Source organism: Pseudophryne corroboree, chromosome 2 (assembly GCF_028390025.1).
Source record: "Pseudophryne corroboree isolate aPseCor3 chromosome 2, aPseCor3.hap2, whole genome shotgun sequence".
Lineage (NCBI taxonomy): Eukaryota > Metazoa > Chordata > Amphibia > Anura > Myobatrachidae > Pseudophryne > Pseudophryne corroboree.
In genome coordinates, this window is record NC_086445.1 from 422,584,102 (window position 1) to 422,728,280 (window position 144,179).

Sequence of the window (144,179 nt, forward strand, 5' to 3'; positions counted from 1 at the left end):
TATGCAGCTTGCTATTAATTCCAATCAGTTTGCACATGACCTTAAAGACTTCACCTGTAAAATGGGTACCCTTGTCACTTTCAATCATTCTAGGGATACCATATCTACACACAAATTCCTGCACAATTTTCTTTGCAGTGAACGTAGCAGTATTTGTGGCAGCATGGAACGCTTCTACCCAGTTGGAAAATACATCAATACAAACTAACACATATTTCAAATTCCTACAGGGTGGTAACTGTATGAAGTCAATTTGTATTACCTGAAAAGGTCCGTCTGTAGGAGGGATATGGAATGGCTCTGTTGGTATTGTCTTTCCAATATTCTTCCTCAAGCAAGTATAACATGTCATTGCTCTCTTACCTGCATGAGAATAGAATCCTGGCGCACACCAGTAGGCTCTCATCAGCCTGCACATACCCTCTTTGCCTAGATGAGTCAGACCATGTGCCACCTCAGCTAGACTTGGAAGGTATGCTCTGGGGGCTACTGGCTTACCGTGTCCACCTGTCCACAGTCCTGAGGACTCCTGGCCATACCCCTTTGTCCTCCAGACTGCCTTTTCCTGTAGGGAACACAAATTTTTAATTTTAATTTACTATCGTGTGTTATCAGTTGTGTGAAGTAAACCATTTCTGGATGAGAGGAGAGAGAGGAAAAAAATGGTAAATAAAAAAAAAATGTCAGGTTTGGCAATGTCAGGTTTGGCATTCACCAACAGGCTGTCACACCATCATGCATATCGGTGTCTGTGCACAGTCTCCCTTCACCAGTATTCTCATTCTCTACCCTTTGTGCGTGACCAGGCACACTGCATTAATACTGGTGTCCTTATGTCCTTATGCTGGTGAGATATACTGGATTTGGGTAGAGCTCTGAAGGACCGAGTAGGTATGTGGCGTTTGAACTGTGATCGGGTCCATGTATTGTACCCTCCTGTCGGTGAACGTAAGAGATGAGGAGGAAACTTTGAAGAAAAATCACATAGAGGTTAGTAACAGATAAGTTTGTAGAGGCAAAGAGGATTTTATAAAATTTGACAACTGGATTGGGCACTATGGGGAAGTGATTCTCTACTGTCTACACCCCAAAAATAATTCTATGTGTCGTATCTCTACTGGGACTATCCCAGCCATCAATCCAGTGTCCTGTCCATCCTAAGTTCATAGGGAACCCGGTATCTGTGAGATAATTTCCTCTACCTGTGTTGGACATGAATCTAGAACCGTGAAATGCAACATTAGTCTTCGTGTGTATCCAACATACTTTGTGCTTCCTGAGCGGAAGCACGCTATATGTATACCATCTCTAACAAAGCTCCTGTTAAGTTAATCAGGGGCCATTTATGCTAGAGAAAGAAGCAAAAGTTTAGAGGCCTCATCTTAACCCCAGCAAGTTCTGTCAAAAGGATAAAGTTGCATTTATTCCGTTCTTCCCATTAACCGAATCTGTGTTTTCTATATGGCTCGTGATTCCTTACTATATGTCCCTTGATCCCGTCTATATGTTTAATAATGTGGCTTGTTTTCTCTGTCTAGGGGTCTATATTGACTATGTGTTCTACTACTCCTACAGTCTCTGGCAAAATGCCCTTTATTTCTACAAATGTAACATATTATCGGTCGTGATGTACCCCCAGGGGTCTGGGGTTTTGGCTGATGGGGCTTTCCTGTCAGAGCCTGTAAACTTATTGTCATCAGCTTCTCCTCCTGTTGTTTTCTGTGCCTAGCAATATTCTTGTGGTGTTCAATTGCGCACTCTCTAAGACAAGCTACTGTGGCCCCTCTCCAATTAGGCAAAGATGTTTGTACCCTGTCCCTTACTGTCTTATTGAGTCCGTCCATTAGCACAGAGACAGCCATCTCCCTGTAATTTGCATCGTTCCCTGTATCTGATACTCCAACGTATTTATCCATTATGTGCAGAGCCTGATGGAAATATTCAGATGCCATTTCATTTTCCCTTTGTTTTATGGAGAAAATTCTTCTCCACTTAACATTAATGGGGAAATACAACTCTAGTTGCCTGTTAATTTGTTCCACATTCTCCTGATTGTTTCCGTCAGTCATAGGACTATCCAACTCTAATCTACAATCAGTGATACATTTGTGAGTGTTAATATTAGGGGGTAGGCACGCTTTCAAAAATATCCGCCAATCTTTGTTAGCTGGTTCATGAGCATTACCCACATCTCTGATAAACTTCTGACATCTGGCTAAATGCTTCCGGGGATCGGGGAAGTCTAAAATGATTGACCGCAGCTCAGCTCTGATTGCATTATTCCTGGTGAGGATTACTCCCTGACTATCGGTTCCCCCATTGGGAGTTACTATTTCCAAGACAGGATGTAATCCTACCATTCCGTTCCCAATCTGCTTGCTGTGAGGTGTTGTTGTCTCTGTGTAATGACCCGTCTCATACTTACCGGTAGCTGTGACCTCATCAGTTCTTTCAGTGGGGAATACTGTTACTGCTCTAACTGGATGGACAGGCCCCACCTGAGTTTCCTGCAAGGCGACTGCCTGAATGAGAGCTGCAATTTGGTTGGGTCCTTCATCTTCCTGTGACCTATAACCTTGAAAAGACTTCAAAATTAGGGTTAATGCATTGTTTTTGCATACTACTATCATTTACGGATATACCATTGACTGTAGCCATCTCTTCCCTCTCGACCTGTGTCGATAATGGTGTGTTTATGTCCTCATTCCTGCTAGGTTTGTTCCCTTTGCATTTCCCCCTCTTGTTGCCATAGTTTTAAACAATCGTTATGTCTGATCCTTTGTTTTCTGGATATAATTAGACATATTTTACTGCCTACATTCTGTAGTACCTCTGGTTCAAAGCTGCCCACCATAGGGAATGATACCCTATCTTTGTCAGTCATACGTACCCATTCATCACAATAAACTTCAGCGTGTGGACCATATTTTCCACACATAATAGACCTTCTCGGTCCCAAGTCTGACCTTCTCTGTCCCAACTCTTCTGCCTGAACCCTGGCTACCATATGTCCCTTAGTTGAGCAACTGGCTCCTATAATTTGTGGGTCTTGCCTTCTTGGCTATTCCCACAAATACCAAAATACTCAATGTAAGTAGACGGTGAAAATTCTTAGAGCGCTTTCACCCACTCCCACCCACATTGGCCGGTACTACCATACACTGTCGATAGCGAAGGCGATGTACCCAACTTAGGGCTCCTATCAGACCTTACAGCACCGTAATTTCTTTCGGTGGAGGTTCTGTTGGAATATTTTCCTGAGAGAGGCAGCGAACAATTCCCTTTCGGTATCTTTCTATTGGAATTTTTTTTGTAGGGTGAAAAACAGTGAAATTAGATAACTATCCTTCACCCTTTCCAGTGAAAGCCCACCAGGGAGATTTCCCGATGTTATCAAAGAAAAACCCCTTTGTCTATACAATCACGTCTGCGTATGCTTTTCCACAGCGCATATGACACAATGGTATCACGTTGTGCTGTGTAGAACAAACGGACATGTGATGCAATAGCACAGCCTATAGATACTAGTTATCTATATGCCCTACGATTGCTGTAGACCACCTAGCCTAGACCACTCCAGATCACCTAGTTGTATGGGACACCTAGACCACTTCAGATCACTTAGACCACTTAGTTCTAATCATGCAAGGTAGCGAACCCTACGCCACCGGGCCTCTACTAACCCAGTGTTACCACTCCAGCCACTTAGACCACTTCAGTTCCTGGGTTCAGCTCCACTCACCCCGCTTTCACTCACTCAAATACGCTTTGTTTTTCTGTACAGAAAATTTTCACTCGTACTGATTGGCAGCTTTACCCCCAGAGGCAATACAGTTTAAACAAAAGTTTTATACTAATCTGCTTTAGAAACCGGATAGTTATGTGCTATTGTAGCATGGCTACTGTCCCACCTTTTAACTAAACGAACTATCGTGAGGTTTTATTATGCGCACACAACCCTACGCAAACTTGCGTAATTACGCAACCGTGCATACCTCTATGCCACGTGTGCGGCCTTGCGCCACGTGCACGTTTTTGTACGCTGTCCTCACGTTCCGTTCCACGTGTACCAATGTGCGTACACAATAAAACAAATCACACAACTCTATAAATGTGAGCAATACTAACTATAATCGCTCGCTTAACACAACACACAGTTTTTTCTTAACAACCATGCCAGAACTGTGTTTCATGTCTTTACACTTACTTCCTTAAATACTGTTATTTCAATATTAACTATATAGCAACAAATGTATCCGATTTCACACAGATCTAAATGAATGCAATAACCTATAATATAAATGATATGATTCAGATTGGATAGCTATCTTGCAGAACATACACTGATATAAATATACACATAATTACAATAATATTATATATATATATATATATATATATAATAATTTACTGGCCTCCTCAGTGCTTCTAATTTGCATATCAAAGATGTTTTGCCTGCCTGTACTAGTGGTTGAACCAGTTAATTAACATTTCAATGCCTATCTTATAGCAAACAGGGAGTTAACTAAATCCTGGGAAAGAAGAAGAAAAAAAAGTATTTTTTCTTTTTTTTTCCTGTGTGCAATTTCTTACACCAAGCCAAGCATTTATCTCACCATTTCTCTCTCACTAGGCCCAATTGAAACTATTTGTAATTGACTATGGCATGGGTTAAATAAATTAATTGGTAACTCATAAATGGTGCTTGATGTGACAAAGGAAACTGAATATTCTGAGCAGACTGAAAATCAGCTATTTAGAAAGCGACCTTCCTAAAATGGCCACTGCTCCTCCCCCTTCCACATCCATGAGTTTTACACAAGATGGTGGACAGGCCATGTGGTTAGTCCAAAATGGAGGACAGACCATGCGGCTTCCTTTGTCACAAAGAAATCACAAATTATACAAGCACCAGAAGTATTTTAGGCCTGTGTTTTAAAAAAAAACTATATCAAGGCTATGCAGCAACTTTTAAATGTACTTTTAAATCTACTTAACAGATAAACAATCCAATCTGAATCAAACACAATATGACTTATTTGAACTTTGTTTTGCAACAATGTGAGAGGGTATGCAAAGTATCGGTGCCCTTTGTGTATGCTTTTGGTGGCAAAAAAAAGTCACAAATTTTTAAATAGCTTTTTTTCCCTGTTTTATGGGTTCTATCAGCACCTCTGCAGACCATACAGAGCACACGCAATCTAACAGCACACACATGGGGTTTTCAGCATATCCATCGACCAGGAAAAGGTTACGTAGGATAACTTTCCGCCCTTTGCTGATAGATTAAGTCTGCTATGACCTGTTAGGCTGTGAGCATGTGAAATCCGGACAATGCCCCCAATTGTAAACACTGGTTTACTTACAGGACTAAAAAGCATATACCTTAAACACACTTGATACACTTTAATATTGGGCCGCTGCGGCCGCGGTAATTAACCTTTCACCTTTATGTTATTCACAAACCTTATGTACACAAAGTCGCACAGTGTACTCATTCTGCCTAAAGGGCGTAGTAACTACACAGTTTGCGTACACAGGCCTATACGCTGTTAGCAGAATGCAGCAGCCCGAGTGGCTGTAAATACACTTTAATACCTTAGCAGGGAAAGGAAACACGACACCAAATTGTATTTAAAATGCCGGGTTCCGACACACTAACATATAATTACTGAAAGGGGGTTACAATAACAATACAACACAATAGAATAATGGCTACAGTCAATGGTACATACGTGTTTGGTTTTCGCCTGCGCTTCCCAGCCTAGTCCTCAGTCATCTGGGTAGATGACCTTTAGAGTCTGTGATAGTGACCTGGCACTGGATCTTTATACAGTGGATTAAAACATAATACAATAGACACTGTGTGCTCTTCTTCCATTGGTTCGGGGGTGGGACATATCCTGTGCACTGGGGATCATTGGTCAGCTCAAGAAGTGGGCGATGGCTAAGACTTGAGATGTGTTTTCAGTTGTTTGCATCTGAGTTCCCGCCCCATGACCAGTTAAACCCATCACATTAATCATACATAAATCTGGTATTATTAATAACTTAATATGGTAATATATGATAATATTCTTATTCCCACCAGAGTAATGTTTACGTGACTCTGAACAATATGATCCCACACATGATATGATTATCTATTTCCATCCTCAAGATATACATATATCCACATATATCCATATACACATATATATATATATATATATATATATATATACAGATACTCCTGCTATTACAATTTGTTAGGAATTATATATATATATATATATATATATACATACATCTCCAAGAGTTTAGACTATGAATGTTATTACCTCTGATAGAGTCAGTTTTCTACCTGTTAACACAAGCTATTTACTAATACCTTCAAGCCGTAATGGCCGCTAAACCACGTGCACGTGCTACGCACTTCATACGCTATTTGCGTACAAAGACCTTGCACGTGGCACGCAAGTCACGTATAAACGCTGCGCTGAGTGTACGGAATACACACAGCGAGCGTACACACAGATAATAACCTTTTAAACCTTAAACACAGAGTATGATTATACTGTAAGTCTTAGTATTGAGATACTGTAATGATATACCACTGGTTAACCTGGATATTTAAGCAAGCTGTTTAAGTGATTGAGATACTCAGAAACCCTTTGTACTAGCTAGAGAAACACAGACACCTTGCTGAGGTTCCAACACCTTTACTAACGAGGTTTAGCTATGTAAAAGGGAAAATACAGTTAACAGCTTATACACTACAGCACTAACATAAAACACCTACACCGAATACTAGACATAAATATACAATAGCGTCTTAATCCTAAACAATAACAGTGAGAGAGAGAGAGTATGGCAAATACAGACAGAGATTAAGTTGGTCACAGAGAAAAACTTACACACTGGGGAATGATCGCTGCGCAGTCCTGGTCACCAGCTCTCAAGTTAGTCAGTGATGAAAACCTTTTGTGGAGAGTAGACTGAGCTGGTCCAGCCTAGCTGTTTCTTATATACACAACATACAGTACACTACAAAGGGCCCTACAATCTCATTGTTCATTGGACACAGGAATCTATCTTCACATTATAACAAAAGGTCATAGGTTTGTTTGAACAGGTGGGCTGTGACTATTCCAGACTGCTCAGGTGAGAGGGAATCTCAGGACTCACACCACATGTGCAATAAAACAGCAAATACTTTTAAAGTCCATAAACTTCTTTTAAACATAACTATACGCTGGAGCGACCGATCTCTTCCTAACCAACACCGGAATGTTTCTAATAAAATACTCTTCGGTTAGGTACTAAACACCACTGTTCAGACCCTGTCTGACCCTTCGTATCATGCAAAGAGGAATTCCTTTGTTCATGAACCAGTTACACTAAACATACTTACAGATATTATTAAAGGGACCATAACCTATAAAATATACTATTTGGATTAACTATGTAACGATCGAGTCGCCCGCCAGATGCACACAAACTCTACCGTAAATGCACATACCACGCGCCTGAGCGCACGACCGTGGAGGCGCCGTCACGCAACTGCGAATATGCGCACGCATGGGAGAGAATGTGCACGTGCAGCGGGCAAGCGCATGGGGTTAATACAAGGCATCATAGGTCGCTATATTTTTCGACTTTGACACCTCAGATTTCTAAATGTCTGGTTTGTATTTTTGTTAGCTATTGCTAATTGAGTTTCTCCTCAGCATAGGATCCTGGGTATTGTCTTTTTTGTCTTGTCTTCAGACAAGACAATGACAATCCAGTATTTATTGTTGTCAACAAAAACTGGGCTACCCTAGAATAATAGGAGTAAACAAAGGTGTTTGCCTTCTTCATAGAATTTCAAAGCTTTGTGTAAATAAGGCCATTGTATTTGAGTCTCTGGGAGTTTAATTTATGTGTGACCGATCTTCATGCTATTAGAAGAGGAAGCAGACAGTGGGGGATTTATGCAATATATGGATTAGATATATGATATGTCTTTGTGGCTTTTCCATGCGAGTACAAATTCAACTGTAATTACTCATACCACACTCTAATGTGCAGGACCGCGGAAGCGACCATACGCAAATTGCGAATATGTGCATGCACGGCCGAATACGTACGCACACGGAGGCCATCTATGTGGTGTTTGTACGTAATGTGTGTACTGTAATATTTTCTGACTTCGACAGGCCATTAGACTGCACCTCATGTCAGTCATACTGCCCAACATCAGATGTAAGATGGCAGGCTGGCGGAACCATAGTTAAACATTGAGGTGTGTGGTGTGATCAGATTTCTGCATTTAAAGGGTACATCAGCAACTGAAATTCATCACCAACTTGTCAAGTTGTACGGTGATAACGTCATGTCATGGAAACAGGTTTGGGTAGGTGCACTGCCTTTAATAATGCATGATTTGTTACAGCGCTACCATTGGGGTGTACTCAACCATCCCCCTTACAGCCCTGACCTGGCACCGAGTGATTTCCATCTCTGGACCAGTGAAAAGCACCTGGGTGGAAGTTGATTCGCAAGTTACGGTGATGGCTTCAGGTGCTTGCGAATGATTTATTTTATGCCGGGATAGAGGCCTTGGTGTACCACTGGAACAAATGCATAGACAAGTATGAGGACTCTAGTTGGAAAAATAATCTGTACCAAGGCCATACTATTGATTATATGTATGAGTTTAATAAATTTATGCAATGACAGGTCTTGTTACCTTATTTATTGAACCACCCTCGTATCTACAGTATGTCAAAAGCTTTGAATGTGAATATCTGGAGTAATTTGTTGTCACCTGGAATATATGTGTGTGTTACACTGCTGGTTATCTTTGGTTCATCCAGCTAAAGAGTCTTCTGGGATCACAGACTGAAATCAAGATAAGGTACATGGCCATGCAGCTGCTGTGATTACAAAGAGCCAAAATATAGGGTCATTCCAAGGCATTCATATGTTACTATGATGAGAGATAGAACACATATAAGAAAAATTCTCCATTAATCATATCTAAGACAGTGCCACCCACAAATGAAGTGGGCGGCATCGAGATTTGATGGTGCAATTTGCAATGCTCATGTCTACTCCAGCCATGAACAGTGTGGGGGTGGGCAGAGACACAAAGCACCTTGAACACAGTCGCCACCTCCAGGACTCTCCTGCAGAGGCCTTTGCAAGTCAGCAACTATGCCCACTAGGACTCACAGCACTTACATTTTTGTAGAGGGTGCAGCACATCAGCCCCATCCCCATTGGGGCTAACAGTCTAAAGTACCTAACATAGAGACACACATGCCAGTATGTTCTTGGACTTTTGAGAGGAAGCTGGTGAACCTGGAGGCAACCGGCACAAACATGGGGAGAACCAGGGCTGTATTAAGGTTTCAGAGGACCTGGGGCAATTAAGACTGGGGGCCGTAAGAGTAACATTTTGAGACACAGGTATTGGGTCCTTGTGCATAAGCCTTCAGTATGCACATGAAAAGGATGCCTCCCTGACACTACAGGCCATGGGTTGGACAGTACCTGAAATGCAGGACTGTCCCACTAAAATCACAATTGTTGGGGGCTATGCATACTGTACATACATGGTCACACACATACATATATACTGTCACACATATATAAATACTGTACATTCAGTCACTGACATGCACACATACATAGTCACCAAGGGCGTAACTTACCATAGGTGCAGGGAGTGCAGCTGCTATAGGTCCCAAAGCTGAGAGGGGCCCACCTTCCCTGTCACAGTTAAATGTGTTATATCCATTTTTTACCATTGGATGGTACATAGGGGCCCTCACTTACTTTTGCCTTAGAGCCTGTAATATACTGTTTCTAGTTGTGCCCCTGAACATGCTCATTGTAATGTGGTATAAAATGAACTGAAGGCACTATAATGTGGCATAATATAAACTGAGGACAGCACTGTGATGTGACATAATATGAATTGGAGACACTGGGGGTAATCCCAAGTTGATCACAGCAGGAATTCTGTTAGCAATTGGGCAAAACCATGTGCACTGCAGGGGAGGCAGATATAACATGTGCAGAGAGAGTTAGATTTGGGTGGGGTGTGTTCAATCTGCAATCTAATTTGCAGTGTAAAAATAAAGCAGCCAGTATTTACCCTGCACAGAAATAAAATAACCCACCCAAATCTAACTCTCTCTGCAAATGTTATATCTGCCACACCTGCAGTGCACATGGTTTTGCCCAACTGCTATAAAATTTCCTGCTGCGATCAACTGGAGAGCGAAATGACAGCATAGGAATGGAGAGAGTTAAACCTCCTGTGAGGGGTGGACCTGTGATGAAAAGTACAGCCAATGATAGAGAGGGGAGGGAACAGTATATATAGGGATGTATAGCCTAGCTTGGTCTCTCTTGCTGCTGGTTTTCCTTCCCGCCCTCCCACCCCAATTGGTAGAGGTTTTGGCATGGAGTGCCTTGGCTCTGAATTGTTAGTGTGTGTTATCGTTGGCTATTTGTCGGCGGAAAAGAACGGCAGGTTGTAATTTGACTGGTTAGTTGCAGTTGTTTGCAGTATTTGTGTGGTTTAGGTGCACTCACCTCCATTCACTTTTAAGGCCGCTAGATCACCCATCAGGGGGCAGCGTCATCACCCATCCGGGTGGGCAGTCAGCGTGGAGGTCTGAGTCGGGCACCTATTACCTACTTATGTTTTGTGGTAATTTAGGATCGTTTGGGTTTGATGTTTTTTGAGGTTATCATCAGTTGAATATAGCCGTTCTTTTTTCTGCCACCATATGCCGGCTGAATCGGCATGTTAATTTAAATTTTACTTTACAGGTTTTTTCTAATGGTTAGGGTACAATAAATAGCTAACAATTTTCTGCCAAATTCATGTCTCCGTGTCATTATTTCTTGGTATTAAAGGTATTGAATGCTGTACTTTTGAATAAGGGTCCACACACTATCATTAGGAGGTTTATGGAATTACCCCCTTGGTTTTGCCCAACAAAAATCCTGCTGCGATCAACTTGGAATTACCCCCACTGTACAGTATGTCATAATTTGGACTGAGGATACTGTGTTACATAATGTGTACTGGCAGCTCTACAATGTGACATAATGTGAACTAAGGAATGACAATGTTTAATAAAATGAATTAGGGCACTATTATGGAGCATAACATTAACAACTGCTGTGGAGCGGTGTCTCTCTAGAAGCATTGGGATAGGGGCTCTTAAAAATTTTGCTATGGAGCCTGCAAAGTTCTGGTTATGCCCCTGATAGTCACAAATGCAAACACATACATACATACATACATACATACATACATACTTACTTATATACAGTCACACACATACATACAGTCACACACCTATACACATACATATATATTCAGAGATATGCCCATACATAGTCACACAAATACATAGTCATACACACATACATACATACATATATATATATATATATATATTCACACACTTATACACATGTGTGTATGTATATATATATATATATATATATATATATACAGTGCCCCATCCCTTTGTTCCTCTTGCCTTATAGACTGGCTACTGAATAATCCTCATCATTCTGGGTCTGCAACAGCTGCTCCCCTCCTAACTAACATGCTGCTGCACTGACTGTACTGTGATGTGTAGCTCTGTCCCCTTCCCAGGCTCCATCTCCCTGTTCTCAGTCCTGCTTTGCATTGCAGCTGTCATTGGAGGATGGGTGGCCCCCTTAACCCTTTAAAGAGAGGTGTCTGAGCGTGGCATGTTCTGCCTGACCTGCTGCCCCCCTTCCTTAATCTGGCTTTGGAGAGAACATAATAGCTCCAAACAGATAGGACCCTGGTTGGAATGAAAACTATGACCCCAGTGCTTGTCCTAGGAGTAGTATGTTGGGAGAGAACGATAAAATATTATGCAGTGCACTATGTAAGACTTTCCATTAGCAAATGACCCTTATTGTTTTAATGATACAAATTTAAATCAAAATAGTTTGTAAAACAACCTATTGTTGTTAGTATTTACAAATCCACTTTTTACTAAACCCATTAGACATAAGGGATCATTGAGATGTGGTTGGAGTTGCTGTGTCCATAGCAAAGTACCAATTATTGGTGGTCATTCCGAGTTGATCGCAGCCAGCAACTTTTAGCTGCTGCTGCGATCAATAGTCCACGCCTATGGGGGAGTGTATTTTAGCTTGTGCAGCCCTGCTAAGCTAAAAAAAATTCAAGCAGAAGTAGACTAGGGCTAGACATACTTACCCTGTGCGATGGATCCAGCGATGATGGGCCCGGCTTTGACATCACTCCTCCGCCCTCTGTTCTCCTGGACACGCCTGCGTTTCACTCACCACTCCCCGAAAACGGTCTCCAACGGTCCGGATCCGCCCATCCACACCTCCTTCTTGTCAATCTTCTTAGCGGTCGCCGCTGCGTCCGCTTCTGTCGGTAGCCGCGACGTAACCCGGCGACCCCTGACGCCGGGCAACATCGTGCACGCGCACAGCGGCCGCCGCTCATGCGCATTCCACACCCGTTCGAACCGCAGCGAAAAAACGCTGCGTGCGAACAGGTCAGAATGACCCCCATTGTTACTCTGCACATGTGCAGGACGCATTCTGTGCATGCACGAATGGGTCCTGTGACGACTGGAGGGGGCAGTGGCGACCTTTGTTTCTCCAAACGGAGGAGTGTCGCCGCCACTACAGGTGATGGAAGAGGCCAGGTTCTCTGTCAGAGGGCAGAGATTTCCTGGCCTCTAGGTAGCAGCTGCCAGCTTGAGTCACCTCATTGGTTACGCAGCCAGCCAATGGTGTCTAGGATGCTCTGTTACTATGTCCTTGGACAAAGGGGGTGATTCAGACCTGATCGCTGGGCTCCTAACTTTGCTGTCCTGCGATCAGATAGTCGCCGCCTCCAGGGGGAGTGTAAATTCGCTGTGCAAGTGTGCGATCCTATGTGTACGCCGAACTGCTAAAATCCACTTTGTGCAGTCTGTTCGCAGCCCAGGATTTACTCCTACAGTGCGATCAGAACGGGCTGATCGGGGCCGGAGCTGACGTCAGACACCCTCCCTGAAAACGCTTGGGCACGCCTGCGTTTTTCCGGACACTCCCAATAAACGGTCAGTTACCACCCACAAACAGCTTCCTCCTGTTAATCACCTTGCGAACGCCCATGCGATCAGATTTTTCGCACCATCCCGTCGCTGGCCAGCGATGCCCTTTGTTGCTATCGGACGCGCATGCAAATTGCGGTGCATACATATGTGCAGTTAGTGCCTGATTGCCCGCTGTGCGTATATGCACAGCAGCGACCAGAACTGAATCCCCCCCACAGTCCGGATCAGTAATTCAGCAGGTGGCGTGACATCCTACTCCATTACCATATTATAGCTATTGCTGCTGCTTCTATGTAAGCACCTCCAACCACATCTGATTGGCCCCGTAGTTCCTGAATTCAGTTTGTCACACATACAGCAATTACACAGCGGATAGCTTTATTAGCAATCCAACAACCCAACAAGTAGTTAACATGCCTTTGGGATTATCATTTTGGGTATCTGTCCAGGATTTGATAGCCTAAAATATAGCACAACACAAACAGATTTTGTTTACTGACACTGAACAGTCTCTTCTTAACAAACATCATCTGCAATCTACATAAATTAGTTTTAAAAATAAATAACGTAGGGGGTTATTCAGAGTTGGTCACAGATTTTGCAGTCTCAGCAAAATCTGCGACCACTAAAATCACATTCTGGGGGCTGCCCACCACAGGACAAGACTGCCCAGTATATGTGTTGCCGCTCCGCGATGCAATCGCAATTCAATTGCGATCGCATCAAAAAAACTGCAAATAGAGGTGGACCCTACCTACGCAGCATGGCTCCGTATGCAGATGGTGCAGTGTAAAGGGGCAGTTTTCGGTCCTTAGAACTACACTGAAAAGGTCTACAGTCAGTAGGTCGACCACTAATGGTAGACATGCATTAGGGCGACAGGGTCAAACGGTCAACAGAATCAAAATGTCAACATGTAAAATGTCGACAGGGTCAAAAGGTCGACACGGCGGGTTTTTTTGTAATTTTTTTTAATTCATTTTTTGTATACCTTAGCAACCACGTGGACGACTGGAAATAGTAAAAAAAAAAATGTATCTACCTTTTTGTGTTGACAATTTATGTCGACCTTATGACCCCGTCAAAATATTCTGTGTAGACCTTTTGACCCTGTCGATCTAATGCATGGTTACCATTAGTGGTAGACCTAGTGACTGTAATCCTCTATAGTCTAGATGTAATAATCCACACCCTAAAAGGGCTGGGGTGGTCTGGGGCATCATATGTCCTGGGCACATCCCAGTAATGCCTGCCCTCACCCCTTTTTTATGCGCAGATTTGTCCATGTTGGGAGGCATGTGTCAGAATATAGTAAAGGTCTTTGAAGTGATGTTTGTTTTCTACGGAAAAACTCATAATTTTAACAGTAATATATTTGTGAAAATTGTGAAAAAAATAACTAATTCTAAAATAGGCCCATAGATTTATCAAGCCTTGGAGAGTGATAAATAGCATGGTGATAAAGTACCAGCCAATCAGCTCCTGTTATTTTTGAAACACAGCCTGTAACATGGCAGTTAGAAGCTGATTGGCTGGGACTTAATGACCGTGTTATATCACTCTCCAAGGTTTGATAAATGGGGGCCCAAGTTTTTGTTAAAGAGAACTAGTCATCTACTGTATGTAGAGAAGAAACATTCATTCTTTGGGCTAAGCAGTAATGTGGCTATCAATTTGCTAAGAGCCAGCAACATTGCTAAACCCAGAGGTGTCACTTCCCCTGATTACACCCAGTGCAGGCTGCCGCGAAATGAAGGTGTGTCCTCATGGGAGGGGTGTAGCTTAGTGGGAGGGTGTGGCCTCATGGGCCGATCTTCCATTTTTGGCATTACGGGTGTTTGGGGGATGTCTGCCTCCAGGGGGTGCTATGGCTGCAGTGCTGGCTCCTACAAGGTGACAGGAGCCAGGAGCTGCATGTACAGTAATGTTGCAGTGCAGCATCTGGCTCCTGTCACTGAGCAGGAGCTGGAATTTTGGTGTCCCCCCTCGGTTGGTGACCCCTGGGTGAGGGCCGTACCCCCCTTATGACGCCACTGGCTAAAGCACTGCTTGATTCATTGAACGTAACATATGTTTACTGAGTAAATTAATAGACTTTACTCATGAATATTAGCACATTTCACACAAAGGATTCATATTATGGCTGCAGGTGACAGGTCTGCTTTAAGATTACTCACAACATATTTGACAGCAAGGTTCCTTATGATCTCCACTATTACTATATAGGGTAACTTTCTGTAAAGTTTGGAGACATGAGGTATTTACCTCAAGTAAACTATTAACAGAAGATGAGACTGCATATCATAGATAAATCATCAGACCAGAAACACCAAGTTACAGTATATAAAAAACAAAGCACAAATATTAACATATTTATTTTATAAAGTATCTTTACAAGAATTGTACAAAATATGTGATGGCTTAGCTGTAAACACGATGTTCTGCATAAACAACTGTTATCAGATGTAATTTCCTTCCAGCAGTTATAGATACTGCTACCAAACTACAATATAAGGTACAGGCACAGACTGTACCATTAAGTAAACAAGAGTCTCCTTTTCTAGACCAAACTGTTGGTTCCTGGCCAGGAGATTAATGTCTCGAGATTTACTGGCAAACTCCTCATTAATTGTTTGCTGGCAAGTAACTGTGCTTGCAGTAGGAAAGCTGCAAAAAGAACAAACAAAAGTGACAGTGAAAACATGAAAAAACAATGAATTAAATATTGTTATCATTCTGTTAAGTTTTAATCTATTTACAAGCTCTACACGTGAATGCCTTGGTTATTTGTGGGTACAGCAAAACACGATGAGAAAGCAATCATAGATACTTGTAGTGAATGATAGACATGACATCAGTGGCGCCGAGAGGGGGTGGGAGCGGGTACTCCTTACCTGGGCCCGGGCACAAAGGGGGTCCCGGGTCCCGCTGCCCTCTCCCCACATTCCTGTTGCTGACAGCCACAATTGGGGTGGGAAGAGAGGACTGGGTGACACTGCAGCAGACTCTCTCCCAGCCCAGTACACGCTGGGTAGAGAGGCAGCTGCTGCTCCGGCCAATCCTCCCTCCTTGCATGATGAAAGGAAAGGGAGTGATAGTGTCCTCCCTTCTCCCTCCTGCCACTGCCCACCAGTTCTGACACCTGCGTGCCCCCCCCCCCCCCCCCCATGCGATGCGCGGCGAATTTGCAGCCGCACGTAAGTTATACATTTTCAAAACTGTCAGCACCTCTGCATGACGTAGGGTCTACATCAGGGTCGGTGCTAGGGTGTTCGGCGCCCTCCTGCAACCTATCAATTTTGCGCCTATCTACAAATACATATGTGACTGATCTCATCCTCAGAGCTGTAACTTGACATTCTGGTGCCCCCCCCAAGATCCATAAATATACGGTCATAAAAAAATTACCTATAATATAGGGACGTAAAATAATTATGATGCACAGTAGTCTCTATTATTCAAAATTACACCACACAATAGTACCACTTATATACATTACAACAGATAGTGCCCCTTATATTCATTACGCCAGATACAGCCCCCTTTTACATATAGCACCAGGTAGAGCCACTCACACATTATTCCAGATAGAGCACCCTTTTACACACTGAGCCAGGTAGAGTTCCCTTTTACACTTTGCGCCAGGTAGAGCACCCTTTTACACATGCCACTTCCCCCAGCAGGGGGAAGAGCCAAAAATATCGGGGCTACAGAATAGTATCAATTCACATCACACTGCACAGTAGTGTTCGCTAGTTACATTACACCGCACAATAGTGTTCGCTAGTCACATTACACCGCACAGTAGTGTCCGTTACATTACACCGCACAGTAGTGTCCGTTACTCACATTACACCGCACAGTAGTGTCCGTCAGTCACATTACACTGCACAGTAGTGTCGTCAGTCACATTACACCGCACAGTAGTGTCCGTCAGTCACGTTACACCGCACAGTAGTATCCGTCAGTCACATTACACCGCACAGTAGTGTCGTCAGTCACATTACACCGCACAGTAGTGTCCGTCAGTCACGTTACATCGCACAGTAGTGTCCGTCAGTCACGTTACACCGCACAGTAGTGTCCATCAGTCACGTTACACCGCACAGTAGTGTCGTTAGTCACATTACACCGCACAGTAGTGTCCGTCAGTCACGTTACACCGCACAGTAGTGTCCGTCAGTCACATTACACTACACAGTAGTGTCCAGCTGGGCGGCCTTGAGCATGTGCAGAGGTGAACGCAGATATGGCTGCGTATGCAGCCATCTGCGTTCATCTCTGAATGGCCCCCTATGCCAGGTTCAGCCTTCATTCCCTCCACAGTGCGGCCCCGGTATCTGCAGGAGGTCCCGGCTCGGGCGCTGCTCCTCCTCTCCCTTCTCCGGTTTCTCACAGGCTCCGTTACTCCAGTGGCTCTGTAGGATGTTGTCAGTGACCCAGAGAGGGGGAGGGAGCGGGTACTAATTACTTGGGCCTGGGACTGATGGAAGGGCCCTGGTCCCCTGCACTCCTAACCCCCTCCCACCTCACTGGGCAGCAGCAGCAGCTCTCATGTTGGCAGCACAGCACATGCTGCACAGTGTGCTGTGCTGCAGTGGGGCAGAGTGGCTGCTGCTAATGTTGTTCCTATATGGGTGGGTGGGGGATTGTGATCACAGTGATCACACTCCCCCCTCGAATTGACCATGGCTGAGGGGCTCAGGGATCAGGGACTACACTTACCCTGCTGTGTACAGCAAAAGACTTTAAAAAAAAAAAAAAAAATTCCACAAAGGGGCGTGACCACGGGGTCCCGCGATTAGGCCATGCCCCCAACTCGCGAGGCAACTCCGGATGTCAGTGGCAGCGGCGCTGTGTGTAGGCTAAGGCCACACACACACTGCGTGCAGGCTTTCTGTGGAGTAGAAGGGGGGTGAGCCGCGCTGCTGGCTACCAGCGCCGCTACTTGTCATCCAGTGTGACAGGCGCAGCGGTAGCTGGCAGCAGCAGGGATGCAGAGCAGGGAGAGGCTGAGCGCCTCTTCAGTTTGGCGCCTCCCTGCACTGCATCCCTTTGCTGAGCGGATAGCGCCGGCTCTGGTCTACATCGCAGTGATCCGACGTTTCGGTATTATTAGAGACTTTTCTCACTTTCACAACTATCCATTAAACAATCTGGGCCTGATTCAGAGGTGCATCAGCCATGTTGTGTGTATGAAAAATATGCTGATCTCCGCCTATATTCAGAGTTACAGGCAGGTACTGTACTAATAGATCAAGATTTCTGCATAGGCTACTGCAGTGGTTCTCAAACTCGGTCCTCAGGACCCCACACGGTTCACGTTTTCCATGTCACCCAGCAGGCGCACTGTGTATGACCAACTGCCACACTTTAAAAATCTACAGGTGAGCTGCAAAACATGAACCGTGTGGGGTCCTGAGGACCGAGTTTGAGAACCTGTGGGCTACTGTATGCTATTCTCAGTCTCTGTTCTATGTATGTCTGTTTGTTTGTTTGTTTGTCCCGTACCATACTCACCTACTGTCATATCAGAGATTCCCAAATTTACTGGGGAACTCCTGGGTGAGTAGGCATTTTTTTTTTTTTTGCATCATGCCCACTTCCTGCTGATATGGGCAAGACGGGGAATACAATGCTACAATTCATGGGCTGCGAGGAGTCAATATGCTGCAATTATATGAGAAATGCATTAGACTATGGATGGAAAGCACATCATCATTGGTCATTTATATCTGCAATCCAAGCTCTTTCTTTGGGGGGATTATTAAAAGTAGGCACAGATGACCCTTATGCATCGGTCTCCCCTGTGTAATGCCGACATGGGAGAGGTGGGCCATACAGAGCATTAGGGGCCTATGTACTAAACCTTGGAGAGAGATAAAGTGAAAAGATATATGGGACAGATTTATCAACAAGTGATATTCTTGTTATTACTGATTATGAATGATAACATGACAGGAGCCGATTGGCTGGAGCACCATTTATCATTCATAACAAGTGATAACAAGAATATCACTCAATGATAAATCTGCCCCAAGTACCAAATAGTCAGCTCCTAACTGTCATTTTTAAACACGGGCCTATTTATCAACAAGTGATAAAACTAGTCAATTATAAAACTTGTTGCGTATTATAAATGGCGCTCCAGCCAATCAACTCTGTAGATGACATTAGTACTATTAGAAGCCTATGGGCTCTTTTAATCTTTTCCCCCTTAGAGGGATCCAACCGGATCCCTCCCAGCCATGGGCATAGTCAGTACTTTGTGGACCCCATAGCAACATTTAATGCTTCAAGAGAGACAACACTCCGCAGCATAATAGTGCCCTAGTTCATTTTCTGAACCATAGTAGTGCCTTGGTCAATTTTATGCCCCATAGTAGTGACCTAATTTATTTTATGAACCATAGTAGTCCCCTAGTTTAGAATATGTCACATTGTAGGGCTGCCAGTACACATTATGTAACACAGAAGCCTAGCCCAATTCACGTTATTACTAGTGATGAGCGGATTCGGTTTTACTCGGTTTTACTCGGTTCTCAAAACCGAATCTTATTGGCTCACTGATGTCACGTGTTTTGGATAGCCAATAAGATTCGGTTTTGAGAACCGAGTAAAACCGAGTAAAACCGAATCCGCTCATCACTAGTTATTACACAGTGTCCCCAGTTCATATTATACCATACTATAGTGCCACCACTTCATATAATGCCACATTACAGTGCCCACTGTCCATAATCTGCATCACTATAGTGAATCCACTTCATATTATGTCACACTATAATGCCCCCACTTCATATTGTGCCACATTACAGTGCCCCAGTTCATATTATGTAACCATATAATGCCCTCCAGTTTATTTTATACCACATTACAATGAGCTGATCCAGGAGCATAACTAAATATATTGTAGGCCCCAAGGCAAATGCTTGAAAGGGCCACTATGTACCATCCAATAGTCAAAAAATGACATAACACATGTAACTTTAACAGGGAAGGTGGGCCCCTCTCAGCTCTGGGCCCAATAGCAGCTGCACTCCCTGAACCTATGGTAGTTACACCCTTGCAGCATCACTTTATTGCACATCGATCATCGGCCCCTGGGTCTGGTAAATAGGATATTGTTTTCCCCCTAGTGATCAGCTTGTGTGTCTATCCGACACACAGAGCTAATCACACTGCCGGCTCCCCACAGAAGTACAGGATCTGCAGTGAGGCATAATTATCACAGGGCTTATAGCGCTGATTTTTTTACAATTTGTTTTTAAATTCGGCCAGATCACATTTCCTACGATGAATTAGGAAAATGCTATCTGGTTACTTAAAAAAAGTGAATCAAACGGTGTGGAGCAGTTTTTCAGGTGATACTAAAATAATGTGAAATGGGTGTGAAAAGACCCTTTTTCACATTATTATATTTAAAAATGTAAAAAAATATGCCCGTTAGTGCCTTTGATGAATACTGTACCATATTTTTCATTTAATTTAATCTTTCTGTTTTTTTATGGTTAGAACCTGGTGTTGATTGGATGGCATTAAATTAACTTTAATTGCGCCTCTGTACAGTCCTACTTTCTTTTTACTTTTAATATTTGATTTCCATTGTAGAAAAAAAAACCACAAGAAGTGTGTTCAGTGGCTATATCTAAAAGGATAGCTAAAATGATTAGTAAAAATGTTAGATGCAATTTTGTTAAAATGATTCCATGTTTTCTTTATTTATGTCAATTGTTTGTTCTATGATTTAATTTCAGAGTACACTGAGGCTGTGGAAATTTCAATATAAACTGGAATAATAATAGGAAATGAGAGAGAGAGATAAACACTTGGGGGCTACTCGCTCGCTATGGTTTTTCTGCAGTCCTGCGTTTGCATAGTCGCCACCCATAGGGGAGTGTATTTTTGCTTTGCAAGTGTGCGATCGCATGTGTGGACACACCTGCGTTTTTCCAAACACTCCCAGAAAACAGTCAGTTTACACCCACAAAAGACTTCTTCCTGTCAATTTCTTTGTAAACGCCCGTACGAATGGATCCTTCGCACAAACCCATCGTTGAGCAGAGATCTGCTTTGTACCCGTGTGACGCGCCTGCACATTGCGGTGCATACACATGCGCAGTTTAGACCTGATTGCCAGCTGTACGAAAACGCAGCCTAGCGATCAGGTATGAATTAGGTCCTTAAAACAGGTGGTCTTCAGTTTGCCGGCTATCGGGATCTCGGTGCACAGTATACTGGTGCCGGAATCCCGACAGCCGGCATACCGACACTTTTTCTCCCTCTTGGGGGTCCACGACCCCCCTGGAGGGAGAATAAATAGCATGGCGCGCGTAGCATGCCACCGTGCCCGCAGCGTGGCGAGCGCAGCGAGCCCGCAACTGGCTAATTTGCACTCGCCACGCTGTTGGTATGCCGGTGGTCGGGATCCCGGCGCCGGTATGCTGGTCGCCGGGAGCCCGGCCACCGGCATACCATACTACACCCCTTAAAACATAGGAGACTGGGGTGCTTTGTAATTAACAGAAAGAGAAACAGACAGTCTTTAAGTAGCAGCATAAAGTGATGAAAAGATACTGTACAGTAGTCTTTATTCTCATGACTTTTTACTTGGACATTGCCGGATATTGTTACTGTTTTTGCATTTTGTACATCTTAGTAATTACAGCTTTGGAAAAGCTAGATAAGAAACCCCACTTTCAAAGTTTGTAATCTTGTCTAAACACTTCTTATCAGGAATAATGATATGCTGCTGTAAAAATACTAAAAAGACACATATTTAAGGTAAACCCTGCCTGCAGACGTTACCCTTTGCCTACTGTAGTATCCTGGGGTGGTACAGGTGTACACATGCATGAAAAGGTCAGTGACCCCTCTGCATGAATGCAGACAACTGGAATGTAAAGATAAGGGTAACATTTTCAGATTCTTGATTGCTATCTCTCAAGTACAAGTTTTATCATTTGACGCAAAAGTTGACAAATATTACAGACATTCCTAAAGCTTGCCTACTTATTGTTAAGCTGATTGGAGGCTAGCACTATTTTATGAGTAAAACAGAAAAGTTCATGAGTAAACAGAAAAGGTTTTATCTAACTAGTGCGTGGTACTACAGTAAGCTGGAAACTGGGTGTGCTTTAATATAATTTAATATAAAATTGTGGAGGAGTAGGGAGTAGGCAGGCACCTTAAGTGCTCAGGGAAGTTAACAGGGGGGATCAGTAAAAATCCAAAATGATTCCTGATGCTAATCCCTTCGGTTTTATAAATAAATAAACTCCAGTATCTAGGGGTTGCAATCCCTCATTTTCATAGCATAAGGTTAGACTGTAGTACTCCAAGCCAGGGCCGGTTCTACACATTGTGGCGCCCAGTGCGAAAGTTTCCACTGGCACACACACCCCCCCCCCCCCCCCCGCGGCAAAACAGGGTCATGGCTTCATAGGGGAGGGTCGTGGCCACAATTATGCCTCCAGTAGCTGTGCCCCTGGATTTGCCCCAAGTAGTGGTGCCCCCCAGTTGATTTGCCCCCAGTAGATTTGCCCCCCTGTAGCTGTTCCCCCTGTAGCAGTGCCCTCAATATGTGCCCCCTGTAGTTGTGCCCCCAGTACTTGTGCCCCCCTGTAGATTTTCCCCCAGTAGCTGTGCCCCCAGTTGTTGTGCCCCCAGCAGATGTGCCCCCAGTTAATTTGCCCCCTGTAGCAGTGCCCCTAGTAGTTGTGCCCCCTGTAACTGTGCCCCTTGTAGCAGTGTCCCCTGTAGTAGTGCCCCCAGTAGCTGTGCCCCCAGTTGATTTGCCCCCAGTAGCTGTTCCCCCGTAGCAGTGCCCCAGTATGTGCCCCCTGTAGCTGTGCCCCCAGTAGTAGTGCCCCTTGTAGCTGTGCCCCCTGTATGTGCCCCCAGTAGTAGTACCCCCAGTATATGCCCCCTGTAGTAGCGCTGCTTTGAAACCCTAAAAGAAAAATCACAATACTTACCAGCCTCGCTCCTGCTTCCGGACCGCTGCTGCTGCTGCCGCTGCTGTCTCCGGGCGCCGGCTCCTCTCTATGGGAGAGACGTCATGACGTCTCTCCCATAGCAGCGCCGCACTGACACTAGGGGTAAATTTTGACCTCTAGCGTGAGTCAGCGACGCCGGCTGCAGCGGGCGCACGTGGCGCTCGCTGCAGCCGGGGGCCGGGAGCGGAGGAGGATAATTAGTAGCGGCTCTTGCCATGGCAGCACCCTCAGGGTAGCGGCGCCCCGGGCAAAAAGCCTGCTTGCCCGTGGCAAGAGCCGCTGCTGCTCCAAGTTCACTTTATATCACATTGTATTGCCTTCAGTTCATTCTGTGCTATATTACAGTGTCCCCAGTTCATATTGTGCCACATTACAGTGCCTCCAGTTCATATTATTATTATTATTATTATTATTACTACCAGTTATTTATATAGTGCACACATATTCCACAGCGCTTTACAGAGTTATTATACCACATTACAGTGCCCCCAGTTCATATTATTATTATTACGTTATTTATATAGCGCACACATATTCCACAGCGCTTTTCAGAGTTATTATACCACATTACAGTACCCCTAGTTCATATTATACCAAATTACAGTGCCCCTAGTTCATATTATGCCACATTACAGTGCCCCTAGTTCATATTATACCAAATTACAGTGCCCCTAGTTCATATTATGCCACATTACAGTGCCCCTAGTTCATATTATACCACATTACAGTGCCTCCAGTTCATATTATTATTATTATTACCAGTTATTTATATAGCGCACACATATTCTGCAGCGCTTTACAGAGTTATTATACCACATTATAGTGCACTAGTTCATATTATACCACATTACAGTGTCTCCAGTTCATATTATGCCACATTACAGTGCCCCAGTTCATCTTATGCCACATTACAGTTCCCTCAGTTCATATTATGCCACATTACAGTGCCCCCAGTTCATATTGTGCCACATTACAGTGCCTCCAGTTCTTCTTCTTCTTCTTATTATTATTATTACCAGTTATTTATATAGCGCACACATATTCTGCAACGCTTTACAGAGTTATTACACCACATTACAGTACCCCTAGTTTATAGTATACCACATTACAGTGCCCCCAGTTCATATTGTGCCACATTACAGTGCCCCAGTTCATACTGTATCACATTACAAACCCCCCAGTTCATATTGTGCCACATTACATTGCCCCAATTCAGGTCATAGTGTACCAGCTCATACTGTCCAACATTTCATTTTCCACCAGTTAATTTTATGCCCTCCTCAGTTCATATTATGTATCATTGCAGTGCCCTCCAGGAGATGGATAATATCAGTGCGGAGCTTTACTGAAGGAGAGATCGCCACCTTGCACTGATGTCTCAGCCTTTCAAAATCGGACGGAACCAATTGTTTAACAAGCCATTTTGGGAATATGGTAGGCAACTACATGACCTAGATCCGGGGGCCCCCTAAGTCTCTAGGCACCACAGCAATAGGACCCCCCCTGTACCCACTATAGCTATACCCATGGTGGCAGACAGGCCTGGCGCAACCCGCTCAGCAAGGGTATGCAAAGCAGGTAGGTGCAAAGCTGGGGAGGCGCCCTACCTGCTCCGCATCCCTGCAACTGTTGCCGTGTCGTAGTGCCTGTCACACTGACACGCAGCGGTGCTGACAGCATGAAGCTCCAGTCCACCCACCGATCTCCTGGCCCTCCCTTGGGAACTTCTCTGCATCATGTGATATCACACCACGTGACGTCACAAATGCGCCACCGTGCCGGACTCAGAATGGGTGAAATTGATGACCCGTGCGGTGGACTGAGGATGGGAGCACCACCGGATCCTCCTGACTGATGGAGTGCTGCCTGTTGCTGTACTGCTGGCAGCACCTGACATTCCTATCAGTGACTTTCAGTGAAGAGAAAACTAGTGGACAGCGTAATCCTCTTCAGAGGAGCCTCTTCAGAGGAACAAAGAAGAGAGAAGATACAGTAAGTAAACTTCAGGGTGGAGATACCAAAATACAAAGCATACAAAGGGGGACGGGGAATGCCATAATTGACACATTGGTGTAGGAGAACATGATAATGAACACAGGGGGGGGGGGGGGTTAATAATGGACAGAGAGGGAGAAAGTAATAATGGACAATTGGGGGGGGGGGCATAGTAATGGGCACAGAGTGGGCATAATAATGGACACAGAGGGGGTATACATAAAAATGGACATAGGGGGACTTTATAATGGACACAGAGGAGGGTGGGGTGGGACATAATAATGGACAAAGGAGGGACACAATGCAGAAATCAAGAGCAGACATTTATTGTTCACTAATGGCATATCTATTTCTATTGCTATAGAATATACTTATTTTAAAATCTACAATTTTTGTATAATGACAATTAGACTGCACAAAACAACAAAGTATTGTTGGTATATATCTGTTTATTGATGAAATTGATAGGAGACTTCTCTTTATACAAATAAAACAATATTATCATGAACGCATATAGGTTAATGAGCCGGAGAGTCCAGGATGAAAATATCCCCACAGATACGTATCTGTTGGAGATCACTATATCTACCTAAGCTTCCCAAGTGCTACCAAACCTGCTTGAAGTGGGGCACTACTTCGGCTGGAGATGTGTGCAAGAGAGCAATACATTGGGGATATCCTCATCTTGGACTCTCCGGCTCATTAACCAATTTGCTCAGTGGGCAACAATCCACCAGCGGCTGGAACCTGAACTTTCTAACCTAAGAGACCCTTTCCATCTTAAGCCCTGTACACATGGGTAGATGTGTGCTGAGCGATCTAGCACAGATCGCTTAGCACCAGTGCTTAAAGTGGTCCAAGAGAGGTGGTGGAACTCCCCCCCCCTCCCCATGGTGCCCATGCAAAAATGGGGGCGTGGCCTCAAAAATAAAGGGGTGTGGTCACACAATAGTAATAATGCCCACAGTAGTAGCACCCAGTGGTCAATGTGAAAATTTTGAAGTGGGGTTATGGACAAGTGAAGGTTGCAATTATGTGCGCGCCGAAGGCACGTGCTCTGGAAAAGAGGGCGTGTCCTTCAGTGTAGTTTACCACACCATATACGCCTTATACACATTATGCACCACAATAGTAGGACCTCCTATACCACACAGTATGAGCCGAAATTCACATTATAGCACACAGAATGAGCCGAAATTCACATTATAGCACACGGTATGAGCCGAAATTCACATTATAGCACACGGTATGAGCCAAAATTCACATTATAGCAAACAGTATGAGCCGAAATTCACATTATAGCACATGGTATGAGCCTAAATTTACATTATAGCAAACAGTATGAGCCGAAATTCACATTATAGCACATGGTATGAGCCAAACTTCACATTATAGCACAAGGTATGAGCCAAAATTCACATTATAGAGTGACAGAGGGACAGGGAGAGTGACAGCAGGGACATGGAAAGTGACAGCAGGGACATGGAAAATGACAGCAGGGACATGGAAAATGACAGCAGGGACAGGGAGAGTGACAGAGAGAGGGACAGCAGGGGCATACAGTAGGGACTAGGGAGAGAGAAAGGCAGCAGGGTAAGATTACCTGTTTAGCAGCGGCGGTGGTCTGCGGTGCGGTGGATGAGGAGGCTTTGGGCCACGGAGATACTGCGGAGGAGGAGGCTGTGGGCGTGCAGAGGTCTGAGGGCGGCAAAGGAGGCTGAGGGCGGCTGCAGTGGATCTGGGACGAGGCTGGCTTTATTATCCCCCAGTGGTAATGCCCCTGCAGTTATGACCCCAGTAATTTACCCCCCCCTTCAGTTTAGCCTCCCAGTGGTAATGCCCCCAGTAGTTTAGCCCTCATGTAGTTTGCCCCATGTAGTTTAGCCTCCAGTGTTAATGCCCCCAGTAGTTTGCCCCATTGTAGTTTAGGCCCTGTAGTTATGCCCCCTTGTAGTTTGCCCCCTTGTAGTTTTGCCCCCAGTAGTAATGCCCCCAAGTAGTAATGCCGGCAGTAGTTTAGCCCCTGTAGTTATGCCCCCAGTAGTTTAGCCCCCATGTAGTAATGCCCTTGTAGTAATGCCCCCAGTAGTAATGCCCCCCAGTAGCTTGTCCCCTTGTAGTTTGCCCCCATGTAGTTTAGCACCCTTGTAGTAATGTCTTCAAGTAGTAATGCCCCTGTAGTTATGCCCCCCGTAGTAATGACCCCCAGTAGCTAGCCCCCTTGTAGGTTGCCCTCAGTTGCTTGCCCCCAGTAGTAAAGCTCTCCAATGGTTAGCCACAGTAGAAGCGCCACTAAACATATGATGGGGAAAAAAAACACACCATACTTACCGATCCCTGCTCCTGTGTCCCACCGCTGCAGTCTTCCCACGTCCGCTCCTCGGCACTATGAGAGAGACGTCCTTCTCTCCCATAGCACGCACTGACAGAGCCAGAAGCCGGAGCTCAGTAGTGAGCTCCTGCCTCCGGCTGACGCTCTGAAGAGAGAGCCAGGCGCCCGCTGGTAACACAATCTCAGCAGGCGCCCAGCATCTCCCTGCAGCGCCGGGCACACATCGGGTTAGGTGAGCCGAAGGAGTGTTCCGACTCCAAGTGGAACTGACGGAACGCAGTTCAGCCCCATTCCGGCTCATTTTTACCCCTGCTTAGCACACATCTCTCCCCCGCTCAGCACACAGCGCGATGTGTGCTGAGCGGGGGCGGGGGAGCGAGGGTGGGAGGGGGCGGCTCACTTCACACAGCAGTGAGGTGAGCGATCTGCTAGTTTTGGCATGCATGCGTACCACATCTAGAGTCAGCTATAGCGACGCGCGGAGCCGCGCACGGCTATCGCAATTGGCATACACACGGAGAGATCCGTGCTTAATTTCTAAGCAATCTAGCCAGATTGCTTAGAATTTAAGCATGGATCTCTCTGTGTGTACCCCCCTTAAGAGTCTTCTACTAATGGTCTGGTAACTTATCCTATATTATTCATCTGCAGTATATTTATGTTTATTTTTTTGTACGAACGGTTATATTTTTCCTACAATGGGTGAAACCATTTACACCCTACTGTAACTGTATGAATAAGCTAATTTAGCTAAAAAGGGCATTGATATTTATGTGTTTTTATCTATGCCTATGTGAATTTTGTGTTGGTTTTGTATGTGTTCAGGATAATAAATATTTTTATTTGTATTAAGAGAAGCCTATCAATTTTATCAGTAGGAAGATATAGCAATAATATTTTGCGCACTCAGTTTTTGTCCCTTTTATTGAGGGCACAACACAGGACATACAGATGAAGGGGTAGCACAATACAAGACATACAGGACACAATACAGAACATACAGGACATAGGCCCTCATTCCGAGTTGTTTGTTCATTGCAGAGTTTCGCTATATTGCGATTAGTCGCTTACTGCGCATGCGCAAGGTTCGCAGAGCGCATGCGGTTAGTTATTTTACTCAAAAGTTAGGTATTTTACTCACGGCATTACGAGGATTTTTCATCGTTCTGGTGATCGGAGTGTGATTGACAGGAAGTGGGTGTTTCTGGGCGGAAACTGGCCGTTTTATGGGTGTGTGCGGAAAAACGCTGCCGTTTCTGGGAAAAACGCGGGAGTGTCTGGAGAAACGGGGGAGTGTCTGGGCGAACGCTGGGTGTGTTTGTGACGTCAAACCAGGAACGAAACTGACTGAACTGATCGCAGTGGCAGAGTAAGTCCCGAGCTACTCACAAACTGCAAAGACATTTCTATTCGCAATTCTGCAAAGCTAAGATTCACTCCCAGTAGGCGGCGGCTTAGCGTGTGCAATGCTGCTAAAAGCAGCTAGCGAGCGAACAACTCGGAATGAGGGCCATAATACAGAACATATAGATGAGGGGGTAACACAATACAGAACATACAGATGAGGGGGTAGCACAACACAGGACATACAGATGAGGGGGTAGCACGACACAGGACATACAAATAAGGGAATAGCACAATACAGTACATACAGATGAGGGGGTAACACAATACAGAACATACAGATGAGGCAGTAGTACAACACAGGACATACAGATGAGGGGGTAACACAATACAGAACAAACAGATGAGGCAGTAGTACAATACAGGACATACAGATGAGGGGGTAGCACAATACAGTACATACAGATGAGGGGGTAGCACAACACAGAACAAACAGATGAGGGGGTAGCACAATACAGGACATACAGATGAGGGGGTAACACAATACAGAACAAATAGATGAGGGGGTAGCACAATACAGGACATACAGAACAGATAAGGGGGTAGCACAATACAGAACATACAGATGAGGGGGTAACACAATACAGAACAAACAGATGAGGCAGTAGTACAACACAGGACATACAGATGAGGGGGTAACACAATACAGAACAAACAGATAAGGCAGTAGTACAACACAGGACATACAGACGAGGTGGTAGCACAATACAGAACATACAGATAAGGGGGTAACACAATACAGAACATACAGATGGGGGATAGCACAACATAGAAAATACAGATGAGGGGGTAGTACAACACAGGACATACACATAATGGGGTAGTACAACACAGGACATACAGATGAGGGGGTAGCAGGAAACAGAACATACAGATAAGGGCAGGATTAAGCCTTGGGGGGGGGGGCAGGGCACTTAAGCACAATACAGAACATACAGATGGGGAAGGAGCACAATAAAGGACATACAGATGAGGGGGTAGCACAATACAGGACATACAGATGGGTGGTAGCACAATACAGGACATATAGATGAGAGGGTAGCAGAACACAAGACATGCAGTTGAGGTGGTAACACAATACATAACATAGAGATGAAGGGGTACAAAAATACAGAACATACAGATGGGGGGGTAGCACAATACAAGACATACAGGACACAATACAGAACATACAGGACATAGTACAGAACATACAGGACACAATACAGATCATACATATGAGGGGGTAGCACAAAACAGAACATACAGATGAGGGCAGGGCCGGATTAAGCCTGGGGGAAGGGAGGGCACTTAAGCACAATACAGAACATACAGATGAGGGGGTAGCACGACACAAGACATACAGATGAGGTGGTAACACAATAAAGAACATACAGATGAGGGGGTAGCACAACACAGGACATACAGATGAGGGGGTAGCACAACACAAGACATACAGATGAGGGGGTAGCTCAATACAGGACATACAGATGAGGGGGTAGCACAACACAAGACATACAGATGAGGGGGTTGCACAATACAGCACATACAGATGAGGGGGTAGCACAACACAAGACATACAGATGAGGGGGTTGCACAATACAGCACATACAGATGAGGGGGTACCACAATACAGAACATACAGACGAAAGGGTAGAACAATACAGAACATACAGATAAGGGGGTGGCACAATACAGAACATACAGATGAAGGGGTAGTACAATACAGAACATACAGATAAGAGCAGGGCTGGATTAAGCCTGGGGGGGAAGGGGGGCGGGGCACTTAAGCACAATATATAATATACAGATGGGGGTAGCACATTACAAGACATACAGATGAGGTGGTAGCACAATACAGTACATACAGATGGGGGTAGCACAACACAAGAAATACAGATGAGGAGGTAGCTCAATACAGTACATACAGATGAGGGGGTAGCACAATACAGGACATACAGATGAGGGGGTAGCACAATACAGTACATACAGATGAGGGGGTAGCACAATACAGGACATACAGATGAGGGGGTAGCACAATACAGGACATACAGATGAGGGGGTAGCACAATACAGGACATACATATGAGGGGGTAACACAATACAAGACATACAGGACACAATAAGAACATACAGAACATGGGGGGTGATTCAGAGCTGCAAAAATCTACTGTGTGCAGTCACTGCGCAGCCCAGGACTTACTCCTACAGTGCGATCACAACAGGCTGATCGTGGCCGGAGCAGACACCTTCCCTGAAAACGCTTGGGTATGCCTGCATTTTTCCGGACACTCCCAATAAACGGTCAGTTACCACCCACAAATGGCCTCCTAATGTTAATCACCTTGCGAACGCCAGTGCGATCGGATATTTGCACCATCCCGTCGCTGACCGGCGATGCCCGTTGTTGATGTCCGACGCGCATGTGCATTGCGGTGCATATGCATGCGCAGTTATGACCTGATCGCCCGCTGTGGGAGTCGCACAGCAGCGATCAGGAATGAATCAGGCCCATAATAAAGAACATACAGATGAGGGGGTAGCACAATACAGAACATATAGATGAGGTGGTAACACAATACAGAACATACAGATGAGGGGGAAGCAGAATACAGAACATACAGGTGAAGGGGTAGAACAATACAAAATATACAGATAAGGGCAGGACTGGATTAAGCCTTGGGGGGGCACTTACAGAACATACTGATGAGGGGGTAGCACAATACAAAACAAACAGATGAGGGGGTAGCACAATACAAAACATACAGATGAGGGGGTAACACAATACAGAACAAACAGATGAGGGGGTAGCACAACACAGGACATACAGATGAGGGGGCAACACAATACAGAACATACAGATGAGAGGGTAGCACAACACAGAACATACAGATGAGGTGGTAACACAATACAGAACATACAGATGAGGGGGTAGCACAACACAGAACATACAAATGAGGGGGTAACACAACACAGGACATACAGATGAGGGGGTAGCACAACACAGGACATACAGGTGAGGGGGTAACACAATACAGAACATACAGATGAGAGGGTAGCACAACACAGAACATACAGATGAGGTGGTAACACAATACAGAACATACAGATGAGGGGGTAGCACAACACAGAACAAACAGATGAGGGGGTAGCACAACACAGGACATACAGATGAGGGGGTAGCACAATACAGAACATACAGATGAGGGGGTAGCACAACACAGAACATACAGATGAGGGGGTAGCACAACACAGAACATACAGATGAGGTGGTAGCACAACACAGAACATACAGATGAGGGGGTAACACAATACAGAACAAACAGATGAGGGGGTAGCACAACACAGGACATACAGATGAGGTGGTAACACAATACAGAACATACAGATGAGGGGGTAGCACAACACAGAACATACAGATGAGGGGGTAACACAACACAGGACATACAGATGAGGGGGTAGCACAACACAGGACATACAGGTGAGGGGGTAACACAATACAGAACAAACAGATGAGGGGGTAGCACAACACAGGACATACAGATGAGGGGGTAGCACAATACAGAACATACAGATGAGGGGGTAGCACAACACAGAACATACAGATGAGGGGGTAGCACAACACAGAACATACAGATGAGGTGGTAGCACAACACAGAACATACAGATGAGGGGGTAACACAATACAGAACAAACAGATGAGGGGGTAGCACAACACAGGACATACAGATGAGGGGGTAGCACAATACAGAACATACAGATGAGGGGGTAGCACAACACAGAACATACAGATGAGGGGGTAGCACAACACAGAACATACAGATGAGGTGGTAGCACAACACAGAACATACAGATGACGGGGTAACACAATACAGAACAAACAGATGAGGGGGTAGCATAACACAGGACATACAGATGAGGTGGTAACACAATACAGAACATACAGATGAGGGGGTAGCACAACACAGAACATACAGATGAGAGGGTAGCACAACACAGAACATACAGATGAGGTGGTAACACAATACAGAACATACAGATGAGGGGGTAGCACAACACAGAACAAACAGATGAGGGGTAGCACAACACAGGACATACAGATGAGGGGGTAGCACAATACAGAACATACAGATGAGGGGGTTGCACAACACAGAACATACAGATGAGGGGGTAGCACAACACAGAACATACAGATGAGGTGGTAGCACAACACAGAACATACAGATGAGGGGGTAACACAATACAGAACAAACAGATGAGGGGGTAGCACAACACAGGACATACAGATGAGGGGGTAGCACAATACAGAACATACAGATGAGGGGATAGCACAACACAGAACATACAGATGAGGGGGCAGCACAACACAGAACATACAGATGAGGTGGTAACACAACACAGAACATACAGATGAGGGGGTAGCACAACACAGAACATACAGATGAGGGGGTAGCACAATACAGAACATACAGATGAGGGGGTAGCACAACACAGAACATACAGATGAGGGGGTAGCACAACACAGAACATACAGATGAGGTGGTAGCACAACACAGAACATACAGATGAGGGGGTAACACAATACAGAACAAACAGATGAGGGGGTAGCACAACACAGGACATACAGATGAGGTGGTAACACAATACAGAACATACAGATGAGGGGGTAGCACAACACAGAACATACAGATGAGGGGGTAACACAACACAGGACATACAGATGAGGGGGTAGCACAACACAGGACATACAGGTGAGGGGGTAACACAATACAGAACAAACAGATGAGGGGGTAGCACAACACAGGACATACAGATGAGGGGGTAGCACAATACAGAACATACAGATGAGGGGGTAGCACAACACAGAACATACAGATGATGGGGTAGCACAACACAGAACATACAGATGAGGTGGTAGCACAACACAGAACATACAGATGAGGGGGTAACACAATACAGAACAAACAGATGAGGGGGTAGCACAACACAGGACATACAGATGAGGGGGTAGCACAATACAGAACATACAGATGAGGGGGTAGCACAACACAGAACATACAGATGAGGGGGTAGCACAACACAGAACATACAGATGAGGTGGTAGCACAACACAGAACATACAGATGAGGGGGTAACACAATACAGAACAAACAGATGAGGGGGTAGCATAACACAGGACATACAGATGAGGTGGTAACACAATACAGAACATACAGATGAGGGGGTAGCACAACACAGAACATACAGATGAGGGGGTAACACAACACAGGACATACAGATGAGGGGGTAGCACAACACAGGACATACAGGTGAGGGGGTAACACAATACAGAACATACAGATGAGAGGGTAGCACAACACAGAACATACAGATGAGGTGGTAACACAATACAGAACATACAGATGAGGGGGTAGCACAACACAGAACAAACAGATGAGGGGGTAGCACAACACAGGACATACAGATGAGGGGGTAGCTCAATACAGAACATACAGATGAGGGGGTAGCACAACACAGAACATACAGATGAGGGGGTAGCACAACACAGAACATACAGATGAGGTGGTAGCACAACACAGAACATACAGATGATGGGGTAACACAATACAGAACAAACAGATGAGGGGGTAGCACAACACAGGACATACAGATGAGGGGGTAGCACAATACAGAACATACAGATGAGGGGGTAGTACAACACAGAACATACAGATGAGGGGGCAGCACAACACAGAACATACAGATGAGGTGGTAACACAACACAGAACATACAGATGAGGGGGTAGCACAACACAGAACATACAGATGAGGGGGTAACACAATACAGAACATACAGATGAGGGGGTAGCACAACACAGGACATACAGGTGAGGATGTAACACAATACAGAACATACAGATGAGGGGGTAACACAATACAGAACATACAGATGAGGGGGTAGCACAACACAGGACATACAGATGAGGGGGTAACACAACACAGAACATACAGATGAGGGGGTAACACAATACAGAACATACAGATGAGGGGGTAGCACAACACAGAACATACAGATGAGGGGCATCAGCAATATGCCTGGTTTTAAGCACAAAGACATTCGCACCACAACATTGTGCATTTGCACTCTTGTAAGCTTTGATGGCAATAACTGACAAAGAAAAATATGGAACATATAATATTCTTTACAGAGCAGTTCTGACCTTAGATTCGCCTGACTGTTTCTATTTGCTCGTGCCAGATAAAAATAACTGATTTTAAATGTTTATTAGGAACATAGATAGCATTGGCCTATGACCCTCATTCCGAGTTGTTCGCTCGCAAGCTGATTTTAGCAGCATTGCACACGCTAAGCCGCCGCCTACTGGGAGTGAATCTTAGCTTAACAGAATTGCGAACGAAAGATTCTCAAAATTGCGAATAGAAATTTCTTAGCAGTTTCTGAGTAGCTCGACACTTACTCTGCCACTGCGATCAGTTCAGTCAGTTTCGTTCCTGGTTTGACGTCACAAACACACCCAGCGTTCGCCCAGACACTCCCCCGTTTCTCCAGCCACTCCCGCGTTTTTCCCAGAAACGGCAGCGTTTTTTCACACACCCATAAAACGGTCAGTTTCCGCCCAGAAACACCCACTTCCTGTCAATCACACTCCGATCACGAGAACGAAGAAAAAACCTCGTAATGCCGTGAGTAAAATACCAAACTTCTTAGCAAATTTACTTGACGCAGCCGCAGTGCGAACATTGTGCATGGGCAGTTAGCAGAAAATCGCACCGATGCGAAGAAAAATAACGAGCGAACAACTCGGAATGAGGGCCTATGTCCTACAGTACACATACCCTATTTTTTTCCCCATTATTTTTCTTTATTCTATGATTGAGGAACTGGAAATCCCCCCTTTAATTATGCTGCATTTGCCCCTCTTCTCCCTCGTCCCTACTGTACCTGTATGACAGGCAGCAGCAGCAAGCACTTCAGTTTCAACACCGACCCCCTCCTTCCCTACCATCCTGTGGATGTTATGTGTAAGGGACCCTACTACTGTGGGCATTATGTATAAGGGGCATTACTATTGTGGGAATTATGTGTATAAAGGGGGGTACTCACGGAGCGATATTCTAAGCAATCTGACTAGATTGCTTAGAATATCGGCATGATCGCTCCGCGTGTAGCCCCCTCGGCGATAGCGATGCGCGTCCCCGCACATCGCTATCGCTGCTGCTAGATTGGCCTGCATGCAGGCCAATCTAGCGGGTCGCTCACTTCACCCGCTGGGTGAAATGAGCGCCCCCCCCGTCTCCCCCCGCACGCTCAGCACAGATCGCGCTGTGCTGAGCGGCAGGAGAGATGTGTGCTGAGCGGTTCGCTCAGAACAGATCTCTCCAGCATCGGCCTGTGGGTACTGGGCTTAAGCGGCACTACTACTGTGGGCATTATGTGTGTAAGGGACACTACTACTGTGGGAATTATGTCTATAATGGGCACTACTACTGTGGGCATAATGTGTGTAAGGGGCACTACTACTGTGGAATTATGTGCATACCAAGCACTACAACTGTGGGCATTATGTGTATAAGCAGCACTGCTACTGTGGGAAATATGTGTGAAAGGGGCACTACTACTGTGGGCATTATGTGTATATAGAGCACTACTAAGGTGGGCATTATGTGTATAAGTGGCACTACTACTTTGGGCATTATGTGTATATGGGGCACTTATACTGTTGGCATTATGTGTATAAGTGGCACTACTACTTTGGGCATTACAGTATGTGTGAAAGTGACACTACTATTGTGGGTATTATTTGTATAAGGCGCACTATTGTGGGCATTGTGTATAAGGATTATTGTGTAGTGAAACGTGAATAAGGGACGCCACTATGTGGTGTAATATGAATCAATAGCACTGCATGCGGTGTAATGTGATAAGATTGTGTTACTGTGGGGTGTAATTTGAATTGGGAGTAGTATTGTGTGGGCACACCTCTTCCTTGTGAAACCACACCCCAAGCGTTTGCAGGGCAGGTGTCTGACATCAATTCTGGGACCAAAAAGACTGAAGTGATCGCAGCGGCTGATTAAGTCCAGCCATAGGTTCTCATTTCGAGTTGATTTCTCGCTAGCTATTTTTTGCAGCGCAGCAATCAGATAGTTGCCACCTATGGGGGAGTGTATTTTCATTATGCAAGTGTGCAAACGCTTTTGCAGCCGAACGGTACAAAAAAGTTTTTTGCAGTTTCTGAGTAGCTTTGGACTTACTCAGCCGCTGCGATCACTTCAGTCTTTTTGGTCCCGGAATTGTCGTCAGACACCTGCACTACAAACGCTTGGACACGCCTGCGTTTTTACAAACACTCCCAGAAAACGGTCAGTTGCCACCCATAAACGCCCTCTTCCTGTCAATTACCTTGCGATCGGCTGTGCGAATGGATTCTTTGTTAAATCCATCGCCCAGCACCGATCCTCTTTGTACTCGTATGACGCACCTGTGCATTGCGGTGCATACGCATGCGCAGTTTTGCTGAGTTTTGAGCTGATTGCAGAGCTGCAAAAAATAGCTAGCGTGTGATCAGGTCGGAATGACCCCCATAGCTAGCTCCTAAAGACACATTCAATAAAGTCTGTGGATTGTTAGTATTCAGAAGAGTATTGTGCCACCTCCTCTTTAGCACTATTCTTGAGTAAGAACCCTCATACCCTTGCTGAGATCAGATAGCATTTAGAATTTGCAGCAGCAGCTCCGATTGTCTCATGACCTACTCCAAATTTAAATAATGCCGGTGCTGTCCCTCTACAGCTGCCAGCTCTGGACTCCTTCCCTGTGCTGCTGCTGTGGTCCTGGCCCGTGGTCGTGCCTAGGAGTGCCACCTGGTGTGCTGCGGCCTTGTTCTGGTACCGGCAACCAGAATGGTAAGTTGTGGGGGCTGCAGGGGGAGCAGAAGGTGAAAGGCTGAGGGGGGGATGGGGGGGGGGGGGGGGGAGTCTAGGTCCCCACAATTTCTGATGATAGCCCTGTTCCTAGGTTATGATGCAGCTACAGCAGAATATCTGATAACTGCTCTTTTTATTGCTTACAGGAGCAGAAAGCAGAACTTTAGTGTAAATTCTCTGACAGAAAGGAAATTCCATGCAATCCTCAGTTACAGTGTTTACATCTAAAACCAGATGTGTATGAAACTGAAGGAGGCAGGAATCACATGCTCCATTTTTCTTTATAAATTTAAAGTGTATAGATGTTATAGAAACACACTTCTAGATATCCCAAACAGTATCATGCTGTATCAGATAAGGTGATTCTAAAGCTTTGAAAAAAGTAACAATACAAAAGTAATCACCATCATGGACATCTTTCCCGTGCCAGAAATTTGCCCGTCAGCACATTTGAATTATGATCAGAGTTATGCAACACTGAGAGAATGCAGCTGAAACTGCTTTCTTGTTATACTGTAGTCCAATGGTTCCCATTGTGTGCCTAGGCACCCTTGGGTGCTGCGAGTCTCTTGCAGGGGAGCCTCGGGTTAGTGGTCCAGGACCAAATTAAATTATTTATGGTCAAAGTGATAGGCAAAACCAGTGCTTGTGGCTGCCAATCTTAAAACATGTGGGCAATCAGAAGCACAGCTGTACACCACCACATAACTGACCCTAAGAATGATAGGTAGGCACAATTTACTGAATTTCATATTTTTTTCCAAATTTATCAATAAAAGAAACTTTAGGGCTGCCATGATGTCAGCAGCCTGACAAGATAATATGTAGTGTATATGGGCGATCGATTAGAAAATGCAAATCAGTCAGGCATGCCGGATCATCCAGCATGTCCCTCCAATGCAATATTTTCTCAGCTGAAAGTCAGCGGCATCAGGCTGTGTACAGTATGCCCTGCTGTGGCTGACCACCGATAGCTTGCCCTGTTCCTGCTTATGGGAAAGAACGGGGAAATGTCTCCTCTCCAGGAGAATAAACCATATATAGTATATGTAAAACGGGCAGAATGAATTGGTCTCTATCTGTAGCCACCACTTTATGTTTCTAGAAATAAATGCGGACCCAATAAACATATCTCTGAAAGCACTTATGTCAGTAGGTATACAATCATCGTGTACTAAACTGTGCACATGTAGAAGTTAATCATTTGATTTTCATAAAATAAATAATCCTGATTTCTGAAAACTGTTTTGCAGCTTCCGCTGTCACACATCAGCCTGGACCCCAGTAGTCAGGGCTGGCTCTAGGCACGTTCGACACGTGTGGCCGTGCGGGGCGCCTCCCTCAATGTGGCGGGCCAATTTCTCACTGCCATATTAGTTGTCCGGATCCCCCTCTGCCTGGGTTGTTTTATTATTTATACAGTGCGGGGTCGGCCTAATCCTGCCATTTACTTACGGGTAGGAGGGAAGGAGCAGCACCAATAGCACACGGCCGCGTGTGTGCTAGCTGTGAAAGCAGCAGCCCGGCGCTGACGCCCACCGGGGCCCCGTAGTGATGACTGCGTCTGCATCCTCCTCTGAGTCCTCCCCCTTGGCCAGGTACCCATAAAGATCAACAGTGGGCACCTGGCGGCTGCTGAAGGGGCCACGGAGCACACACTGTTAGCCTGGGGCTCCGGATCCGCAGCCAGGCCCAGCTCAGCCAGGCCAGGCTCAGCACACCAGAGGAGGTTCCCCGCTGCCATCTCACCTCTGCCCGCATCTCTTTGAATGTAAGTGCTACTGTAAGGTCATCATGTGGGGGCATGGGGAGTAAGAAGTGAGAGAGAGCATCCTGCTGTCTGTACTTTTGCTTCCCCATGCAGTGGGCCAACAGCACCACCTTCACTATAATCTTGCTTCTCCCCACTCTCGTGTCCCTGCCATTACCTCTGTCCTGTCCCAGCCCTGCCGTTGCCTCCATCCTGTCCCTGCCGTTGCCTCCATCCTGTCCCTACCGCAGCCTCTGTCCTGTCCCTGACGCAGCCTCCATCCTGTCCCTGCCACTACCTTGGTCCTGTCTCTGCTGCTACCTCAGTCCTGTTCCCTCTGTTCTATCCCTGCCATTACCTCTGTCCCTCCTATCACATCCGTCCTGTTCCTGCCATTACCTCCATCCTTCCTGTTCCTTCCATCCTGTCCCTGCCATTTCTTCCATCCAGTCCCTGCCATTACTTCCATTCTGTCACTGCCATTACCTCTGTCGCTCCTGTCCCCTCAGTCCTGTCCCTGCCATTACCTCCGTCCTGTCCCCTCTGTTCTGTCCCTGCAATTACCTCTGTCTTGTCCCCTCTGTCTCCTCTGTCCTGTCCATGCCATTACCTCTGTCCTTTCCCTCCTGTCCCTCCTCTGTCCTGGTCCTGTCCCCACTGTCATGTCCCTGTCCCACATAGGCAGAAAATAAAGCGCTGTCAATCTAAATGTCTTTTTATAATTTTTGTATATAAATTCTTTATAAAAACGTAATGACAATACATCATACACACAGCCAGTGTTTCACATGCAGTTAAAACCACCTCATAAAATATATATCATATCATATCTTTGTTGCTATAATCCAGCTACAACGTTCCACAGTATATAGCACTAGGTTACTATTTATTATGTATTTTTTTTTTCCAAAATAAAGTTTTATTAATTAAGCACCACAATTGTCAACATTTCTTTACAATCTGTGCATAAGATACATTAAGATGGTCAGAAGTGTACATTCAAACAGTATTTAGAATCAAATAAAGTAATTATATCACCGAGAAATAAGGTAAACAATGTCGAAAAAGTGTCCTTTTATCAGTGAAGTTATATGTAGATTGTCTGCTAGGACTCAATACTGTGGTATAAAAGTAATTATAACACTGCCTTTTACAATGCACATTGCTAAATGAAATGATGGAGAAAGAAAGGGGAGGGGGGGGGGAGACGAGGAGCCGCACAAGACCACAAGAGCCAAACCCCACAGTGTCAATAGTGAGCAATAAAAGGGGGAAAGCAAGAAACGGCATGTTCTCATACATCAAAGGGGAGGTCACCCGCAATTCTTCGCTGCTGAAACCACGTTGTGTTTGTAAGTGATTCTATAATTCTATTCTGAAACTCCCCGGGTAGAGTGGGGATATAGCTTTCCCATGTTTCAAAAAAAGGCGGAACCAAGCGTTCCTTATTCAATGATGTTTCAATCCAATCCATATTGAAAACGTGGAACAGCTTATTTTTAAACATCTGTAGGGAAGGTGGAGAAGTGGAAATCCAACACTGCAATACAGTCTTGTGAGCAGCCGCGCTTATAGCTAACAGTCATTTCCTACATCCCCTAGCAACTCTTTGTGTAGTAGGTACTATCCCGAATATTGCCCATTCAGCGCCAAATGGAATGTAGTTGACCAAATGCTCCAAGGAAAATTTTCTCACCGCCAACCAAAATCTCCGAAGCAAAGGACAAGACCAGAAGCAATGGAGGAAGTCCGCTTGAGGAGACATGCATCTTAAACAATCATGAGAGGTAGTCATACCAGCCAAATATTGCCTATGGGGAGTGAAATACGAGCGGTGAAAAATGTTCAGGAACATTTCTCGATACTGTGCAGCGGGCAATAATTTACAACTACGAAGATTTTAAGTAAATCGTCGCACGGTAAGGAGGGGAAAGAAGATATCCATTGACTAACCCCTGAAGTAACCTGCTCATGGTCCATATGTTTTCTCAAAATAGAATAGTGCCAAGAAATAGCTTTTACCCGGTGGAGATAATCGAAGCATACTATCGGTAGCATTTTGCCAATCTAGCTCTGATAGAGCCCTAATGATTGTGCTTGCATAATGTTGTGCCTGAAAGAATGCCAAAGGGAATCTAACTATTTGTATATTATTGTAACCGCAATGTAGCCGTAATATAACAGATGCCTTCTTCAACTTACATAGCTGTATTACTGTATCATATGAATAGTTCTCCTCAAATAGTTACTTCACTTCTTGCAACCTTAGCAATAATGTAGCAATATCCCTGTTAAAGTCCTTACACATGATACAATACTCCTCCATGTTCTCCCTACACTCCTGGGCGGCTGACCCAGGGCATACACACTGTTGCGACCAGCCCCTAAATGCAGTCTTGGATGATAAGTCAAAATCTAGCAGCATGTACGGGCGATGGAGGGGGGCAATAGTGATGTGCGAGATCAAGCATTGTTCATCATTTGTAGCATACACACTGGGTGATATTTGAATTGATATTGCTCAGAAGGCTAACAATAAACAATATCGTTTGTGAAATCGTATAGTGTGTATGCACCATTAGTATTCCAACACTTGCACTCAATTGGTTAGTAGTCCAAGGATATTTTTCAATCTTCAGCAGATTAATTAGCCGCTTGCTTATTGCTCATAGTGCCGCCCCCCCCCCCTCCCAGTGCAACATCACTGGCCCCTCCCCTTTTTACCCACCTGACAGATGCCACACCCCTAGTCCCTCTCCTTTTTGCAAACATTCATCTTTTGCTGCTCCGCTCTGTCAGTCCCTCCACTGGCTACCTGTATGTTATCAATTTACATATAAAATATAGACATATAAATACTTTTACTGACACATAATTCCATTAACAAAACTACACCAACATGCATCTCTTCTCTTATCTTACAATATCTCCCAGCTTGCCCTTCCATTAGTAAGTCACCTGGTCCCGACGGTATTCACCAAAGGTTTCTCATGGAGCTACACTCCGAACTAGCAAGACCTCTATTTTTAATCTTCAATGATTCACTTACATCAGGCATGGTTCCCAAAGACTGGCGTATAGCGGAAGTAATCCCGATTTTCAAAAAGGGAAGTAAAACTGAACCAGGCAATTGTAGACCAGTTAGTCTTACATCTATACTGCAGAATGTATATCTTCTCCTGGGGAGTCTATACCATGCTCAAAACTGTACAAATTCTAAGGCTTCGGTGGCAGATCCCCCAGGGGTGGCCTCCATAAGGTGTCTTTTGACATATATTTCTTCAAATATATCCCATACTGGGAAGAAGCCACAGTTTTGAGAAGTCTGGGGATTCAAATCCCACAGCTGTGCCTCTCACCCCACCTACGTACCCTAAAAAGCGTACACTTGCCCATATAATGCAACTGACATATGAGGGGTGCAACATATGTTTGAGGTTATTAGGGATGAGGAATATCATAGTAACATAGTAATTAAGGTTGAAAAAAGACAATTGTCCATCGAGTTCAACCTATTTGTGGTCTCCTATGCAGTCTTATTATAGGACTAGTTATTTTTATGTTAGGACTAGTTAAATTAACTATAATGCGTGCCTGTGCACCATAACCCTGAATATCTTTATCCAATAGGAATTTATCTAACCCATTCTTAAAGGTGTTGACTGAGTCCGCAGTTACTAATCTCTCAGGCAGGGAATTCCAAACTCGTATTGTCCTTCCTGTGAAAAAACCTTTTTGCCTCAATGTGTGGAAACTCTTCTACCCTAACCTAAGCAAGTGACTACGTGTTCTCTGTGCTGATCTTATAGAAAACAGGTCCCTCCCAAGCTCTGTGTATTGACCCCTTATATATTTGTAGATGTTGATCATGTCCCCTCTTAGTCTCCTCTTTTCCAATGTAAACATGCCTAGCCCTGCAAGGCTTTCCTCGTATTCCAGCGTCTCCATGCCTTTGATTAGTTTGGTCGCCCGCCTCTGAACTTTTTCTAGCTCCAGGATATCCTTTTTGTAATATGGTGCCCAAAATTGCACACAGTATTCAAGATGTGGCCTCACTAGTGATTTATATAATGGGAGTATAATACTCTCATCCCCTGCATCAATTCCCCGTTTTATGCATGCTAATATCTTATTAGCCTTCTTTGCTGCACTCCTACTTTGGGTACTGCTGCTTAATTTGTTATCTATGTGAACCCCTAAGTCTTTTTCCAGTACAGAATCCTCTAATATTACCCCATTTAGTATGTAGGTGTAATTTTTGGTCTTGCCCCCACAGTGCATTACCTTACACTTGTCTGTGTTGAATCTCATTCTCCATATTGCTGCCCATGCTTCCAGTTTAGTTAAGTCGTTCTGAAGAGACTCAGCATCCCCCTCCGTATTTATAACCTTACACAATTTGGTATCGTCTGCGAAAATTGACACCATGCTCTCTAGACCTACTGTTAGGTCGTTGATGAAAATGTTGAACAAAAGTGGTCCAAGTACAGACCCTTGTGGCACACCACTTAGTACTTTGGTCCAATTTGAAAATGATCCATTGACCACAACGCGCTGCTCCCTATTATCTAACCAATTACTGACCCAAGTGCATATTGTGCTCCCTAGCCCTATTTCTTGTAGCTTATAGATAAGACGCATGTGTGGTACAGTGTCGAAAGCTTTGGCAAACTCTAAAAAGATTATATCCACCTCCTTACCCTGATCCAGGTTAGCACTTACTGTTTCATAAAAGCCAAGTAAGTTGGTCTGACATGATCTGTCCTTCACAAATCCATGTTGGTTCCTTTTAATGACCTTGTTTGCTTCAAGGAACTTTTGAATACTGTCCCTTAGAATACCTTAAAATACTTTCCCCACTATAGATGTAAGACTAACTGGTCTATAATTACCTGGTTCAGCTTTGCTCCCCTTTTTAAATATCGGCACTACCTCCGCACTAGTCCTTGGGAATCATACCCGATTTAACCGAATCCATGAAGATCAAAAATAGAGGTCTTGCTAGTTCAGCGTGCAGCTCCATAAGAACCCTCGGGTGAATTCCATCGGGACCAGGTGACTTATTAATCTTTAACTTTTTTAATCGGTCACAGACTACCTCCTCACACAAATAAGCATTTAGCAGTGGGACATTATCTTTGTTGAGATTTTGTGTTAGACCCAGCATTTGGTCCTCTCTGGTAAATACCATTGAAAAAAACTTGTTTAGTTTGTTTGCTATGTCATTATCATTTTTGATTAAGACTCCCCTCTTGTCCTTTAAAGGGCCTATACTCTCCTTCTTTAGTCTCTTACGGTTGATGTACTTAAAAAAAAAATTGGGTTTCGCTTTGCTTTCCTTTGCTACTAGTCTTTCAGTTTCTACTTTAGCCGCTCTTATTCCTTTTTTGCATATTTTGTTACAGTCCTTATAGTGTTGAAATGACTCCGCATCCCCCTCAGATTTGTATTTTTTAAATTCTCGTCTTTTTTTGTCCATTAATTCCTTTATATTTTTGCTAAACCACATTGGTTTGGGATTTTTATTCCTTTTTTTTCTGCTGGTGGGAATAAATTTACGAGTATTATTAATTAGCAGTGATTTTAATACATCCCATTTCTCTGTAGTATTTTTTCCTTGAAACAGAATTTCCCATTCAATGTCCCTTAACGCTTCCTTCATCATGTCAAAGTTGGCTTTGCTAAAGTTTAGAGTCCTAGTTGTGCCAGTATAGGACTGCTTATGAAAACTTATATTGAATGTGACCATATTGTGGTCGCTGTTACCTATGGGCTCTCCTACTTCAATATTTGAAACCAATTCCTCATTGTTAGTTAATACCAGGTCTAAGATTGCATTGTACCTAGTTGGTTCCTCGATTAATTGAACTAAGTAATTATCATTTAGCATGTTTAAAAACATATTGCCCCTAGCAGTATCACATGAATTGATTTTCCAGTTTATCTCGGGATAGTTAAAGTCTCCCATCACTACTATGTCTCCTTCTCCTGCTGCTCTTTCAATTTGGTTCAGTAACAATTTCTCATCAGACACATTAAGACCAGGCGGCCTGTAGCATAACCCCAATAATAACTTCTTAATTCCTTTACCCCCGCATGCAATTTCTACCCATAACGTCCCAATAGCATTTACAGTCCCTTCTTGAATATCTTCCCGTATAACAGGTTTTAGAAATGGCTGTATGTAAAGACATACCCCTCCACCCCGTTTATTTAGTCTGTCTCTCCTGTACAGCGTGTAACCCTCTAGATCAGAGATTTTCAACCTTTTACAACTCGCGGCACACTGAACAAGATTTAAATATTGCCAAGGCACATTCAAATATAATGGTGATGCATGGTGCAGTTGCGTGTCCTAGGATGTCATGTCGCAGCTTCTCCATAGGTAACGCCTGAGCCACATTTGAGATAGCCAGAAGAGCCCAATACTGCCCGGGCCCATAAATAGAACTGGCTCTGCAACCACTAAACCCACCAGTATTGATCGTTCCAGGGCCTCAGTAGCGGCAAAACACTGACGGGCCTGGCTGTGCTTCTATGGCGGCACACCTGGAGACTGCTCAAGGCACACTAGTGTGCCACGGCACAGTGGTTGAAAAACACTGCTCTAGATTGACTGTCCAATCGTGAGATTCGTCCCACCACGTTTCAGTAATGCCTATAACATCACATATACAGTATAATCCATGCAAAGCCGGCACTCCAAAGAGTATGAAATCCTTACTTGCTCCGGTGCCCTCCCTCAGTCTGGATGACTGTATGCAGCAGGAAACCACGGTGGCACTCAGGAGACTTGTTGCAAAAGAAATGGTATTTATTTACCAACAGTGCATCCAGTACACTGTATATACAGTATATATAATAAATGCCTTCCCACTATTTAGAGCGTTAAACTACTTATTTGGGAACACCTGAGTACACCCAGAGATATAATCCACATCCCTAAAGAGTGTCTAGAATGTCAAAGAAGGTTGTGTTACATGTCCCTGGTACAACTTCCATTAAGGATTCGGCTGATCGCAGATTGAGACTACTCTCTAATACTGTGCACTGCTACAAGTGTGACTCAGAGACTCTCGCTTGCGTAGATCTCTGGGGCTATAGTTACTTGGTCAGGCTCCTTGCTTGATGATTTAGATTCTATGGTGGATATTCAATTGTTTGAAAAGTCAGTTGGGTGTCTATCTAATAGACAGGACAAAACAGACACCCAACCAACTTTTTAAACATTTGAATTTCCCCAATTGTATAGGAGTGACATTTGCTTGTTTCTATGTCACTCACAGGATTCTACAGGCTTCACAGCTGGAGGCCATGAAGGAGAATGGCCTGCGTAATGCAGGGGCCACTGTTCTGGCAGTTTAGACAAGCAGGGGAGGGTGGCTACACCAATGCACTGCAGATGCAAAATCCATGAAAGGTATGGCGAGTCCACCCTTCACAGGTGAGGCCCTGTTGGGACGCACTGGATACGTGAATATCCATGCCTACTGCGGATAAGTCGACATATCTTCCTTCCGCAGCTGCACAGACCAGGAAATTATATCCTACACCTACACTGCAATCCCTTCGAACCGCAAGGTTTAAACATGATTCCAAGGGTTCCTCCACTTCCTTTAGAGGACGTTGGAGAAAATCCAGAAAACCTGCACCACCAGGTTCCCAGGGAAACCCTTTGGTTTGTCGGTGGACCTCACTGCCTGGGGATCAGGCAGGTGGGAGTGAGACTAAAGAGATTTCAGTTAAACATCTGGGCGATATCCTGCCTAGACCCCTGGAAACAGTTAGGTTGCGCAGGGTGCAGTCTGGAGTTTCTAGTACTCCCGCCTCTTAGATTATTACTAGCAGAAAGTACACTACGGCTGGAAGCTATTCAAACATTTGCCAAACAAATGTCATTATTCCAGTTCCACCTCACCTACATAACGGAGGTTATTATTCAAGCCTAGAGTCATTGAACCCTTCCTGGTGGGTATTAAATTCAGGATGGAGTCTGAGAGCGGTGATCTCAGGTTGAGGTGGTGGGGAATTCCTGGTGTCCTAGGATATCAGGGGTGCGTACCTTCACGTTCCGATCTGGGGTCGCATTACAACAATGTCTCTTCCAGTTCCAGACACTGCACTCGTCTGTTACACTACAACGAGGGTGTTCACAGGGCCATGGCAGAGATTATGCTCCTCTTCCGCAAACAGGGAGTGGACATAATTCCATATCTGGACGATCTTCACATCCTCCAGGGAGGTGTTGTTGCAGAGTGTTACTCTCTCAATTCATCCATCCCAGGACCTTGGGTGGATCCTGAATCTCCAATTTCACATTGGGAGCCGACAAGGAGGCTGTCCTTCCTAGGGTTGATTCTCAACACGGAAGTGCAGAGGGAAAGTGCTAATGATCCCATAACTAGACTGGGATGTCCTGAAGCCAGCCCCGGTATCAGTTCATCAGTGCATTCGCCTTAGTAATTTTAATTACCTACCAGTAAATCCTTTTCTCGTAGTCCGTAGAGGATGCTGGGCGCCCGCCCAGTGCTTAGTTTTCCTGCTTTGTTACTTGGTTCAGTATTGGTTCAGCTGTTGCTGTTCCTCTTTCATGCTGGTTAGCATGGTTTCTTCATGTTGCATGCTGGTAAACATGGTTTCTTCATGTTTCATGCTGGTTAACATGGTTTCTTCATGTTGCATGCTGGTTGGCATGGTTTCTTCATGTTGCATGCTGGTTAGCATGGTTTCTTCATGTTGCATGCTGGTCGGTATGGTTTTTCAATTCGGTGTGAGCTGGTGTGATTCTCACCACTATCAGTGTATTTCCTTCTCTCGAAATATGTCCGTCTCCTCGGGCACAGTTTCTAGACTGAGTCTGGTAGGAGGGGCATAGAGGGAGAAGCCAGCCCACACTGTTAAACTCTTAAAGTTCCCATGGCTCCCAAGCGACCCGTCTATACCCCATGGTACTAAATGGAACACCAGCATCCTCTACGGACTACGAGAAAAGGATTTACCGGTAGGTAATTAAAATCCTATTTTAAGTTGGTGCGGAACTGACAACCCATACTGCAGAAGGTTCCATTACCCCAAAATAGGTCTGCCAGCATCACGATCTTTAAAATCCCGACAGGGAAAGGTAAATATGCTCTCCCCTACCCCCTACCCCTCCCTACCCGCAGCCTAACCTACCCTCCCCCCTTAGTGCCTAACCTTAACCTCCCCCCAGTGATGCCTAAACCTAACCCCCCTCTCCCCTCTGCCTAACCCTAACCCTCCTCTCCCCCCCAGTACCTAAACCTAACCTCTCCGTGCTGGTGCCTAACCCTATCCCCCACCACGAGCACCAAATTGCTCAGGGCTGGTCATGCACACTGTAGAATACAAATCTGTTGATACTAACCTAATGATGTGGTAGTTGGGGTAGGTGCTGTAACTTTCATCCGCATATAACCCCACTTTCCGCCTTGAGGGTGCCAGTATGAAGTCTAGGTTTAGGTAGTTTAAATTAGAGATGAGCGGGTTCGGTTTCTCTGAATCCGAACCCGCACGAACTTCATGTTTTTTTTCACGGGTCCGAGCGACTCGGATCTTCCCGCCTTGCTCGGTTAACCCGAGCGCGCCCGAACGTCATCATGACGCTGTCGGATTCTCGCGAGACTCGGATTCTATATAAGGAGCCGCGCGTCGCCGCCATTTTCACACGTGCATTGAGATTGATAGGGAGAGGACGTGGCTGGCGTGCTCTCCATTTAGATTAGGAGAGAGAGAGAGAGATTGACCTGAGGCTGATACTGTAGAAGAGAGTGCAGAGTTTAGTGACTGACCACAGTGACCACCAGCAGTGCAGTTGTTTTATTTAATATATCCGTTCTCTGCCTGAAAAAAACGGTACACACAGTGACTCAGTCACATACCATATCTGTGTGCACTGCTCAGCCCAGTGTGCTGCATGCCTGCATCATCTATGTATATATTATATATCTGACTGTGCTCAGCTCACACAGCTTATAATTGTGGGGGAGACTGGGGAGCACTGCAGTGCCAGTTATAGGTTATAGCAGGAGCAAGGAGTACAAGACAGTCACATACCATATCTGTGTGCACTGCTCAGCCCAGTGTGCTGCATCATCTATGTATATATTATATATCTGACTGTGCTCAGCTCACACAGCTTATAATTGTGGGGGAGACTGGGGAGCACTGCAGTGCCAGTTATAGGTTATAGCAGGAGCCAGGAGTACATATTATATTAAAATTAAACAGTGCACACTTTTGCTGCAGGAGTGCCACTGCCAGTGTGACTGACCAGTGACCTGACCACACTGACCACCAGTATAGTTAGTAGTATACTATATTGTGATTGCCTGAAAAAGTTAAACACTCGTCGTGTGACTTCACTTGTGTGGTGTTTTTTTTTTTATTCTATAAAAAACTCATTCTGCTGACAGACAGTGTCCAGCAGGTCCGTCATTATATAATATATATACCTGTCCGGCTGCAGTAGTGATATATATATATTTTTATATCATTATTTATCATCCAGTCGCAGCAGACACAGTACGGTAGTTCACGGCTGTAGCTACCTCTGTGTCGGCACTCGGCAGTCCATCCATAATTGTATACCACCTACCCGTGGTTTTTTTTTCTTTCTTCTTTATACATACATACTACTACATCTCTTTATCAACCAGTCTATATTAGCAGCAGACACAGTACAGTACGGTAGTTCACGGCTGTGGCTACCTCTGTGTCGGCACTCGGCAGTCCGTCCATAATTGTATACCACCTAACCGTGGTTTTTTTTTCTTTCTTCTTTATACATACATACTACGACATCTCTTTATCAACCAGTCTATATTAGCAGCAGACACAGTACAGTACGGTAGTTCACGGCTGTGGCTACCTCTGTGTCGGCACTCGGCAGTCCGTCCATAATTGTATACCACCTAACCGTGGTTTTTTTTTCTTTCTTCTTCATACATACATACTACGACATCTCTTTATCAACCAGTCTATATTAGCAGCAGACACAGTACAGTACGGTAGTTCACGGCTGTGGCTACCTCTGTGTCGGCACTCGGCAGTCCGTCCATAATTGTATACCACCTAACCGTGGTTTTATTTTCTTTCTTCTTCATACATACATACTACGACATCTCTTTATCAACCAGTCTATATTAGCAGCAGACACAGTACGGTAGTTCACGGCTGTAGCTACCTCTGTGTCGGCACTCGGCAGTCCGTCCATAATTGTATACTAGTATCCATCCATCTCCATTGTTTACCTGAGGTGCCTTTTAGTTGTGCCTATTAAAATATGGAGAACAAAAATGTTGAGGTTCCAAAATTAGGGAAAGATCAAGATCCACTTCCACCTCGTGCTGAAGCTGCTGCCACTAGTCATGGCCGAGACGATGAAATGCCAGCAACGTCGTCTGCCAAGGCCGATGCCCAATGTCATAGTACAGAGCATGTCAAATCCAAAACACCAAATATCAGTAAAAAAAGGACTCCAAAACCTAAAATAAAATTGTCGGAGGAGAAGCGTAAACTTGCCAATATGCCATTTACCACACGGAGTGGCAAGGAACGGCTGAGGCCCTGGCCTATGTTCATGGCTAGTGGTTCAGCTTCACATGAGGATGGAGGCACTCAGCCTCTCGCTAGAAAAATTAAAAGACTCAAGCTGGCAAAAGCAGTAGCACCGCAAAGAACTGTGCGTTCTTCGAAATCCCAAATCCACAAGGAGAGTCCAATTGTGTCGGTTGCGATGCCTGACCTTCCCAACACTGGACGTGAAGAGCATGCGCCTTCCACCATTTGCACGCCCCCTGCAAGTGCTGGAAGGAGCACCCGCAGTCCAGTTCCTGATAGTCAGATTGAAGATGTCAGTGTTGAAGTACACCAGGATGAGGAGGATATGGGTGTTGCTGGCGCTGGGGAGGAAATTGACCAGGAGGATTCTGATGGTGAGGTGGTTTGTTTAAGTCAGGCACCCGGGGAGACACCTGTTGTCCGTGGGAGGAATATGGCCGTTGACATGCCTGGTGAAAATACCAAAAAAATCAGCTCTTCGGTGTGGAACTATTTCAACAGAAATGCGGACAACAGGTGTCAAGCCGTGTGTTCCCTTTGTCAAGCTGTAATAAGTAGGGGTAAGGACGTTAACCACCTCGGAACATCCTCCCTTATACGTCACCTGCAGCGCATTCATAATAAGTCAGTGACAAGTTCAAAAACTTTGGGTGACAGCGGAAGCAGTCCACTGACCAGTAAATCCCTTCCTCTTGTAACCAAGCTCACGCAAACCACCCCACCAACTCCCTCAGTGTCAATTTCCTCCTTCCCCAGGAATGCCAATAGTCCTGCAGGCAATGTCACTGGCAATTCTGACGAGTCCTCTCCTGCCTGGGATTCCTCCGATGCATCCTTGCGTGTAACGCCTACTGCTGCTGGTGCTGCTGTTGTTGCTGCTGGGAGTCGATGGTCATCCCAGAGGGGAAGTCGTAAGCCCACTTGTACTACTTCCAGTAAGCAATTGACTGTTCAACAGTCCTTTGCGAGGAAGATGAAATATCACAGCAGTCATCCTGCTGCAAAGCGGATAACTGAGGCCTTGACAACTATGTTGGTGTTAGACGTGCGTCCGGTATCCGCCGTTAGTTCACAGGGAACTAGACAATTTATTGAGGCAGTGTGCCCCCGTTACCAAATACCATCTAGGTTCCACTTCTCTAGGCAGGCGATACCGAGAATGTACACGGACGTCAGAAAAAGACTCACCAGTGTCCTAAAAAATGCAGTTGTACCCAATGTCCACTTAACCACGGACATGTGGACAAGTGGAGCAGGGCAGGGTCAGGACTATATGACTGTGACAGCCCACTGGGTAGATGTATGGACTCCCGCCGCAAGAACAGCAGCGGCGGCACCAGTAGCAGCATCTCGCAAACGCCAACTCTTTCCTAGGCAGGCTACGCTTTGTATCACCGGTTTCCAGAATACGCACACAGCTGAAAACCTCTTACGGCAACTGAGGAAGATCATCGCGGAATGGCTTACCCCAATTGGACTCTCCTGTGGATTTGTGGCATCGGACAATGCCAGCAATATTGTGTGTGCATTAAATATGGGCAAATTCCAGCACGTCCCATGTTTTGCACATACCTTGAATTTGGTGGTGCAGAATTATTTAAAAAACGACAGGGGCGTGCAAGAGATGCTGTCGGTGGCCAGAAAAATTGCGGGACACTTTCGGCGTACAGGCACCACGTACAGAAGACTGGAGCACCACCAAAAACTACTGAACCTGCCCTGCCATCATCTGAAGCAAGAAGTGGTAACGAGGTGGAATTCAACCCTCTATATGCTTCAGAGGTTGGAGGAGCAGCAAAAGGCCATTCAAGCCTATACAATTGAGCACGATATAGGAGGTGGAATGCACCTGTCTCAAGCGCAGTGGAGAATGATTTCAACGTTGTGCAAGGTTCTGATGCCCTTTGAACTTGCCACACGTGAAGTCAGTTCAGACACTGCCAGCCTGAGTCAGGTCATTCCCCTCATCAGGCTTTTGCAGAAGAAGCTGGAGACATTGAAGGAGGAGCTAACACGGAGCGATTCCGCTAGGCATGTGGGACTTGTGGATGGAGCCCTTAATTCGCTTAACAAGGATTCACGGGTGATCAATCTGTTGAAATCAGAGCACTACATTTTGGCCACCGTGCTCGATCCTAGATTTAAAGCCTACCTTGGATCTCTCTTTCCGGCAGACACAAGTCTGCTGGGGTTGAAAGACCTGCTGGTGAGAAAATTGTCAAGTCAAGCGGAACGCGACCTGTCAACATCTCCTCCTTCACATTCTCCCGCAACTGGGGGTGCGAGGAAAAGGCTCAGAATTCCGAGCCCACCCGCTGGCGGTGATGCAGGGCAGTCTGGAGCGACTGCTGATGCTGACATCTGGTCCGGACTGAAGGACCTGACAACGATTACGGACATGTCGTCTACTGTCACTGCATATGATTCTCTCACCATTGAAAGAATGGTGGAGGATTATATGAGTGACCGCATCCAAGTAGGCACGTCACACAGTCCATACTTATACTGGCAGGAAAAAGAGGCAATTTGGAGGCCATTGCACAAACTGGCTTTATTCTACCTAAGTTGCCCTCCCACAAGTGTGTACTCCGAAAGAGTGTTTAGTGCCGCCGCTCACCTTGTCAGCAATCGGCGTACGAGGTTACATCCAGAAAATGTGGAGAAGATGATGTTCATTAAAATGAATTATAATCAATTCCTCCGCGGAGACATTGACCAGCAGCAATTGCCTCCACAAAGTACACAGGGAGCTGAGATGGTGGATTCCAGTGGGGACGAATTGATAATCTGTGAGGAGGGGGATGTACACGGTGATATATCGGAGGGTGATGATGAGGTGGACATCTTGCCTCTGTAGAGCCAGTTTGTGCAAGGAGAGATTAATTGCTTCTTTTTTGGGGGGGGGTCCAAACCAACCCGTCATATCAGTCACAGTCGTGTGGCAGACCCTGTCACTGAAATGATGGGTTGGTTAAAGTGTGCATGTCCTGTTTTGTTTATACAACATAAGGGTGGGTGGGAGGGCCCAAGGACAATTCCATCTTGCACCTCTTTTTTCTTTTATTTTTCTTTGCGTCATGTGCTGTTTGGGGAGGGTTTTTTTGGAAGGGACATCCTGCGTGACACTGCAGTGCCACTCCTAAATGGGCCCGGTGTTTGTGTCGGCCACTAGGGTCGCTAATCTTACTCACACAGTCAGCTACCTCATTGCGCCTCTTTTTTTCTTTGCGTCATGTGCTGATTGGGGAGGGTTTTTTGGAAGGGACATCCTGCGTGACACTGCAGTGCCACTCCTAAATGGGCCCGGTGTTTGTGTCGGCCACTAGGGTCGCTAATCTTACTCACACAGTCAGCTACCTCATTGCGCCTCTTTTTTTCTTTGCGTCATGTGCTGATTGGGGAGGGTTTTTTGGAAGGGACATCCTGCGTGACACTGCAGTGCCACTCCTAAATGGGCCCGGTGTTTGTGTCGGCCACTAGGGTCGCTAATCTTACTCACACAGTCAGCTACCTCATTGCGCCTCTTTTTTTCTTTGCGTCATGTGCTGATTGGGGAGGGTTTTTTGGAAGGGACATCCTGCGTGACACTGCAGTGCCACTCCTAAATGGGCCCGGTGTTTGTGTCGGCCACTAGGGTCGCTAATCTTACTCACACAGTCAGCTACCTCATTGCGCCTCTTTTTTTCTTTGCGTCATGTGCTGATTGGGGAGGGTTTTTTGGAAGGGACATCCTGCGTGACACTGCAGTGCCACTCCTAAATGGGCCCGGTGTTTGTGTCGGCCACTAGGGTCGCTAATCTTACTCACACAGTCAGCTACCTCATTGCGCCTCTTTTTTTCTTTGCGTCATGTGCTGATTGCGGAGGGTTTTTTGGAAGGGACATCCTGCGTGACACTGCAGTGCCACTCCTAAATGGGCCCGGTGTTTGTGTCGGCCACTAGGGTCGCTAATCTTACTCACACAGTCAGCTACCTCATTGCGCCTCTTTTTTTCTTTGCGTCAAGTGCTGATTGGGGAGGGTTTTTTGGAAGGGACATCCTGCGTGACACTGCAGTGCCACTCCTAAATGGGCCCGGTGTTTGTGTCGGCCACTAGGGTCGCTTATCTTACTCACACAGTCAGCTACCTCATTGCGCCTCTTTTTTTCTTTGCGTCATGTGCTGATTGGGGAGGGTTTTTTGGAAGGGACATCCTGCGTGACACTGCAGTGCCACTCCTAGATGGGCCAGGTGTTTGTGTCGGCCACTAGTGTCGCTTAGCTTAGTCATCCAGCGACCTTGGTGCAAATTTTAGGACTAAAAATAATATTGTGAGGTGTGAGGTATTCAGAATAGACTGAAAATGAGTGGAAATTATGGTTTTTGAGGTTAATAATAATATGGGATCAAAATGACCCCCAAATTCTATGATTTAAGCTGTTTTTTAGTGTTTTTTTAAAAAAACACCCGAATCCAAAACACACCCGAATACGACAAAAAAAATTCGGTGAGGTTTTGCCAAAACGCGGTCGAACCCAAAACACGGCCGCGGAACCGAACCCAAAACCAAAACACAAAACCCGAAAAATTTCAGGCGCTCATCTCTAGTTTAAATACCTTGTACAATCATTTCAGTTAAAAGTAACAGGAAACAGATGTAATAAATGAATCATATAAAAAGCGCAAAGGTATGAAACGCCAGTACAGATAGAGCCAATAAAACACACCTGCTGTTTGTTTCAGGTACAATTGCAAGTCTTTGGACAACTGTCACTATGTAGCCATGTAATATTACACGTATACCTCTATTGCTTGTTAAAAGTTTAAACCTAAATACATTCAATTATTATAGAATAATATTAGCCTCAGACTTTTACCATTACATGACATTTTACTGACATTTGTACAAACTGTTCCACATAGTATTTTAAATGCAAACAAGTAGGATTTGAAAGTATACTTTCACACTGCTAATTCATTATATGTCTACAAATTTTGTAAATAAAAATAGGATTTTAATACCTACCGGTAAATCCTTTTCTCTTAGTCCGTAGAGGATGCTGGGGTTCCAAAAGGACCATGGGTATAGACGGGATCCACAGGAGACATGGGCACACTATAAGACTTTGAATGGGTGTGAACTGGCTCCTCCCTCTATGTCCCTCCTCCAGACTTCAGTTAGAAAACTGTGCCCAGAGAGACGGACATTTCGAGGAAAGAATTTATTGTTGAAACACTGTGAGTGTCATACCAGCTCACACCTCAAACATGCCGCAGAACGTGGTATTCAATAAAAGACCAGCTGACGGCATGGAAAAACCATACAGCAAAATGCTGACTGAAACGTAACACAACTTGTGTGCATCATGACCAATAATCAGAGATCGCATGTCATGGCACGAATAACTGCAGCAACAGACATGACTGCAAGAAACACCACCTGAGTGCAACGACAACCAATAGCTGCAGATACAGTATGCACTGGGACGGGCGCCCAGCATCCTCTACGGACTAAGAGAAAAGGATTTACCGGTAGGTATTAAAATCCTATTTTCTCCTATGTCCTAGAGGATGCTGGGGTTCCAAAAGGACCATGGGGTTTATACCAAAGCTCCAGACCGGGCGGGAGAGTGCGGACAACTCTGCAGCACTGATTGAGCAACCTGAGGTCCTCAGCAGCCAGGGTATCAAACTTGTAGAACTTAGGAAAAATGTTTGAACCTGACCAAGTAGCCGCTCGGCAAAGTTGAACCGCCGAGACTCCACGGGCATCCGCCCAAGAAGAGCCCACCTTCCTGGTAGAATGGGCCTTCACCGACTTCGGTAACAGCAATCCAGCCGTAGAATGAGCCTGCCGAATCGTATCACAGATCCAGCGTGCAATAGCCTGCTCAGAAGCAGGAGCCCCAATTTTGGCCCTCATTCCGAGTTGTTAGCTCGTTAATTTTCTTCGCATCGCAGCGATTTTCCGCAAACTGCGCATGCGCAATGTTCGCGCTGCGGCTGCGCCAAGTAAATTTGCTAAGAAGTTTGGTATTTTACTCACGGCATTACGAGGTTTTTTTCTCGTTCTGCTGATCGGAGTGTGATTGACAGGAAGTGGGTGTTTCTGGGCAGAAACTGGCCGTTTTCTGGGAGTGTTTGAAAAAACGCTGCCGTTTCTGGGAAAAACGCAGGAGTGGCTGGAGAAACGGGGGAGTGTCTGGGCGAACGCTGGGCGTGTGTGTGACGTCAAACCAGGAACAAAACTGACTGAACTGATAGCAATGGCAGAGTAAGTGTCGAGCTACTCAGAAACTGCTAAGAAATTTCTATTCGCAAGTTTGAGAATCTTTCGTTCGCAATTTTGCTAAGCTAAGATTCACTCCCAGTAGGCGACGGCTTAGCGTGTGCAATGCTGCTAAAAGCAGCTTGCGAGCGAACAACTCGGAATGAGGGCCTTTGTTGGGAGCATACGGGAGAAACAGAACCTCTGTTTCCCCAATCTGAGCCGTCCTGGCGACTCAAAAATTCAAGCTCTGACTACCACAAGAGACTTCGAACCAGCCAAGGCTTAAGCAGTTCCAGGCATCACAATAGGTCGGTTCCTGTGAAAACGCAGAAAGCACTTTAGGCAGAAACTTTTGCCAATTTCACAATTCCGCTCTATCCAGAAGGAAGCTCAAAAAGGGCTCTTGTGAGGCGAAGCCGCCAATTCCGACACCCGACTTGCGGACGCCAATGCCAATAGCATGACCACTTTTCAAGAGAGAAATTTTTGTACCTTACGTAAAGGTTCCAACCAGTGTGACATAAGAAACTGTAACACCACATTAAGGTCCTAACTTTTGGAAAGGTGGCCCACTCTTCCTTTTTTTTTTTTTTTTAAATAGATAAGGCCTAAACATGAACTTTAATGGAGCCTAGCCGTAGGCCTGCATCCACACCTGCATGCAAAAAAAAATGGAGAAAACAACCCAGCCGAAATTCCTCCGTAGGAGCCTTCTTGGATTCACACCAAGACACATATCTACTAGCTTGAAGTAATGTGGAAATGACTTTACCGACAATACCCTTTCGGGCCCGGATATGGCGTACAACCGCCAAGCCGTCAAACGCAGCCCCGGTAAATCTTGGTACACGCCCTGTCCTGCTGTAACAGGACCACTCTTAGAGGAAGAGGCCAGGGATCTTCTATGAGTAAGTCTTGAAGATCTGGATACCAAGCCCTCCTTGAGCTAGACCGGAACAATGCGGATCGCCTGAATCTTTGTTTTTCTTATGGTTATCACCTTCGGAAAGAGTGAAAGTGGAGAGAACATATAGAGCGACTGAAACACCCAAGGTGTCAAAAGGGGGTCCACTGCTATAGCTTGAGTGTCCCTTGACCTTGACCAACATCCCCGAAGCATCCTGTTGAGGCGAAAACGCCCTCACATCTAATCGAGGAATTCCCCCAAAGACTTGTCATTTTTGTGAACTTCTTGATGAAGACCCCAGTCTCCTGGATGAAGATCGTGCTGAAGAAGTCTATTTCTCCGTTGTCTTCACCCGGAACGACGACCTCTAATAGAACGTTTACCTGCCTTTCCGCTCATCGGAAACTTTTGTGGCTTCCACCATTTCCGCTCTGCTCCTCATTCCGCCCTAGTGGCTTACTTACGCCACTGCTGTTTAGTCGTCCGACAGAATGAAGATGGGCAGAACACGAAGAAGACGTTCCGTTGTAAATAGTTCTTAATCCAAGAATGCTTATTGCAGGCAAGCTTTTCGGCTTGACCTTTCCCCTTGGGAATTCTTCCCTTGGAAAAACTGCTCTCCAGCCTTGGAGACTTGTATCCATGGACACCAGGATCTAATCCTGGATCCCGAACCATAGTCCCTGCAGGAGGTGAGAACTGTGAAGCTACCACAGGAGAGATATCCTGGTTCTGTACAATAGGAATATTCACCGGTGCATGTGCAGGTAAGACCCGGACCATATGTTCAAGTGGTCCCGCAAAACCACTCTGGCATTTGACCTGCTCACCGAATGGCCTTGTAGGCCGTAACCATCTTCCACATAAACGAAAGGTATCGACAGGTTTACACTGTTGCAAACCTGATACAACTCCGGATCATCAGATCTCTTTCCACAGGAAAAAAACAACTCTTAACCGAACAGTATCCAAACTTATTCCCAACTCCGACCTCAGTGTCGTTGGGATCAACAGTGATTCTTTGTGACGAAGTACCGTCGGAGAGAAACAACGAATTTTACCATTTGTTTTTTGACCTCGCTGTAGTCAGGAGAGCGTCCCCGTACAGAAAAATAATGGCTCTTACTAAAGAAGGAAACCATCCTACCACCATCAGTCTGGTGAACTGGCAATGACAACCCTGAATTGCAAAAATAGGTAAGATTAACGCGGATGACACCGCACTTAAAACTTCTTTCTCCTTTTACAGGCCGGAAATCCCTGCCCTGAGAGATTCCAACTTGTAGTTCTACCTTCTTAAGAAGAAATCTTCTTGGGATTGTTCTGAACAGCTCGTCAGTTTACTCCCTTTTTTTTTTTTTTTTAGGGACAGCAGGACAATGTCCTGATCGTGAACCAAACCTTGTATGGCGTTGCCTACTACCTCCCAGTCCATAGGAGAATCGGTAAGATCTATTTTAAAATCAGCGAGGGGAATCATCTGGAAACTCGAGTATGTCCCCCTATGGACTGTATTCTTACCCACTGTGTCAAGTCCATTCCAGTGCTGACTGAGGAGTATTAGACGAGTTGCCACCGGTGAGGGCTCCAGCAAGATAGACCAGCGATCTGCGGTGGACGTGGTAGAAACAGAGGGCGATATCTTGCTCTGCGAACTTGAAAAGGCCGCAGACCTCTTACCTTATCATCTTCCTCTACCTGCAAAGAAGGAGAAAACAAAACGGTATCTAACCGGTCAAAATGACTGCATCCCACAAAAAATGCGTCACCAACCTTTGTGAGGGAACATAGCTCAGGACGGTAGACATACCAGTGGTATCTGCCGAGATCCATTTAACCAAGCCCTCCCCAAACCAGATTATCCCTTCATAGGGAAGATGCTCCAGTATTTCTCGGAGTTAGTGCATACCTCTTGTAGTTGCACAGCAGCATGCTGTAATGTTCCAGATAAGACCCAAGGAATATCCAATTTCTCCCCAGGGTAAATATATCGGATAACAAGGTAACCGACCATTTTTGAATACAAGTACACCCCCATGCACCTGTAACGCCAATACCATCAAAGCATATAATAAAAAATATAACTTAGCTTCCTGTATACGATACATTTTGACAGGGCCCCGTGTAGACCAGGGGTAGACATTCACTTTATTCTATCCACGGCAGGAAAAGAATAAACACTCGGACTCCTTGTGAGGATTCGAGACCATCTTGTCATGGCTGACCTAGAGCTTCATCAACAGAGCTACCAGCACATGAGAAAGAATAACTTTACTTCAGCATTCAAAATAAATTGTAACATAACTGTACACATTTTAAATACACATATATACACATATACCTATATATATATATATATATATATATATAATCTGTCAGGAACATCACAGTCCCTAGTGACATTACTGTGTACTGAATGTGAATGAACATGTACTGAATGCCAATGTTTTGTATCTAATCAGGAAACATTATGGCCGACATAGACCATAGAATTCGTGTAGATGACAGGGAGTAGTGACTGGGAAAAATAACATTTTTGTGACCCCCAGGGATCTGAGTGAAACACATACCGAATTTCACTAGGACGCCCCCACAAATTACTATCACGTCTGTGCTCGAGCTACAGCCCACTGCAACGTACCATACATATATACACCTACAGGTATAGTTTTCACATATATTTTTACACCCAGTCATCATAGTTGGTGCCGACAGGGTCACCCACATATTACTGTGTTTCCCATACAGTGTGTACCTATGACAAGCATCCCTTTACCGACCTGTTGACTCCGTCAAGTACCAACAGGCATCGGTTTGTGACCAATCCCTCCCTCATGTAGACACATGTGGACTATAGTGGGTATAACTGACAGGGAACTACACAGAAAAATGCACAACAATGATTATATGGCCATTTCTAAACAACTAGTGTCATATATATATCAATATATCACTAAAAACTCTGTTCCCCCTCCCCTCGTTTGTACTGCAGCACATTTTTGGCAGGGACAGAGAGAAAAATGGCGCTAAACATTGCTGTGAAGGCTAAGCCCCTCCCCCTATTTGACACGCTTCAGCCTCATTATAATAAAGTATAACATACAGGCAGGGGACCGTATATAGTGTCTAGGCACCATATACCTTCCCAAAACACTTATATATTGCTGTCCAGGGCGCCCCCCCCCCCCCCCCCCCGGGGCCCTGCACCCAAGTTACCGCTGGCGTGTGCGGGATTTGGCGAGCAGCGCTACCGCTGCTGTTCGGCGGTGGTATCGTACCGGGAGTCCGGGCCCCGAGAATGCCTGTGTAAAATACAGAACCTCAGTAACATGCTGCCCAGGGCGCTCCCCCCCAGCGCCCTGCACCCTGCAAGTGCCGTTGGTGATGTGTGTGGGAGCATGGAGCGCAGCGCTACCGCTGCTGTTACCTCCATTACTGAAGTCTTCTGCCGTCACTGAAATCTTCTTTTCTTCCAATACTCACCCGGCTTCTTTCTTCTGGCTTCTGTGAGGGGGGTGACGGCGCGGCTCCGGGAACAAGCAGCTAGGCGAACCAAGTGATCGAACCCTCTGGAGCTAATGGTGTCCAGTAGCCTAAGAAGCAGAGCCCTTGAACTAAGAAGAAGTAGGTCTGACTTCTCTCTCTCCTCAGTCCCACGAAGCAGGGAGCCTGTAGCCAGCAGGGCTGCCTGAAAATAAAAAACCTAACATAAAGTCTTTCAGAGAAACTCAGTAGAGCTCCCCTAGTGTGTGTCCAGTCACCTCTGGGCACAAAGTCTAACTGAAGTCTGGAGGAGGGGCATAGAGGGAGGAGCCAGTTCACACCCATTCAAAGTCTTATAGTGTGCCCATGTCTCCTGCGGATCCCGTCTATACCCCATGGTCCTTTTGGAACCCCAGCATCCTCTAGGACTTAGGAGAAAACTGAAAAATGCTGCTTTCATAAGTATTCAACTCTTGTGCTATGAAAGCTCAAAGGTTTAAGGCCCCCATCCACTAGTCCGATTTGGGCACTTTTCTTCAGATTTCAACGCATCTGACCGAAAAATCGGAAGAAAAGTGTCACATCGGATGTCTTTTCTGATCCGATGAGCAGTCCCGTGTCAGATATGTATGAACTACAGATCTTTGTGGCTGCCCCAACTATTTATCTGAATCGGAAGAAATCAGGTGTACATCAGAGTGTTTTTTTTATTTCAGATGTATCTGATCAGATTAATCTGAAGCATCACTTGACTGGCATCTCACTGGCCACTCCCACCCACCATAGGACGCGGCGGCAGCAGCAGCATCAAATCAATCACATATAGCATGTGTGCATCGGATATATCTGATGCGATCTGGCACATGATATATCGCATCAGATATATCTGAAATGAATGTAGTGACAATTAAAGCCAGGGTCCGATACGATTCCCGGGACGCTCCCGGGAGAGTTCAAGAGAAATCTGATGCGATCTGCAGTTCAGACAAGTCTGAGTAGTGGATGGTCACCATTACTCAGATGAAAGATACAGTATTGCCCGAAGGAATCTTAAGGAAAGATGTAAAATAAAGACAAAAGTGCCGTGTAAGAAAATGAAAAAAACAGGGGTCTATTGATAAAGAAAACGAAAAACGAATTGTTACTTATCACTATACATCACATCGGTTCAATGCGATGTATATCTGGGATGACTAGCAGTTTGCGTATACTCTCTAGTGATGAGCGGGTTCGGTTTCTCGGAAACCGAACCCCCCCGAACTTCACCCTTTTTACACGGATCCGAGCCATACTCGGATTCTCCCGTATGGCTCGGGTAACCCGAGCGCGCCCGAACGTCATCATCCCGCTGTCGGATTCTCGCGAGATTCGGATTCTATATAAGCAGCCGCGCGTCGCCGCCATTTTCACTCGTGCATTGGAAATGTTAGGGAGAGGACGTGGCTGGCGTCCTCTCCGTTATTGTTGAATTTGATTGTGCTTATTGCTTAATTCATTGTGGGGAGGACTGGGGAGCAGCTGTATAATATAGGAGGAGTACAGTGCAGAGTTTTGCTGATCAGTGACCACCAGTTATCCGTTCTCTGCCTGAAAAAAACGCTCCATATCTGTGCTCAGTGTGCTGCATATATCTGTGCTCACACTGCTTAATTGTGGGGACTGGGGAGTAGCTGTATTATATAGCAGGAGTACAGTGCAGAGTTTTGCTGACAGTGACCACCAGTATACGTTGTATGCCTGAAAAACACTCCATATCTGTGCTCAGTGTGCTGCTTTATTGTGGGGACTGGGGACCACCAGTATAATTAATATTATATAGGAGGAGTACAGTGCAGAGTTTTGCTGACAGTGACCACCATTATACGTTGTCTGCCTGAAAAACACTCCATATCTGTGCTCAGTGTGCTGCTTTATTGTGGGGACTGGGGAGTCGGGACCACCAGTATAATATTATATAGGAGGAGTACAGTGCAGAGTTTTGCTGACACAGTGACCACCAGTATACTATATATAGCAGTACGGTACGGTAGGCCACTGCTGTACCTACCTCTGTGTCGTCATTAAGTATACTATCCATCTACATTCTATACCTGTGGTGCATTTTAGTTTTGCAGTTTGCTGACACAGTGACCACCAGTATACTATATATAGCAGTACGGTACGGAAGGCCACTGCTGTACCTACCTCTGTGTCGTCATTAAGTATACTATCCATCTACATTCTATACCTGTGGTGCATTTTAGTTTTGCAGTTTGCTGACACAGTGACCACCAGTATACTATATATAGCAGTACGGTACGGAAGGCCACTGCTGTACCTACCTCTGTGTCGTCATTAAGTATACTATCCATCTACATTCTATACCTGTGGTGCATTTTAGTTTTGCAGTTTGCTGACACAGTGACCACCAGTATACTATATATAGCAGTACGGTATGGAAGGCCACTGCTGTACCTACCTCTGTGTCGTCATTAAGTATACTGTCCATCTACATTCTATACCTGTGGTGCATTTTAGTTTTGCAGTTTGCTGACACAGTGACCACCAGTATACTATATATAGCAGTACGGTACGGAAGGCCACTGCTGTACCTACCTCTGTGTCGTCATTAAGTATACTATCCATCTACATTCTATACCTGTGGTGCATTTTAGTTTTGCAGTTTGCTGACACAGTGACCACCAGTATACTATATATAGCAGTACGGTACGGAAGGCCACTGCTGTACCTACCTCTGTGTCGTCATTAAGTATACTATCCATCTACATTCTATACCTGTGGTGCATTTTAGTTTTGCAGTTTGCTGACACAGTGACCACCAGAATACTATATATAGCAGTACGGTACGGAAGGCCACTGCTGTACCTACCTCTGTGTCGTCAAGTATACTATCCATCCATACCTGTGGTGCATTTCAGTTGTGCGCAGTATATATAGTAGTAGGCCATTGCTATTGATAGTTACTGGCATATAATTCCACACATTAAAAAATGGAGAACAAAAATGTGGAGGTTAAAATAGGGAAAGATCAAGATCCACTTCCACCTCGTGCTGAAGCTGCTGCCACTAGTCATGGCCGAGATGATGAAATGCCATCAACGTCGTCTGCCAAGGCCGATGCCCAATGTCATAGTAGAGAGCATGTAAAATCCAAAAAACAAAAGTTCAGTAAAATGACCCAAAAATCAAAATTAAAAGCGTCTGAGGAGAAGCGTAAACTTGCCAATATGCCATTTACGACACGGAGTGGCAAGGAACGGCTGAGGCCCTGGCCTATGTTCATGGCTAGTGGTTCAGCTTCACATGAGGATGGAAGCACTCATCCTCTCGCTAGAAAAATGAAAAGACTTAAGCTGGCAAAAGCACAGCAAAGAACTGTGCGTTCTTCTAAATCACAAATACCCAAGGAGAGTCCAATTGTGTCGGTTGCGATGCCTGACCTTCCCAACACTGGACGGGAAGAGCTTGCGCCTTCCACCATTTGCACGCCCCCTGCAAGGGCTGGAAGGAGCACCCGCAGTCCAATTCCTGATAGTCAATTTGAAGATGTCACTGTTGAAGTACGCCAGGATGAGGATATGGGTGTTGCTGGCGCTGGGGAGGAAATTGACAAGGAGGATTCTGATGGTGAGGTGGTTTGTTTAAGTCAGGCACCCGGGGAGACACCTGTTGTCCGTGGGACGAATATAGCCATTGACATGCCTGGTCAAAATACAAAAAAAATCAGCTCTTCGGTGTGGAATTATTTCAACACAAATGCGGACAACAGGTGTCAAGCCGTGTGTTGTCTTTGTCAAGCAGTAATAAGTAGGGGTAAGGACGTTAACCACCTCGGAACATCCTCCCTTATACGTCACCTGCAGCGCATTCATCATAAGTCAGTGACAAGTTCAAAAACTTTGGGTGACAGCGGAAGCAGTCCACTGACCACTTAATCCCTTCCTCTTGTAACCAAGCTCCTGCAAACCACACCACCAACTCCCTCAGTGTCAATTTCCTCCTTACCCAGGAAAGCCAATAGTCCTGCAGGCCATGTCACTGGCAAGTCTGACGAGTCCTCTCCTGCCTGGGATTCCTCCGATGCATCCTTGAATGTAACGCCTACTGCTGCTGGCGCTGCTGTTGTAGCTGCTGGGAGTCGATCGTCATCCCAGAGGGGAAGTCGGAAGACCACTTGTACTACTTCCAGTAAGCAATTGACTGTCCAACAGTCCTTTGCGAGGAAGATGAAATATCACAGCAGTCATCCTGCTGCAAAGCAGATATCTCAGGTCTTGGCAGCTGCGGTGGTGTTAAACGTGTGTCCGGTATCCACCGTTAATTCACAGGGAATTAGAGAATTGCTTGAGGTACTGTGTCCCCGGTACCAAATACCATCTAGGTTCCATTTCTCTAGGCAAGCAATACCGAAAATGTACACAAACGTCAGAAAAAGACTCACCAGTGTCCTAAAAAATGCAGTTGTACCCAATGACCACTTAACCACGGACATGTGGACAAGTGGAGCAGGGCAGACTCAGGACTATATGACTGTAACAGCCCACTGGGTAGATGTATTGCCTCCCGCAGCAAGAACAGCAGTGGCGGCACCAGTAGCAGCATCTCGCAAACGCCAACTCGTTCCTAGGCAGGCTACGCTTTGTATCACCGCTTTCCATAAGAGGCACACAGCTGACAACCTCTTACGGAAACTGAGGAACATCATCGCGGAATGGCTTACCCCAATTGGATTCTCCTGGGGATTTGTGACATCGGACAACGCAACCAATATTGTGCGTGCATTACATGTGGGCAAATTCCAGCACGTCCCATGTTTTGCACATACATTGAATTTGGTGGTGCAGAATTTTTAAAAAAATGACAGGGGCGTGCAAGAGATGCTGTCGGTGGCCCGAAGAATTGCGGGCCACTTTCGGCATTCAGCCACCGCATGCCGAAGACTGGAGCACCAGCAAACACTCCTGAACCTGCCCCGCCATCATCTGAAGCAAGAGGTGGTAACAAGGTGGAATTCAACCCTCTATATGCTTCAGAGGATGGAGCAGCAGCAAAAGGCCATTCAAGCCTATACATCTGCCTACGATATAGGCAAAGGAGGGGGAATGCACCTGACTCAAGCACAGTGGAGAATGATTTCAACGTTGTGCAAGGTTCTGCAACCCTTTGAACTTGCCACACGTGAAGTCAGTTCAGACACTGCCAGCCTGAGTCAGGTCATTCCCCTCATCAGGCTTTTGCAGAAGAAGCTGGAGAGATTGAATAAGGAGCTAAAATGGAGCAATTCCGCTAGGCATGTGGGACTTGTGGATGGAGCCCTTAATTTGCTTAACCAGGATTCACGGGTGGTCAATCTGTTGAAATCAGAGCAGTACATTTTGGCCACCGTGCTCGATCCTAGGTTTAAAGCCTACGCTGTATCTCTCTTTCCGGCAGACACAAGTGTGCAGAGGTGCAAAGACCTGCTGGTGAGACACTTGTCAAGTCAAGCGGAACGTGACCCGTCAACAGCTCCTCCTTCACATTCTCCCGCAACTGGGGCTGCGAGGAAAAGGCTAAGAATTCCGAGCCCACCCGCTGGTGGTGATGCAGGGCAGTCTGGAGCGAGTGCTGACATCTGGTCCGGACTGAAGGACCTGCCAACGATTACTGACATGTCGTCTACTGTCACTGCATATGATTCTGTCACCATTGAAAGAATGGTGGAGGATTATATGAGTGACCGTATCCAAGTAGGCATGTCAGACGTACGTATACTGGCAGGAAAAAGAGGCAATTTGGAGGCCCTTGCACAAACTGGCTTTATTTTACCTAAGTTGCCCCCACTCCAGTGTGTACTCCGAAAGAGTGTTTAGTGCAGCCGGTCACCTTGATAGCAATCGGCGTACGAGGTTTCTTCCAGAAAATGTGGAGATGATGTTCATCAAAATGAATTATAATCAATTCCTCCGTGGAGACATTCACCAGCAATTGCCTCCAGAAAGTACACAGGGACCTGAGATGGTGGATTCCGGTGGGGACGAATTAATAATCTGTGAGGAGGGGGATGTACACAGTGAAAGGGGTGAGGAATCGGACGATGAGGAGGAGGACGACATATTGCCTCTGTAGAGCCAGTTTGTGCAAGGAGAGATTGATTGCTTCTTTTTTGGTGGGGGGCCCAAACCAACCAGTCATTTTAGCCACAGTCATGTGGCAGACCCTGTCACTGAAATGATGGGTTTGTTAAAGTGTGCATGTCCTGTTTATACAACATAAGGGTGGGTGGGAGGGCCCAAGGACAATTCCATCTTGCACCTCTTTTTTTTTTTTTTATCTCTGCATCATGTGATGTTTGGGGCTAATTTTTTTAAGTGCCAGTGGAAATGAGTGGAAATTATGGTTATTGAGGTTAATAATACTATGGGATCAAAATGACCCCCAAATTCTATGATTTAAGCTGTTTTTGAGGGTTTTTTGAAAAAAAACACCCGAATCCAACAAAAAAATTTCAGGGAGGTTTTGCCAAAACGCGTCCGAATCCAAAACACGGCCGCGGAACTAAATCCAAAACCAAAACACAAAACGCGGTGCACATCTCTTCTCTTAACTCCAGAACGTTTATGTCGAGACAAGTTTCCTGGCTTGACCATTTTCCCAGGAAACTTATTCCTTTTGTGACTGCTCCCCAGCCTCGGAGACTTGCATCCGTGGTCAGCAGGACCCAATCCTAGATCCCAAACCTGCGTCCCTCCAGAAGGTGAGAACTTTGCAGCCACCACAGGAGAAAAATTCAGTTCCTGGAAGATAGATTTATTTTCCGGTGCATGTGCAGGTGAGACCCGGACCAGCAGGTCCCACTGAAACACCCGGGCATGAAACCTGCCAAACGGAATGGCTTCGTAAGTAGCAACCATCTTCCCTAGCAATCGAGTGCATTGATGAATCAACACTCTTGCCGGTTTCAGAATCTCCTTGACCATGCATTGGATTCTCCAGAGCATTTTCCGCCGGAAGAAACACTCTCGGCAGTTCCGTGTCCAGGATCATGCCCAGGTAGGGCAGCCGAGTTGTCGGAATCAACTGAGACTTTGGCAAATTTAGAATCCAACCATGATGTTGCAGAATCGTCAGGGAGAGTTCCACATTTCTTAGCAACTGCTCCTCCGATCTCACCTTTATCAGGAGATCGTCCAAGTACGGGATAATTGTGAAACCCTGCTTGTGTAGGAATACCGTAATTTCCGCCATCACTTTGGTGAAGACCCTCGGGGCCGTGGAAAGCCCAAACGGCAACGTCTGAAATTGGTAAGGATAATCCTGCACCGCAAATCTCAGGAAAGCCTGATGTGGAGGATATATCGGGACGTGTAAGTAGGCATCTTTTATGTTGACTGACGCCATAAAATCCCCCCCTTCTAGACTGGAGATCACTGCTCGAAGAGATTCCATCTTGAACTTGAAAGTTTTTAAATACAGATTGAGGGATTTTAAGTTCAGGATCGGTCTGACCGAGCCATCCGGCTTTGGCACGACAAAGAGGCTCGAATAAAACCCTTCTCCCCGTTGGGACGGGGGTACCGGGACAATGACACTCTGGAGACACAGCTTTTGTATCGCAGCACTCGCTACTTCCCTTTCTGGGATAGAAACTGGCAAGGCTGATTTGAAAAATCGGTGGGGGGGCACCTTCTGAAACTCCAGTTTGTACCCTTGGGACACTATGTCTGACACCCAAGGATCTAGGCCCGAGTGAAACCAGACCTGACTGAAGAGTCGGAGACGCGCCCCCACCGGCACGGACTCCCGTAGGGGAGCCCCAGCATCATGCAGTGGACTTGGCAGAGGCCGGGTAGGACTTCAGGTCCTGGGAGCCCGACACAGCAGGCGACCTTTCCCCCCTTCCTCTGCCTTTTGAAGCAAGGAAGGACGAGCCTCTTCCTTTTTTGTATTTATTAGGCCGAAAGGACTGCATCTGATAATGGGGTGCTTTTTTCTGTTGTGCTGGAACATAAGAGAAGATAACTTACCCGCTGTAGCGGTAGACACCAGGTCAGCGAGGCCGTCACCAAACAAGACACTACCTTTATAAGGGAGAGCTTCCATAGCTTTCTTGGAGTCAGCATCCGCATTCCATTGATGAATCCACAGCGCTCTCCTGGCCGAGACTGCCATGGCATTGGCCCTTGATCCCAAGAGGCCAATATCCCTCGCCGCATCCTTTAGGTAAGCGGCAACGTCCCTGATATAACCGAGAGTCAAAAGAATGTTATCCCTGTCCAGGGTATCCATGTCAGATGCCAAATTATCAGCCCACTTAGCACTACTCACCCAAGCCGATGCCACGGCAGGTCTGAGGAGTGCACCCATAGTGACATAAATGGCCTTTAATGTCGTTTCCTGCTTATGATCTGCAGGATCCTTGAGGGCAGCAGTGTCGGGAGACGGAAGCGCCACCTTTTTGGACAGCCGGGACAGAGCCTTGTCCACATTGGGAGATGACTCCCACTTTTCCCTGTCGTCAGAGGGGAAAGGATATGCCATAAAAATTCTCTTGGGAACCTGCCACCTTTTATCAGGCGATTCCCAAGCCTTTTCACAAAGAGCGTTCAGTTCATGAGAGGGGGGAAACGTCACCTCAGGTTTCTTTCCCTTATACAAACAAACCCTTGTATCAGGAACAGCAGGTACTTCAGAAATATGTAAAACATCTTTAATAGCCACAATCATGTACTGAATACTCTTAACCAATTTTGGATGTAAACTGGCCTCACTATAGTCACACTGGAGTCAGAGTCCGTGTCGGTATCCGTATCAGCTATTTGGGTAAATGAACGCTTTTGTGACCCTGAGGGGGCCTGTACCTGGGAAAAGGCGTCCTCCATGGATTTTCTCCACGTTTGTGTCTGAGAATCAGATTTATCCAGCCTCTTAGACAATAACGCCACATTTGCATTCAATGTACTCAACAAATTCACCCAATCAGCAGTCGGCGGTGCCGACAGAGTCACTCCCAAATCCTTCTCTGCACCCCCAGTAACTTCCTCCGGGGAGGAGCACTCAGACTCAGACATGTCGACACACCGTACCGGCACACACACTCTCACACTGGCAATAGGGGACAGACCCACAGGGAAGCCTGTTAGAGAGAACACAGAGGGAGTATACCAGCTCACACCCCAGTGCCCATATACTACTGAAAAAATAATATATGATCACTGCGCTGTTTTAATAGCACCAAATTACTGTGCCCAACCCCCCCCCCCCCCCCCCCCCCCCCGTTTTGCTCCCTACACTTGATAAGGAGAGTGGAGGTCCGGGGCAGCGTCTCTGCAATGTCTGTGTAGGGAGAAAATGGCGCTGGTAAGCTGTGAGGGCTAAGCCACGCCCCCTCCCGGCGCGCTGTAGTCCCGCTCAATTTCATACATTTATACTGGCGGGGGGCTTATATTTAGTGCCTAGGCACTTAAAATATGCTTTCTTGCCCAGTTTTATAGCCTCAATAACCTGCTGGCCAGGGTGCCCCCCCTGCGCCCTGCACCCTGTGAGTGCCGTTGGTGTGTGTGTGGGAGCATGGAGCGCAGCGCGACCGCTGCGCTGTACCTCCGTTACTGAAGTCTTCTGCCGTCACTGAAGTCTTCTTTCTTCTGTATACTCACCCGGCTTCTTTCTTCTGGCTTCTGTGAGGGGGATGACGACGCGGCTCCGGGAACAAGCAGCTAGGCGCACCAAGTGATCGAACCCTCTGGAGCTAATGGTGTCCAGTAGCCTAAGAAGCAGAGCCTTTAACTCAGAAGAAGTAGGTCTGACTTCTCTTCCCTCAGTCCCACGAAGCAGAGAGCCTGTAGCCAGCAGGTCTCCCTGAAAATAAAAAACCTAACATAAAGTCTTTTCAGAGAAACTCAGGAGAGCTCCCCTAGTGTGTGTCCAGTCTCTCTGGGCACAGAATCTAACTAAGGTCTGGAGGAGGGGCATAGAGGGAGGAGCCAGTTCACACCCATTCAAAGTCTTATAGTGTGCCCATGTCTCCTGCGGATCCCGTCTATACCCCATGGTCCTTTTGGAGTCCCCAGCATCCTCTAGGACGTAAGAGAAATCGGAAAAACTGCAGTAGTCCTGTCCCCAGTAACAACGTGTCAGGCCTCCCTTTTACCTGCTCCCGGGTAGCAGCTGTCTGGTACGCCATGCTGACGTCACGGAGAGCCTGGGCGCTTATGCTCCGGACCCGCAGCAAGCCGCACCGGAAGGGAAGAGAGCTTATAGTAAAGCAGATGGCCAGGCTGTTAGTTTTTGCGCCGGAGCTAGATGGTGATGACGGTTCCGTCAACAGTAGTGTGGAGGAGAGGAGCCAGGAGGAGAGGGGAGGGAGGCAGAGGGCAAGTGACCACGCCTCTCCTGCGGTCGGACCACCTCCTTCGGCAGCCGCAGGCAACAGCGTACTGTAATGAGTCACTGCAGTCATTGTCGTGGGCCCCAGTGAAGTTCCGCCACTGATGGCGCCGCTGCCTGTCACACAGAGTGACAGGCGCAGCGTTCAAAGGGCAGCAATATCGCACATCAGCAAGGTCTGTAATGCATGGAGAGCGCCTATCCTGCACAGCGCCTCCCTGCATTGCAGACCTTGCTGAGCGGGTAGCGCTGGCACTGGAGACACCAGCAGTATCATCACTAGGTATACAAAGCAGCAAGAACAGGCAGGAGAGAGCACCACATGATTAGTGGGCAGTCTGGCGCTATAGAGGCCCCACAGTAGTTTGGCTACACTTCATCCAGCATGGGGGAGGGGGTGCCAGCTTTCTATCTCATCTAGGGTGCTCAATTGTCTAGTTACGACTGGAAGACAAACAAAGCAAACCATATTAATTTAAACCATGACACGTGCAGAACTGCACCAGATCATGCCGTGAGCTACAGTATATGGTGACTACAGACTTCCTGTCATGTCTCAGCCACAAGCAGGATGTGACATTAGAATTATTGGTTAAAAATGGTTTCTTACAAGTACAGTAGCTTACAGCGTATTTCATACCAATGTGTGTGTCACAGTGCTGTCATCGGTTTTGTCTATATTAATCTTTTTTTACATTTCAGACGTCATAAAAGAGCTGTTATTTAGGGCCTAATTCATGTTTGTATGCAATGCCGATGTTTTTGCAATGTAGTAATTATCAGCAGAGTGTGCATGTGCCACCATCATACCGTGCACGCGCCAAGGTACATTTGCGATCACACACTGACATTTTACACGCAGAGTGATTGACAGGAAGGGCCACAGCCATCTTTTCCATTGGGCGTAATGAGCAGTTGTCCTAAGGCCCCAGGATTCTAAAGGCCCGTGACCAAGCCCTCACCTCAAACATACCAGACATCCACTGACAGTACCACCACCCCAACCTGCATCCCCCCCCCCCCCCCCCGACCTTCACAGCTGCCATCAGCACCCGGAAACTTTACAGCTACTAACCGCAACACCCTCTCTCTCCTCCGGAAATCATAGCTGCTGCCGGGGGTCCCCTGTGCATTGATTTGCCCAGGGGCCTACACTGCTGTAAAGATGGCCCTGGGAAGGGACCATATGGGGGAGTTAATGAGGGAGTGGCAGCAAAACGCCAGCATGTCATGGGCATTTTTGAGGCATGTCAGTCTGCGTAGCCATAGGTCAACCTTAGAAGTCAATGGGGTCATTCAGACCTGATCGCACGCCAGTTTTTTTCACTGCGGAGCGATCAGGTCAGAACTGCGCATGCGTATGCACAGCAATGGGGGTAATTCCAAGTTGATCGCAGCAGGAAATTTTTTAGCAGTTGGGCAAAACCATGTGCACTGCAGGGGAGGCAGATATAACATGTGCAGAGAGAGTTAGATTTGGGTGTGGTGTGTTCAATCTGCAATCTAAATTGCAGTGTAAAAATAAAGCAGCCAGTATTTACCCTGCACAGAAACAAAATAACCCACCCAAATCTAACTCTCTCTGCACATGTTATATCTGCCTCCCCTGCAGTGCACATGGTTTTGCCCAACTGCTAAAAATTTTCCTGCTGCGATCAACTTGGAATTACCCCCAATGTGCAGGCGCGTCGTATGGGTACAAAGCGGATCGTTGCTGTGCAATGGGTTATACAAATAATCCTTTCGCACAGCCAATCGCTGGAGATTGACAGGAAGAGGGCATTTGTGGGTGTCAACTGACTGTTTTCTGGGAGTGTTTGGAAAAACACAGTCGTGTCCAAGCGTTTGCAGGGCAGGTATCTGACATCAATTCCGGGCCAGAACAGGCTGAAGTGATTGCAGCGGATGAGTAAATTCTGAGCTACTCAGAAACTGCATAAAACTTTTTTGTACCGCTCGGCTGCACATGCGTTCGCACACTTGCAAAGCAAACATACACTCCCCTATAGGCGGTGACTATCTGTTCACAGCGCTGCAAAAAATAGCTAGCGAGCAATCAGGTCTGAATTAGGCCCAATGGGGGTCATTCCGAGTTGATCGCTCGCTAGCTAGTTTTAGCAGCCGTGCAAACACTATGCCGCCGCCCACTGGGGAGTGTATTTTAGCTTAGCAGAAGTGCTTGTGCAGCCGAGCTCTGCAAAAAACGTTTGTGCAGTTTCAGAGTAGCTCTGAACCTACTCAGCGCTTGCGATCACTTCAGCCTATTCGTGTCCATATTTGACGTCATACACCTGCCCACCGAAAGCCCAACCACGCCTGCGTTTTTTCAGACACGCCTGCGTTTTTCCAAACACTCCCTGAAAACAGTCAGTTGACACCTAGAAACGCCTCCTTCCTGTCAATCTTCTTCGCTAGAACCTGAGCACAACCACAAAAGGCTTTGTACCCGTACGTCGCGCGTGCGCATTACGGGGCATACGCATGTGCATAAATGCCGTTTTTTCACCTGATCGCTGAAAAACGCAAAAATCATCAGCGAGCGATCAACTCGGAATGACCCCCAATGTTCCTTGTTATTGCGTCGCTGCTGTATATGAGTACGCAACTGCAGAGGACTTTGTCTCCAGTTGGCATCTTCTTTCCTGGGTGGCAGTTTTACTTGTGATAATTTGCAGTTTCATAACCAAGAAAAACGCAGCTGCATATGCATTTGTGTCCAAACAGGAATTAGGCCCTTAGTACCGCCAAAGAATAACTGTTGCTAAGATGCAGCGTCTGGCTGGCAAGTTTTAGCTTGGGGGAAAACACAAGCGGCTTTTCTACCTGCACACTGCAATGGAAAATTGGGTGTGATTAAAATGGTGCACACGCTTGTCTAATGTAGCTATGGTATATGTAGCTAATTACATACTTTATATGAAGAATTGTAATGTAAAGAGCTATAATCAAATACAGCATCTGCCAGCCCTATGTGACTAATATTCAAAGCATAGACTATTCTAGTGAATTATATACAATACAGGGAGCATTCTGTATTGCACATAATGTGCCCTCTTTATAATGCAGAGCTAGTAACATCTGTTCAATACAGGGCATACTGGCCCACACTGCACATTTCTGGGTGAGTCACAGATTTGGCGTAGAGTGCTCCATATCTCACCAGTGCCACCACTCAGGTGGGGTGGGAAGCATGGTGATAGGATCTGCGGATCCCTGCCTTCCTGAACCTCAATATTTATTGACCTCTAGAAGTTCTGAATGCTTTAGTGGGGAATTACAGTATGATACTGGCAGCATACCCCTCACTGCTATACCATACATAGAGCATTCTAATAAGATCAGTGCAATCCGGAGAGCATTCCAAATACTTATATGCTGTACAAAAGACAAAGCCTTCTAGTGCAATCTATTATTCAGAGAGCATTCTACTGACTGGTATGCAATACACAGAGCATCATAGTAGATTCTGTACAATACACCGGGCATTCTGGTATCATCCAGACAAAGTTGATGGAATTTCAGTGATCAATTTACAATACACAGGGCATTCTATTGACCAATTTAGAACACGTAAAAGTGTGATATGCTATTAATTAGCCTCTATTTCAAACCTTAATAAGATAGACATTTTTATTCCAAAACATCAATAATTTACTTTAGCCAGATCATTGCAATTACCTTCATTTTGCTAATGAAACCTGCCTGGTGAAAGAGATTTTTTTTTTTTTTCTGTGCCGCCCATGCTGATTTATACATACAGTACCTCTAACTATCCCGATGTTGGAGGACTATCCCATCATCCCTCAATCAATACATTTGGGAAGTATTAAACTTCTGCAAGCAGCGGTGGCATGTTCCTCCACTGAGTGTGACAATAAAATGCTGTTTTTCTTGCAACCATGCTGCCAGGGGTGTGGCCACACCCACTATGATACTGCCAGGGACATGGACACGCCCACTATGATGCTGCCAGGGGTGTGGACACACCCACTATGATGCGGTCTTTGATATCTGGAAGTTAATCAACAAAGGTATTCCTGATAGTGGCCATTTACACAGTGCAAGAGCTGTAATGCACATCTCAAATAAAGGCCCTCATTCCGAGTTGTTCGCTCGCAAGCGGATTTTAGCAGATTTGCTCATGCTAAGCCGCCGCCTACTGGGACTGAATCTTAGCATCTTAAAATTGCGAACGATGTATTCGCAATATTGCGATTACACACCTCGTAGCAGTTTCTGAGTAGCTCCAGACTTACTCGGCATCTGCGATCAGTTCAGTGCTTGTCGTTCCTGGTTTGACGTCACAAACACACCCAGCGTTCGCCCAGACACTCCTCCGTTCCTCCGGCCACTCCTGCGTTTTTTCCGGAAACGGTAGCGTTTTTTCCCACACGCCCATAAAACGGCCTGTTTACGCCCAGTAACACCCATTTCCTGTCAATCACATTACGATCGCCAGAACGATGAAAATGCCGTGAGTAAAATTCCTAAGTGCATAGCAAATTTACTTGGCGCAGTCGCAGTGCGGACATTGCGCATGCGCATTAAGCGGAAAATCGCTGCGATGCGAAGATTTTTACCGAGCGAACAACTCGGAATGAGGGCCAAGAAGTTTTTTTTTTTTTTGTGTGAAGTAGTGTAGTGGTTATTTTTCCATTTTCAGAGCCTTACAATTGAAATATGATGAAGAGGTTTAGTGGGCTCATTGTGAAGGGCATATGTACACTTTCACTCCATATGAGAACATGAACCAATACCATCTCTGAGAATTCATAAATATTTTTAAATATATTTATAAATGTTATTCTCTGGTGAAAAACATGTTAGTAGGTGCTGGGCAAGGTAAAACAAAGCTTCAGCACACAAAAGTGCCACTTGCAAAAAACAGTCCACTATCCCTCATCTGAGGAATAATTGATGCCAGTATGTAAAAGTTCTATTTAATGGACGGATATAAGGACGTAAAAGCTCTATTTAATGAATGGTTATAGGCCCTCATTCCGAGTTGTTCGCTCGCAAGCTGCTTTTAGCAGCATTGCACACGCTAAGCTGCCGCCTACTGGGAGTGAATCTTAGCTTAGCAAAATTACGAACGAAAGATTCGCAAAATTACGAATAGAAATTTCTTTGCAGTTTCTGAGTAGCTCGACATTTACTCTGCCACTGCGATCAGTTCAGTCAGTTTCGTTCCTGGTTTGACGTCACAAATACACCCAGCGTTCGCCCAGACACTCCCCCGTTTCTCCAGCCACTCCCGCGTTTTTCCCAGAAACGGCAGCGTTTTTTCACACACTCCCATAAAACGGCCAGTTTCCGCCCAGAAACACCCACTTCCTGTCAATCACATTATGATCACCAGAACGAAGAAAAAACCTTGTAATGCCGTGAGTAAAATACCAAACTTCTTAGCAAATTTACTTGGCGCAGTCGCAGTGCGAACATTGCGCATGCGCAATTAGCGGAAAATCGCTGCGATGCAAAGAAAATTACCGAGCAAACAACTCGGAATGAGGGCCCTAAGGCGGTGTTTGGACTTTAATGTGATGCTTACACTTTTGCAGAGTGCACTATTGGAGATTTGTTCTGCTTCTCCACAGCCTTAGGTGCACTTTTAGTTTGCAGAGGCATTTACAGAGTTATGCACTGGATGAAGGGCTGGCGCTACCATTAGGCAGCTTTAGGGCTATTACACACGCTCTGGGCAGCGCCAGCCGCCAAAATACTGGACGGCTTTTTGCCGCGGCCGCGCTGCTTAGACACATGCAGAGCAATGTGTCAATTCACATGGTACGGCCCCGGCACGGCTGCCGGGTTGCAGCCAGAAATGTCCACTGAAAGGTCCGGCTGCCGCGCCGGGGCCGTGCCGTCCTTACAGGCAGTGAGTTAAGTGTGTAAATGGTTGCTTTCACACACAAGGTTTTTTTTGTGGCGCATGCGCACAGCCTTAAACACGGCACAAAACCGTTGTGTGTGTAAGGCACTGACGGATGGCAAAAAGCTGGACAAAGTTTGTCCGGCTTTTTGCCATCCTATGAAAACCGGGTAGTGTGAAACAGCATAGAGCGCCGGCCACTGAAGCGTGGGCGCCACTGTCCCCCCGCAATCCACAGGACCAGTTTTTTTTTTATATATATATTTTTGCTGGTTATAGAGGACAGGGGGATTGAGGAGAGGCAGAAGCCGCCTGCCCCTCACCAGCAGCAGTCACCCGCCCCTCATCAGCAGCAGCACCAACCACGCACTTATCGAGCTGGCGGCAGTAACGGGAGCAGTGCCTCCCCACCAGCAGGAACAGTGCTAACCCAGTTGGCAGTGGCGTAACTACCACAGGTGCAGGGGATGCAGCTGCTATGGGGCCCCGGCTAACTTCATGGCCCGCAGCTCCCCTGACCCAGTCACACCGAGAGCTCAGACACACTGTCCGCGGCAGTACTAGAAGAAAAGGGGAGAGCCGTAGGGAGGGGGCGTGGCTATATGCAAAGCATTGCCCATTCATCGGCCAGATACTGTACCTAAAAACTCCTCTGCAGTAGCCGCCAATACCCCGCCCACCCGCGGCTCCTGATGACCCGCCCCCATTTTGGCTGATGTCCTCCCGTTCACCCTCCAGTAACTGTTGGGAACCCTGGGCACTGAAATTATGAGAAAAGGGCACCTGCATGGGCTGAGCTGCCTACAGGAGTACCTGTATACCAGAAATACCAGGATGAAATACGCATGGACACAAGGCAGCTGTCACTGTCTGTGAAATGAACTCTGCATGCATCCTACAAGTCAGTGCAATGTCTGGAGCTGCCTTACACACACACGCTTCACCATAGCCTCACTCACACACACACACGTTGCCCCATAGCCTCACACACACACGCTTCACCATAGCCTGACACACACACGCTGCCCCGTAGCCTGACACACACACGCTACCCCGTAGCCTGACACACACACGCTACCCCGTAGCCTGACACACACACGCTGCCCCATAGCCTCACACACACGTTGCCCCATAGCCTCACACACACGTTGCCCCATAGCCTCACACACACGCTTCACCATAGCCTGACACACACACGCTGCCCTGTAGCCTGACACTCACACGCTGCCCCGTATCCTGACACACACACGCTACCCCATAGCCTGACACTCACACGCTGCCCTGTAGCCTGACACTCACACGCTGCCCCGTAGCCTGACACTCACACGCTGCCCGTATCCTGACACTCACACGCTGCCCCATAGCATGACACACACACGCTGCCCCGTAGCCTGACACACACACGCTACCCCGTAGCCTGACACTCACACGCTGGATCGTAGCCTGACACTCGCTCACACGCTGCCCCATAGGCTGACACTCGCTCACACGCTGCCCTATAGCCTGACACTCGCTCACACTCTGCCCCATAGCCTGACACTCACATGCTGCTGACTGGGCAGTGGGTAATTGATGGTGTTGGGGGGCAGTAGGCAGAAGTTTTGCCTAGGGTGCCAAGTAACCTTGCACCGGCCCTGACTGGATGCCCATCCATACCCACCTATGTGCTTCATGAATGAAGTTCAGTTGGATGCGAAGAAGAGGTCACAGCGACAGATTAGTCAGATTATCCTCTGTAAGGACCTGGGAGTGCAGATGGGAATAACCATGCCCCCCTGCAATGTCACAATCAAGGACCCCAATGTGCACACTGCTGCAAGCCATGGCCCACACCATAGTAACGTGTACAATGGGGGAGGGGGGAATAGCTGCGCTCTTCTGGGGCCCCACACTCCAGCACCTGAGTCCTCCCAAATTCCTAGTGGCAGTTACAGTAATAACACACCACTGTTGTATCCACAACATAAAGAGATACTGAGCATTGTAGTAGAGAGTTTAATAATGCTTTTAAAGGTTAAAGGAAGTGTCCCATGCACATTACAGGTGTGCACAAATATATCCACATGTAAATGCTAGATTTGCCAAGTTATATGGTGCTTCTTTGTGATGTGTAGCTTGGGACTCTGCGCGTGATTCAGAGAAGTATGCAAAGCCAATGTTCCATGGAACTGAGCGATTATCCGCAGACTGCGCATGTGCTGCATTCGCATTGCGCATGCGTTAAGGTGCCTTTGCGGATCCACACTCAGTGAGAAATCCTTTGCAAAGTGATTGATAGGAAGTGACCATTTGGGGGTGTTAACATGGTGTTAGCGGGGAGTGGGTCTTAAAACGCAGGCGTGTCATAGCCGTTTTCAGGGTGTGTATCTGATGTCAGCTTGCGAGCCCTAATGTACAAAAACATGGCACCTGTGTGACTCCAGCCTGCGTAGCCATAGGCCTACCCTTCAGCTCGATGTTCCTTGGCCCTCATTCCGAGTTGTTCGCTCGGTATTTTTCATCGCATCGCAGTGAAAATCCGCTTAGTACGCATGCGCAATGTTCGCACTGCGACTGCGCCAAGTAACTTTACTATGAAGAAAGTAATTTTACTCACGGCTTTTTCTTCGCTCCGGCGATCGTAATGTGATTGACAGGAAATGGGTGTTACTGGGCGGAAACACGGCGTTTCAGGGGCGTGTGGCTGAAAACGCTACCGTTTCCGGAAAAAACGCAGGAGTGGCCGGGGAAACGGTGGGAGTGCCTGGGCGAACGCTGGGTGTGTTTGTGACGTCAACCAGGAACGACAAGCACTGAACTGATCGCACAGGCAGAGTAAGTCTGAAGCTACTCAGAAACTGCTAAGTAGTTAGTAATCGCAATATTGCGCATACATCGGTCGCAATTTTAAGAAGCTAAGATTCACTCCCAGTAGGCGGCGGCTTAGCGTGTGTAACTCTGCTAAATTCGCCTTGCGACCGATCAACTCGGAATGAGGGCCCTTGTTCTTGCGTATCGACTGAATAAGTGTATGTAATTGTGAATGAGTTGCGGTAGCTCCGGTGGGTGCCTCTTTTAGTTTCTGGATGGCAGCTTCACTTGCTGATATCTACAGTTGCGTTGCGGGTAAAATCCCACTTGCAGCTGTATTAGCAATGTGACAGGCCACCTGTCACATAGGGACCAGAGCTCATCACACACCCTATCCACGGAGTATGGGGATCTGAAGATGAGTTCCCCTGACTTAGTGGAGCATTAGACCACAAAGAATGCCCATGAAGATATGGGGAAGAACATGTAATTTTACTGTACTACCATAACAATGACATTTCCTGGGGTATATTTAAAATCATACTTGCCTGCTGGGTGCAAATTTCAGAGAATTCTTGTGCACTAGAGTAGGATAACCTCCCAGATGCCTTCAACTTCCCTATGGAAGTGGACGGCCAGAGGACTTCATGACATTATTTTCAGCTACACAACTTCCACTCCTACCTCCACTTCAGGACAGGATTTAGGCAAGCATGTTTCAATTACCATGCAAATATTCTATTTTGAAGTACGGATGGTGTAATGCTTAGCATTACTGCCTCACATCACTGAGGTTGTGGGTTCGATTCCAACCACACCCTAACTGTGTGGAGTTTGTACATTCTCCCCGTATATACATGTAGGTTAACTGGCTCCCGACAAAAATTAACCCTAGTGTGTATGTGTGTGCATGTACATGTAGTATGGAATATAGACTGTAAGCTCCACTAGGGCAGGGACTGATGTGAATGGCCAAATGTAAAGCGCTGTGGAATATATGTGCGCTCTATAACTAAATAGTAATAAATAAATAATTATTGTGCACTGCCCAGTATTTAGGCACATTTAGATTAACCTCTCAGTTAAAATCTAGGTAGCAGGGCTGAAATACCATAATATATGCCCTGGACTGTACAGAGGCACCATTTCCTGGTGGAAGTGCATGAAACCCACAACAGTACCCTATACATTTGTAATTTTATGTTTCTACTTAAGCACTGAAATATAATTGATCCCTAATGAAATTATATGTTACAGTCTCATAAATTGAGAAAATCCAAGCCCACACAGTTAGTGTCTTCACTGTTTGCAGGCGACACACACTTTTCTCTGACGTCCTAGTGGATGCTGGGAACTCCGTAAGGACCATGGGGAATAGCGGGCTCCGAAGGAGACTGGGCACTCTAAGAAAGAATTAGGACTACCTGGTGTGCACTGGCTCCTCTCTCTATGCCCCTCCTCCAGACCTCAGTTAGAATCTGTGCCCGGCTCGAGCTGGATGCACACTAGGGGCTCTCCTGAGCTTCTAGAAAAGAAAGTATATTTAGGTTTTTTATTTTCAGTGAGATCTGCTGGCAACAGACTCACTGCTACGAGGGACTTAGGGGAGAGAAGCGAACCTACCTGCTTGCAGCTAGTTCGGGCTTCTAGGCTACTGGACACCATTAGCTCCAGAGGGATCGAACACAGGCCCAGCCTCGGTCGTCCGGTCCCGGAGCCGCGCCGCCGTCCCCCTTGCAGAGCCAGAAGCAAGAAGAACGTCCAGGAAATCGGCGGCTGAAGACTCCGGTCTTCATTAAGGTAGCGCACAGCACTGCAGCTGTGCGCCATTGCTCCCCATGCACACCACACACTCCGGTCACTGATGGGTGCAGGGCGCTGGGGGGGGGCGCACTGGGCTGCAATTAGATTACCTTATATTGGCAAAAAACACACATAATATAGTCATTAAGACTATATATGTGTAAAATCCCCTGCCATTATATCCATAAAAAAGCGGGAGAAGTCCGCCGTGAAGGGGGCGGGCCTATCTCCCTCAGCACACTGGCGCCATTTCCTCTCACAGCTCCGCTGGAAGGACGCTCCCCAGGCTCTCCCCTGCAGTTTCCAGGCTCAATAGGGTAAAAAAGAGAGGGGGGGGGCAATAAATTTAGGCGCAAATACTGTGTATTATAGCTGCTATAGGGTAAATCACTTTGTGTAGTGTAACTCCCTGCATTATATAGCGCTGTGGTGTGTGCTGGCATACTCTCTCTCTGTCTCCCCAAAGGACTTTGTGGGGTCCTGTCCTCAGTCAGAGCATTCCCTGTGTGTGTGCGGTGTTTCGGTACGGCTGTGTCGACATGTTTGATGAGGAGGCTTATGTGGAGGCGGAGCAGGTGCCGATAAATGTGATGTCACCCCCTGCGGGGTCGACACCTGAGTGGATGGATATGTGGAAGGAATTACGCGACAGTGTCAACTCCTTACATAAAAGGTTTGATGACATAGCAGATGTGGGACAGCCGGCTTCTCAGCCCGTGCCTGCCCAGGCGTCTCAAAAGCCATCAGGGGCTCAAAAACGCCCGCTACCTCAGATGGCAGACACAGATGTCGACACGGATACTGACTCCAGTGTCGACGACGATGAGACTAGTGTACATTCCAATAGGGCCATCCGTTACATGATTACGGCAATTAAAAATGTGTTGCACATTTCTGACATTAACCCTGGTACCACAAAAAAGGGTATTATGTTTGGGGAGAAAAAGCAACCTGTGGTTTTTCCCCCATCTGATGAGTTGAATGAAGTGTGTGATGAAGCGTGGGCTTCCCCCGATAAGAAACTGGTAATTTCTAAAAAGTTACTAAGGGCGTACCCTTTCCCGCCAGAGGACAGGATACGTTGGGAGACATCCCCTAGGGTGGATAAAGCGCTCACACGCTTGTCAAAGAAGATGGCACTACCGTCTCCGGATACGCCGCCCTAAAGGAGCCTGCGGATAGAAAGCAGGAGGCTATCCTGAAGTCTGTATATACACACTCAGGTATTATACTGAGACCGGCTATTGCTTCAGCATGGATGTGCAGTGCTGCAGCTGCGTGGTCAGATTCCCTGTCTGATAACATTGATACCCTTGACAGGGACACTATATTGCTAACTGTAGAGCATATTAAAGACATAGTCTTATACATGAGAGATGCACAGAGGGATATTTGCCAGCTGGCATCTAGAATAAATGCAATGTCCATTTCTGCCAGGAGAGTATTATGGACTCGGCAGTGGACAAGTGATGCGGATTCTAAAAGGCACATGGAGGTTTTGCCTTACAAGGGTGAGGAATTGTTTGGGGATGGTCTCTCGGACCTCGTTTCCACAGCGACGGCTGGGAAGTCGACATTTTTACCCCATGTTCCCTCACAGCCAAAGAAAGTACCGTATTATCAGGTACAGTCCTTTCGGCCCCAGAAAGGCAAGCGGGTTAAAGGCGCGTCCTTTCTGCCCAGAGGCAGAGGTAGAGGGAAAAAGCTGCACCATGCAGCAAGTTCCCAGGAACAAAAGTCCTCTCCCGCTTCCTCTAAGTCCACCGCATGACGCTGGGGCTCCACAGGTGGAGCCAGGTGCGGTGGGGGCCCGTCTCCGGAACTTCAGCGACCAGTGGGTTCGCTCATGGGTGGATCCCTGGATTCTACAAGTGGTATCTCAGGGGTACAAGCTGGAATTCGAGACGTCTCCCCCTCGCCGTTTCCTCAAATCAGCCTTGCCAACTACTCCCCCAGACAGGGAGGCGGTGCTGGAGGCGATTCACAAGCTGTACTCCCAGCAGGTGATAACCAAGGTACCCCTCCTTCAACAAGGACGGGGTTACTATTCCACAATGTTTGTGGTACCGAAACCGGGCGGTTCGGTGAGACCCATTTTAAATTTGAAATCCTTGAACACTTATATAAGAAGGTTCAAGTTCAAAATGGAATCGCTTAGGGCGGTTATTGCAAGCCTGGACGAAGGGGATTACATGGTATCACTGGACATCAAGGATGCTTACCTGCATGTCCCCATTTACCCTCCTCACCAGGAGTACCTCAGATTTGTGGTACAGGACTGTCATTACCAATTCCAGACGTTGCCGTTTGGTCTGTCCACGGCACCAAGGGTATTTACCAAGGTAATGGCCGAAATGATGATACTCCTTCGAAAAAAGGGAGTTATAATTATCCCGTACTTGGACGATCTCCTTATAAAGGCGAGGTCCAGGGAACAGTTGTTGATCGGAGTAGCACTAGCTCGGGAAGTGCTACAACAACACGGCTGGATCCTGAATATTCCAAAGTCGCAGCTGGTTCCTACAACGCGTCTACTGTTCCCTGGGGATGGTTCTGGACACAGAACAGAAAAAGGTGTTTCTCCCGGAGGAGAAGGCCAAGGAGTTGTCATCTCTAGTCAGAGACCTCCTAAAACCAAAACAGGTGTCGGTGCACCACTGCACGCGAGTCCTGGGAAAGATGGTAGCTTCTTACGAAGCAATTCCATTCGGAAGGTTCCATGCAAGGATCTTTCAGTGGGATCTGTTGGACAAGTGGTCCGGATCGCATCTTCAGATGCATCGGCTGATAACCCTGTCTCCAAGGGCCAGGGTGTCGCTGTTGTGGTGGCTGCAGAGTGCTCATCTTCTAGAGGGCCGCAGATTTGGCATACAGGACTGGGTCCTGGTGACCACGGATGCCAGCCTTCGAGGTTGGGGGGCAGTCACACAGGGAAGAAACTTCCAAGGACTATGGTCGAGTCAGGAGACTTCCCTACACATAAATATTCTGGAACTAAGGGCCATTTACAATGCCCTAAGTCAGGCAAGACCCCTGCTTCAACACCAGCCGGTGTTGATCCAGTCAGACAACATCACGGCGGTCGCCCATGTAAACCGACAGGGCGGCACAAGAAGCAGGATGTCGATGGCAGAAGCCACAAGGATTCTCCGATGGGCGGAAAATCATGTGTTAGCACTGTCAGCAGTGTTCATTCCGGGAGTGGACAACTGGGAAGCAGTCTTCCTCAGCAGACACGACCTCCACCCGGGAGAGTGTGGACTTCATCCAGAAGTCTTCCAAATGATTGTACACCGTTGGGAAAGGCCACAGGTGGACATGATGGTGTCCCGCCTCAACAAAAAGCTAAAAAGATATTGCGCCAGGTCAAGGGACCCTCAGGCGATAGCTGTGGACGCTCTGGTGACACCGTGGGTGTACCAGTCGGTTTATGTGTTCCCTCCTCTGCCTCTCATACCCAAGGTACTGAGAATAATAAGAAGGAGAGGAGTAAGAACTATACTCGTGGTTCCGGATTGGCCAAGAAGAGCTTGGTACCCAGAACTTCAAGAAATGATCTCAGAGGACCCATGGCCTCTGCCGCTCAGACAGGACCTGCTGCAGCAGGGGCCCTGTCTGTTCCAAGACTTACCGTGGCTGCGTTTGATGGCATGGCGGTTGAACACCGGATCCTAAAAGAAAAGGGCATTCCGTAGGAAGTCATTCCTACGCTGATTAAAGCTAGGAAAGATGTGACCGCAAAACATTTTCACCGCATATGGCGAAAATATGTTGCTTGGTGTGAGGCCAGGAAGGCCCCAACGGAGGAATTTCAGCTCGGTCGATTTCTGCACTTCCTACAGTCAGGAGTGACTATGGGCCTAAAATTGGGTTCCTTTAAGGTCCAGATTTCGACTCTGTCGATTTTCTTCCAAAAAGAACTGGCTTCACTGCCTGAAGTTCAGACTTTTGTTAAAGGAGTGCTGCATATTCAGCCCCCTTTTGTGCCTCCAGTGGCACCGTGGGATCTCAACGTGGTGTTGGATTTCCTAAAGTCGCACTGGTTTGAGCCACTTAAAACCGTGGAGCTAAAATACCTCACGTGGAAAGTGGTCATGCTGTTGGCCTTGGCGTCGGCCAGGCGTGTATCAGAATTGGCGGCTTTGTCATGTAAAAGCCCTTATCTGATTTTTCATATGGATAGGGCGGAATTGAGGACTCGTTCCCAATTCCTTCCTAAGGTGGTTTCAGCTTTTCATGTGAACCAACCTATTGTGGTGCCTGCGGCTACTCGGGACTTGGAGGATTCCAAGTTACTGGACGTAGTCAGGGCCCTGAAAATATATGTTTCCAGGACGGCTGGAGTCAGGAAAACTGACTTGCTATTTATCCTGTATGCACCCAACAAGCTGGGTGCTCCTGCTTCTAAGCAGACTATTGCTCGCTGGATCTGTAGCACGATTCAACTTGCACATTCTGCGGCTGGACTGCCGCATCCTAAATCTGTAAAAGCCCATTCCACGAGGAAAGTGGGCTCTTCTTGGGCGGCTGCCCGAGGGGTCTCGGCTTTACAACTTTGCCGAGCTGCTACTTGGTCGTGTTCAAACACATTTGCAAAATTCTACAAGTTTGATACCCTGGCTGAGGAGGACCTTGAGTTTGCTCATTCGGTGCTGCAGAGTCATCCGCACTCTCCCGCCCGTTTGGGAGCTTTGGTATAATCCCCATGGTCCTTACGGAGTTCCGAGCATCCACTAGGACGTCAGAGAAAATAAGAATTTACTCACCGGTAATTCTATTTCTCGTAGTCCGTAGTGGATGCTGGGCGCCCATCTCAAGTGCGGATTGTCTGCAATACTTGTATATAGTTATTGCTTAACTAAAGGGTTATTGTTATGAGCCATCTGTTCAGTGAGGCTCAGTTGTTATTCATACTGTTAACTGGATATAGTATCACGAGTTGTACGGTGTGATTGGTGTGGCTGGTATGAGTCTTACCCGGGATTCCAAATCCCTTCCTTATTGTGTCAGCTCTTCCGGGCACAGTTTCCCTAACTGAGGTCTGGAGGAGGGGCATAGAGGGAGGAGCCAGTGCACACCAGGTAGTCCTAATTCTTTCTTAGAGTGCCCAGTCTCCTTCGGAGCCCGCTATTCCCCATGGTCCTTACGGAGTTCCCAGCATCCACTACGGACTACGAGAAATAGAATTACCGGTGAGTAAATTCTTATTTATACATGTACAATTTTTATATATTATTGGTACCTTTGTGTTATTGTCTAACATTTTATAGAGATACAGTAGAATCTCTTCCTAGGTGGCAGTCTGGACCGAGCCAGTATCTGATGTTGTAGCATCCATTCCTACTTTCTGATAACATCTGCTGTATTATCAATCACTCTTACACCACAGTTGTCTTTTTATTTAATGTAGCAACAGATGAGGCTCCATATGTTTTCCTGTCAGCTGGTTGTGTAGTGTCAGTGTCACTGTCAGACGGCTGCTCTCCTCCTGTGCTAACACAACAGAAGGGGGGCAAGGTTGCAATGACAGGAAAAACACAGGACCAGCTGCCCGAAAGGGATATACAGAAGCTCTGAAGCTTATCTGCTTCCTGTATCCTCACAGTAATTATAGCACCAGGAACACTACTGATCTCTACCTCATTGTGACTTCACAAGTCTGTGTATTTCACCTGTTTATTAAACACAACATTTAACAGCAAATGCATTACCATCTAATTAATCATAAAAGTCACTCAGAAAATATTCTGTATACAGACTTAGAATTACGGGTAAAAAAATGTCCCAACATTCTAAGAAAATAATGATTTTTTGTTTATAGGTTTGTGCACAAACCTTATTAGTCTTTTGCATTCAAATGCAGCCTACTATACACAGCTTGCAGCCATCCTGACCGCCGGTCACGATACCGATACCGGAATCCCAGCATCAAGATGGCCGGCGGGGGCAAGCGCAACAAGCCCCTTGCGGGCTCGGTGGAGAGCTGCACTCACCACAGGTTCTATTTCCACTCTATGGGTGTCGTGGACACCCATGAGTGGGAATAGTCCCTGCTAGTCGGCATAGCGACTTTTGGGATTCTGAGGGGGCGGGATGTAGGGGGAGGTATTGTGACCGGCGATCTCCTGACCTCCAGTCACATAACTACATCCCGGTGTTTCAACGGTATTTCATTTCATTTAGATTATGTTCTCCCCCTATCTTAGGTGTACACCTCTTCCCTGGGTGCGCTCATTAACGCCTTTGGCCTTCAATACCACCTCTATGCTGATAACACACAACTCTAACTCTCATCTCCTGATCTGTCCCCCTCTGTCCTCTCTCAGGTCTCCAGCTGCCTCTCCGCCATCTCCTCCTGGATGTCTGAGCGCTCTCTTAAGCTCAACATGGACAAAACTGAACTCATTATCTTTCCCCCAGCCAGAGCAACACCCCCTACAAATATCTATCACTGTTGACAACACAGTCATCTCCCCCGTTCCCCAACTCCACTGCCTGGGCGTCACTCTTGACTCCTCCCTCTCCTTTGCACCCCACATCTAAGCTCTAGTGCAATCCTGTCGGTTACAGCTACGCAACATTGCTCGCATCAGGCCATTTCTCTCCCAGAGTGCAACTAAACTTATCATCCACTCACTGGTCATCTCACGACTCGACTACTGCAATGTTCCCCTCACTGGCCTCACTTTCTCCCATCTCGCTCCCCTCCAATCTGTCCTCAACTCCGCAGCTAGGCTCATCTTCCTCTCCCGCCGCTCCACATCTGCCACTACCTTTTCGACAAAATCTACACTGGCTCCCATTCCCCTACAGAATCCTCTTCAAACGCCTCACCCTCACATACAAGGCCATCTCTAATTCCACTGTTCCCTACATCTCCAACCTCCTCTCCCTTCATCCTCCCTCCCGCCCCCTATGGTCGGCCAATGACCGTTGCCTCTCCTTTGCCCTAGTCACTGCTTCCCATGCATGCGTTCAAGATTTTGCCTGTGCTGCACCACTTTAGTGGAACACACTCCCTCGCTCCATTAGACTCTCCCCAACCTTGCAAAGCTTCAAACGGGCACTGAAAACCCACCTATTCATCAAAGTGTACCCCTCCGATGCATAACTTAGTCTTGAGGCTGCTCCTTCATCCCCCTGCCCCATGCCTTGAACATCTCTGCTTTGCTTATATACTGCCATCAGGCTTCTTCCCGCTTGCTTGCACCTCATGTCATCTGTCTGTCGCCCCTCCCCACTAGATTGTTAGCTCTTCAGAGCAGGGCCCTCTTCTCGACACATTTCACTCGCAGCTCTCTCTTACTCAGCGACCATCTTTACCGCTTTTCTCCTGCTGGTAAAGGCTCATCTCTATCTATGGCTGCCAGCCCCAAGTAGTACAATGATTACTCCCTCGCTATTTACTTTCTTAACTGTATTATGTATTGAGAATGTGTGGTGATCTTTGTTACCTGTACTCTATTTTTGTTATTTATTAACTGTAATGCTAACTTTTGTCTCCCTGTCCTGTCCTTTGTACAGCGCTGCAAAACACTTGTGGCGCCCTATAAATAAAATGTAATAATAGTAATAATTATAGCTCTTGGGTGGGGGATAAGTGAAGTCAGCAGACTTTTAATGTCACCATGCTATCCACAACACAACACAATTGGTTCATTAGCTGGAAGTACGGCACATGTTTTATACTGTGACTTTTGTTCTCCCTGTTGTATCTGAAGTTTCCAGTGTCAGATGTTAAAAAATAACACTAAAAGCAGCTGCACACAGACAATTATTCTGCAGTGCAGATCAGCACAGGCTATGTGATAGATTTCCTCTACCCCACCTCCTGGTGTCTACACCTACTACCAGCAGTTAGGAATAAGTTACGTATAATGCTCTGTGGTCTAGTTTACACCATTTCTATTTCCTGTTGGTTCATACTCTGCCTTCTTATAATAAGGAAGAGGTATATTTCAGTAATAGTAATACATTACTACACATAGCCAAGTCTATAGAGTAATGCTTTTTACCAGTTGGGTTTTATTTATCATATACTATTCAAGAGTAAACAGTGAATTCATTTTGTTTCTACAGTTGTATCAAATAATTAAAATAGATAAAAGTGCTTATATAAAGGCTCATCCTAATGCTGACCCCAAGATCCAAATGGTTGAGTCTATGCCCACTTTGGCTACAGGTGTGGGACACCATTAATGCACAATTAACATGGTTTTGCACAGACAAAACACGGGCTCCGGCATCAGGTACTGATCATGGTACAACGCCACCTTCTTACAAATCTTGGATGTTGATAGGGATCAGCAGCAATTTCTTACTAATGCACATGTGAGTTGTGGACCACTCGGTCTAAAATTAAATCAACCTGACAATCCAGCGAAATTGCTGCATTTATAGGCACATTTGGTATACTCAGTACATTTTCAGTTTTATGTAATTCCATTTGTTGTGCTATTTCATTTGTCTTCAGCCACAAGTAATGAGTATTTCAGACACAGGAATTATAGCTGTCCCATCCCATTCTTGTGTCTGGCATGGAGACTGAGAATGGACAGGCCACACTTATCAGATGATTTCCGAGGTACAGCAAAATGCAGCATGTTACCTCCCTGATAGTTTGAAGAGTTTGCACTTAATGTTTCTGCAGTTCTCCTTTTGTCAAACGAGTCAAAGTGAATGTAACGTAACTATGTGCTTCCAGACTGTGTCGGATTGGAGCATGAAGGGCCCACCGGGTGAATACAATGGTAGGGGCCCATGCTTCAATGGAGTGGCCAGATACCACAGGGGGTGAGGTCAGTCCTTACAGAGGCTTGGACAGTCATAAGAGACCATGTAACTGACCCTCTACTAGAGTAACAATTTAGAGTCTGAAACTTGACATTAGATTAAGGGTTGGGGCCCTCAGGCAATGGGGGCCACTGGATGTTTTCCACTGTAAGTAACCCTGTGGGCCAGTCCAATCCTGCTTCCAGATATATCACACATTTCTAAGCACACTTCCAGCAATGTAATTAAAGGTCGAAACAGACAAAATTGCCCTATTTATGAAAATTCTTTAAATCGGGGACATGACTGGAACCTTGTGGGCTCCATAGCAGCAATTGTTGAAAAGATAAAAATTGTTTTCAAGTATTCCCGTATTTAAAAAAAAATCTTTATTTAAAAAAAACAACATTGTTTCATTCATTTTCTTCTGTTTTTGCCATTTTGATGTGTTTGAAGCTGCCAGTTAACTTGGTTTTAGTGTGTATAACAATGTGTGATATTGAGAAGCATTTTTGTACATTACATACACTTTCTGGCTCTCTCTGGCCAAAAATCTTAATGCAGGGTTGTAACTAGGAGTGTGCGGAGGGTGCACTGCACATAGCACTGCAGGGTAGGGGGTGCTGTTGGCGGCACTTATCAATTATCTGTTTTAATTACTTTCACTTGCAGCATCCCCCCTTTTTGAAGCCCTGCATCTCCTGACCGCTCCTGTCTCCTTTCCCCACCCCTTCTGTCGCTATTACCTATACAACATTCATGAACTCAACTTGAGATTTCTTTGTTACTTAGTCACACTGTCCTTTGTTACATTTCAAGATGCTGACATACCCGGGATTTGAACCCATTGCCTATGGCATTGCAGTAAGACAATCTATTCATTGAGCCATCTGCCCTTGCATAGAAAGGTAGATAATTCTAAACTGGAGAATTCTATCTATTTGAAGCTTACCTTGTACTTTGTGAAGGGGTGATCAGCATTGTGACTGAGCAAATCTATGTAGTGTGTGGCTGAAAGGGATTTGATGTTTACCAGTAGCTTCGTATAGTGTTCATAGTTTTTATGCAGGATCAAATAGATCAAATAGATCAGTTTTGTGCAGGCAGGATGTCATTGCTTTGGGACCGTAGCGGACCCGAGGAGAGAGAGAGAGGAAGAAAGCATTGTGCCTAATAATAATGCTGGCTGCGCTTTTACCTATCGCTGCGTGCTACCCATTTGTGTGAATAAAAAAAAATATTTATTTTAATTAGATTATGTTTACTGGGGCGTAACCAGAACTTTGTGGACCCCATAGCAACATATTAAAGGGGCCACTGTCCCAATGATTCTTGAGAGACACCACAGCACTTATTAAGTTTATGCCCCATAATAGTGCCCAATTTCATTTCTGAACCATAGTAGTGCCCTAGTTAATATTATGCCCCATATTGGTCCCCTAGCTTACATGATGAAACATTGTAGGGCTTTCCAGTACACATTATGCCACACAGTATCCCCAATTCACATTATGACATACAGTGTCCCAATTCATATTATACCACATTAGAGTGCCCTCCAGTTCAAATTATGACACAATACAGTGCCCAAGTTTATATTATGCCACACTGTAGTGCCTCCATTTCATATTGTGCCACATTACAGTGCCCCATTTCTTATTATGGAACATTATAGTGCCCTCCACATTACAATGAGCAGATCAGATTATGACACATTACAGTGCCCTCCAGTTCATATTGTGCCACATTACAGTGCCCCCTTACCAGTATAACATGCACTACACTCCTCTTACTGAAATTGTAATGTAACACATTTCAGGCTGGGCAATGGATCAGACCCAAATGCTTAGCAAGCATATCTGTGAAATTGGTATGCAACTTTATAACCAGGGTCCAGGCCCCTCTAAGCCTCTGGGCCCCATGTGGCACCCCTTGCACCCACTATAGTTACATCCATGTATGTGTCTATCCATGTTTATGATTGTTTATTTTAAAACATTTCTTAATTGCATATGCTTTGAAAGAAAAAAAGAGAAAAAAACAGCTGGTACAACAGTTCATGTAAAATTGTAAATCTTCTAGTTTCCAGTTTGTCTGCAACACAGACAGCTGTTTAAAAGTGACCAGTCATCAATAAGAATCATGTGAAAACTGCACAATTGTATGTGATATTACTGTAATGTGCCTACTTTTGTGCAATAAATCCTAATTTTAGAGAGAGCCATACAGATCTGGTGGCAATTGGTGGCTTTCTTTTACCTTCTCATCCTCCTTTCTCCTCTCCACGCCCAAACTCACCATCACCAGATGCAAATTCAGGCCTCTCGACCCCACTTTTATGTCCTCCCTCAAGACTTTCCTCTCTCCTCTTTCCACTATGACCTGTCCCAACCAGGCAGCCTCCTTTTATAGCTCTTCTCTAACCGCTGCTCTCGACTCTGTGGCCCCCTCTCTCCTCTGTCCCACTCCGCCGCTCCAAACCCCAATCCTGACACACCAAACGAACACGTTTCTTACAAAAATGCTCATGGTCCGCTGAATGCTCCTAGAGGAAATCTCACTCTCTGCCAGACTTCCTCCATTTCAAGTTTATTCTCTCCTCCTGCAGCTCTACTCTTTCCCTCGCCAAGTAATCCTTTTTCCAAGTACTCATCTCTTCTCAGTCCTCCTGTCCATGCCGTCTCTTTGAAACTTTCAACACTCTCCTTCACCCCCCTCCTCCTCCCCTCCCTTCCTCCCTCACTGCCACTGACTTTTCCTCCTTCATCTCCAAAACTGAGGATATCCTACACAACATCTCCCCCCGTCACCCCTCTGTTGCCACCCTGCTCCCATCATCCCTCCCCTCCATCTACCCAACCCTGTCCTCCTTCCGTCCCACTTCAGACAAGGATGTCCACTCCCTCATCTTATCCTCCCCACCTCCTCCTGCCCCCTGGACCCCCTTCCCTCCCATCTTCTCCGCTCCCTCTCCCCCACTGCCTGCTCCCACCTTGTTCACCTCTTTAATCTATCGCTCTCTACCGGCATCTTCCCCTCACCATTCAAACATGCTCTGGTCTCACCTATTCTCAAAAAAACCAACCTCGACCATTCATCACTCACTAACTACCGCCCCATCTCTCTTCTCCTTTTCGCCTCCAAGCTACTTGAATGACTGGTCTACAGCAGTCTCACAAGCTACCTCTCTGACAACGCCATCCTCGATCAACTACAATCTGGCTTTCGCCCACTCCACTCCACTGAGACTGCCCTGGTGAAAGTCACCAATGACCTGCTTTTGGCCAAATCCAGGGGCCACTTCTCTCTGCTCATCCTTCTGGACCTCTCTGCTGCCTTTGACACTGTGAATCATCCTCTCCTCCTCCGCACACTCCAAAACGCTGGCCTCCCTAACACTGTCCTTGACTGGTTTTCCTCTTACCTCACTAACCGCTCCTTCTCTGTGTCTGCCTCCAGCACCACCTCACACCCTTCCATCCTTCCTGTTGGTGTCCCTCAGGGTTCTGTCCTTGGCCCCCTTCTGTTCTCCCTGTACACCTCTTCCCTGGGTGCGCTCATTAACTCCTTTGGCCTTCAATACCCCCTCTATGCTGATGACATACAACTCTACCTCTCCTCTCCTGATCTCTCCCCCTCTGTCCTCTCTCAGGTTTCCAGCTTCCTCTCTGCAATTTCCTCCTGGATGTCTGAGCGCTCTCTGAAGCTCAACATGGACAAAACTGAACTCATCATCTTTCCCCCATCCAGAGCAACACTCCCTACCAATATCTCTATCACTGTTGACAACACCACCATCTCCCCCGTTCCCCAACTCCGCTGCTTGGACATCACTCTTGACTCCTTCCACTCCTTTGCACCCCACATCCAAGCTCTGGCACAATCCTGTTGGTTCCAGCTACGCAACATTCCTCGCATCAGGCCATTTCTCTCTCAGAGTGCAACTAAACTTATCATCCGCTCACTGGTCATCTCACGACTCGACTACTGCAATGTTCTCCTCACTGGCCTTGCTCCCATCTTGCTCACCTCCAATCTGTCCTGAACTCGGCAGCTAGGCTTATCTTCCTCTCCCGTCACTCCACATCTGCCACTCCCATTCGACAAAATCTACACTGGCTCCCATTTTCCTACAGAATCCTCTTCAAACTCCTCACCCTCACATACAAGGCCATCTCTAATTCCACTGCTCCCTACATCTCCAACCTTCTCTCCCTTCATACTCCCTCCCGCCCCCTACGGTCGACCAATGACTGTTGCCTCTCCACCTTTCTGGTCACTGCTTCCCATGCTCGAGTTCAAGACTATGGCCATGCTGCACCCCTTCAGTGAAACGCACTCCCCCGCTCCATTAGACTCTCCCCGACCTTGCAAAGCTTCAAACGGGCACTGAAAACCCACCTATTCATCAAAGCGTACCCTTCCGATGCATAACCTAGTCCTGAGGCTGCTCCTCCATCCCCCTGACTCGTGCCTTGGATATCTCAGCTTTGCTCACATACTGCCATCAGGCTACCTCCTGCTTGCTTGTACCTCATGTCATCTGTCTGTCGACCCTTCCCACTAGACTGTTAGCTCTTCAGAGCAGGACCCTCTTTCCTCTTGTTATCTAAGCCCTCTTCTCGGCAAATTTCACTCGCAGCTCTCACCTACTCAGCGACCATCTTTACACGCTTTTTCTCCTGCTGGTAAAGGCTCATCTCCATCTATGGCCACCAGCCCCTAGCAGTACGATGATCACTCCATCAATACTTACATCTTAGCTGTATTATGTCTTGAGAATGTGTGGTGCTCTTTGTTACCTGTACTCTATTTTTGACATTTATTTACTGTAGTGCTAAGTTTTGTCTCCCTGTCCTGTCCTTTGTACGGCACTGCGAAACACTTGTGGCGCCTTATAAATAAAATTTAATAATGATAATCTGCAGGAATGGTTACGTTTGCAACAACGATGGTAGGAGTTGGGTAAATGCTGGATGTTCCTTGCTAAGCATGTCAACCAATTAGTAAAACTTCTAATACAAAAAAATTAAACGTAATAAAGACTTGAGTAATAAAAAGTCTCTTGTGACATTTTAGGCATAAATGACACTTAACTGAGTAGTATTTGAGAAGAAAAATGGAAACATTTTAAGTGATGCCATGAACACATGTAATGATTATGGTAATAATAGGATTTTAATTACCTACCGGTAAATCCTTTTCTCGTAGTCCGTAGAGGATGCTGGGGTTCCATTTAGTACCATGGGGTATAGATGGGTCCTTTGGGAGCCACTGGCACTTTAAGAGTTTAAGTGTGGGCTGGGTCCTCCCTCTATGCCCCTCCTACCAGACTCAGTCTACAAACTGTGCCCGAGGAGACAGACATACTTCGAGAGAAGGAAATACAGATAGTGGTGAAATTCACACCAGCTCACACCGAAATGAAAAAACCATGCCGACCAGCATGCAACATGGAGACACCATGCCAACCAGCATGTACCTTAAAGAAATCATGCAAAACTGCATGAAACATGAAGAAACCATGTCAACCAGCAGGTAACATGAAGAAACCATGTTAACCAGCAGGCAACATGAAGAAATCATGTTAACCGGGATGAAACATGAAGAAATCATGCCAACCATCATGCAACACGAAGAAATCATGCATGAAACAGGAAACAACCATGCCAAACAGCATGTAACCTGAAGAAACCATGCTAACCATGCATGAAAGAGGAACAGCAACAGCTGAACCAATACTTAACCAAGTAGCAACGCAGGAAAGCGAAGCACTGGGCGGGCGCCCAGCATCCTCTACGGACTACAACAAAATGATTTACCGATAGGTAATTAAAATCCTATTTTCTCTTACAGCCTAGAGGATGCTAGGGTTCCATTTAGTACCATGGGGAAGTACCAAAGCTCCCAGTACGGGAGGGAGAGTGCTGAGTATCTTGCAGAACAGATTGACCAAACTTTAGGTCCTCAGATGCCAAAGTTTCGAACTTGTAGAACTTCAGCAAACATGTTCGACCCAGACCAAGCAACTGGTCGGCAAAGCTGTAAAGCCGAGACACCCCGGGCAGCTGCCCAGGAGCAACCCACTGTACGAGTAAAGTGGGCCTTAACAGATCTTGGACACAGCAGGCCTGTCGTAGAATAAGCATGCTGGATAGGAAACCTGATCCTGCGAGCAAATGTCTGCTTAGAAGCAGAACACCCAACCGTGTTGGGATCATAAAGGACAAACAGAGTGTCCGACTACCTGTGACGAGAAGTCCTTGTCACAGAAATTTTCAAAGCCCTCACAACCTCCAAGGACTGTGAGGTAATTGAGGAGTCAGTAGCCACTGGCACCACAATAGGTTGTTGATATGAAAAACCGACACAACCTTTGAAAGAAATTTCTGACGCGTTCTGAGCTCAGCTCTATCTTCATGGAAAAACAAGTATGACATGACAATGCCCCCAATTTCGACACACGTTGAGCAGATGCCAATGCCAACAATTGGTCCACATTCCAAGTTAGAAACTTGACGTCCACCTCCTGTAAAGCTCGAACTAATCCGACTGTAGGAACTGCAGCACCACATTAAGATCCCAAGGTGCCATAGGAGGCACAAAGGGTGGCTGGATGTGCAGAACCCCCTTTCAAGAAAGTCTGAACCTCAGGGAGAGCAGCCAATAGTTTCTGGAAGAAATTGGATAAGGCCAAAATCTGGACTTTATGGAGCCCAAGTGTAGGCCCGCATCCACACCTGCTTGCAGAAAGAGGAGAATACCGTCCTAGTTGAAACTCCACCGTAGGAAACTTCTTGGATTCACACCAAGACCCATACTTTTTCCAAATTGGATGGTAATGTTTTGATGTTACTCCATTCCTAGCCTGAATCAGGGTTGGAATGACCTTTTTCGGAATGTCCTTCCGAGCTTAGATCTGGCGGTCAACCTCCCTGCCGCCAAACATAGCCGCGGTAAGTCTTGATAGGTGAACAACCCCTGTTGTAGAAGGTCCTCGCGAAAAGGAAGAGGCCACTGATCTTCCAGTAGAAATCACAGAAGATCCGCGTACGAAGCCCTTCTTGGCCCGTCCGGAGCAATGAGGATCCCTTGAACTCTTGTTCTTACTATAAGTTGGAGAATCCTTGTGATGAGTGGAAGCTGAGGGAACACATACACCGATTGGAACATACATGAAGTTACCAGTGCGTCTACCGCTACTGCCTGTGGGTCTCTCGACCTGGAACAGTACCTCCGAAGCTTCTTGTTGAGGCGAGAGGCCATCACGTCTACCTGAGATACATTCTATCGGCTTGTCACCTCTGCGAATACCTCCGGATGGAGGCCCCATTTTCCTGGAAGGAGATCGTGTCTGCTGAGGAAGTCTGCTTCCCAGTTGTCCACTCCCAGAATGAAGAACGCTGACAGTGCCCGCACATGCCTCTCTGCCCAGAGGAGGATTATTGTTACCTCCGACATTGCAGCCCTGCTCTTCGTTCTGCCCTGTTTATGTAGGACACAGTTGTGACGTTGTCCGACTGAACCTGAACTGCTTGATCTCGCAGAAGATGCGCAGCTTGTAGAAGGTCATTGTATACGGCCTTCAGATCCAGAATGTTTATTGGAAGGAGAGATTTCTGAACTGACTGGTTTTCTTGGAAATTTTCCCCCTGAGCGACTGCGTCCCAACCTCTGAGACTTGCATCCGTGGTTAGAATAATCCAATTCTGAATCCCGAACCTGCGGCCCTTGAGTAGGTGAGAAGTTTGCAGCCACCAGAGGAGTGAAATTCCGGCTTTTGGCGACAGGCGTATCCGCTGGTGCATGTGAAGATGAGATCCTGACCATAAGACCAGGAGATCCAGTGGGAAAGACCGTGCAAGGGATCTTCCGTACTGTCGAGCCTCTTAGTAGGCAACCATCTTCCCCAGAAGGCGAATGCACAGATGAACCGATACCCGGGCTGGCATCGGGACATCCCGGACCATTGATTGGATCACCAACGCTTTCTCCACCGGTAGCAACACCCTCTGCACTACCATGTCGAGAATCATCCCCAGGAAGGAACGCCACCCTATCGGCTTCAAATGTGAAATTGGAAGCTTCAGGATCCACCCAAGATCCTGGGACAGGTGATTTCAGATAGCAACACTCCATAACAACAGCTCCCTGGAGGATGTTAAGGTCGTCCCGATATATGACCACTCTTGGTTTGTGGAGCGGGAGCATAAAGGCTGCCATGGCCCTGATGAACACTCCCGGTGTTGCCTAGAAGCCAAGTTCAGTGTTTGGAACTGGAAGTGACATAGTTGTAGTGCAACTTTAGATAGGCCTAGAGAGGCGGCCAGATTGGAATGTGAAGTACACACCCCTGATATCACGGGATACCAGGAATTCCTGTATATCTCGATCAGAGATCACCACTCCCAGACTCTATCCTAAATCGAACACCCACCAGTAGGGAATCAATTACCTCATGTTTGAATAGTAACCCCTGTTATGTAAATGAGGTGGAACTGGAATAATGACATTTGTTTGACAAATGTTATGATAGCTTCCAGCAGTAGTGCACTTTCTGCCTGAGAAGCTAGGAAGCCTGATTTGAAAAATCAGTGGGGCGGGGATACTAGAAATTCTAGTCTGTACCTCTGGGCAACCCAACTGTTTCCAGGGGTCTAGGCAGAATATCACCCAGATGTGTTACCGAAGCTCTTTAGTCTCGCACCCACTTGCCTGATCCCCAGGCAATGAGGTCCACCGACAAACGAAGGGTTTGAAAACGGGTGAATCTGAAATCCATCCCTGGGAACCTGGCAGTGCAGTTTTTCTGGATTTCCCCAACATCCACTAAAGGAAGTGGAGGAATATGTGGAATCATGTTTGAACTTTGCAGTACGAAGGGATTGCAGTGTAGATGTAGGATATCATTTCTTGGTCTGTGCAGCTGCGGAAGGAAGACATACCGATTTACCCGCAGTTGACATGGATAATTCCGTGCGTCCCAACAGGATCTTACCTGTGAAGGGCGGACCTGTCATACCTTACTCGGATTCTGTATCCGCAGTCCATTGGTGTAGCCACCTTCCCCTGCGTGTCGAAACTGCCAGAGCAGTGGTCCTTGCGTTATGAAGGTCAATCTCCTTCATGGCGTCTAGCCGTGAAGCCTGTAGAGTCCTGTATGTGACATAGAAACAAGTACAAGTCACTTCTACACATAGAATCTAAATCATCAAGTAAGGAGCCTGACCACGTTACAATAGCCCCAGAGATGTACGCAAAAGTGGCTCTCCGAGTCACAACTGCAGCAGTGTACAGTATTAGAGATCAGTCTCAATCTGCGATCAGCCTTTATGGAGGTTGTACCAGGGACAGGTAAGACAACTCTTGACAATTTTGACACTCTTTAGGGATGTGGATAATAACTCAGGGTGTACTCAGGTTTTCCTAAATAAAGAGTTTAATGGCCTTAACAGTGGGAAGGCACTTATTATAGATATATAAAAATAAAATTCCTCATCCCTAATAGCCTCAAACATATGTTGCCCCCCTCATATGTCATGCATTATAAGTGTAAGTGTACGCTTGTTAGGGTACGCAAGTGGGGCGAGAGACACAGCTGTGAGATTTTTTTAATCCCCAGACTACTCCAAAACTGCGGCTTCTTACCAGTATGGGATATATTTAAAAAATATAAATCAAAGTACACCTTATGGAGGCCACCCCAGGGGAACTGCCGCCGAAGCCTGAGAATTTGTACAGTTTGGAGCATGGTATAGATAGACTCCCCAGGAGAAGATATACATTCTGCAGTACAGGACAAAGTCCCTTAAATATGGTAAATTGATTTACACACACATAGGAAAATGTCAGCACAGTTTCCCCCCAGAATACCTTCAGAGAGTCACAGAGTATAAGGAAACCAGCCACACAGCTCCCCTGTGAGCGGTCACTATGGTAACAGCCCGGCTCTGACTGAGTAACCTTAACAGGATAAACAGTTCATAAATTTACACTCCCCCTCCCCCTGTGTATAACCCTGGTACTTCAGAGGATAGCTGGAGTTATGTGCAGGGCAGCGCTCCCTGTCAGCATTCTGATGCTTCTGCAGGGAGAAAATGGCGCTGGTGAGTGCTGGATCCACTCTGAGGAGAAGCTCCGCTCCCTGTAATAGCGCTTCTTCCCGCACTTAGAGATTATACTGGCCTGAGGTAATTTCTGCAGCAAACAGTGGGTTAGACCTTGAAAGCTTTGTTTGACCAGTGTAGGGTATTGCGTTGGCCCAGGACGCCCCTCACAGCGCCGTACACAGTGTGCCGCTGAGCCTTCTGGAGCGCAGCCTGTCAGAGCTGTGCTTCCACCCTTGTGCCGCCATTCTCGCCGGGGACCCGCTTACCGGGACTCCGGCGTCAGATTCACCACTCTTCTTTCTTCTGGCTCTGTTAGGGGGTGGCGGCATGCTGCGGGAGTGAGCGGTCGCCTCGGGCGGCTAACGATCATCACCCTCAGGAGCTCAGTGTCCTGTCAGCGGAGATAGGGGTCATTAACCTCAAGGGTTGGATCCTACTACCCCACTAAGTTCCACGAAGCAGGGAGGCTGTTGCCAGCTGCTTGCCTGTAAAATAACAAACTCTAGAAAACAATAAAACTAAGAAAACTCCTAGGAGCTCCCCTAGCTGTGACCGGCTCCTCCGAGCACATTTTCTAAACTGAGTCTGGTTGGCGTGGCTTAGAGCCAGCCCACACTGTTAAACTCTTAAAGTGCCAGTGGCTCCCAAAGGACCGGTCTATACCCCATGGTACTAAATGGAACCCCAGCATTCTCTAGGACGTAAGAGAAAGATATTAGTCACAGAGGCCTGTTATTTAATAAATAGCTTCAGTTACACTCTCCTCACTGTGATATATATTTACTTATCGTACAATGGCATAACATTGTCTGTTTTATTCAGTCTGTAAATTGTTACTTGACGCACTGTAGTGTAGGCGAAGTAGTAGTAATAATTGTATATTCAGGAAAATACCAAGCAAGTTTAAGCATATCACTGTCAAGCAAGGCTGCCAGCAATTGCATTTTTATGCTACCTCAGGCAATTCAAGAGATATGCACTACTAAAAATAATTGTAATTTAGTATTGTATGCACTTTTCTTGACAGTCAGAGATACCTACTGTACATCGTATAGTAAAGTCCTAGCACTTCATATTAAATTCACCCACACCTTGTAGAAACACAAGATGGCTTAAAATATTTTAGGTTGTAGCTATACTAGTCTGCTTGCATGCACTCTGCCATGAAGGGGGTCTATAAATCCAAACCAAGTGCTAATTTGTGCCGCAAGTTTAAAAGGAGATTCACATTTACTATTTCATGTTACCTATATCTCTTTAGAGTGCATGGTCTCATGAACAGTCTCGCTTTGCCTTCGTATTACCTTTGTCATAGCATACCTCCCAACTTTGCCCGCTGTCAAAGAGGGACACATGCGCGGCAAAGGGGGTCTGGTCTATGAAAGGGGGCGTGGCTTCGCAGAGGGCCCGCGATCGAGCCACGCCCCGTTTTCGTCACTGAGGGGTCATGCCCAGCGCTCTGTGAGCCCTCTCCCCCTGTCTATTCACCGCTGCTCTGTTAAGCAGGGCAGCGACAGACAGAGCCTCCCAACTGTCCCCCCCCCGCGGGACACTGCGGCCCGCTGGTGGGACAGCGGGACAGTCCCCAAATACCAGAACTGTCCCGCGAAAATCGGGACAGTTGGGAGGTATGTCATAGTACAGTGTTATTTACACTGAATAGTAAGAAAAACACAATCGTTACCTCCTGGTACACATTTTAGAAACATCCCAGATTAGCCAACACACCCAACCATGGGGGTCATTCCGAGTTGTTCGCTCGTTGACGATTTTCGCTATACTGCGATTAGTCGCTTACTGCGCATGCGCAAGGTTCGCAGAGCGCATGCGCTTAGTTATTTTACACAAAAGTTAGGTATTTTACTCACGGCATAACAAAGCTTTTTCATCGCTGTGCTGATCGTAGTGTGATTGACAGGAAGTGGGTGTTTCTAGCCGGAAACTGGCCGTTTTATGGGAGTGTGCGGAAAAACGCAGGCGTTCGAGTTCCAAAACGCAGGAGTGGCTGGAGAAACGGGGGAGTGGTTGGGCAAACACTGGGTGTGTTTGTGACGTCAAACCAGGAACGAAAAGGACTGAGCTGGTCGCAATGGCTGAGTAAGTCTGGAGCTACTCAGAAACTGCTAAGAAATTTCTATTCGCAATTCTGCTAATCTTTCGTTCGCACTTCTGCTAAGCTAAGATACACTCCCAGAGGGCGACGGCTTAGCGTGTGCAATGCTGCTAAAAGCAGCTAGCGAGCGAACAACTCGGAATCACCCCCCATATACTGTCAAATACAGACAGTAAATGGTGTTAGAGGTCACAAATTTACATAGGGGGTAATTCTGAGTTGATCGCAGCAGCACGTTTGTTAGCAAATGGGCAAAACCATGGCCCTCATTCCGCGTTGTTCGCTCGCTAGCTGCTTTTAGCAGCATTGCACACGCTAAGCCGCCGCCTACTGGGAGTGTATCTTAGCATAGCAGAAGTGCGAACTAAAGATTAGCAGATTTGCGAATAGAAAATTCTTAGCAGTTTCTGAGTAGCTCCAGACTTACTCAGCCATTGCGATCAGTTCAGTCAGTTTCGTTCCTGGTTTGACGTCACAAACACACCCAGCGTTCGCCCAGACACTCCCCCTTTTCTTCAGACACTCCCGCGTTTTTCCCAGAAACGCCAGCGTTTTTTCGCACACTCCCATAAAACGGACAGTTTCCGCCCAGAAACACCCACTTCCTGTCAATCACAGTACGATCACCAGAACGATGAAAAAATAAGATTTTACTCACCGGTAAATCTATTTCTCGTAGTCCGTAGTGGATGCTGGGAACTCCGTAAGGACCATGGGGAATAGACGGGCTCCGCAGGAGACTGGGCACTCTAAAAGAAAGATTAGGTATTATCTGGTGTGCACTGGCTCCTCCCTCTATGCCCCTCCTCCAGACCTCAGTTAGGATACTGTGCCCGGAAGAGCTGACACAATAAGGAAGGATTTTGAATACCGGGTAAGACTCATACCAGCCACACCAATCACACCGTATAACTCGTGATACTATACCCAGTTAACAGTATGAAATATAACTGAGCCTCTCAACAGATGGCTCAATAATAACCCTTTAGTTAGGCAATAACTATATACAAGTATTGCAGACAATCCGCACTTGGGATGGGCGCCCAGCATCCACTACGGACTACGAGAAATAGATTTACCGGTGAGTAAAATCTTATTTTCTCTGACGTCCTAGTGGATGCTGGGAACTCCGTAAGGACCATGGGGATTATACCAAAGCTCCCAAACGGGCGGGAGAGTGCGGATGACTCTGCAGCACCGAATGAGAGAACTCAAGGTCCTCCTCAGCCAGGGTATCAAATTTGTAGAATTTAGCAAACGTGTTTGCCCCTGACCAAGTTGCAGCTCGGCAAAGTTGTAAAGCCGAGACCCCTCGGGCAGCCGCCCAAGATGAGCCCACTTTCCTCGTGGAATGGGCTGTTACTGATTTAGGATGCGGCAATCCAGCCGCAGAATGCTCCAGCTGAATTGTGCTACAAAGTCAGCGAGCAATAGTCTGCTTAGAAGCAGGAGCACCTATTTTGTTGGGTGCCTACCGGATAAAAAACGAGTCAGTCTTCCTGACTCCAGCCGTCCTGGAAATATAATTTTTTAAGGCCCTGACTACGTCCAGTAACTTGGAATCTTCCAAGTCCCTAGTAGCCGCAGGCACTACAATAGGTTGGTTCAAGTGAAAAGCTGATACCACCTTAGGGAGAAACTGGGGACGAGTCCTCAATTCTGCCCTATCCATATGGAAAATCAGATAAGGGCTTTTACATGACAAAGCCGCCAATTCTGACACACGCCTGGCCGAAGCCTAGGCCAATAACATGACCACTTTCCACGTGAGATATTTAAAATCCACAGTTTTAAGTGGCTCAAACCAATGTGATTTTAAGAAACTCAACACCACGTTGAGATCCCAAGGTGCCACAGAAGGCACAAAAAAGGGGCTGAATATGTAGCACTCCCTTTACAAATGTCTGAACTCCAGGCAGTGAAGCCAGTTCTTTCTGGAAGAAAATCGACAGAGCCGAAATCTGGACCTTAATGGAACCCAATTTTAGGCCCATAGTCACTCCTGACTGTAGGAAGTGCAGAAAACGACCCAGCTGAAATTCCTCTGTTGGGGCCTTCCTGGCCTCACACCACGCAACATATTTTCGCCAAATACGGTGATAATGGTTTGCGGTTACTTCTTTCCTGGCTTTTATCAGCGTAGGAATGACTTCCTCCGGAATGCCCTTTTGCTTTAGGATCCGGAATTCAACCGCCATGCCGTCCAACGCAGCCGCGGTAAGTCATGGAACAGACAGGGCCCCTGCTGTAGCAGATCCTGTCTGAGCGGTAGAGGCCATGGGTCCTCTGATATTATTTCTTGAAGTTCTGGGTTCCAAGCTCTTCTTGGCCCATCCGGAACCACGAGTATCGTTCTTACTCCTCGTTTTCTTATTATTCTCAGTACCTTTGGTATGAGAGGCAGAGGAGGGAATACATAAACCGACTGGTACACCCACGGTGTCATAGAGCGTCCACAGCTATTGCCTGAGGGTCCCTTGACCTGGCGCAATATCTAGTTTTTTGTTTAGGCGGGACGCCATCATGTCCACCTGTGGCCTTTCCCAACGGTTTACCAACAGTTGGAAGACTTCTGGATGAAGTCCCCACTCTCCCGGGTGTCGGTCGTGTCTGCTGAGGAAGTCTGCTTCCCAGTTGTCCACTTCCGGAATGAACACTGCTGACAGTGCTAAGACGTGATTTTCCGCCCATCGGGGAATCCTTGTGGCTTCTGCCATCGCCATCCTGCTTCTTGTGCCGCCCTGTCGGTTTACATGGGCGACTGCCGTGATGTTGTCTGATTTGATCAGTACCGGCTGGTTTTGAAGCAGAGGCCTTGCCAGACTTAGGGCATTGTAAATGGCCCTCAGTTCCAGAATATTTATGTGTAGGGACGACTCCTGACTTGACCAAAGTCCTTGGAAATTTCTTCCCTGTGTGACTGCCCCCCAGCCTCGAAGGCTGGCATCCGTGGTTACCAGGACCCAGTCCTGTATGCCGAATCTGCGGCCCTCTTGAAGATGAGCACTCTGCAGCCACCACAGTAGAGATACCCTGGTTCTTGGAGACAGGGTTATCAGCCGATGCATCTGAAGATGCGATTCCGACCACTTGTCCAAGAGGTCCCACTGAAAGGTTCTTGCATGGAACCTGCCGAATGGAATTTTGCTTCGTAAGAAGCTACCAATTTTCCCAGGACTCGTGTGCAGTGATGCACCGATACCTGTTTTGGTTTCAGGAGGTCTCTGACTAGAGATGACAGCTCCTTGGCTTTCTCCTGCGGGAGAAACACTTTTTTCTGTTCTGTGTCCAGAACCATCCCCAGGAACAGCAGGCATGTGGTAGGAACCAGCTGTGACTTCGGAATGTATAGAATCCATCCGTGCTGTTGTAGCACTTCCCGAGATAGTGCTACTCCGACCAACAACTGCTCCATGGACCTCGCCTTTATAAGGAGATCGTCCAAGTACGGGATAATTAAAAAACTCCCTTTTTTTGAAGGAGTATCATCATTTCTGCCATTACCTTGGTAAAGACCCTCGGTGCCGTGGACAGTCCAAACGGCAGTGTTTGGAATTGGGAATGGCAATCCTGTACCACAAATCTGAGGTACTCCTGGTGAGGATGGTAACTGGGGACATGTAGGTAAGCATCCTTGATGTCCAGGGATACCATGTAATCCCCCTTCTCCAGGTTTGCAATAACCGCCCTGAGCGATTCCATCTTGAACTTGAATTTTTTTATGTATGTGTTCAAGGACTTCAAATTTAAAATGGGTCTCACCGAACCGTCCGGTTTCGGTACCACAAACAGTGTGGAAAAGTAACCCCGTCCTTGTTGAAGTAGGGCACCGTGACTATCACCTGCTGGGAATACAGCTTGTGAATTGCCTCTAGCACAGCCTCCCTGCCTGAGGGAGTTGTCGGCAAGGCAGATTTGAGGAAACGGCGGGGGGGAGACGCCTCGAATTCCAGCCTGTACCCCTGAGATACTACTTCAAGGATCCAGGGATCCACCTGTGAGCGAGCCCACCCTGGCTACGCCTGTGGAGCCCCCGCGTCATGCGGTGGACTCAGAGGAAGCGGGGGAAGAATTTTGATTCTGGGAACTGGCTGACTGGTGCAGCTTTTTCCCTCTTCCCTCGTCTCTGTGTAGAAAGGAAGCGCCTTTGACCCGCTTGCTTTTCTGAAGCCGAAAGGACTGTACCTGATAATACAGTGCTTTCTTAGGCTGTGAGGAAACCTGAGGTAAAAAATTTTCTTGCCAGCTGTTGCTGTGGATACGAGGTCCCAGAGACCATCCCCAAACAATTCCTCACCCTTATAAGGCTCTATGTGCCTTTTAAAGTCAGCATCACCTGTCCAGTGTCGGGTCTCTAATACCCTCCTGACAGAATGGACATTGCATTAATTCTGGATGCCAGCCGGCAAAATATCCCTCTGTGCATCCCTCATATATAAGACGACGACTTATGTTCGCAAAATAGTATCCCTGTTTGACAGGGTTACAGACCACGCTGCAGCAGCACTATCTGCAGGTCTCAGTCTAGTACCTGAGTGTGTAAATACAGACTTCAGGATAGCCTCCTGCTTTTTATCAGCAGGTACCTTCAAAGTGGCCGTATCCTAAGACGGCAGTGCCACCTTTTTTGACAAACGTGTGAGCGCCTTATCCACCCTAGGGGATATCTCCCAGCGTAACTTATCCTCTGGCGGGAAAAGGTACGCCATCAGTAACTTTTTAGAAATTACCAGTTTCTTATCGGGGGAACCCACGCTTTTTCACACTTCATTCACTCATTTGATGGGGGAACAAAACACTGCCTGCTTTTTCTCCCCAAACATAAAACCCTTTTTTAGTGGTACTTGGGTTAATGTCAGAAATGTGTAACACATTTTTTATTGCCGGGATCATGTAACGGATATTCCTAGTGGATTGTGTATATGTCTCAACCTCGTCGACACTGGAGTCATGCTCCGTGTCGACATCTGTGTCTGCCATCTGAGGGAGCGGGCGTTTTTGAGCCCCTGATGGCCTTTGAGACGCCTGGGCAGGCGCGGGCTGAGAAGCCGGCTGTCCCACAGCTGTTACGTCATCCAGCCTTTTATGTAAGGAGTTGACACTGTCGGTTAATACCTTCCACCTATCCATCCACTCTGGTGTCGGCCCACAGGGGGCGACATCCCATTTATCGGCATCTGCTCCGCCTCCACATAAGCCTCCTCATCAAACATGTCGACACAGCCGTACCGACACACCGCACACACACAGGGAATGCTCTGACTGAGGACAGGACCCCACACAGCCCTTTGGGGAGACAGAGAGAGAGTATGCCAGCACACACCAGAGCGCTATATAATGTAGGGATAAACACTATCACTGAGTGAATTTTCCCCAATAGCTGCTTGTATAAACAATATTGCGCCTAAATTTAGTGCCCCCCCTCTCTTTTTAACCTTTTGAGCCTGAAAACTACAGGGGAGAGCCTGGGGAGCTGTCTTCCAGCTACACTGTGAAGAGAAAATGGCGCCAGTGTGCCGAGGGAGATAGCTCCGCCCCTTTTTCGCAGACTTTTCTCCCGCTTTTTTATGGATTCTGGCAGGGGTAATTATCACATATATAGCCTCTGGGGCTATATATTGTGATTATTTTGCCAGCCAAGGTGTTTTTATTGCTGCTCAGGGCGCCCCCCCCCCCAGCGCCCTGCACCCTCAGTGACCGGAGTGTGAAGTGTGTATGAGGAGCAATGGCGCACAGCTGCAGTGCTGTGCGCTACCTTGGTGAAGACTGAAGTCTTCTGCCGCCGATTTTTCGGACCATCTTCATGCTTCTGGCTCTGTAAGGGGGACGGCGGCGCGGCTCCGGGAACGAACACCAAGGACGGGTCCTGCGGTCGATCCCTCTGGAGCTAATGGTGTCCAGTAGCCTAAGAAGCCCAAGCTAGCTGCAAGCAGGTAGGTTTGCTTCTTCTCCCCTTAGTCCCTCGTTGCAGTGAGCCTGTTGCCAGCAGGTCTCACTGTAAAATAAAAAACCTAACATATACTTTCTTTCTAGGAGCTCAGGAGAGCCCCTAGTGTGCATCCAGCTCGGCCGGGCACAGAAATCTAACTGAGGTCTGGAGGAGGGGCATAGAGGGAGGAGCCAGTGCACACCAGATAGTACCTAATCTTTCTTTTAGAGTGCCCAGTCTCCTGCGGAGCCCGTCTATTCCCCATGGTCCTTACGGAGTTCCCAGCATCCACTAGGACGTCAGAGAAATCCTTGTTATGCCGTGAGTAAAATACCTAACTTTTGAGTAAAACAACTAAGCGCATGCGCTCTGCGAACCTTGCGCATGCACAGTAAGCGACTAATCGCAATATAGCGAAACTCGGCAACGAGCGAACAACTCGGAATGAGGGCCCATGTGCACTGCAGGGGGGGCAGATACAACATTTGTAGAGAGTGTTAGATTTGGGTGGGTTATTTTGTTTCTGTGCAGGGTAAATACTGGCTGCTTTATTTTTACACTGCAATTTAGATTTCAGTTTGAACACACCCCACCCAAATCTAACTCTCTCTGCACGTTACATCTGCCCCCCCCCCCCCCCCCCCCTTCCCCCTGCAGTGCATATGGTTTTGCCCAACTGCTAACAAATTTGCTGCTGCTATCAACTCAGAATTAGGCCCTTAGTTACATATAGTCAGTGAGGTTGAAAAGAGGCAAACTGCCCATCTGGTTCAACCTGTATTCTGTGTTAATCTATTCATATTATTATGTGCCTGCTGAAGTAATGGCTGAGTACCAAATGAAAACAATGATTCTTACCACTCCCAGATAATGTAATGTCCATATGTTAAATGCTGTAGCCTGGATACATTTACCAGTTATGAATTTGTCCAATACACTTTTAAATACATTTACATAGTCTGCCTTTATTACCCTCTCCGGCAGGGAGTTCCAAATCTTTATTGCCCTTACCGTGAAGAACCCTTTCCTATGTTGTGTAGGAAAGTGCCCCCGTGTCCTATATAGAGTTCTTTTAATAAACAAATCCGCTGCTAGCTCCTTGTAATTACCCTTTACATATTTGAAGATGTTAATAATGTCTCCTCTTAGACTTCTCTTTTCTAGTGTATACATATTTAACCTAGCAAGCCTTTCCTCGTACTCCAGAGACTCTAACCCTTTTATCAATTTAGTAGCTCTTCTTTGAACTCTTTCTAGTTCCCCGATATATTTTTTATAATACAGTGCCCAAAACTGAACACAATATTCCAGGTGCGGACATACCAATGATTTGTACAGTGGCAGGATTACATCATCGTCCCTTGTCTCTAAGCCCAGTTTAATGCACGCAAGCACTTTACATGCCTTCTTTGCTGCACTTTGACTTTGTGTACTGTTATTAAGCCTATTATCTATGAGCACCCCCAAATCTTTTTCCACCATAGTTACCCCTATATTTTCCCCATTCAGAGTGTAGGATGCATGTGTTGTTTTTTTCAAAATGCATAACTTTGCATTGGTCTATATGAAACCTCATTCCCCATTTAGACGCCCAGGTTTCCAGTTTAACTAAGTCATTCTGTAAAGACTCCACATCGCCTTCTGAATTAATTACCTTACACAGTTTAGTATCATTTGCAAAGATTGATACTGTGTTTTCCAGGCCTATTCCTAGATCATTGATAAATATAGTGAAAAGCAGTGGGCCAAGAACTGATCCTTGTGGTGTTCCGCTGACTACTGGTGCCGAACTGGAGAACATCCCATTGACCACTACTCGTTGCACTCTGTTATCCAGCCATTTACTTATCCATGTACAAATAATATAACCTAGACCAAGTTCCCGTAATTTGTTGATCAGTCTCCTATGAGGCACTGTATCGAAGGCTTTTGCAAAATCGAAATACTTAAATACAATAAATTGCTCCCTTCCTCGTAGAAGCTAATTAAGTTGGTTTGACATGATCTGTCCCTTACAAACCCATGCTGACTATTGCTAATAAACTCTGTAGCCTGTAGGTGATCCCCTATGCTATCCCTCAAAATGCCTTCCAATATTTTACCCACTATAAAGGTTAACCTAACTGGTCTATAGTTTCCAGGATCATTTTTATTTCCCTTTTTAAATAAAGGCACTACCTCCGCTATGCGCCAATCCCTTGGTACCATGCCTGATCTAATTGAACTATGGAAAATCAAGTATAGGGGTTTTGCTAGCTGTAACCTAAGCTCCATAATAACCCTTGGATGAAAACCGTCTGGACCTGGTGATTAATTAATCTTCACGTTACCTAGTCTCTCCAGGACTACTTCCTCACTTAAACAAGCATCAAGCCAGATGTCATTACCCTCACTGTCGTTATGCACTAATGTCACAGGCTCATTCTTCCTGGTAAATACTGCTGGAAAAAAATTGTTCAATATTTCCGCTTTTAATTTGTCATCATTTATCAAAGCTCCCAATTCATCTTTTAAAGGGCCTACGTTCTCCTTCTTTAACCTTTTACTGTTTATATATTTATAAAACTTTTTAGGATTGGTTTTACTCTCTATAGCGATTTTTTTCGTTTATAATTTTAGCTGCCCTTATCGCTTTTTTACATTTTTTATTGCATTCCTTGTAATACCGGAATGACATTAGATTTAAATATTTTGAAAGCACGCCTCTTATTAGCCATTGCTTCCTGGACCTCCTTATTAAGCCACATTGGTTTTTGCTTAGTACTCCTACGTTTACTGCTCATGGGAATGAATTTGTGCATATTGTTTTCAAGCAACCCTTTTAAAGCCTCCCCCATTTCCGATGTGTCCTTGCCTTGAAACAAAACTTCCCAGTCAATGTCGTTTAGTGCCTGTCTCAGCATATTGAAGTTAGCTTTTCTAAAGTTAAATGTTTTGGTCGCTCCCTCAAAGCTATGTTTCTTAAAACTGATGTTGACTGTAATCATGTAGTGATCACTGTTTCCCAGGGTCTCCCCAACTTTAGTGTTTTATATATGTCCACATTATTGGCAAAAACTAGGTCCAGAATAGTTTTACCTCTAGTTGGGGCCTCAACTAATTGAGTCAAGAATTGATCCTTCAATATATTTAAAAACCTGCTGCTCCTAGTTTTTACACATGAATCGTTACTCCAATTTATATCAGGATAGTTAAAGTCCCCCAACACTAGGATGTCCCCCATTCCTGATACTTTTTCAATTTGGTGTAAGAGTTGTGCCTCATCGTGTACACTAATGTTCGGTTGCTTGTAGCACGTGCCAATGACTAGTTTCTTTGCCTCAGTGCCCCCACTTGTGATCTCAACCCATAGCAACTCCATGTTATCTCCTGCTCCCTCGAAAATACCCTCTATTAAGTTTGGTTTTAGAGATGGTTTAACAAAGAGACATACCCCTCCTCCCCTTTTGGTAACCCTGTCCCTCCTAAAAAGAGAATATCCCTCCCAATTCACAACCCAGTCATGAGAGTTGTCCCACCATGTTTCCGTAATATCTATAATATCATACATAGACTTTGATGCAAGCCATTCCAATTCCCCCATTTTACCCGATAGGCTTCTTGCGTTCGCAAGCATACATCTTAGTTTGGCATCTCCCTTGCCCATTTGATTTAATGGTATCTCATCTATATTTACAAGCGCATTTCTAGAATTACTCTTACCGATTGATAATGTCCTCCCTCCCTTTCCACCCCCTTCATACTTAATACAGCCTTCCTTACTGCTTTCTAAACTCCTCCTCCTGATGTTAGTATATTCCCTTATGCTATGGACATCACTTTCTACATATCATATTGTTGTACAATAATCATTAGTATGTAATAAATTTGGAATATCTTGGGCAATACCCGTATGAGTAATTCCGGTGACAATACCCATGCAGAGACCCTTGGCCTTGCCGGCTGATCTTTCACTACCCCCTTCTCCTCCCCAATTTGCTCACCACCCCCATCTTTCCTGTTCTCACTGTTTGACCCGTAGCTTCTAACTAAACCCCCTCCCCCCCAGGCACCTAGTTTAAAAGCTCCTCCAACCTTCTTACCATCCTCCCCCCCCCCCACCTCCCAAAAGAACGCAGCTCCCTCCTCATTCATAATGAATATGGTGGCAAAACAGTTCAAGCAACTATCAGCATCAAGGTAATTAAAATAACCAACAAACAATCAACAAGCAATTGCAGAGCCCATTCACAGACACACATCCCTTTATTTAGTTCTGCACAGACCCTGCACCAGGGTAATGGCCAGGACTTTCCACTGGGGTGATTTCACAGCCAAATCCAGATCTTATTGTAAGGAGTGTTCCCCACTATAACTGCTGCCGACTGCTTTGCTTCCCACAAACTGCACCTTGCCTGAGGAAAGACAAAACAGCAGCATGCATATAACAGGAAAGATTTATTAAAAAGAGGTGGGTGTGTTCACAGTAGGGACATTCCTGAATGTTGCGTCAGATGAACTACTAAATAACCCACATAAATAATCTAGCCTGTAGTCACTCCTTCTAAACCCAATAGGCTAAAATAAAACTAGTAACAGACAACACAGTAATCTAGTCTAAAATCCAAATCCCACACTGGGCCTGACTCTGCGTCGCATGCACAAGGGTACAAAGCAGCACCTATTGGCGGTCACCCATCTGTGAGTTTATGAAAATGCCACTACAAACTCCTTCCCTTGTAAACATCCAACCATGCAACCGAATGTGCAAAGTATGAGACACCCACTTTTAGCATCCATGCATGTTGTAATACCAATTATGTCCTTATATGAGTAGTACGGATGGTGTTAAGGCTCACAGCATTACTGCCTCACAGCACTGAGGTCATGGGTTCGATTCCCAGCATGACCCTAAATGTGTGGAGTTTGTATATTCTCCCTGTACTTGCGTGGGTTTCCTCTGGTTACTCCGGTTTCCTCCCACAATCCAAAAATATACTGGTAGGTTAATTGGCTCCCAACAAAATTAACCCTGGCGTGAATGTGACTGCGTGTGTATGAGATAGGGAATATAGATTGCAAGCTCCACTGGGGCAGGGACTGATGTGAATGGCCAAATATTTGAATGGCCAAATATTCTCTGTAAAGAGTTGAGGAATATGTGTGCGCTATATAAATAACTGGTAATAAATAAATAAATTATACGCCACCATCTGTCGCACCATCAGAACTTGCATCAGCCCTATGGCAGGTGCAGTTTCTCCATCTGACAATGGCCTCCTATGCTTACTGCTATGCATCTGTGAACATGCCCGTGACACTCCCATAATACACCCACAGAATGGAGCACCATTACATGCACTACTGGTCATCTAACAGTTACCGCCCAGGAACACCCATCACTTTACCACAATACATTTCTCATACCGTCTATCACGATAGCAGCAGCACCTTTGTACACTCACTCTGCGTGTCACATGATGAGCTGTAGGAGATTTCAGAAATTGTTACACATGCGTAGTTGCAAATAAGGGGGCAGATGTATTAAACCTGGAGAAGTGATAAAGCAGTGATAAAGAAGTGATAAGTGCAAGGTGATAACACACCAGCCAATCAGCTCTTAATTGTCAATTTACAGATTGGAGCTGATTGGTTGGTAAGTTATCACCTTGCACTTATCACTGCTTTATCACTTCTTGACTATTCAATTATTGAACTACATGAACATCTGCATTACATGCAGACTGTGTGAAACTCAGAATCAGCCCCACAATCCCATATAGTTTAGACCGTGTTTTAATAATAAAATTGTTAGCAGCAATAATTTACTGTTTGTATAAAATATGATGATGATGATGATGATGATGATGATGATGATGATGATTATCCAGGAATTTTGCTTCAGAATTCTGATTCCTTTTACTTATTTTTTAAATAGTTCTAAAAGCATATCTACCTGCTAGATTGAATTAGGACAAGTCATACTTTTCTAGAGCTGACCTCATTTAGTGCTATGAACCTACATTATACAACATAAACAAGCTGTTCTCTAATTTAGCCTTTTTTAAACAATGTGTCAAAAAGTTATACTTTTACATGTTGACTAATACATTTCCATCTATCCGTCTGTCATTTATGCCACAATTATATGATAAATTGCAGAGGTGCAGTTATTCACATCCTTTGCTTCCATTAAATATTACTTTTTTCTTTTTTATTTGGTGGCAGACTTTAGTAGATATAAATGTAATTACAATTTCAAAATTTCCAGTCACCACGTTAGCCATGCTGATATTATTCAGTTTATCCAGCTCTCAGTCTCCATCACACAGTCACACTAACCTTATTTTTTAAATAAAATTTTTTTTTGTAATGATCAGTGACAGGTGCCTCACAAATAATTATACTTGGAGGCGGTACGTGTGCACTTATCCAACAGGTTTATGGCCCCAGTAGTAACTCACATGGATCAAAACTTATTTAAATTAAGAATATGTGGTAAATAAGAAATGTGTGTGATGTCTTCTTCCATCATTTCTGCTTCCATTTGGGCAGTATGTGCAGTGGTCCCCATTTTCCTGCTCTGGTCTCCTCATTGCCATGAACATGATGTCATGTGTGCTATGGGGAGGGTAAGTTTTCAATTATTATTGTCTACATTTCTTTACAAGCAGTGCCTGATCAACCATTATGCTATGAAGGCTGCAGTCTAGGGATCCAGAACTAGGGGGCTACCACCAGTGATGAAGTGGTCTCTGATAATTTGTTGTGGCTGTCCCTCAGCTACCTTGAAATCAGTACCATGTATCCACAATGGTCAATGTATCTCCCCTCTCCTTGACTTTACTCCTCTGCTTCCCCTCCCATGCTCAGTGTTCCATGATACCACATACAGTATATGTACACTATGGGGTCAGGTAGAGATGCTGGCTACTAAAAGACTAGACAGAACCTGCTCCATAGTGTAGCTGGGCAGACAGTACATGCACTATACCATCCCAACACTGATACTCACTGACTACATGTGCTGAGCTCCTCCAATCAGAGTTCAGCACACAACTCAACTCTCAGATCCAATGGCGTAGCTACCATAAGTGCAGGCAGTGCAGCTGCTATGGGGCCCAGAGTTGAGAGGGGCCCAGCTTCCCTGTCAGTTACATGTTATATACATTTGTTACCATTGGTAGTTACGTAGGAGCCCTTATAAACTTTTGCCTTGGGACCTGCAATATATCTAGGTATGCCCGTGGATCTGCTCATTGTAATATGGTATAAAATGAGCTGGAGGGCATTATAATGTTACATTATATGAAGGGAGGCACTGTAATGTAGCACAACATGAAGCGGAGGCACTATATTGTGGCATAATATGAACTGGGGCACTATAGTGTGGCATAATATGAACTGACGGCACTGTAATGCGACATAATGTGACTAGGGCAGTGCTTTCCAAACTTTTTTGAATCACGGCGCCCTAGAATATGAGATTTTTTTTCACGGCACCCCTAGGCCAAAAATTTATTATTGAGAAATTTAGAAAGAAATATTACATTAAGTAGATCGCGTTTATATGTCATCCTTAGGGTCAGTTGTGTGGTGAGGGACAAGATTTGCTTCTGTTTGGCCACATATTTTATGACTTGCAGCCACCAGCACTGGTTTTGCCTATTATATTGACCATGAATAATTTGAATTGGTCCTGGACCACCAACCCACGGCACCCTTGTAAGTGTCCCGAGGCACCCCAGGGAGCCACGGCACACAGTTTGGGAACCTCTGGACTAGGGCACTACTTTGGTTCATAAATAAATCTAGGGTTCTACTATGGTTCATAAAATTAGCTATGGCACTATGATAGGGCATAAAATGAACAACTGCTGCAGAGAGGTGTATCTTTAGAAGCAATGGAACAGGGGCCCCTTCAAAATGTTGCCGTGGGGCCCACAAAGTTCTGGCTACATCCCTGCTCAGATCCTGACATAATTCATCAAAAAGAAGGAACAAGAATAGGAGAATAGAGTCGAGGAGCAGGTAGCTGGATGACAGAGAAAGATGAAGTATGGAAAATGAGGAGAAAGATGGAGGAAGAGTGTAATCTCATCTTATGACTATTGATGCCCACTGCATGTCTTTAAGAAGAAGGAGAATACAGCGTGATTAAATGAGAATAAAAGACTATGGATTCAGGTACATTTGGTAGGTAAACAGACAAAAAATATTGGAGAGATAACTTAACCAGCGCTCCTCAATAGTTTCAGTTTTCAATCAGTGCCAAGCAATTTTTTCTACATTGCAGAAGAACCAATTCAGGGATAAGAAATGGAAATAAATGTATATAGTCAGTGTCGGACTGGGGCATGAAAGGCCCACCGGGGGTATGCTGTGGTAGGGGCCCAAGTTTAGGGGTATGCAGGGCCGTCTTTTTGTATGGGCTCAATGGGCTCTTGCCCAAGTGCCCCAGGAGTATAAGGGACCTAGACTGATAGCTGAGGTTCCCCTCTTTACAGGGGTACCAGATTTTTGGAAATCTGCCCAGGGGAACCGGAGATATCTGACTTGAAAGCTGTGGTCTCCATCCAAGCCTGTTAATTGCTCTTCCTAGCCAGATATCTCGGGTTCGGTCTGACATAGAGTTTTTCTGAGGGTATAATCCAAAAACGGTGACCTTCCCCTTTTGGTGGACACTGGCAGCTTGTCTCTACTATGCCCAGAACCAGGGATATCAGCCTTGCAGCAGCTGGTCCCTGCTCCAGCTCCACACGCCTGGTATGCAGTTTTAGATTTTTGTTGGTGGATTGCTCTGGCTCCTGAACTCTGATCCCCAAGTCCCCAGAACCTTCTGAAAGTTGGGACTCTCTAGTTTTTTTATCCCATTCAAAGCTAAGAAATATATTTTCAGGAACTTGAGATACCTTCAGTCAAGCAAGCTGTCCTCCCACCGAAAAATAAATACAGTATTAAGCCCACTCCACTATCCACCCCTCCCCTACGTATTAAAAAAACCCTACCACCCAGGAAGTCATGTACCAGGGCTTCTTCATTCACCCTAATGCCACCTTCTACAGTTTAGCCCCATCTGTGCAGTAAAGGAGTAATTAGCAGAAATTACTGCTCCAGGTCCTACATGCTGAGCAGAAGATAGAACACCCACTACCGCCTGCGGGACATCAAAGCTGCCACCGATAGCACCCCCACCCCTACCGCTGGAGGATGGGTAGGGGGCCCAGTGCATTGCTGTGCCCAGGGGCCTACACTGCTGTTAAGATGGCCCTGGGGGTATGGCCAGTCTCCAGAGGGAGTGTTGTCGGCCATCATATTCGTTTGCCTAATCAGTAGAGAGTGCATGAGCTGGGGTCTTTCATAAATATATATAGAAAATTACGGATAGCACATGCATGATAATGTACCAGATTAAAACCAGAATGCACTGTAGAAAATACTCCATAGTCCAGTGCAGTATAAGGTAACATTACTTAAGTGCAGAGTCTGGAATCTGATCCCTGGAGGAGGAGGAGAACTCCCAGGCAGTAGGGCCCAGCGGTGGTTTCCCCTGTGGGCCAGTCGAACCCTGTCTATAGTGAAGTACAGTTTAATACACATGAATAAAATACAGAACAAGTACAGAACAAATCCAATCAATCACAAAATAAATTAATGAAGCAATGACCCTATAAAGAGGCTCCTAAGTCACTCTATGCAGAGGATAATTACCATGGATGTTAGAACTGCAATCACACAGTTCTAAAAAGCATATGGGTCTATGAAAGGGATCCCGGGACTTCCCCACGAACCAAGCTGCATTTTCAGGTAACCAACGCTGCTGACATGGACTGGAACGCCTCCACACCGACATGTTTCTACCACCTAGCTGGGGTCTTTTTCAAGGTGTAAATAGCAAATAAACCGGGGCTGCTTCCAGAAATATTTAAATAAACATTGTCTAATCCTGTGTCTCCGTTCCCAGCTGGACCCTACACATTAATCAACTACTAGTCCCATGGTTCCTTGCTGGGAGCGGAAATTGTGATAAGGTGCTATGGTAACCAGATGCTATGCACGCAGCGTCATATCCGCCTCGCGTCCTAGACTCAGATACCACTGATGTTATGATTGTCTCTTGTGTATCTCTATCAATACACAAATACTGTCAATACTGAATTGCACTTCAGGGAACTTCTTCTTTATGGAACTTTTCAATAATATTCCACGTACCGTCTCATAATCTACTCCCTGAACAAGGCGTAACATCACTTCTGGTGACGTCCATTGTAAACATCCGGCTGTCAAATGTTTATCATTGCTTATTGTGGACATTTCTCAGTCTCGGTACCTGGAGGGTGTTATATAAAAGTCATATGCAATCTAGAGATGAGCGCCTGAAATTTTTCGGGTTTTGTGTTTTGGTTTTGGGTTCGGTTCCGCGGCCGTGTTTTGGGTTCGAACGCGTTTTGGCAAAACCTCACCGAATTTTTTTTGTCGGATTCGGGTGTGTTTTGGATTCGGGTGTTTTTTTCAAAAAACACTAAAAAACAGCTTAAATCATAGAATTTGGGGGTCATTTTGATCCCAAAGTATTATTAACCTCAAAAACCATAATTTACACTCATTTTCAGTCTATTCTGAATACCTCACACCTGACAATATTATTTTTAGTCCTAAAATTTGCACCGAGGTCGCTGTGTGAGTAAGATAAGCGACCCTAGTGGCCGACACAAACACCGGGCCCATCTAGGAGTGGCACTGCAGTGTCACGCAGGATGTCCCTTCCAAAAAACCCTCCCCAAACAGCACATGACGCAAAGAAAAAAAGAGGCGCAATGAGGTAGCTGTGTGAGTAAGATTAGCGACCCTAGTGGCCGACACAAACACCGGGCCCATCTAGGAGTGGCACTGCAGTGTCACGCAGGATGGCCCTTCCAAAAAACCCTCCCCAAACAGCACATGACGCAAAGAAAAAAAGAGGCGCAATGAGGTAGCTGTGTGAGTAAGATTAGCGACCCTAGTGGCCGACACAAACACCGGGCCCATCTAGGAGTGGCACTGCAGTGTCACGCAGGATGTCCCTTCCAAAAAACCCTCCCCAAACAGCACATGACGCAAAGAAAAAAAGAGGCGCAATGAGGTAGCTGTGTGAGTAAGATTAGCGACCCTAGTGGCCGACACAAACACCGGGCCCATCTAGGAGTGGCACTGCAGTGTCACGCAGGATGTCCCTTCCAAAAAACCCTCCCCAAACAGCACATGACGCAAAGAAAAAAAGAGGCGCAATGAGGTAGCTGTGTGAGTAAGATTAGCGACCCTAGTGGCCGACACAAACACCGGGCCCATCTAGGAGTGGCACTGCAGTGTCACGCAGGATGTCCCTTCCAAAAAACCCTCCCCAAACAGCACATGACGCAAAGAAAAAAAGAGGCGCAATGAGGTAGCTGACTGTGTGAGTAAGATTAGCGACCCTAGTGGCCGACACAAACACCGGGCCCATTTAGGAGTGGCACTGCAGTGTCACGCAGGATGTCCCTTCCAAAAAACCCTCCCCAATCAGCACATGATGCAAAGAAAAAGAAAAGAAAAAAGAGGTGCAAGATGGAATTGTCCTTGGGCCCTCCCACCCACCCTTATGTTGTATAAACAAAACAGGACATGCACACTTTAACCAACCCATCATTTCAGTGACAGGGTCTGCCACACGACTGTGACTGATATGACGGGTTGGTTTGGACCCCCCCAAAAAAGAAGCAATTAATCTCTCCTTGCACAAACTGGCTCTACAGAGGCAAGATGTCCACCTCATCATCACCCTCCGATATATCACCGTGTACATCCCCCTCCTCACAGATTATCAATTCGTCCCCACTGGAATCCACCATCTCAGCTCCCTGTGTACTTTGTGGAGGCAATTGCTGCTGGTCAATGTCTCCGCGGAGGAATTGATTATAATTCATTTTAATGAACATCATCTTCTCCACATTTTCTGGATGTAACCTCGTACGCCGATTGCTGACAAGGTGAGCGGCGGCACTAAACACTCTTTCGGAGTACACACTTGTGGGAGGGCAACTTAGGTAGAATAAAGCCAGTTTGTGCAAGGGCCTCCAAATTGCCTCTTTTTCCTGCCAGTATAAGTACGGACTGTGTGACGTGCCTACTTGGATGCGGTCACTCATATAATCCTCCACCATTCTATCAATGTTGAGAGAATCATATGCAGTGACAGTAGACGACATGTCCGTAATCGTTGTCAGGTCCTTCAGTCCGGACCAGATGTCAGCATCAGCAGTCGCTCCAGACTGCCCTGCATCACCGCCAGCGGGTGGGCTCGGAATTCTGAGCCTTTTCCTCGCACCCCCAGTTGCGGGAGAATGTGAAGGAGGAGATGTTGACAGGTCGCGTTCCGCTTGACTTGACAATTTTGTCACCAGCAGGTCTTTCAACCCCAGCAGACTTGTGTCTGCCGGAAAGAGAGATCCAAGGTAGGCTTTAAATCTAGGATCGAGCACGGTGGCCAAAATGTAGTGCTCTGATTTCAACAGATTGACCACCCGTGAATCCTTGTTAAGCGAATTAAGGGCTCCATCCACAAGTCCCACATGCCTAGCGGAATCGCTCCGTGTTAGCTCCTCCTTCAATGTCTCCAGCTTCTTCTGCAAAAGCCTGATGAGGGGAATGACCTGACTCAGGCTGGCAGTGTCTGAACTGACTTCACGTGTGGCAAGTTCAAAGGGCATCAGAACCTTGCACAACGTTGAAATCATTCTCCACTGCGCTTGAGACAGGTGCATTCCACCTACTATATCGTGCTCAATTGTATAGGCTTGAATGGCCTTTTGCTGCTCCTCCAACCTCTGAAGCATATAGAGGGTTGAATTCCACCTCGTTACCACTTCTTGCTTCAGATGATGGCAGGGCAGGTTCAGTAGTTTTTGGTGGTGCTCCAGTCTTCTGTACGTGGTGCCTGTACGCCGAAAGTGTCCCGCAATTCTTCTGGCCACCGACAGCATCTCTTGCACGCCCCTGTCGTTTTTTAAAAAATTCTGCACCACCAAATTCAAGGTATGTGCAAAACATGGGACGTGCTGGAATTTGCCCATATTTAATGCACACACAATATTGCTGGCGTTGTCCGATGCCACAAATCCACAGGAGAGTCCAATTGGGGTAAGCCATTCCGCGATGATCTTCCTCAGTTGCCGTAAGAGGTTTTCAGCTGTGTGCGTATTCTGGAAAGCGGTGATACAAAGCGTAGCCTGCCTAGGAAAGAGTTGGCGTTTGCGAGATGCTGCTACTGGTGCCGCCGCTGCTGTTCTTGCGGCGGGAGTCCATACATCTACCCAGTGGGCTGTCACAGTCATATAGTCCTGACCCTGCCCTGCTCCACTTGTCCACATGTCCGTGGTTAAGTGGACATTGGGTACAACTGCATTTTTTAGGACACTGGTGAGTCTTTTTCTGACGTCCGTGTACATTCTCGGTATCGCCTGCCTAGAGAAGTGGAACCTAGATGGTATTTGGTAACGGGGGCACACTGCCTCAATAAATTGTCTAGTTCCCTGTGAACTAACGGCGGATACCGGACGCACGTCTAACACCAACATAGTTGTCAAGGCCTCAGTTATCCGCTTTGCAGTAGGATGACTGCTGTGATATTTCATCTTCCTCGCAAAGGACTGTTGAACAGTCAATTGCTTACTGGAAGTAGTACAAGTGGGCTTACGACTTCCCCTCTGGGATGACCATCGACTCCCAGCGGCAACAACAGCAGCGCCAGCAGCAGTAGGCGTTACACGCAAGGATGCATCGGAGGAATCCCAGGCAGGAGAGGACTCGTCAGAATTGCCAGTGACATGGCCTGCAGGACTATTGGCATTCCTGGGGAAGGAGGAAATTGACACTGAGGGAGTTGGTGGGGTGGTTTGCGTGAGCTTGGTTACAAGAGGAAGGGATTTACTGGTCAGTGGACTGCTTCCGCTGTCACCCAAAGTTTTTGAACTTGTCACTGACTTATTATGAATGCGCTGCAGGTGACGTATAAGGGAGGATGTTCCGAGGTGGTTAACGTCCTTACCCCTACTTATTACAGCTTGACAAAGGGAACACACGGCTTGACACCTGTTGTCCGCATTTCTGGTGAAATACCTCCACACCGAAGAGCTGATTTTTTTGGTATTTTCACCTGGCATGTCAACGGCCATATTCCTCCCACGGACAACAGGTGTCTCCCCGGGTGCCTGACTTAAACAAACCACCTCACCATCAGAATCCTCCTGGTCAATTTCCTCCCCAGCGCCAGCAACACCCATATCCTCCTCATCCTGGTGTACTTCAACACTGACATCTTCAATCTGACTATCAGGAACTGGACTGCGGGTGCTCCTTCCAGCACTTGCAGGGGGCGTGCAAATGGTGGAAGGCGCATGCTCTTCACGTCCAGTGTTGGGAAGGTCAGGCATCGCAACCGACACAATTGGACTCTCCTTGTGGATTTGGGATTTCGAAGAATGCACAGTTCTTTGCTGTGCTGCTTTTGCCAGCTTGAGTCTTTTCATTTTTCTAGCGAGAGGCTGAGTGCTTCCATCCTCATGTGAAGCTGAACCACTAGCCATGAACATAGGCCAGGGCCTCAGCCGTTCCTTGCCACTCCGTGTCGTAAATGGCATATTGGCAAGTTTACGCTTCTCCTCCGACAATTTTATTTTAGGTTTTGGAGTCCTTTTTTTTCTGATATTTGGTGTTTTGGATTTGACATGCTCTGTACTATGACATTGGGCATCGGCCTTGGCAGACGACGTTGCTGGCATTTCATCGTCTCGGCCATGACTAGTGGCAGCAGCTTCAGCACGAGGTGGAAGTGGATCTTGATCTTTCCCTAATTTTGGAACCTCAACATTTTTGTTCTCCATATTTTAATAGGCACAACTAAAAGGCACCTCAGGTAAACAATGGAGATGGATACTAGTATACAATTATGGACTGCCTGCCGAGTGCAGACACAGAGGTAGCCACAGCCGTGAACTACCGTACTGTACTGTGTCTGCTGCTAATATAGACTGGTTGATAAAGAGATAGTATACTCGTAACTAGTATGTATGTATAAAGAAAGAAAGAAAAACCACGGTTAGGTGGTATATACAATTATGGACGGGCTGCCGAGTGCCGACACAGAGGTAGCCACAGCCGTGAACTACCGCACTGTACTGTGTCTGCTGCTAATATATAGACTGGTTGATAAAGAGATAGTATACTCGTAACTAGTATGTATGTATAAAGAAAGAAAAAAAAACCACGGTTAGGTGGTATATACAATTATGGACGGGCTGCCGAGTGCCGACACAGAGGTAGCCACAGCCGTGAACTACCGCACTGTACTGTGTCTGCTGCTAATATATAGACTGGTTGATAAAGAGATAGTATACTCGTAACTAGTATGTATGTATAAAGAAAGAAAAAAAAACCACGGTTAGGTGGTATATACAATTATGGACGGGCTGCCGAGTGCCGACACAGAGGTAGCCACAGCCGTGAACTACCGCACTGTACTGTGTCTGCTGCTAATATAGACTGGTTGATAAAGAGATAGTATACTCGTAACTAGTATGTATGTATAAAGAAAGAAAAAAAAACCACGGTTAGGTGGTATATACAATTATGGACGGGCTGCCGAGTGCCGACACAGAGGTAGCCACAGCCGTGAACTACCGCACTGTACTGTGTCTGCTGCTAATATAGACTGGTTGATAAAGAGATAGTATACTCGTAACTAGTATGACTATAAAGAAAGAAAGAAAAACCACGGTTAGGTGGTATATACAATTATGGACGGGCTGCCGAGTGCCGACACAGAGGTAGCCACAGCCGTGAACTACCGCACTGTACTGTGTCTGCTGCTAATATATAGACTGGTTGATAAAGAGATAGTATACTCGTAACTAGTATGTATGTATAAAGAAAGAAAAAAAAAACCACGGTTAGGTGGTATATACAATTATGGACGGGCTGCCGAGTGCCGACACAGAGGTAGCCACAGCCGTGAACTACCGCACTGTACTGTGTCTGCTGCTAATATAGACTGGTTGATAAAGAGATAGTATACTCGTAACTAGTATGTATGTATAAAGAAAGAAAAAAAAACCACGGTTAGGTGGTATATACAATTATGGACGGGCTGCCGAGTGCCGACACAGAGGTAGCCACAGCCGTGAACTACCGCACTGTACTGTGTCTGCTGCTAATATATAGACTGGTTGATAAAGAGATAGTATACTCGTAACTAGTATGTATGTATAAAGAAAGAAAAAAAAACCACGGTTAGGTGGTATATACAATTATGGACGGGCTGCCGAGTGCCGACACAGAGGTAGCCACAGCCGTGAACTACCGCACTGTACTGTGTCTGCTGCTAATATATAGACTGGTTGATAAAGAGATAGTATACTCGTAACTAGTATGTATGTATAAAGAAAGAAAGAAAAACCACGGTTAGGTGGTATATACAATTATGGACGGGCTGCCGAGTGCCGACACAGAGGTAGCCACAGCCGTGAACTACCGCACTGTACTGTGTCTGCTGCTAATATAGACTGGTTGATAAAGAGATAGTATACTCGTAACTAGTATGTATGTATAAAGAAAGAAAAAAAAACCACGGTTAGGTGGTATATACAATTATGGACGGGCTGCCGAGTGCCGACACAGAGGTAGCCACAGCCGTGAACTACCGCACTGTACTGTGTCTGCTGCTAATATAGACTGGTTGATAAAGAGATAGTATACTCGTAACTAGTATGTATGTATAAAGAAAGAAAAAAAAACCACGGTTAGGTGGTATATACAATTATGGACGGGCTGCCGAGTGCCGACACAGAGGTAGCCACAGCCGTGAACTACCGCACTGTACTGTGTCTGCTGCTAATATAGACTGGTTGATAAAGAGATAGTATACTCGTAACTAGTATGACTATAAAGAAAGAAAAAAAAACCACGGTTAGGTGGTATATACAATTATGGACGGGCTGCCGAGTGCCGACACAGAGGTAGCCACAGCCGTGAACTACCGCACTGTACTGTGTCTGCTGCTAATATAGACTGGTTGATAAAGAGATAGTATACTACTAATATTATATATACTGGTGGTCAGGTCACTGGTCACTAGTCACACTGGCAGTGGCACTCCTGCAGCAAAAGTGTGCACTGTTTAATTTTAATATAATATTATGTACTCCTGGCTCCTGCTATAACCTATAACTGGCACTGCAGTGCTCCCCAGTCTCCCCCACAATTATAAGCTGTGTGAGCTGAGCACAGTCAGATATATATATATACATTGATGCAGCACACTGGGCTGAGCAGTGCACACAGATATGGTATGTGACTGAGTCACTGTGTGTATCGTTTTTTTCAGGCAGAGAACGGATATATTAAATAAAACAAACAACTGCACTGTCTGGTGGTCACTGTGGTCGTCAGTCACTAAACTCTGCACTCTCTTCTACAGTATCACAGCCTCAGGTCAATCTCTCTCTCTCTCTCTCAACCCTAATCTAAATGGAGAGGACGCCAGCCACGTCCTCTCCCTATCAATCTCAATGCACGTGTGAAAATGGCGGCGACGCGCGGCTCCTTATATAGAATCCGAGTCTCGCGATAGAATCCGAGCCTCGCGAGAATCCGACAGCGTCATGATGACGTTCGGGCGCGCTCGGGTTAACCGAGCAAGGCGGGAAGATCCGAGTCGCTCGGACCCGTGAAAAAAAACATGAAGTTCGGGCGGGTTCGGATTCAGAGAAACCGAACCCGCTCATCTCTAATGCAATCATGGATCAGGTATTTTCATCTACGGTCACATCACAAACACAAGAACAATATATGTAATTATAAAAATACACATAAAACCCAATATCAAAATCCTTATATTGCAAACAGCCTCCCTTGATTATAAGGCTGTATATAAAACTATTAAAAAAAATGTTTTAAAAACTATTTGATAAATAGATAAAGTGCAGAATCTACTCTATAAAAAACACTTGATTTAAAAATCTGAGTTTAAACCTCCTGGTTTCAATGTCCCTAGTTCATAAATAGCATTTGGTAGGTAAGTAGCTATATGGATATGTACCTATGGTGCATTGTGCACTCTGTATTTTAAGGCAATTACTCAGATGCTTTGTGTACTGTACAGCTGTCATATGGACACTGTCTGTATTGTATGGCAGTCAGATAGAATGCTCTCTGTATTGTGTAGTGGCGATTATGTGGCAAGTCTTGTCTAAAATTACAAACAAACCATTTGTATTATGGTCATGTCCATTATGGCGACATGGCGTGAAAATCCTTTCGAAGACATTGGAATTTGTGTGTGGGTGCTACCAATGCATTTGCCAGAACCCTCACTCAGACCCCGTGACATGACAGTATATACTATTTAAATGCAAGATATGCCTTTCATATAGATATTGTCTTCCTATAAGATGCAACAAGGTTATCGCTACAATAAAGTAAGAGTAAAGAGCTAAAGAAGAGATGTATGAAACCTTGAAGAGAGATAACGTGAACCAATCAGCTTCTGTAATTTTAGAAGGCTAATTGGTTGCTGTGGACAACTTCTTTACCTCTCTAGAAGACTTAATACATATCCCCTGTAGTCTTAGGTGGGAGATATCATCTGTATATTAATAGCAGAAAGACGACTTTTATGAGTGACATATTTCTATGATGCCATTGTCTGAGCAGGGCAAATCATCTGTAATAAAGGTATTAGTCCATAGATATAGATAATTTTATTGGTATTGTAATTGGTTGCTTTGTTTCAGAATTATGTGGCAGAACGTCCACCTGCCATTTACAATGCATCACCATTGTGCTCTGGAAAATGCAACAGTTGGTGAACTCTGCCTGTGCACCTGCTGCGTGACCTGCAACATGTGACCTGCCAGGTGGTCTGGAAACTGTGACAGTTATTTGCAGTCACCCACTAAGCAGGGATTTGTCCACTCCTAAGGGGTTGAAAAGGGGTAAAATGTTCTGCCCAGCAAACCTTTGCCTGATTTGTTTTTTAACACTGACTTCTGACATCAGGGTCTGCATCACTTATACTTATCCATGTTTATTTTGAACATTTTTTATTTTAGATATAAAATTTATACGTACAGTAAGTGGAGTTATGTGATTTCTGCTGCTGCATTTCACCGGTGGGATCATCAGTGGACTGCAAGGTGGAATTGGAATTTCCTGGTGATAGGGCTAAACGGGCTTCTGCTTGTGCATTCCACTAGGTTTGGAAAGCATGACATAACTGGAAGTTCATGGTATGTGCTCCACTAGTGTGGAGCCGTTTTAAGCATTGACTGGAGACTTTAATAAGAATTATGGTGCATCTCTCTCTCTCGCTCTCTCTCTCTCTCTATATATATATATTTAATGATATGTTGGCTATGGGGACTGATGGTCGCAAATTAATTAGTTTGTGATTGCGAGTGTATAAAGTCAGAGATGAAGGGTCAGAGAGACACACCAGGGACGTAGGGACAGAGAGAGGAAGTAGGGATGTAGGGACAGAGAAAGGGACCAGGACATAGGGACAGAAAGAGAGAGAGGCTACAGGGATGAAGAGACAGAGGGAGGCAGCCGGGGCATAGGGACAGAGAGACGCACCAGGGACGAAGGGACAGAGAAAAGCATCAGGGACATAGGAACAGAGAGAGGCGGCCAGGACGTAGGGACAGAGAGACACACCAGGGACGTAGGGACAGAGAGAGGAAGCAGGGACGTAGGGAAAGGGAGAGGCAGCAGGGACATACAGTAGTAAAAGAGAGAGGCAGCAAAGACATAGGGAGAGAGGCAGCAGGGAATGATAATAATAATTTTATTTATATAGCGCTCTTTCTCTAACAGGAGTCAAGGTGCTTCACAGACATCAAAACAATGCACATAATACAGAAGATTTAAGTAATACAGCAAAAGGCAAGGTGCACAGACATAAAAATAGAAATCCTAGAGTGCACTATAAGCATAACGCAGGATTGGTGTAGGCATTTTGAGTAATAACTTCCACGGATTGTACAGTATATTTTACCCCCCCTCCCACCCTCCAGGGTAGCAGGAGAGGCAGCCATCTAGGGCGCACGGCATAGGATTACCCTGGGTTGAATATGAATAGTCTACCCCAGGAAGACACAAACTGGGGTGATTGCATTGTCCTAATGCTCAGAGTAGGGTCCCAACAAAACAGTCAAGTCCATGTATTTTTCATGCAATCCACAAGCGTACGAGATGAGGCAGCCATGTTGGGCACAATGCGAAGGTTACACTGTGGGAGATGAGCCATACAAGGGCCAAATGCATATATGGGAAAACTGACACATGTGTAGTAAGTAGTATGCTATACCCTGCACAGAAAGATCCACATGAAGTACACCCTGCCCACAGAGGAACCAACCGAGGCAGCCATCTGGGGCGCACTGCATAGGTTGCTGCTGGTAGGGTGTGCAATCAGTGGAGGTACACATTACAGGAATAGCACACAGTGGGGTGGAAGTATGCTGTAAGAAGAAAAAGAAGAAAAAAAAGAACACATTTGCAGGAACCAACAGACTGAGGAAAACTGTAATAACATTATTTTGAGAAAATTATACACTGTATGTCCTGATGTCATGTCAGCAGTGCAGGTGGGTGTGAGCATGTGGGGAGCACACTAATGTCCAATGGAAATGACCCTGCTGAGCCTGGTCCTGGTGCTCACCCGCCTCATTTCACTGCTCAGGGGCAGTCATGATGTTCTCAGATGGAGGGGTAGTAGGCAATGGTCCTGGTGTTCTCATGGCAGAGGTGAGGAAAGGCCCCATAATGATTCTGAGCTGCAGTGTTCGTGGAACTAGTTTAATGACAGATTCTACCTGTGGCCATTCTTTTCGGGGGGTGGGGTCACGGGCCATGCAGTTGGCTGGGAGCAGAGGGTGCTGCGGGCCCTGGAAGCATCTCGGGCCCCAGAGCAGCTGCACCTCCTGCACCCTAGGTAGTTACACCACTGATTACACCTACCCCTAATGCTAATGCATATCACAGCACTCCCCTACAGCAACAGATCTTTGCACTGACATTTCCCTCTTCACACTTTTGGAAGTGATTAGAATTCAGCAGGTTATAGGTTTGGATCCTGGGTATGGCAGTATATTGAAATGTGTTATTTAATAAAGGGTATTGTAACTGAATAACAACGAGCTCTCAAGTTCAAGTGTGTATTCTATCTATCTATCTATCTATCTATCTATCTATCTATCTATCTATCTATCTTTAACTCTTAATTAATATATTATATAAAGTTAGAATTTGATGTAGCATTATTATTTTTTTAAAGTCACATCCATGATAACCACCAGGCCCATTAGAAGAGTTGGCAGCAGTATAGCATACTGATAATAAAAGTATGCAGTCAATTACCGCTTATTAATAACTAGCAAGTAAACATAATTAAGTGGGATGAGAACACACTTCTTTTCAATGAATGGTACTGTATTTCCAGTAAGATTACATGTAAAGTTAGTCTAAATGAAATTGATTTTTTTCAAGTAGCCTGCGACCCACTGATACAGGGGCGTTTCTAGGGAGGAGGAGGCCCGTGTGCAGGCTCCGTCTGGGCCCCCTCCTCTCTAGCCAGCAATACTGTGGACACTAGGGTCCCTAGCGCTGTCCCAATGCCTAAAGCGCATGCGTAAATCACCGGGTAAATGGCACCGTGCCATTTTCCCAGTGATTTCTGCATTGCTGCTGCTGCGCTGCAAGACTCCGTAGGGTAATTATTTAAATGAATGGGTGCAGGGTGTGTGGTGTGGGCCCCCCGGATCCTCTGGGGCCCACACCGCATACACTGCACCCATTCTAAATACGCCAGTGCACTGATATCTATGATGTGTTCTTCTACACATAGATTGGACTATTGACATAGGTTATTGAAAATTTAATAAACTCAAAACAGGGAAAGGCTACTAAGACCATCATAAAAGCGTAGGAGTAATTAGCAGAAATTACTCCTCCATGTCCTACATGCTGAGCGGAAGATAGAACACCCCCTATCGCCCACAGGACATCAGAGCTGCTGCTGATTGCACCCCTACCGCTGGAGGTTGGGTAGGGGCCCCAGTGCATTGCTTTGCCCAGAGGCCTACATTACTGTTGAGATGGCCCTGTCGGTAGTGTATATGCACTTGCTGCTGCCTGCACAGCTGCCGGTACCCGCTGCTGACGACATCGCTGGGTACACATGTCTAGTGTGTACATAGCATAAGGCTTCATTTTTGGCCCAGAGCCAATAAACCTACCAGTATAGTTTCAGATTGTTGGAGGAACCTGGGGTACCCAGAGGAAACCCACAGAAGGGACAATATACAAACTTCACACAGTTAGGGCCATGGTGGGAATCAAGCCCGTGACCAAAGTGCAGTGAGGCAGTAATCCTAACCATTACACCATCCACCTGCCTGCCCGTCTGTCTGTCTGTCTGTCTGTCTGTCTGTCTGTCTGTCTGTCTATCTATCTATCTATCTATCTATCTTTCTATGGTATGCTGTCCATAGATATACAGTGTCTAGGTAGATGGTCAATAGAGCTACAACAAATGGTCGACATGCATTATGTGGACATGGTCATTAGGTCGACCTATGAAAGATTGACAGTGCTTATGTTCTACAGGTACAAAAGGTCGATAGGATCAAATGGTCAACATGCCAACATGCCAATGGTAGACACAGCATATGGTCGACATGAGTTTTTTTGAACTGTTTTTTTAATTTTGTTTACTTCTTCATACTTTACCATCCATGTGGACTACGATTGGGAATGGTCGACATGAGTTTTTTTGAACTGTTTTTTTAATTTTGTTTACTTCTTCATACTTTACCATCCATGTGGACTACGATTGGGAATAGTAACCTGTACCAAGCACAGAGGTAACAGAGCAAGGCACCGTGGCTGAAGCCGCTCGCCATGCGAGGAGACACTGGGGGTAATTCCAAGTTGATCGCAGCAGGATATTTTTTAGCAGTTGGGCAAAACCATGTGCACTGCAGGGGGGACAGATATAACATTTGCAGAGAGAGTTAGATTTGGGTGGGTTATTTTGTTTCTGTGCAGGGTAAATACTGGCTGCTTTATTTTTACACTGAAATTTAGATTGCAGATTGAACTCACCACACCCAAATCTATCTCTCTCTGCACATGTTATATCTGCCTCCCCTGCAGTGCACATGGTTTTGCCCAACTGCTAAAAAATATCCTGCTGCGATCAACTTGGAATTACCCCCACAGTACACTAATTGGGGGTTCACATGCTGAGACGGTGAAAATAACACAAAAAAATGCAAAAATGTTGTGTCGACCATTTTCTGTGTTTTTCATGTCAATCTTTTTATGTGTTGACCCTTTGTACATATCAACCTTTTCCAGTATCGACCTTTCATTTATATATGACTCACTAAAAGGGATCCTTTGCATCATTTATTTAGACGTCTGAGTGCCGCCTTATGATACATATATGTACATACAGTTGTGCTCATAAGTTTACATACCCTAGCAGAATTTGTGATTTTCTGGCCATTTGTCAGAGAATATGAATGATAACTCACAAACTTTTCTTTCACTCATGGTTAGTGGTTGGGTGAAGCCATTTATTGTCAAACAACTGTGTTTACTCTTTTTAAATCATAATGACAACAGAAACTACCCAAATGACCCTGATCAAAAGTTTACATTCCCTGGAGATTTTGGCCTGATAACATGCACACAAGTTGACCAAACGGGTTTGAATGGCTACTAAAGGTAACCATCCTCACCTGTGATCTGTTTGCTTGTAATCAGTGTGTGTGTATGAAAGGTCAGTGAGTTTCTGGACTCCTGAAAGACCCTTGCATCTTTCATCCAGTGCTGCACTGACGTGTCTGGATTCTGAGTCATGGGGAAAGCAAAAGAATTGTCAAAGGATCTGCGGGAAAAGGTCATTGAACTGTATAAAACAGGAAAGGGATATAAAAAGATATCCAAGCAATTGAGAATGCCAATCAGCAGTGTTCAAACTCTAATTAAGAAGTGGAAAATGAGGGATTCTGTGGAAACCAAATCACGGTCAGGTAGACCAACAAAAATTTCAGCCACTACTGCCAGGAAAATTGTTCGGGATGCAAAGAAAAATCCACAAATAACTTCAGCTGAAATACAGGACTCTCTGAAAAAAAGTGGTGTGGTTGTTTCAAGATGCACAATAAGGAGGCATTTGAAGAAAAATGGGCTGCATGGTCGAGTCGCCAGAAGAAAGCCATTACTACGCAAATGCCACAAAGCATCCCGCTTACAATACTCCAAACAGCACAGAGACAAGCCTCAACACTGGAACAAAGTCATTTGGAGTGATGAGACCAAAATTTTACTTTTTGGCCACAACCATAAACAGTACATTTGGAGAGGAGTCAACAAGGCCTATGATGAATGGTACACCATTCCTACAGTGAAACACGGAGGTGGATCGCTGATGTTTTGGGGATGTGTGAGCTACAAAGGCACTGGAAACTTGGTCAAAATTGATGGCAAGATGAATGCAGCATGTTATCAGAAAATACTGGAGGAAAATTTGCACTCATCAGCCCGGAAGCTGCGCATGGGACGTACTTGGACGTTCCAACATGACAATGATCCAAAACACAAGGCCAAGTCGACCTGTCATTGGCTACAGCAGAATAAAGTGAAGGTTCTGGAGTGGCCATCTCAGTCTTCTGACCTCAATATGATTGAGCCACTCTGGGGAGATCTCAAACGTGCAGTTCATGCAAGACAGCCCAAGAATTTACAGGAACTGGAGGCTTTTTGCCAAGAAGAATGGGCAGCTTTACCATCTGAGAAAATAAAGAGCCTCATCCACAACTACCACAAAAGACTTCAAGCTGTCATTGATGTTAAAGGGGGCAATACACGGTATTAAGAACTGGGGTATGTAAACTTTTGATCAGGATCATTTGGGTAATTTCTGTTGTCATTATGATTTAAAAAGAGTAAACACAGTTGTTTGACAATAAATGGCTTCACCCAACCACTAACCATGAGTGAAAGAAAAGTTTGTGAGTTATCATTCATATTCTCTGACAAATGGCCAGAAAATCACAAATTCTGCTAGGGTATGTAAACTTATGAGCACAACTGTATATATGTAGAAACAACATATGTCTTGATAAGGGAGTACGGTCCCTGAAACGTCGACCGCAACTTACACCCTTGTGTGTGTGCTGTTTTTTTCTCCACGTCTGGAGTGCCAACCATTGCATTTGTGTCTACATTACACCGGGCCAGGTGTTAGTGGGGCACCCGACACGCTGCAAGTTTTGACCCTGAGAGTGTCGGACTTCTACAGACCTTCATACATATATATATATATATATCTTTTTATTTTTTTTATTTTTTTTTATTTCTAGATTCGATGAAAGAGTGCACTAATAAGACTTGCTTGAGAAGGTGCAAATTTATTGTTCACATACCAACAGAGACATTCATTGTCAATGTTTCTGTCTTGTCATGACCTTTGTCAAGACTTTGGTGCATATCAGCCAAGCCAAACAAACCTCTCTGGCTGTACAAGTGGATCTATAAATACCCCAAGGGCAGCACCAGGCCGTTACCATGTGGTGACACCCCCAGAAGTGACGTCATTGACTTTATACACTCGCAATCACAAACTAATTAATTTGCGACCATCAGTCCCCATAGCCAACATATCATTAAATATATATATATAGAGAGAGAGAGAGAGCGAGAGAGAGAGATGCACCATAATTCTTATTAAAGTCTCCAGTCAATGCTTAAAACGGCTCCACACTAGTGGAGCACATACCATGAACTTCCAGTTATGTCATGCTTTCCAAACCTAGTGTAATGCACAAGCAGAAGCCCGTTTAGCCCTATCACCAGGAAATTCCAATTCCACCTTGCAGTCCACTGATGATCCCACCGGTGAAATGCAGCAGCCCTACGTCCCTGGTGTGTCTCTCTGACCCTACATCCCGGCCGCATCTCTCTGTCCCTATGTCCCTGGTGCTTGTCTCGGTCCCTATGTCCATGCTGCATCTCTCTGTCCCTACGCCCCTGGTGTGTCTCTCTGTCCCTACGTCCTGGCTGCCTCTCCCTGTCCCTATGTCCCTGGTGTTTCTCTCTGTCCCTACTTCCCTGCTGCCCCTCTCTGTCCTTGCTGCGTCTCTTTGTCCCTATGACCCAGCTGCCTCTCTCTGTCCCTATGCCCTGGTGCCTCTATCTGTTCCTACGTCCACGGTGCCTCTCCCTTTGTCCCTACTTTCCTTGCTGCTTCTCTATCTGTTCCTGCTGCATCTCTATCTGTCCCTGCTGCCCTTCTCTCTGTCCCTACATCCCTGCTGCCCCTCTTTGGCCCTACATCCCTGGTGCCTCTCTCTGTCCCTACATCCATGCTTCTTCTCTCTGTCCCTACATTACTGGTGCCCCTCTCTCTGTCCCTACATCCCTGCTGCCTCACTATATGTCCCTGCTGGCTCTCTCTGCCCCAGTGTAACATGCAATCTTCATATAGATCATGTCCTTGCTAGAACAGTGCCTTGCCGACAACTCCCTCAGGCAGGGAGGCTGCGCTAGAGGCAATTAATAAGCTGTATTCCCAGCAGGTAATACTCAAGGTGCCCCTACTTCAACAAGGACAGGGTTACTATTCCACACGAGTTGGGGTACCGAAACCGCATGGTTCGGTGTGACCCATTTTATATTTAAATCCTTGAACACATACATAAAAAAAAATTCAAGTTCAAGATGGAATCGCTCAGGGCGGTTATTGCAAGCCTGGACGAGGGGGATTACATGGGATCCCGGGACATCAAGGATGCTTACCTGCATGTCCCCATTTACCATCCTCGCCAGGAGTACCTCAGATTTGTGGTACAGGATTACCATTACCAAGTCCAGACACTGCCGTTTGGACTGTACATGGCACCGAGGGTGTTTACCAAGGTAATGGCCGAAATGATGATACTCCTTCGAAAAAAGGGAGTTTTAATTATCCCATACTTGGACAATCTCCTTATAAGGGCAAGGTCCAAGGAGCAGTTGCTAGTCGGGGTAGCACTATTTTGGAAAGTGCTACAACAACAACACGTCTACTGTTCCTGGGGATGGTTCTGGACACAGAACAGAAATAAGTGTTTCTCCCGGAGGAGAAAGCCAAGGAGCTGTCATCTCTAGTCAGAGACCTCCTGAAGCCAAAACAGATATCGGTGCATCATTGCACGCGAGTCCTGGGAAAAATGGTAGCTTCCTACGAAGCAATCCCATTCGGCAGGTTCCATGCAAGAATTTTTCAGTGGGACCTGTTGGACAAGTGGTCCGGATCACATCTTCAGATGCATCGGCTGATAACCCTGTCTTCAAGGACCAGGGTATCTCTACTGTGGTGGCTGCAGAGTGCCCATCTTCAAGAGGGCCGCAGGTTCGGCATACAGGACTAGGTCCTAGTGACCATGGATGCCAGCCTTTGAGGCTGGGGGGCAGTCACACAGGGAAGAAACTTCCAGGGACTTTGGTCAAGTCAGGTGACTTCCCTACACATAAATATTCTGGAACTGAGGGCCATTTACAATGCCCTGAGTCAGGCAAGGCCTCTGCTTCAAAACCAGCCGGTACTGATCCAATCAGACAACATCACGGCAGTCGCCCATGTAAACCAACGGGGCGGCACAAGAAGCAGGATGGCGATGGCAGAAGCCACAGGGATTCTCCGATGGGCGGAAAATTATGTGTTAGCACTGTCAGCAGTGTTCATTCCCGGAGTGGACGACTGGGAAGCAGATCTTCTCAGCAGACACGACCTCCACCCGGGAGAGTGGGGATTTCATCCAGAAGTCTTCCAAAGGATTGTACACCATTGGGAAAGGCCACAGGTGGACATGATGGCGTCCCGCCTCAACAAAAAGCTATAAAAGATATTGCGCCAGGTCAAGGGACCCTCAGGCGATAGCTGTGTACGCTCTGGTAACACCGTGGGTGTACCAGTCGGTTTATGTGTTCCCCCCGCTGCCTCTCATACAAAAGGTACTGAGAATAATAGGAAGGTGAGGAGTAAGAACGATACTCGTGGTTCCGGATTGGCCAAGAAGAGCTTGGTACCCAGAACTTCAAGAAATTATATCAGAGGACCCATGGCCTCTGCCGCTCAGACAGGACCTGCGACAGCAGGGGCCCTGTCTGTTCCAAGACTTACCGCGGCTACGTTTTGACGGCATGGCGGTCGAACGCCGGATCCTAAAGGAAAAGGGCATTCCGGAGGAAGTCATTCCTACGCTGATTCAAGCCAGGAAAGATGTAACTGCAAAACATTATCACCGCATATGGCGGAAATATGTTGCTTGGTGTGAGGCCAAAAAAGGCCCCAACAGAGGAATTTCAACTAGGTCGATTTCTGCATTTCCTACAAGCAGGAGTGTCTATGGGCCTAAAATTAGGCTCCATTAAGATACAGATCTCGGCTCTGTCGATTTTCTTCCAGAAAGAACTAGCTTCAGTACCTGAAGTTCAGACATTGTGAAAGGAGTGCTGCATATTCAGCCCCCGGTTGTGCCTCCAGTGGCACCTTGGGTTCTCAACGTGGTGTTGAGTTTCTTAAAATCACATTGGTGTGAGCCACTAAAAACCGTGGATCTAAAATATCTCACGCGGAAAGTGGTCATGTTATTGGCCTTTGCTTCGGCCAGGCGTGTATCAGAATTGGCGGCTTTGTCATATAAAAGTCCTTATCTGATTTTCCATATGGATAGGGCAGAATAGAGGATTCGTCCCCAGTTTCCCCCTAAGGTGGTATCAGCTTTTCACCTGAACCAACCTATTGTAGTGCCTGCGGCTACTAGGGACTTGGAGGATTCCAAGTTACTGGACGTAGTCAGGGCCTTGAAAAATTATGTTTCCAGGACGGCTAGAGTCAGGAGAACTGACTCGCTGTTTATCCTGTATGCACCCAACAAACTGGGTGCTCCTGCTTCTAAGCAGACTATTGCTTGCTGGATTTGTAGCACAATTCAGCTGGCGCATTCTGCGGCTGGACTACCGCAGCCAAAATCTGTAAAAGCCCATTCCACAAGGAAGGTGGGCTCATCTTGGGCAGCTGCCCGAGGGGGTCTCGGCTTTCCAACTTTGCCGAGCTGCAACTTGGTCAGGGGCAAACACGTTTGCTAAATTCTACAAAATTGATACCCTGGCTGAGGAGGACCTGGAGTTCTCTCATTCGGTGCTGCAGAGTCATCCGCACTCTCCCGCCCGTTTGGGAGCTTTGGTATAATCCCCATGGTCCTTACGAAGTTCCCAGCATCCACTAGGACGTCAGAGAAAATAAGATTTTACTCACCGGTAAATCTATTTCTCGTAGTCCGTAGTGGATGCTGGGCGCCCATCCCAAGTGCGGATTGTCTGTAATACTTGTATATAGTTATTGCCTAACTAAAGGGTTATTGTTGAGCCATCTGTTGAGAGGCTCAGTTATATTCATACTGTTAACTGGGTATAGTATCACGAGTTATACGGTGTGATTGGTGTGGCTGGTATGAGTCTTACCCGGGATTCAAAATCCTTCCTTATTATGTCAGCTCGTCCGGGCACAGTGTCCTAACTGAGGCTTGGAGGAGGGTCATAGTGGGAGGAGCCAGTGCACACCAGGTGACCTAAAGCTTTCTTTAGTTGTGCCCAGTCTCCTGCGGAGCCGCTATTCCCCATGGTCCTTACGGAGTTCCCAGCATCCACTACGGACTACGAGAAATAGATTTACCGGTGAGTAAAATCTTATTATTAGTGATGTGCACCGGACATTTTTCGGGTTTTGTGTTTTGGTTTTGGATTCGGTTCCGCTGCCGTGTTTTGGATTTCGGACGCGTTTTGGCAAAACCTCCCTGAAAATTTTTTGTTGGATTCGGGTGTGTTTTGGATTCGGGTTTTTTTTACAAAAAACCCTCAAAAACAGCTTAAATCATAGAAATTGGGGGTCATTTTGATCCCATAGTATTATTAACCTCAATAACCATAATTTCCACTCATTTTCAGTCTATTCTGAACACCTCACACCTCACAATATTATTTTTAGTCCTAAAATTTGCACCGAGGTCGCTGGATGGCTAAGCTAAGCGACACAAGTGGCCGACACAAACACCTGGCCCATCTAGGAGTGGCACTGCAGTGTCAGGCAGGATGGCACTTCAAAAAAATTATCCCCAAACAGCACATGATGCAAAGAAAAAAAGAGGTGCACCAAGGTCGCTGTGTGACTAAGCTAAGCGACACAAGTGGCCGACACAAACACCTGGCCCATCTAGGAGTGGCACTGCAGTGTCAGACAGGATGGCACTTCAAAAAAATAGTCCCCAAACAGCACATGATGCAGAGAAAAAAAGAGGCGCACCAAGGTCGCTGTGTGACTAAGCTAAGCGACACAAGTGGCCGACACAAACACCTGGCCCATCTAGGAGTGGTACTGTAGTGTCAGACAGGATGGCACTTCAAAAAAATAGTCCCCAAACAGCACATGATGCAAAGAAAAAAAGAGGCGCACCAAGGTCGCTGTGTGACTAAGCTAAGCGACACAAGTGGCCGACACAAACACCTGGCCCATCTAGGAGTGGCACTGCAGTGTCAGGCAGCATGGCACTTCAAAAAAATTGTCCCCAAACAGCACATGATGCAAAGAAAAATGAAAGAAAAAAGAGGTGCAAGATGGAATTGTCCTTGGGCCCTCCCACCCACCCTTATGTTGTATAAACAGGACATGCACATTTTAACGAACCCATCGTTTCAGCGACAGGGTCTGCCACACGACTGTGACTGAAATGACTGGTTGGTTTGGGCCCCCACCAAAAAAGAAGCAATCAATCTCTCCTTGCACAAACTGGCTCTACAGAGGCAAGATGTCCACCTCATCATCATCCTCCGATTCCTCGCCCCTTTCACTGTGTACATCCCCCTCCTCACAGATTATTAATTCGTCCCCACTGGAATCCACCATCTCAGGTCCCCGTGTACTTTCTGGAGCCAATTGCTGGTGAATGTCTCCACGGAGGAATTGATTATAATTCATTTTGATGAACATCATCTTCTCCACATTTTCTGGAAGTAACCTCGTACGCCGATTACTGACAAGGTGAGCGGCTGCACTAACACTCTTTCGGAGTACACACTGGAGGGAGGGCAACTTAGGTAGAATAAAGCCAGTTTGTGCAAGGGCCTCCAAATTGCCTCTTTTTCCTGCCAGTATACGTACGGACTGTCTGACGTGCCTACTTGGATGCGGTCACTCATATAATCCTCCACCATTCTTTCAATGGTGACAGAATCATATGCAGTGACAGTAGACGACATGTCAGTAATCGTTGGCAGGTCCTTCAGTCCGGACCAGATGTCAGCACTCACTCCAGACTGCCCTGCATCACCGCCAGCGGGTGGGCTCGGAATTCTTAGCCTTTTCCTCGCATCTCCAGTTGCGGGAGAATGTGAAGGAGGAGCTGTTGACGGGTCACGTTCCACTTGACTTGACAATTTTCTCACCAGCAGGTCTTTGAACCTCTGCAGACTTGTGTCTGCCGGAAAGAGAGATACAACATAGGTTTTAAATCTAGGATCGAGCACGGTGGCCAAAATGTAGTGCTCTGATTTCAACAGATTGACCACCCGTGAATCCTGGTTAAGCGAATTAAGGGCTCCATCCACAAGTCCCACATGCCTAGCGGAATCGCTCTGTTTTAGCTCCTCCTTCAGTGTCTCCAGCTTCTTCTGCAAAAGCCTGATGAGGGGAATGACCTGACTCAGGCTGGCAGTGTCTGAACTGACTTCACGTGTGGCAAGTTCAAAGGGTTGCAGAACCTTGCACAACGTTGAAATCATTCTCCACTGCGCTTGAGTCAGGTGCACTGCATTCCCCCTCCTTTGCCTATATCGTGGGCAGATGTATAGGCTTGAATGGCCTTTTGCTGCTCCTCCATCCTCTGAAGCATATAGAGGGTTGAATTCCACCTCGTTACCATCTCTTGCTTCAGATGATGGCAGGGCAGGTTCAGGAGTGTTTGCTGGTGCTCCAGTTTTCGGCACGCGGTGGCTGAATGCCGAAAGTGGCCCGCAATTCTTCGGGCCACCGACAGCATCTCTTGCAGGCCCCTGTCGTTTTTTAAATAATTCTGCACCACCAAATTCAATATATGTGCAAAACATGGGACGTGCTGGAATTTGCCCAGATTGGTGCCGTTGTCCGATGTCACAAATCCCCAGGAGAGTCCAATTGGGGTAAGCCATTCTGCGATGATGTTCCTCAGTTTCCGTAAGAGGTTGTCAGCTGTGTGCCTCTTATGGAAAGCGGTGATACAAAGCGTAGCCTGCCTAGAAACGAGTTGGCGTTTGCGAGATGCTGCTACTGGTGCCGCCGCTGCTGTTCTTGCTGCGGGAGTCAATACATCTACCCAGTGGGCTGTCACAGTCATATAGTCCTGAGTCTGCCCTGCTCCACTTGTCCACATGTCCGTGGTTAAGTGGACATTGGGTACAACTGCATTTTTAAGGACACTGGTGAGTCTTTTTCTGAGTTCTGTGTACATTTTCGGTATCGCCTGCCTAGAGAAATGGAACCTAGATGGTATTTGGTACCGGGGACACAGTACCTCAATCAAGTCTCTAATTGCCTGTGAATTAACGGTGGATACCGGAACCACGTTTCTCACCACCCAGGCTACCAAGACCTGAGTTATCCGCTTTGCAGCAGGATGACTGCTGTGATATTTCATCTTCCTCGCAAAGGACTGTTGGGCAGTCAATTGCTTACTGGAAGTAGTACAAGTGGTCTTCCGACTTCCCCTCTGGGATGCCGATCGACTCCAAGCAGCAACAACAGCAGCGCCAGCAGCAGTAGGCGTTACACTCAAGGATTCATCGGAGGAATCCCAGGCAGGAGAGGACTCGTCAGACTTGCCAGTGACATGGCCTGCAGGACTATTGGCTTTCCTGTGTAAGGTGGAAATTGACACTGAGGGAGTTGGTGGTGTGGTTTGCAGGAGCTTGGTTACAAGAGGAAGGGATTTAGTGGTCAGTGGACTGCTTCCGCTGTCATCCAAAGTTTTTGAACTTGTCACTGACTTCTGATGAATGCGGACCAGGTGACATATAAGGGAGGATGTTCTTAGGTGGTTAACGTCCTTACCCCTACTTATTACAGCTTGACAAAGGCAACACATGGCTTGACAACTGTTGTCCGCATTTGTGTTGAAATAATTCCACACCGAAGAGGTGATTTTTTTTTGTATTTTGACCAGGCATGTCAATGGCCATATTCGTCCCACGGACAACAGGTGACTCCCCGGGTGCCTGACTTAAACAAACCACCTCACCATCAGAATCCTCCTTTTCAATTTCCTCTTCAGCGCCAGCAACGCCCATATCCTCATCCTGGTGTACTTCAACAGTGACATCTTCAATTTGACTATCAGGAACTGGACTGCGGGTGCTCCTTCCAGCACTTGCAGGGGGCGTGCAAATGGTGGAAGGCGCCACCTCTTCCCGTCCAGTGTTGGGAAGGTCAGGCATCGCAGCCGACACAATTGGACTCTCCTTGGGGATTTGTGATTTAGAAGAACGCACAGTTCTTTGCTGTGCTTTTGCCAGCTTAAGTCTTTTCATTTTTCTAGCGAGAGGATGAGTTCTTCCATCCTCATGTGAATCTGAACCACTAGCCATGAACATAGGCCAGGGCCTCGGCCGTTCCTTGCCACTCCGTGTCGTAAATGGCATATTGGCAAATTTACGCTTCTCATCAGACGCTTTCAATTTTGATTTTTGGGTCATTTTACTGAACTTTTGTTTTTTGGATTTTACATGCTCTCTACTATGACATTGGGCATCGGCCTTGGCAGACGACGTTGATGGCATTTCATCGTCTCAGACATGACTAGTGGCAGCAGCTTCAGCACGAGGTGGAAGTGGATCTTGATCTTTCCCTATTTTAACCTCCACATTTTTGTTCTCCATTTTTTAATGTGTGGAATTATATGCCAGTATCAATAGCAATGGCCTACTACTATATATACTGCGCACAACTGAAATGCACCACAGGTATGGATGGATAGTATACTTGACGACACAGAGGTAGGTAGAGCAGTGGCCTTCCGTACCGTACTGCTATATATATACTGGTGGTCACTGTCAGCAAACTGCAAAACTAAAATGCACCACAGGTATAGAATCTAGATGAATAGTATACTTGACGACACAGAGGTAGGTAGAGCAGTGGCCTTCCGTACCGTACTGCTATATATACTGGTGGTCACTCAGCAAAACTCTGCACTGTACTCCTCCTATATAATACTGCTGGTCCCCAGTCCCCACAATAAAGCAGTGTGAGCACAGATATATGCAGCACACTGAGCACAGATATGGAGTGTTTTTCAGGCAGACAACGTATACTGGTGGTCACTGGTCAGCAAAACTCTGCACTGTACTCCTCCTATATAATATACTGGTGGTCCCCAGTCCCCACAATAAAGCAGTGTGAGCACAGATATATGCAGCACATTGAGCACAGATATGGAGTGTTTTTCAGGCAGGCAACGTATACTGGTGGTCACTGTCAGCAAAACTCTGCACTGTACTCCTCCTATATAATTCTGCTGGTACCCAGTCCCCACAATAAAGCAGTGTGAGCACAGATATATGCAGCACACTGAGCACAGATATGGAG

General features: G+C 46.2%; 1 long non-coding RNA gene across 1 annotated transcript; it reads right to left on the reverse strand.

Moving 5' to 3' along the window:
• Window positions 1-15,529: 15,529 nt before the first annotated feature.
• LOC135050853 (uncharacterized) lies at window positions 15,530-101,251 on the reverse strand. The gene is made up of 3 exons (XR_010241874.1): window positions 101,188-101,251; window positions 100,313-100,470; window positions 15,530-15,773 (listed from the first exon to the last, which is right to left on the reverse strand). It is a non-coding gene; the product is annotated as an uncharacterized LOC135050853 (long non-coding RNA).
• Window positions 101,252-144,179: the final 42,928 nt, after the last annotated feature.